The following is a 144,179-nucleotide window of genomic DNA, read 5'->3' as shown; positions in this document are numbered from 1 at the left end:
ACAAAAATGTCAAACAATAGGAAAACTGGTGGCCTTGCAATTGAGTTGCCCATCTCTAACTAGGGGTGGCCAGCCAGCATTAGGATGTATCCAAAAACACTTCATGATGAGATAGAAGTGGTACGTAACGTATAAACTTAGCTGATCCAATAGATACAAGAAAATTGCATGACTCCTATTCCCAGGATGTCTACTCCCTCCACATTTCCATACCTCCTTCAACCTATGCCTAGAGCCTTAAGAGGTGTTCCACATGACCAGCTGACTGAAAAGGGAAAAACTAGAGCCTCAGGTAGTTCAGGTAGTTCTGCACCATACGCAGGCTTTAGACGAAAATGGACTATAACCCCACGTAGAGACGGTCCTAAGGGACAGTAAGGAGAACAAATCCCTCCCAGGGGGCACACCTCTAAGAGGATATCTCACGTTCCACTTTATATGGAAAGAGAGATGCCCTGGGTTGTGGATCTTCTAGGTTTCACAAGCAGTGGCTAATGGTTTGATCAGACTTGAAGAAAACTAGATTGGAGGATTGGTGACAAGGACTATTGGAGAAGAGGCACGTGAATGGACCTCTCAGAATGGACAGAGTGTGGAAATACTCTGTGGTTTCTACTGAGGAGGAAGCTCACAATAAACAGGTTATTAAATAATCTCACAAAATGTAGCCCTACAAGATGTAGTCTATTCTTTAAGGTTTTTTTTTCATTTTCAGAATTTTTTTTATACATCTTTATTGGGTATAATTGCTTCACAATGCTGTGTTAGTTTCTGTTGTACAACAAAGTGAATCAGCCATATGCATACACATGTCCCCATATCCCCTCCTTCTTGAGTCTCCCTCCCACCCTCCCTATCCCACCCCTCTAGGTCATTGCAAAGCACCGAGCTGATCCCCCTGTGCTATGCTGCTTCCCACTTGCCATCTGTTTTACATTTGGTAGTGTATATGTGTCGATGCTTCACTCACTTCGCCCCAGCTTCCCCCTCCCCATCCCCTGTGTCCTTAAGTCCATTCTCTATGTCTACATCTTTATATCCTTTAAGTTAATGACCACGGTTTCACCCCTAGAAATAAGAGATGGGAGTAGCTCCTCGCATCATGATGACTAATGAACCACTTGCTAAATTTTTGCCTTCTGTGACTTTGGGTTCTACTGATGTAAAGGTCTTTGAACCAATGGGAGGGATACTTTTACCAGGGGACACAATAATAGGCCCATTGAATTGGAACCTGAGACTTCCACATGGACACATGAGACTTATCATGCCCTGCTGGACAAAATGACTGATCCGGATTATCAAAGTAGACTGCTGTCACACATGAGGGCAGAATGGACTATTTCTGTAAACCAAGGGACCCCCTGGGGCACATCTAAAATTACCATATCCAGTGATAAAAAGTTAACAGTTCTAAGCCCACATGGACAGAGCCAGTAAGTATTCAGATTCCCCAAGAATGAAGATTGGGTCACCCCACCAGATAAAGAATCACAGGCAGCTGATTTGCTGAGGACAGAGGGAACATAAACGGGCACTGGAGGAAGGACATTATAAACGCCCTCGCAGTGTCACAGCCAGCTGCGTCAATAAGTCCTGTGGCAGCTAAGCCACATTTGCTTCTTTGCCTGCTGTGTCACGTACATACCTAGTATTTCATAAAGTTGCTTTTTTCTTCCTTCCCCTTTTCTCTAATATTTTATATAGTCTATGTGAGTCTACAATTTAGTCCACAGGCTACAGAATATTAGTACGATATTATGACAACCAGAGGAGATACGGTCGTCGCCCAGAAAACCTGAACTTGTATCTAGGTGCAGAAACGAATGAAACTTTGGGTCCTTCCTTTGAGGAAGTGCATTTTGATTGTCCCAGTGATAGCTGTATCATTTTAAGCAAGCGCAGGTTGTTGCTACTGTTATGGTTGGAAATATAAGTATGAAAACATGGCACATATGGACGCTAGGCAGCCAAGGGGTAGATCGTAGTAACATCTGTAACTTTTGAACACTTCCACTTTGTAAAGCCTGCCTTTCTGAGATATAATCCAAAAACTACACTTTCCCAGCTTCCTTTTAAATAAGGTATAGACATGAGACTAGCTTCCTTCAAGTAGATGTGTCGGCATGAGACTGGCAAAGCAGAAGGGAGAACAGCGAGGGTACAAGCAAGTGTGAGGTCTTAGGTAGTTTTGCAGGAGCAGTAATAGAAGTTCTGGTGCAGTGGAGGTCCCATTTGTTGCTTTTGTAGGGGTTAAGCAGAAGGTCACAACATCTGCAGGATTTCCAGATGATAAAATAATGTCATCGACTGGAAAAATATGTGGTCCTTATATACAATGGAATATTATTCAGCCATAAAGAAGAATAAAATAATGCCATTTGCAGCTACATGGATGGACCTAGAAATGATCATACTAAGCAAAGTAAGTCAGACGGAGAAAGACAAGTGCCATACGATATCACTTATATGTGGAATCTAAGATATGACACAAATGAAACAGAAACAGACTCACAGATATAGAGAACAGACTTGCAGTTGCCAGGGGTGCGGGGGCAGGGGAGGGATGGGTTGGGAGTTTGGGATTAGCAGATGCAAACGATTATATAAAGAATAAACAACAAGGTCCTATTGTATAGCACAGGATATATATTCAATATCCTGTAATAAACCATAATGGAAAAGAATATGAAAAAGAATAGCTATATATATATATATATATATATATGTGTGTGTGTGTGTGTGTGTGTGTGTGTGTATGTATAAGTGAATCACTTTGCTGTACACCTGAAACTAACATAACATTGTAAATCAACTATACATCACTATTTTTAAAATGTCATCGAGATTTTGCTGTCTCCATCTCCAAGCTTTGCTTTCCTCTGCACTGGGTATCCTCAGATGAGATTTCTGAAGCAGGTTCTCCCTCTCACAGTGGCTCCTGGCAGCTCCAAATTGAGTAGGAAGAGAGTTTCACCTTCGAAAAAAAATAAGTCCCTAGACTGAGTCTCATTGATCCAGTTTGGGTCACATGTTCATCACTGAATCAACTGCTATCCAGAGGGATAGAATATGCCAGATCTGGGTGATATGCATACCCTGAACAGGGAGAACAAGATGAAGTCTGAAGGGGAGAATGAGTTTCTCCCATATATTTCCTCCCATGTATTTCATCACCCAAAATCACCTGGCCTTAAAGAACCGAGGAACAAACTATTGAAGTGATGGTACCAGCAGAGAAACAACACCTGGTAAGGCTGAGGGTTGCCAGACAAAATGTAGCATATACTTTAAGTTAGCAACTACTAACCTAATGGTGGTTCTCAAACCAAATTCAGTATGTTACTAAAGGAAAAGAGAATGGATGCTGGGCAAGCAGAAACAACAGCTGTCCACCAGCCAGGAAGTCTGGCTCCTCCCTTTAGCTACGAATGGGACAGAGAGCTAAGACCCTGACTGTTTCCACCTTGTGATCCCAGCAGCACTTTCAGTTTGCTGGACTAAAATTCAGAAGGTCTGGTACCCAATTCTGATGTCTGTGAACTTGGGAAACTCCCTTAACTTTTCTGGACCTCCATCCCCTCCTTTGCCAAATGAAGGACTAACAGAGCCTGCCTGGTGAAGATTCAACAAGATAAAACTCACAAAATTGTTTCAAAATCTGTAAAGCACTCCATAAATGTAATGCATCATCTTTATTGCTCCAAGGAAACCAGGGGTAACCTGAGCCTAGCTCATCCTATTTGCAAACGGTAGGGAAATTGAGGTCGATGGAAGATGATAAGACAAAATAGAGGGGTTTAGATTGGAACCACTCTCACATGCCCTTCACCACACAGATAGGACCAATCCACCTCTTTCTGGGATACTGATCAAATTTTTCTAAGCTCTTCCCCTTCCCTGCATAAGAGTGAAAATAGCAGGTGAGCTGGGACCAAAAACTTAAACTGGTAAATATGTTTGATGCAGAATTCCTCATTGAGAACATTTCTTCCAGGAAAGTAACTGGATCGAAAAGCAAAGATTCCTGCAGAAGGAAATTTATTGCAGCAATCATTAGGATAACAAAAGTTTGACAGTAAATGTCCTGCAATAAAGGATTGATTACATAATTACACAAATGATGGTATTATCTTCTCAGTAGCATACCAGGAGGTCATGACAAAGGATGATATGGATATTATATAGAAGGATATCCAGGATCTAATAGCTGAAAAGAGCATACAAAGTATGATCCTGTTTTTATCAACCAATCAATCATATAGATGTATTCATATGCATAGACAAAGATTGAAAAGATATAAAGTGGAGTCACATCACACATGCATTTAACTTCTCTGAATTCAACTCTATGCACTCCATAGAGGGTGGGGGTGGGAGACAGAGAAAAGCTTAAATAGTGCAGATCTGACCTGCCACTCTACTCATTGAGCCCATGAGTGAGATGGGGACACGAGGCTGCTGAAATTCCCTCTCAATTCCCATTTGCCTTCCAGGACGTGAGCATCCTCCCATGCTGAGTGTAATCTAATGTTTCAAGGTGTGCATTTTTCATAGTACCTGTCCCCTAAAAGCAAGCCAACCACTTTTTCTGGGGCTCAACTACCAAACAGTGATCTGGTCCAACCCCAGAGGAAAATGGTTGGGTTGTATAGATTGAGAAGTGGTATGTCCACTCCCAATGTGACACATTCCTGAGGAATTGTCCAGGGTAATACTTCTCCTTATGGACCGACTTTACATCCTGATCCCCATGGCACCAAACAAAATGTCTACAGCGGGGATCTCTGGGTGTACCTGTTTCTTTTTTTTCCATCTCCAAGTTTCCTAAAATGAACATGTATTTATGTAATATATTTTCAAGGGATAGGTAAGACCCCCTGTCCTCATCGGTACTTGAGGTACCCTCCAGGAAGTTCCACGTAGGGATCTCAGCTTTGCCAGCCCACAGAGGCAGCTTCCTATTGGGGCTCCATAGAGCCGGCTGTCCTTCTGCCGTGGCTTGCAAAGCTGCTGTCTCCCTTTCCCTCGGCCCTTATGGACGAGGACCTCTGTGGGTTATAGCATTAGGCCAGGCTGGGCAGCACTGGATGGCTGCAGGCCCCAGGGTGCCAGGCAGCTCGGGGCCATCTCAGCCCATCGCTCCCGGGCTCCATCAACCCTTGTTAGTCCTCATTACCAGCCCGAGCCCAGACAGGCTGCCTCCACACTGGGCCCTTGATTTTTCTATTTTGAGAGGGTTACTCGGGCCAAATCATCAAATCAAGTTATGCCCCTGAGGTCTTAGGATTGCAGCGCTCTGACAGCTCCCTCCCCCTACCAGTCCCCACAGGCTGGGGTGGTCCTACTCTGGTCCCCCAGCAGCATATAAACACACTCTCTCACAAACACACATACACCCCCATGCTCACATACACACACACACACACCGTCACAGGCTCACAAACACATTCTTTCACCCACACACAAATAAGCATCCTCAATCTCAGCAACATAAACACCCACACTCAGGGGTCCTCAGAAGTCAAGAGAGACCCAGACCACTTGCAGTTTTGAGGCTTCCAGAATATTAAAGAATGAGAAATGGTTATCACCAAGTCCCCATATTTGTAGCTGTTCTAAATGTTTACATTTAACAAATTATCATTGTGTGTTTTAAATGTAATATAATTATCCACAAAATAATGATAGGATTTATGAACTATTAATTCCTAGGGCACTGCAGGCTGTGTGCTTCAGTAATGCTATGTGCTCAGGGCCGTGTGATGAATGTCTTCTCCTCTCCATCTTGTCAGCGGATCTTGGACTGCATGTATAACCTCGTTTGAGGATAATATCAAGGGCCCATATCTAAGCCCTCTGTGAGTATGAGGCACAGCCAAATGGCTCCTGCCAACTGCTGAACGCACACACACGGGACAGGCCTGGTGTCCGATCACCATCACACCCACCACACCCATCCACACCTGCCAGGAAGAAATCCAGAGTTCTGTGGCTCGCTGGGCACCCTGGTAACCTCTTGACAGTCGTGGGAATGTCTCAGAGCTCGGAAGGACCCTCTGTGCCATCTTCTGCAGCCCCTTTCAGGACAGAGGATTCTCTGTAACCCCCAGATGGTTGGCAACCCTGCCTTGACTCAAGGTCTCTCAGCTCGTTCCTGACACGGCAGCCTGGACCAGCTCTAATAAGAAGGAATGCGAAGCCAGCCATCCTGGAACTTCCATGTATCAGCACCCTCGTCCTCTTCCACCAAGCAGCCCTGGGACATGCACCATTGCCACTCCATTCAGGGCTTCTGTTCTGTCCACCTGTGTCTGGGAAAGTTTTGCAAATACACACACACACTTACTTTCTCACTCACACTCATACGTGTACTCATGCTCGCACCCATACATGTACACACACACTTTAAAAGACAGTGTGGCATTAGGAGAAGACTCTGGCCTTTAGAAGCAAACAAGCCACCATTTGAAGCTCTCTTCCACCCCTTATGAGTAGTCATTTAAAGAGTCATCTGTCCTCTCTAAGCGTCAGTTTTCCAGATCTTTAAAGTAGATCCAGAAAAGATCTGCCTCATAAGTCATTGGTAGGTTGTCTCTGAGATATCTGTAAAAGCACCCAGCAAGTGCCTGACACATCACCTCTTTGCTATATTTGATCCTCTTCTCTATCCATTCCACTGCTTGCAACTGACAGTAAGAAATGACTATCCCTCTTAGGGGGAAAAACCATCCTAAATGCAAAGAAAAACTTGCTTGTCTATACAGTATGGGGAAAAGAGTATCAAAATGGGAATCTAATAATACCTGAATTCTGGCTCCAGTTCTGCCAAAAATGAGTTGTGTGCCATTGGTTTTCCCATCTATGAAAGGGGTACACTGGAGTAAGTCCCTCGGGTCCTTTTCAGATTCAGTGTTCTGGAATTCTCTTCAGAGACAACTCTCTTATCCAAAGTGCACACCAGGGACTTCCCTGGCGGTCCAGTGGTTAAGACTCCGTGTTCCCAATGCAGGGGGCACGGGTTCGATCCCTGATCAGGGAACTAAGATCCCACATGCTGCATGGTGTGGCCAAAAATAAAATAGAATGAAATGAAATAAAATAGTGAATTAAAAAAAAAAAAAAACACAGTGCACACCAGCTTTCCCAAACTCAACTGGTGAAATTCATAAATTAGACCTGAGACCAGACATGTTCAATCCTGTCCAAATTTCTAGCCCCTCAGGAAGACCATGACTCTGTCATAATACGGGAAGCCTTAACACTTCCTGTGTCCTGCCCATCAAGCCAAAATGAACCTAGTGGAAGTAAAGGCCATGTAGGCCTCACTGAGGTAGAGGGTTCAAGGAGCCGGGTGGGACAGGCAGCCAGGGGCAGGGTAGTGGGAGGAAGACTCCAAAGGGGAGTTGAGGGAAGAAGGAAGGTTGATTTGCCAATTCAGAAATAGAAGATCAGAAGCTGGGGCAATCTGGAACAAGCTGGCATGTGGCATGTGAAGTGCTGAGGGAAAAAGGCTCCAGACCAGTTTTAGGTGGTGCCAGCTGTATGGCACAGGGCAAGCCTCAAACCATGGACGGGTCAGCAAACCCCTGGCCAAGGCCCTGGAAATCACTCGGGCCAGTGCTTCCAGAGTGAGGCTGGATGGGGAAGGCAGAGATGAGGAAATGACAGTGATCAAAAGGGTCAGTTCGCTTCTCAGCCTTTCCTAAGTTAATGAATCAAAGACACACACAAGGAAGTATCAATATGGGACTTGACCCAGGAGAAATTCTGTCCCCATCCAGGGAATGAGGTGGCAAACACAGAAGACAAAGAAAAGCTTGCCATTCCTTATAATCCTTTTCTGGCGACCATTTGCACTACAACCTCTGAATAGATTCTCTTCCATGACAATGATCCACTGTTAGCTGTAGCTGCAAAACCTGAATAACAGAAAGTTTCAAGACCTTGCTCAGCATCCCCCAGCCAGTAAGCAGTGGAACTAGGTCCAGTCTCAGGCTCAGCACACGCTGTCTAGCTCTTAAATCAAAGACGCCATTAATGTCAATTTTCAGAACAAGTGGACCCTCAGTAAAAGAGGTAATTATGGCTTTTGGAGCCAGGTGGGCCTGGGTTCAAATCCCAACTTCACCCTTTACTAGTTGTGTGACTTTGGGAAATTTTTTTAACCTCTTCCTTCTCTATTTTATCATCTATAAAATAGACATAAATAATGCCTACCTCTCGATGTTCGTAAGGTTTTTAAGAGAACCTAGCTTATGTTTGTCACGTAAGTACTCAATAAATAGCTATTTTCTTTCCCTCTCCTTTCCTGCCCTCATTTTCTCCATCACATGTCAAAGAGAAATAAATTGTGGTTTCCCTGAGTCTACCTGTGTTTCAGGTGAGCACACCTGAGTATTCATATTCCTTCTGTCTTAGGTTTAGAGCGTCATGGGAGAAGGTGTCCTCCAAGTGTCAGGACCCCTCCAATTCCCATGTCCTCTTCCCAGATCAACTGAGCCTCCATCTCCTTGCACAGCTGAGGGCAGAAGGTCATTGGGAGTCATTGGCTCCCAAGCTCACCATTGTGTCTAAGCACACAGCCAGAAGCCACCCTTCAAGGCCATTAATTAGCCACAGTCATTTGGAATGGCTTTTTTTTTTGGCATGGTTTGCTGATAAGAGTTTCAGAACTAGTTTCCTTTCCATCCCCAGCTTCAGCTGTTTGTTCCCTCCATGTATATTCAGTGGCACAATCATTCCATCAAGAAACACCTCCTGAGCTTACTGGCCAAGCCCTTTGGTCAGAGCTGAGAGGATCCCCTACCCTTTGTTCCTGGAAAGAGAAGTCTTCTGCACTAAGGGTCCCTCCAGGGTCTTCCTGGGCTTTTGGGAAACCCATGGACCAACCACAACCCGGTTCACTCTCACCAAGGATGAGCACCAGTTCAAACATCCAAGCAGAAGACGTGGTCCACACCCCATGGGTGACTTGTTATCATCCTTGATCTGGCCAGATACTAAAGAACACATCATATGTTGGGCAAAGTGGAGTCCTGGACTCTGCCAACCTCTCTAGCCTTCCATTTACCTCCACTCCTCCTTATGACCTGCGTTCATATCTTGCTGAAACACCTGCAGCTCTCAGCCTTCTGGTATGTATTGCTTTCTGTATTGCTCTCTCTGATTGGAATGTCTTCCCTGTCATCTCCCAGCTCCTCCAGATCAGGAAAGGCTTCCTGGAGGAGGTGAGCCCATGGATCAGTCTGCAGGGGTGAGCTGTATCACCATTTTCCTGCCTAGCTCCTATTCATCCCTCCAAAACAGTGCACATAGCTTCTCCCCAAGAAAGCCTGCCTTGATCACCCTCCCCTCAAGCTAGACTGGATGCTGCAGCAGGTAACACTCTTCCATGAGTGTTTCTGGTTTGGGGTTGAGATGTGTATTAGGAAACAGATGGCACACTCAAACTAGGTAATTGAGAAGAGTTTCATAAAGGGGCAGTTTACAAAGGTGTGAGCAGGGTTTAGAGAAAACAAAAAAGAGATAGTGCTGCACAGAGACTAGCAACAGAGGGCAACCTTATCATCCACAGGCCTAAAGGAGACAACAGGAGGAGCTGCCAGCTGAACCAGGAGATAAGGCATGGGGTGGAAGCAGCAGGGCTAGTCGTGGTTAATATCGTATATCAGGATGATATTAGCTTAGTAATGTTTGTATAATGTTAATACTTTATCACTTTTAGTTGATGTTTTGTAATATGTTTATACGTATTTTATATTTGAAGGTATTAAGGTTTTAGTTTCACTGATTATTTAAAAATGAATTTCAAATACTTAATTTTTAAATACCAGTATTAATGCTAGTATTTTCACATCACATAAAATAAACAGTAAAATACAGTATTATAATTTTGTCCTGATATTGAAAATCAGTACTCTTGTGGTTGTAAGTATAAGAAACCCAACTCAAACTGGCTTAAGCAAAAAGGAAATTTATTACCTCACCATGTCTGAAAATTCCAGGGGGTGGGCTAGCTTCAGGCCTGGCTTGGAGTAAGGCCTTAAACAATGTCACCAGGACTTGCGTGACTCCATGTTCTAGCCTGACTCTCTTCTCCTTCATGGGTTGTCTTGATTCTCAGACAGCCTCTATCCTCAGGATTGCCAAGGACTGCAGCAGCTCTGGACCTCATACCAACTCAACTTCACATCTAATGGGGAGAGCCTCTTTCCCAGAAATCCACTGAAGTCACACTGCCTTTCATTGGCTCTGGTGGGGGGTTGGGTCCTTTGCTACAGCAATCTCTGTGACCTGGGGTGTGAGCTTCAACCACCCTGGAAGTCTGGGGTAGGCCCAGCTTTTCCTGAATCATAAAAGACTGAGAGTAGGAAAGAGGTGATTCCCCCAAAGCATAGGAAAGTACCCCCAAAAAGGGAAAGCTGATGCTGGGTGACAAAAAAGCACCTCAGATACACCCATCGGGGTTCCCACAGAATCCTGGGCTTCCCTCTAAAATGACTCCATTCACGTTATTAAAAAACGAAAACAAAAATACCTCTTAGACAAAATTCCTAAAAGACAGGGACTCTCTTGTACCCCCAGTCCCTAGGAAGTGTCTAGCATTCTCTAGCTGCTCCATAATTGTTTGTACAGTGAACATATGACTACAAGTTCTTTGTGAGGGTGTCTTGCTGGGGACCCTCTCTCCAACAGGCTGATGGGACAAAGCTTCTTAGTTACCTTCTGAGTTTTGAATATAAACTTGAGTGTGCCTAGGAACTTCCTGGAGAGCTTTTTAAAACACAGATTTCTTGGCCTCAACCTCAGAGATCCTGTTTCAAGAGGTCTGGGGTGGGGCCTGAGATTCTGCATTCTCAGCAAGCTCCCAGGTGATGCTGATGCTGCTAGTTTGGGACCTTGTCTTCGAGTAGCACTGCTCAAGAGAACCTACAAGAGAGGCCCTGAGCGGGAAAAGCACTGTTCTGGTCAAGAGTCAGGCTACCCTTCATGATAAAACAACTACGTATATTCAACACGATGCTCCAGGGACTGCTATATTAACTGAGCATTTTCAAATGGCTTTGCTCGATGGGGCTTCTAATGAAAGGACTAGAGTTTTCAGAACTATCTGGTAAAAGATTCATTCAATTAAAGCAATTAGATTTTTAAAGGTATTTGTCCCTTCATGAAGGCAAAGCCATGCTTTTCTAATTAAAAGCTAATTACTGGCTAATATGCCAGTCTCACTGCTTTCTGCACAATGAGGCAGAGGGAGCAGGAGGGCCTGGTGGCTGTGCTGGAAACTCCAAGAGTGAAGAGCGAAGGGCCCTGCAGAATGAAACTTACATATAGTAGCTTCGTTCATCCAACAAGCACCTTGAGCATTTTAAAAGAGAGATTTAAAAATACCTATGTAAACTGGACTGGGTAACTCCCCTATTTAAGACCCTCCAAAGGCTCCCAAATGCGTGCCTCATCTCGTACCACTTGCTCCCTGACTTGGGGGCCAGTCACACCAGGCTTCTCTCTGTCACTTCCTCTAATGCAAACAAGTCTTTTCCTGTCTCAGGGCCCTTGCACATGCTGTTGTCTCCACCTGAAAGGCCCTGCCACCCTTGGCTGAAATATCACCTCCTCACATAGACCTTCCCTCCTTCAGTCTATTTTTTACTTTTAGAGAACCCATCAATGAAACAGATTTCAGATTCTAGAAACATAACCAAATACAAGCGAAAATATAGCACATGGTCAATATCACATTTCAAGTCAGTAGAACAAAGGATGCAGTATTCAATAAATGATGTTGGGATAAGCTGTGTCTCTACCAGGAAAAAAAAAAAGTTTAATCTCAACCTTCTTCCTTATACCAAAATTAATTCCTGATAGAAAAGAAGGTTAAAATGTATAAAATAAAACCACAAAAGTACCAGAAGAACTTTTACATTCTTGGAGTGGGAAAGGCATTTTTAAAAGTATAATACAAACCCAGATACTATGATAGAAAAGATTGAATACACCAACAAAAAATAAAAGTTTTCTGTGAAAAAAAGAAGAGTTACACAAGAAGAGTAACAAACTGAGGGAAGTATTTGCAACATATATCACAGATAAAAGTTTAATTCCCTTAATATATGAAGAGGTTCTACAAATCAATAAGATCAGCAGTCTAATAGGAAAATATGGACAAGATAAAATAGTTAACAGTAACTGGAATAAAATGGATTTTAAACATACAAAACCTATCAGGTTGGACAACTTGACAAACCTAACTAACAGATTGTTGGCATGCATGTGAAGAAACCGACATTCTCCTTCTATGCACTTTCAATGCATGTGACCTTTATAGAGGCAATAAACCATAATATTTAAAATGTGTAGAGTCTTCAATCTAGCAATTGCAATTCCAGAAGATTATCCTACGGATATGCTTGCCCATATATGAAATGACATATGTATAAGAATATTCATTGAGGCATTGTGAAAAATTCAAAAGACTGGAAACAAACTTAATATCCTTCAATATCAGAGACTGGTTAAATAAATTATGATACAATCCATACCACTGAATATTATACAGCCTTTAAAATGACTGAGGCAGCTCCCATGAATTGACGTGGAGCATTCTCTAAGATGCATTATCATGGGGAAAAGCAAGTTATTGAAGAGGGTGTATACCATGAGAGAATGTGTGTTTAAAAATAAAAGAATATGCATGCATATACTTATATGTGCATTGATTAACTTTGGAAGGAAACTCAAGGGGCTGGTAACCAAGGCTGCCTTCCAGGAAGGGAACTGGGACGGGGGAGACTTCTCTTTCATTGCATAACCCTCTGTAACATTTGAATTTTGTATGTATTATGTATCAGATTGAATTCTTGATTAAGAATAAATGAATTAAAAGCCATTTCACAGAGGGAAACTACCAAACGGAAAAAAAGCAGAAACAAAATATTACTAGTGATTGTGTGGTGGTACAAGCAGTGCCTTGTTCTTTGTATTTTTCTATATTTAACCCTGTTTCTTTAATGAGCATGTACTGATTTAAAATGGGAAAAAGAATCATTTTTAAAAAGGATTGGCAAAGTCACTAATCACCATCTTTCCCATTGAGCCGCGTGTGTTCCCAGCTGGATATGGCATGAAATACCCCAGCCATATCTGTTAATCCTGAGCCATCCTTGTAAAGACCCTCTGAGCCTCTGCATGTGGCTTTGGGGAAAGAGGTCATCCCAGCTGCTTCTCTGGTCCCACTCCAAGCATGTTGGGGGTGGGACCTGTGTTTAAATGACAGCAAAGCTCTGTCTCCAGAGCCACAGTGGCCCCCTGAAAACTTGGAAAGACCACAAAAACACAGTTAGCATTTGAACAACACTCTGGAGTGTGCCAAAACTATCTTGTACAACAACTGCCATGAGATGAAGCTCTAATTATTTTCCCCTTTTGAAAGCTAATGGAATTGATGTTGTGAGAAAGTGACTCATCCAAGCTCACACAGTTCCATGCCATAGGTCAGGAGTTCAATCCCCATCTTCTAACTCCAAACTTGAAGCTTTTTCCACTTAATTAAGTTGTGGAGGTAGACACTAAATGTGCTCACCAAAACTGATCTCTTTTTCCTGGGCACACATCTAGATTATATTTCCCTGACTTTGTTATAATTGTGTGGTCACTGAATTAAGTATGCCTTTTTATTCTGATGTCCTTACTGACCCTGGGGAAACTGACTTCCCAGAGTAAGCAGATTTCTAGAGACAGTAAACTCTCCCAAGAGCACACCTCTCATATGCAAACTAACCAGTCCAAACCCAAACCCCCAACCCCTGCTTTCTCAGGATCTTATCCTATGGGACACCATCCCTCTGCCCTAATCACCCCAGGGCCAGGCATCAGACAACTAGGGGCCATCCCTACACCCTGAGACCCCAGAAATTATTCGAACTAGTCAATCCTAAACCTGCTTACCCTGCCATGCCCATTCCTCCCCACTGAAAATAAAATAAAGGCTTTTCTGCAGTTCCCCTCTCTCTCCCTCTGCCTCCTAACCGACCCTGCTGCTTCCCCATGTGGTCATACATGGCCTGGCATGACCCCTCCTCTTGGGAACTGTGAGTAATAAGCTATCTTTTCAGTGGCAGTTGTCTCACTGATGGAATGTGATTGGAAGCGAAAGATAACACTTCCAGGGCTGGCCCATAAAAGCCCCTATACAAGTTTCTTTCTCTCTGTCTCTCTCAGCCTCTGTCTCTGTCTGTCTGTCTCTCTGTCTCTGTCTGTCTCTCTCTTTCTCTCTAACTTGGGTGTAGAGCATCCCATTAGCAAAGTATTTTGAGGTCCTAGGGAATGGTAGAGCTGCAAAATGGAAGGGGTCTGGGTGCTTGAATTACCACATGGGAGGCCACCTGTCAAACACACATATACTGTTATCCGAGCAAAAAATAAACTTCTATTGTGTTAGGACTTTGCAATCTTGAACTTCTTTGCTGCAGCAGTTGGATGATCCTGACTAATTCAGTTGCCAAACGTGTCTTTGGTTACATCCACCACCTACCGTAGCCCTGCCTTTCTCCCAGACTTCCATTCCCCCTCTCCTCCAGTCCCCCACCAGCTTGAAGCTCTACGATCCTAAGTCTCCCTTGACAAGCATCCTATTATATCAGGTATATTCTCCCCAAATTCAATGCCACAAATATCTCCTGGCACCTACCATGTGCCCGGCCCAGAACAGGTTGCAAGACACAGGTGCCAGCCCTACGAGAGGGCTGGGGAGCAGCTACTGGAGGTCAGGAGCTAGGCTGGGCCCAGGGGACACAGGGCTGAAGCACAGAATATCTGCCACCTTGGATTACAGACTCTTTGATGGGTAGGTATGCAGGTTTCAACATCCAAAAAAAAAAAAAAAAGGAGAAAGAGGAGGAGAGAGAATGAGATTGCAATTAATTGAGGCTCAAAGAACTGAGGCAAGATGGATTATGGGTCCCAAGGAAGACCAGGGAGCACCTTGAGAACCTCAGGTCACAGGCAAAGGGGAGTGTAGGTAAGAACACTGGAGAGTGCAAAACCCAAGTCCCCCTTTTCTGGGGGTGTTGCTAGAGCTATTTGCCTTCTGTCCTTGAAACCAAGCCTCCCTTAGGGACATCCCAGAAACATGCAGTGGCTCACCCTCTCCAGTGCCCCCATCCAGTTAAGAAGCTTGTGTCTACAGCTCTGGTCGTGGGCCCTGAGCCCGCTGTACAGCTGAACACTCCTCTGTCACAGCCGCACAGCCCTCAGCTGCAAACATATTTGCATTCAGCAAACACGTGGGGTTTGCTGTGAGGAGCTAGGGATGCAGCACGTGTGAGACACTGTCCTAATCACTGTTTCTAATCAAGGAACAGAAATGCCTCAGATAAGCTCAACTAGTAGAGGGTGTGATGGAAGGGCTACCAGGGAAACCCAAGGAAATATTGAGCAGGAAGTGAAAGTAACTCTCACAGGAGCTGGAAAATCATCCAGGGCATCTCTCCCCCTCTCTGTCCCCTGTCCCTGGGTGGCATAACCGTGTGTGCAGTGCACTCTGTAGACTGGCTTCATCTAGGTACTATGTGGGTTCTGGCTCATCCACAACGTAGCTGAGGTTAAGGGGGAGAAGGATGCCATGGAACAGAGAGTCCCTTCCAGCCACTGGGAGCGCTGTGAGCTGGATAAGTAGATTGTACAAGCAGAGATGCAGATGCGCTCACATACCCACCGCTGACTGGCCCCAGCCCTCAAAAAGCTCACCGTCTACTGGGAGAGCTTGCCCTCAGGTATACTCTCCAACAAGGAAATGAGAGCAAGGCATCAGTCCCATTTCCCAGGGAGGAACAATAAGTTCAAAGAAGATAGTCCCTATCGCAGGCGAGGAACTTAACGGAGTCCCTATGGGAGTGATCCACCCCCACTTCACACAAACCCATCCTGTGTCCCACACTGACCAGCCTGGCATTTGGTTCACCTGAACCTGTAGCCCCACACAACCTCTCCGTCCTCAGCCTGCCATCAGAAATTCCTGTCATACTCTTGCATGAGCAGGATGCCAAACCAGAGGTAGCTTTATGACTCAACCAAACTGCACCATCCTTGCTCCCTAGGAGTGTAAATGTCAAGACCGACCACACTGGTCTAAAAGTATCTAGGATGTCCCATGCAAAAATACAGAATGTAAACAAAAACTAGTCACACGGTGGCAGAAGGAGGGCTGGACTTGAAAAGCAGAGACCTGATTGCTTGTCCTGAACTGGAAACCAGCTCATCAAATGAGGGTGGACAAGTCACCTCCTCTCTCTGCATCTAGATGACTTCTACAGTCTGCCCTTCCAGCTTCTATGGTTGAGGGACATCTTGGGCAGGGTTAGTGGGGTGGGATATAAAAGAGAAGATGATTCAGGCCTTCCCCTACTTAGTCAGAAAAGATTCCCTGCATGACATCAGGTCCCAGAATTGGTTAAAAGAGGGCAGGGAGAGGGCAGTAAATGACATCCAGAAAGAGTTTTCAGGCCTGGTGCCACTGGGGAGAAGGCGAGTCATTGTCACAGGACAGGTACATCTGGCTGAACAGCAGACCAGTATCCTGTTGAAAGGTTTGCTCAGCCATTAAAAAAAGAAGAAGAAGAAAATCTTGCCAATTGCAACACCATGGATGGACTTTGAGGGCCTTATGCTAAGTGAAATAAGTCAAAGACAAATACTGCATAATCTCACTTATCTGTGGAATCTAAAAAAGCTGAACTCGGGACTTCCCTGGGGGTCCATTGGTTAAGACTCCATGCTTCCTCTGCAGGGGGCATGGGTTCAATCCCTGGTCAAGGGACTAAGATCCTGCATGCCATAAATAAAAAAAATTAAAAATTAAAAAAATAATTAAATAAAAAAGCTAAACTCATAGAAACAGAGAGTAGATTGGTGGTTGCAGGGGGCTGGAAGGTGGGATAAATAGGGAGGTACTGGTCAAAGGGGACAAACTCCCAATTATAAGATGAATAAGTTCTGGGATCTATTGTACAGCATGATGACTATAGTTAACAATACTGTATTGTATACTTAAAAGTTGAAAGAATAGATTTTAAATGTTCTCACCACAGCAATAACAAAAAAATGGTAACTATGTGAGGTGATGGATGTGTTAACTAAACTTATTACGGTAATCATTTTGCAATATACACCTGTATCAAATCATCACATTGTACACAATTTTCTACGTCAATTTTACCTCAGTAAAACTGGGGAAAAAATGATCTGGGTCCTGATGCTGCTTCATGGTCTTCAGTAGGTGAGGGTATGTATATGGAAGAGCCATAATAGTAGGGGGCAACCATGAAGTGAAATATTTGGCTTGTGTGGTCTTCTCCAAAGAACCTATTGAAGGATTCTTCAAGGCATCCTGTCGTGAGTCAGGAGGCACAAAAAAACCCATCCAAATTGTTTTAAGTCAGGAATTTCCTGGCAGTCCAGTGGTTAGGACTCTGTACTTTCACTGCCGAGGGTGTGGGTTCAATCCCTGATCAGGGAACTAAGATCACGCAAGCCACACGGCACGGCCAAAAAAAAAAATTTTTTTTTAAGCCAAAAGAGAATTTAGTGATACATGTAGCTGAAGAGTTGAGAGGCAGGGTTTATTTCAGGCATGGCTGGATCCAGTCACTCAAAGAGTATCACTAAAACCTGATTCTTCATCTCTAAGGTCTTCTTTCTTTGGATACGATCCATTCTCAGAAAGGCTCTCCTGACAAAACCACAAGATGACTATAATGGCTCTAATGCCACATACTTCCAGGTTCAAGTCCTGTGAGAAAGCATGAGCCTACTTCCCCAGTACTCAAACAAAAATCCCAGAGTTAGATCTCAATGACTCTGATTGGCCAACTTGAGTTATGTGCTAGTTCTTAAAACAATCATTGTCAGCAGGGGAATGAAATGCCCTGACTGTATAAGACTGAGCCTTATGTTCTACCCCTACCAGGGGTGGAGTCTACTAAAACCACATGGGCTGAGAGATGGGGAGAGGTGGACCCCCAGATAAAAATGGAGGATACTATTACCAGATAATGGGGAAAGAATACTTGAGAGGCAAATAACACATGTCCACTATAACAAGTTATCCTAAACTTCATATATTGCTAAAAAGTGCATTTCCATGGCAGATGTAAATACACATTAAAAAAAAGAATTCCATCATAGCTACTTTCAATGTATCTTATCTTCCTCCCAAGGGCTGATTCTTATTCATCATTCTACCCCTTGAAGTGCCTAATACAGGACCTGCCTGGTAAACAGTAGTGCTTAATACCTGCTTCTTGGATTGAAATGAGTATCTGCAGTGGACCTCATTAGCACTGTATGCGGCACTTTATACAATTTAGCAAGCATTCTTGTACCCATTATCTAATTTCATCTTCCCGAAAACCCTGTAAGAAAGGCATTATTAGTCTTACTTTATAGGTAAGGAAACTGAAGATGAGTGAAGCTAAATAGCTCATCGACTGGTAAGTGACTTGTCCAGCTGGTGAGTATCAGAGCCGAGTCTCAACACAGGACTTCTCAACCTAAAGTATGGGCTTTCCAACAAACACATGAAAGAATGCTCAACATCATTAATCATTGGAGAAATGCAAATCAAAACTACATTGAGATATCATCTCACACTGGTCAGAATGGCGATCATCAAAAAATCTAGAAACAATAAATGCTGGAGAGGGTGTGGAGAAAAGGGAACACTCTTGCACTGTTGGTGGGAATGTAAATTGAAACAGCCACTATGGAGAACAGTATGGAGGTTCCTTAAAAAACTAAAAATAGAACTACCATACGACCCAGCAATCCCACTACTGGGCATATACCCTGAGAAAACCATAATTCAAAGAGTCATGTACCAAAATGTTCATTGCAGCTCTATTTACAATAGCCAGGACGTGGAAGCAACCTAAGTGTCCATCATCAGATGAATGGATAAGGAAGATGTGGCACATATATACAATGGAATATTACTCAGCCATAAAAAGAAACGAAATGGAGTTATTTGTAGTGAGGTGGATGGAGTTAGAGTCTGTCATACAGAGTGAAGTAAGTCAGAAAGAGAAAAACAAATACTGTATGCTAACATATATATATGGAATCTAAGGAAAAAAAAAAAAAGGGCATGAAGAACCTAGGGGCAAGACGGGAATAAAGACACAGATCTACTAGAGAATGGACTTGAGGATATGGGGAGGGGGAGGGGTGAGATGTGACAGGGTGAGAGAGTGTCATGGACATATATACACTACCAAATGTAAAATAGATAGCTAGTGGTAAGCAACCGCATAGCACAGGGAGATTAGCTCGGTGCTTTGTGACCACCTAGAGGGGTGGGATAGGGAGGGTAGGAGGGAGGGAGACGCAAGAGGGAAGAGATATGGGGACATATGTATATGTATAACTGATTCACTTTGTTATAAAGCAGAAACTAACACACCATTGTAAAGCAATTATACTCCAATAAAGATGTTAAAAAAAAAAAGAAGTATAGGCTGCTTCCTCTCCACTGTGTGGTCACCCAGGGGAACAAGGAGAGGACATCAGCACCATGGTTTGGGTCCCTGCTGCCCCAGCCCAGCTAGATTCAGACACAATAAACCACTGCCCACCCAGTAAACTGGACAGCAGGGTCTCTATCCCTACACATCTGGAGATAGTCTTGTTGCTAGGTCATGTGGCCTGGGGACTAAGCCCTGGGGGCAGGAATGAATGCTGAGCTGAGAACTGTGGTGCCAGGCAACCTAATGGATTCTCTGTTAGTGCCCCCACCTCCTGCCACCCTTCAGGTCTCTACTGAGGCTGGAGCGAGGCAGGGCTGAGTTATGAACCTAATTTATTGACGTATAAAATCCAAAGGCTTATTTCCCCAAGATTCCACTGATCATGCATTTTTTTAAATAATAACTACAGCCACTGAAAACATGCCTATCCATTTGGTGACTGCCTTTGAAAGAATTGATATGCTTCTGAGCATTTGTTTACCTAATATTTCCAAATTAAATTTAGAATATTTACATATTGATATTAAATGTGTCACCTATTTTGAACTGTATATAAAAGTGTTTATAAGAACGATATACAGGGCTTCCCTGGTGGCGCAGTGGTTAAGAATCTGCCTGCTAATGCAGGGGACGCGGGTTTGAGCCCTGGTCTGGGAAGATCCCACATGCCGCGGAGCGGCTGGGCCCGTGAGCCACAATTACTGAGCCTGCGCGTCTGGAGCCTGTGCTCTGCAACAGGAGAGGCCGCGATAGTGAGAGGCCCGCGCACTGCGATGAAGAGTGGCCCCCACTTGCCACAACTAGAGAAAGCCCTCGCACAGAAACAAAGACCCAACACAGCCATAAATAAATAAAAATAAATAAAAAATTTTTTAAAAAAACAAACAAAAATAGCTACTTTAAGTCACGTCATTAAAAAAAAAAAAAAAAGAACGATATACATTTCCAAGTATTTACTTAATCTTCTAAATTAACCTTTGAATTTCTACAATGCTGTGTTAAGCATGTCACTTATTTTTCTCTTAATGAAGTACATAAAAATATTCACAAAAATTGCATTGTTTTGAGCATTTATCTGCTTAATCAAAAGCAGATAAATCTGTATGTGTTTGTGCATTTATTTATTTAATTAAAGGTTTTAAATTTTCAAGAAGGGCAAAGATGGCCAACCAAATATAAGAACTCCAAGAAACCACAAAGGAACTACTTATACAACTTTAGAGAAGCAATGAAATAAACTGTCATGCTGAAATGAAACAGTCACAATGAAGATGTGCAGGAAAGACTACAAATTGGAGGAAAGAAAATGTTGCATAACTGACTAGACAAAGAGATGGTGTGATATAAATCATCAGTAAGTACCATGGACTGCATGTTTATGTCTCCCCAAATTCATGTGTTGGAGCCCTAACCCCCAATGTGATGGTGTTAGGAGATGGGGCCTTTGGGAGGTAATTAGGTTTAGATGAGATATTAAGGATGGAGCCCCCATAATGGGCTTAGTGCCCTTATTAGAAAAGGAAGAGACACCAGAGTTTCTTCGGTCCACCTTCTGAGGACAAAGTGAGAAGGCAGCCATCTGCAAGCCAGGAAGAGAGCCCTCACCAAGAACTGAATCTGCCAGCACCTTGATCTTGGATTTCCTAGGTTCCAGAACCATGAGAAATATATATCTGCTGTAGCCACCCAGTCTTTGGTATTTTGTTATAGCAACCTGAGCTATGATCAACATGGTTGGGGCCCAAGATAGGATATATGTAACAAATATGAGCATCACAGTGAACTCAGACACTATTCACCTCTCACTCCTGCTGTTCCCCTCCATATTCAAAAGAACAGGTTCCTGATTTTTCAGTGATCACCTACCTATAAGCCCCCAGGGAAAAACTTTTGGCAGAACTTCAAATACTGGAGAAGGATATGCTCTGTCAAGAGTTTTATCATAGAGCTCATTAAGGGTTATATTTGAGAAGAGTCAGATTAACTTTTCACAATGAGATAGATAAAAAAAAAAAAAAATATATATATATATATATATATATATATATATGATTTTATTAATATCACAATGAGATCTGCTGAAATGAAGTGTGTTAGTTACACTGGATATGGCTCATTTCCCGGCCTCTGCCCCTGGGGCTGTTCTCTATCTTTTGGATCCTTCTGACAGAATTCCTGATCCATGCCTCAGGCTCTCACTGGACTTAAAAGAGCAGCCTTGCATTCTGTCCAGGTCTTTAAGATTATACACTATACTGGACTCGACAATTTGGACTACCAGTTAGCCCTATGCAGCTAATTATTTTCCCTAAGTGCTCCCCACCCCCAACCCTGAACACACACACACACACACACACACAAAAACCCTAGCAATGTCAGTTCTTTCTCTTCCCCCCACAAAGAGATCCCATACTATTTGCATTCAAGGTAGGGCTTGCTGTGACCCAAGGACTTAAGTGGTTGAAAGACTGTTGACCATGGGCACCAATGGCTTTAACAAGCAGATTCTTAACATTTTCCCTATCATAACACTTGTGAAATATGTGAAGAACATAAGCATGATAGACTCTCTAAGTACAGGCAGATTTTAACAAAAACCTCAAACCATTTTTGAGAGAAGTAAGATACTACAATAATTCACAGTTATCTCATCAGTAATGGTGAATTATTTTATTTTATTTATTTATTTTTTAAACATCTTTATTGGAGTATAATTGCTTTACAATGGTGTGTTAGTTTCTGCTTTATAACAAAGTGAATCAGTTATACATATACATATGTCCCCATATCTCTTCCCTCTTGCGTCTCCCTCCCTCCCACCCTCCCTATCCCACCCCTCTAGGTGGTCACAAAGCACCGAGCTAATCTCCCTGTGCTATGCGGTTGCTTCCCACTAGCTATCTATTTTACGTTTGGTAGGGTATATATGTCCATGCCACTCTCTCACTTTGTCCTAGCTTACCCTTCCCCCTCCTCATATCCTCAAGTCTATTCTCTAGTAGGTCTGTGTCTTTATTCCCGTCTTGCCCCTAGGTTCTTCATGACCATATTTTTTTTTTTTTAGATTCAGTATATATGTGTTAGCATACAGTATTTGTTTTTCTCTTTCTGACTTACTTCACTCTGTATGACAGACTCTAACTCCATCCACCTCACTACAAATAACTCAGTTTCTTTCCTTTTTATGGCTGAGTAATATTCCATTGTATATATGTGCCACATCTTCCTTATCCATTCATCCGATGATGGACACTTAGGTTGCTTCCATGTCCTGGCTATTGTAAATAGAGCTGCAATGAACATTGTGGTACAGGACTCTTTTTGAAGTATGGTTTTCTCAGGGTATATGCCCAGTAGTGGGATTGCTGGGTTGTATGGTAGTTCTATTTTTAGTTTTTTAAGGAACCTCCATACTGTTCTCCATAGTGGCTGTATCAATTTACATTCCCACCAACAGTGCAAGAGTGTTCCCTTTTCTCCACACCCTCTCCAGCATTTATTGTTTCTAGATTTTTTGATGATCGCCATTCTGACCAGTGTGAGATGATATCTCAGTGTAGTTTTGATTTGCATTTCTCTAATGATTAATGATGTTGAGCATTCTTTCATGTGTTTGTTGGCAATCTGTATATCTTCTTTGGAGAAATGCCTATTTAGGTCTTCTGCCCATTTTTGGATTGGGTGTTTGTTTTTTTTTGATATTGAGCTACATGAGCTGCTTGTAAATTTTGGAGGGTGAATTATTTTAGATCAGGAGATGCAAACATATGGCCTATGGCCTAAAGCAATCTAGCCCGCAAAAGCATTTCCTTCATCCTACATAACATTTTTTAAATATTGGAATTTTTTGTTACCCTGAAAATGAGATGATTTCACACTAAAAGAACAATCATCTGGGTTTCCAATTAATAGAGCAGGTCATAAAAGACAGTCACTCTTACCATAACAATGAGAAAACATCAGATAAACCATAAAATCATATTTTGTAAACCCAGCAAAGAGTTAAGGATGGAGAGCAATCTAAATGAACTAAATTCTAGACAGAGACAAGCCTTTCATAAATGAATAGAGACCAGTGGCTGTTTTAATTCTTGGGAACATGGGCAGGCAGAGAAGCAAACTCATAATAGATAGGAGTATTTTGCTGAATTAAAAGGAAACCAGATTAACTCATAATGACCATAAGGGCTGGCATAATGAATTGGGTTCTGATTGAGCCCTCAGGTAGAGATGGCAGTCACTACCTGCCAATCTTCCCCCACAGGATGTTTATCAACTATGCAGCAGCATGTGGACTTGGACTGGAAAGAGAGCAAGAAGTCTCCCACAGAATGAAAATGTGAAAGCAGGAAAGGAAATCAGAGAGAGATATTAAAATCATTTAATATTTAGATCCCAGAGAAGAGGCCTAATCCCATCCTCAAGGCATTTGAAACCAATGATGATGAAATCACTATTTTACTGCTGAGAGAAAAAAGCACATCACCTTTCTGGGGATAAATATTACCTACTTCAGTTTCTACTGTTCTTTTCTACAAAATATCTAGCTTTTGATCCAAAATGACAATAAATGCAAAGAAGGATGACAACTCTAATCAAGAAAAAAGTGGTCAATAGAAGCAGATGTACAGATGACCTAGATAATGAATTAACAGACAAGAACTCTGAAATGACAGTTATAAATATTTTAAGAAATTAGTAGAAAGTATAAACATGATGGGTAAAATGATGGAGAATTTCATCAGAGACAGAAACTCTAAAGAAGAATCAAATGGAAATTTCAGACCTAAAAAAAGTCTGAAATAAAGAAGTAACTCAATAATGGACTGAATAAAGCAGAAGAAAGGACCAGTAAATGAAAAAAAAAAAAAAAGATCAATAAGAAAATAACAAAACTGAAGCACGAAGAGAAAAAAAGAACTAAAGTTTGAATAAATTGGTCCTTGGAGAATTAAAAAAAAAAAAAGAACTTAAAAAAAATGTAGCATCAGAGTACTGTGGGAAAAAAATCAAACAGTGTATATAAATACAGCTGGAATCCAAGAAGAAGAGGAAAGAGAAAATTAAGGCAAAAGAAATATTTGAAGGGAAGATGACCAGAATTTTCAAAAGTTTATGAAACATATCAATCCACAGACTCAAGTTTAGCGAATCTCAAGTTGGATAAATACAAAGAATACCACATCTGATGACATAATAGTCAAAACACTGATAACCAAAGATGAAAAGAAAATTAAGCAGCAGCCAAAGAAAGGAGGGACATTAAATTTAGAGTAATAACCATATGATTTACAGAAAACTTCTCAGTAATATATACATTGTTTACAGCAAACAGTAGAATGACATTGTTTAGGTGCTGCAAGAAAAACCAGACAACCTACAATCCTATATGCTGTGAAAACATTATTCAAAAATGAAAGCAAAATAAAGACATTTTCTGGGACTTCCCTGGTGGTCCAGTGGTTAAGACTCTGCACTTCCACTGCAGGGGGCGTGGGTTTGATCCCTGGTCAGGGAACTAAGATCCTGCGTGCCACACAGTGTGGCCAAAAAAAAAAAGACATTTTCAGAGAAATGAAAGAAGAGAATATTCACCACTAGTAGACTGCACCAAAAGAAATACTATAAGAAGCTCTTCTGGCTGAGGAACAGATGGAGATCCAGATCTTCAGGAAGGAATGAAGAGTAAAGGGAAAGGGTAAATATTGGTGTATGTAAAATATCTGAAAAAATAACACAAATGGTGGGAGAGGAAGTAAAAGGAATCATACTTTCTAAGATTCTTACATTATTAAATAGACTAACACTAATACTAATTACACAATTTGTTAAATGTGATAAGAAAATAAGAAACAAATATATAAGAAAGGGATTGAGATTGGACACAGAGTAAAAGGGCAAACTTAAAGCCAGCCATAATTATACTAAATGTAAATACACCAGACACTTCAATTTTAAAAAAATAAAAGATCATCTGTCTGGATAAAGAATTGAGCTCAAATTATGCTATTTTCAAGAGACACTTTAAATATAAAGACATGGTTTGAGAGTAAAGGGTGAAAAAAGATATAGCATATAAATGTTAAGCAGAAGAAAGTTGATGTAAAAAAAAGAAGTAAGTTGGTGTAGCTATATTTATATCAGACAAATAGACTTCTAGACAAGGAATATTACTAGAAATAAAGGGAACATATTATAATGATGAGTCAATTCATCAGGAAGACCCAACAATCATAAATGCATATACACCTAATAATAGAGCTTCAAAATACATGGAGCAAAAACTAACATAACTAAAGGGAGAAATAAACAAATCTACAATCATAGATGAATATTTTTAATTAATAGTCAATTAGTCAAAAAATCAAGAGGTATATAGAAGACCTGAACAACGTTATCAACCACTTAGATTTAATTAATATTCATAGAAAACAATATTCAACAACTGCAGAATATAACTTTTGTTAAATCTACTTGGAACAGTCACCAAAATAATCCATATGCTGAGACATAAAGCAAGTCTTGATAAATCTCAAAGGGTTAAAATCATATAGAGTATGTTCTCTGACCACAATGGATTAAAATAGAAATCATCAACAAAACAAAACTTAAAAGTCTCTAAATATGTAGGAATTAAGTAGAATCCTTAAAAAAAAAACAAACATAACTCCAAGCATCAAGGAAGAAATCCCAAGGAAATGAGAAAATATTTCGAAGTGAACAAAGAGCATACTAAAATCTGTGGGATGCAGCTAAAGCAATGCTTAGAGGGAAATTTATAGCTTTAAAGGTATCTATTAGAAAAGAATAAAGGTATAAAATCAATGGTCAAAGATTCTACCTCAAGAAGCTAAAAAAAGAAGAACAAATTTAACCCAAAGTAGAAGAAAGAAAATTAAAATATAAGAGCAAAATATCAATGAAATAGATAAAAGTAACAGAGAAATCCAAAAAGCGAAAATTGTGTTATTTAAGATTAATAAAATTGGCTAATGTCTAGTAAGAATAATGAAGACAAAAGGAGATTAGACATAATACTAATATTAAGAATAAGAAGGAGAATGTTATTATAGATCATATAGACATTAAAAAGACAATAGGGGATATTATGAAGCACTTTATGTTAATAAACAACTTAGAGGAAATGAAAAATATCCCTTGAAAACACCACTGAAACTGAAACAAGAAGAAAAAGGAAATCCTATTTTTGTTAATTTAATCTGTAGTTAAAAACCTTATATAAATTAAACTTCAGACCCAGATGGCTTCACTGATGGATTCTACCAAACATTTAAGGAAAAAAATAACAGCACCACCAAGAAAGTGAAAAGGCAAGCCACAGACTGCAAGAAAATATTCACAGCACACATATCTGACAAAGGACTTGTGTTCAGAATACATAAAGAATAAAGAATATATATATGTATATATATATTATTATATATATCATATGTATTACATAAATAAGGCACCCCAATTTTTAAAAGAGGACAAGGAATTGAAACGGAACACCACAAAAGAAAATACTGAATGGGCAATAGATATATGTAAAGGTGCTCAGTATCATTATTCATTGGGATATACAAATGGAAACCACAATGAGATACCACTACACACCCACTAGAATGGTTGAAAGTGCTGGTGAGGATATAGAGCCACTAGAACTCTCACACATTGCTGGTGAGAATGTAAACTGACATAACCTCTATGGAAAACTGTCCATATCTAATAAAGTTTCAAAGACTTATACCATGGCCCAGCAATACTACTCCAATGTGTGTATATAGTATATAGTATATATACTATATATATATCCCCAAGATAAATGAGTGCATATGTCCAGGAAAAAAGACTTCCACATGAAGGTTCACAACACCTGTACTCACAATAGCCAAGAAGTAAAAACAATCCAAATATCCCTCAAAGGGAGCATGGGTAAACAAATTGTGGTATTTGGTAGTACTCAGCAATAAAAAGGAATGAACTACTGATAACATGCCAGATGGAAAATCTCAAGAGTACTGTACTGAACAAAAGAAGCCAGACTCAAAAGAATACATACTGTAAGATGTTAATCATAAGAAGTTCAAGATCAGACATAGCTCACTTATGGATATAGAGGTCAGTGGTTACCTTTGGGGAGGGAGGGGTAGCTATTGACTTAGAAAGAAGCACAACAGAATTTTCTGAGAGATGGAAATGTTCCATATCTCTATATGGATGGTGGTTACATATGTAAAATGTATACATATGTAAAAAATCATTAGGATTTATATATTTTATTGTATTTAAATTATGCCTCAAAAATAAAACCCCACATATATCCTCTTTCTTTTGAAAAAATGAGAAAATCTGGCAACACAGGGCCCGCATTTGGCCACATTTGGCTGGGGGAATGCACATGCCACTTCACCACAGACGCCACCACTCTCTATTGTCACCCACAACTCAACACACTCATTTCTGCTACCTGCCTGGCTCCAACCAGATCCAACCACCTTGGCACACAGGTCAAGCTGGGAGTCCTGAGTGAGGGCACCAGAGCAGCCACCCACCAAGACAGCCAGGGAGTGGACTAGTCAGACTCTAGCTGTCTTTCTGCCTGGTATTTGGAAGTAGGTCTTCTCCTTCATACTTAGCCAACGATTCAAGGGGCAGGAAGCCTCAAAAGAGAGACCCTGATCTTCCAAATAATAAAGATTGTTCAAGCAATCAACTGAAGGAATAAGAGAAATGTGATGGTATTTGCATTCCAAGCTGGAGAAGCAGGTCATATTGATTACATTTTTTAAATCACTGAAGCAAATCATGTGCAAACTCTACATTAACAGAGATGTACACTATTGCCCCTGTTCAACCTCCAGATAGATGCAGGGCTCCATCTTTGTCTTATGGCTGTGCTGGGGAACACTCTGGGGATGGGGTCTCCCAAGATAGCCGACAGTGGTGGGCTAGGCATCATGTCCACAAGCCATGGTCACTCAGCTTACTGGCCTGACACTAGTCTATAGACCTGTGATACCCAAATAATTTATCTACTCGTCTGGCACATCCTTGACCCATCAGAACTGATATTGGCCAAATCACAGGAGCAGGGTCCTCATAATTCTTTTAGTTAATGGACCAGTGGGAGCTCTGGGAGGATCATGAGGGGAGGGCCAGGGTCAACGGAACAGTAGGAGAACTCTTGAGGCAGTGGCTATTTACCAATCAGTATGAAAATTTTTAATATTTATTAAGCAGCCTTATCACACCAGTAGTACTAGAGCAGAACTGTGCTGGAACCAGATCACACCAAACCCTGAGAGCCAACTATGAGCACCTCTTCCCAGTCCCTCATTTAGTGGCACCACAGTGGTGGCTCAAAACCAGCCATGGTGGGAGTGTTAACACCATGGAAACTGGCAAATGCTACAAAACAGCACTCTCTCCCCACTGCCCACCACCTCCAAGAACCTGTTCACCAGCACACCGCTGGCACCGACTAAATATCAGCCACAACCCCACACACAGGACAGTCTCTGGACTCGGGACCCTGGTGCCAGGCAATCTTCTAAGTGCTTTAATATACACACTCATTTGATCCTCACAGCTACCCCACAAGGTATGTTCCATGTGTATTCCCATTTTGCAGATGAGGTACAGAGAGGTCAAATGACTTGCCCAAGATCACACAGCTACCAGGGGGCAGAGCTGAGTTCAAACTTGGCCATCTGGAGCCAGAGTCCACATGCTTCTCCCCTACATGACACTGCCCTGCCTCTTGTCTTCCTCCCTCAAAAGCTTCAGTGGGCTATGGGCTTTCTGTCAGCCATGAAAGCAGAGCCCAAATTACTAGCTACAGAAAACCTGACTTCCCATTCCTTGGAGGCAGGAAAGGCCTGGGCTTCAAAAGCACACTCTACCTCTTAGGCTAGACTTCTTATGGAGGATGGGAGATCTTTGCATCTAATCTTCAGAAAAATTCTCCTCCCACCATCCCAACCCCAGAAATGTGCCTAATGAGACCTTCTAAAATGCAAGTTTGAGTTTTCATTACAAGAGCAGGTGGACTGTCCATATGTAGTAGCATTGGTAATGAATGGGTTTCCACATCCCTGCTTGAGCTACAGCTGCCCTGCCCTGCCTTCCTCTCTCTGGTACTGGGGGTAGAAACCCTTCCAGGACCCTTGGAAAATCCTGGCCTGGCCCCAGGCACAACAAGCACATCCAGCCCTGGCCCCAGCCCTGCTCAGGGGTCTGAGAAGACCTCTGGGAGGTCCTGGCTAGCGGTGCCAAGACCAGATGGCCGGGGAGATTACTACAATTTGATTTCCACATAACCCATAAACTTGGACGAGCGAATGTTCCGTCACATGCATTATCCTGTAATCCCCGGGAAAGTTGTGCGAAGAGCCCAGCTCTCCCTACCTCCACAGACCCTGGTATGCTGAGTAATCCCTGCTCTACTGGGTGGGGGTTATGAGGGCCAAGGAGCCCTGCCAGGGGCCCGAGGAGAGGCTCTCCCCAGGGCCATGCTGGATCCTCAGAGCCTGGCGTTTGTGAGCTGGAGGGGAGTTCCCGAGGCTTCCAGAAGGCCCCAGCTCTCACACTGGAGCCCAGCTCCCGCACAGGGCATCTGATCAAAAGCCTGAGGGTGGGAGTCAGGACTCCCTGGGTCTCCTGCCTTTGCCTCTGGCTCTGTATAAGGCCTGAGATAAGAGACTCTCCCTCTCTAGGTCTCGTTACCCCAAATGTAAAGAGAGGAAGTAGAAGCACAGGTGATTTGAGGGGCTCACCCACTTCACCTGCTGCCATGTGTGACCTGGCCAGCACTGCCTCCCTGTCACAGCTGACAGACTCACCCAAACCACCCTGAGGCGGGTGCCCACCCTACTGACTGTTTCCAGTACCCAGGGGTATCCTTCATGGCTCATGAGGATCTCAATCTAAGTCCCAGCTCTGCCGCTTACTAGGTGTGTGGCAAGGGCCATGCCACTCCACTTCCCCAGCTCCTGGTTCCCTGCACCTGTCAATTAGGGATACCTACACAACCCTGCTTTCCTCGAGCACACTGTAAAAATCACATAAATTTAGGACACTGGACTACAGGGAGAATATAGCGTATCAGTCAGCTCGAAGTAAAGCTATATTAAATTGAATCAAATATGTGTGAAAATGCTTGGATGTTGGTGTTAATACTTCTTCTCTTGTGTCTGTGTCTTCCCTTTCAAATTTTACCTGTCCTGAGTGCCCACACCCTCTTCATGCTTCTGTTTAATCCTATGAGCTATAGTAATTCTAATGTGTTAATGATTGTTGACTTCTGCCTCACCCTATCCTTGCATATTTGCAGTGATCTCCAATGCTTTAACTCAGTTTGTAACAGGCAGAGGGCCACTCAGAGGCACTGGCATGCAGGGAGGCTCCGGGGAAGAGGAACGTGGGCTTTCTGACTCCGTGGGCCGCACAGCTTTTGGCCTGGAGTGTCTGGGGATGTGTATGTCTTTGTGTGTGGCGCCTCCCTGTGGAAGACTTATGTACCACCTGGGACCCACCCTGACCACCAATCACCAACCCAAGGCAACACCCACCAGCATTGCGAAGCCAACTTCCTAAGGCTGCAGATGAGAAAACCGAGGCCCACATGGGGGCATATTACTTGTTCAAGACCAAACAGTTCCTTAGACATTTTATAAACATGAATAAGTGATGGGTCATGGACCCTCGTGATTCTATAAGCAAGAATGCTGAGATGAGGAACAGCTTGCCCAAGTCAGTTTCACGACTAGGAATTTAGATTTGGGGACATTGCTCAGACCACAGGTGCACCCAAGTCGTGAGGGACAGACACTCCCATTCTTCCCTATTTATCTCAGGCATTGAGAGTCCCCTTGCTTCTGAAACCACGTCTGGCCCCGTGATGCAAAATCGTGAGGCTCCACGAAAGCTCCCACGACTCAGCTGAAGGCCATTTACCCTCCGTTCTCCAAATGGGCTCCGTCTGAGATGGCCTGGACCCTCATGAGGCTGCGCTCACTGTCATCGCTTGTGGTCCATCTAGAGAGGGCTGAACGTGCCCCTGAGCCATCTAGTCCCGGGGTCCAGCAAGCTCTGTCCCAGAAAAATCCTGGAACGATGAAGGAGGCACTGTACTCATGCATTCAACAAATACTGAACACCTACTCTGTACCAGGATTCCATCCAACAAAGACCTGAGCACAGTTGGAGGAAAGTGTCGGTCAGGGATGAGAATATTTTAAAGGGTGGGTGTTAGAGCAGCAGAAGTCAGGGTCCAGTTAGGGAAAAGTCACCCATGCCAGGTAGTTCAGAAGAGGGAGTTTAATACAGAAAACCAGTTACAGAAGTGTTGGAAAGTCTGGAAAACAAAAACAGAGGATGATGAAGCAATGCAGAGATTAGCAAGAGTAGAAGCCACCACCACCCCTAGAGCTGGAGGGACAGAGCGAAGAGGTGGTGCTGCCTGGACACTTGCCATCCTGCAGGAACTGGAATCATGAATAAGTCTGCTAGCGGGAGACGGGACCACAGAGGGACGCTGGGAAGGCCACCCAAGCAAAGAAGGAGGAGAAATACCTGGCTTCTCCCTTCACCCTCCCACCTCTCACTGGTAACTCTTATTGGCCAAACCCAACTGGAATCCAGTGGCAAGAAAGCTTGGAAAATGTAATTTTCAGGGGTCAGCACCCCCCTCAACACACAGACACACACACACACACACACACACACACACACACACACACACATACATATTGCAGAGCAGAGCAGGGGAAGGGCAGGGGATAAATCTGAGAGCAACAGGCAAATGACCTGCACAGCGAACAGCACGTGAGGTGAATCTTCAAGAGTCTGTGTGTGATGTGAACTTGCAAGAATTTGCATGTGTATTCTGCTATCAGTTTCAAAGGCGTGTGCTTGCAGAATGTGCAGTGTGTGTTTCAGTGTGACTGTTCAAGGGTACATATGTATCAGATGGATTTCAGGAGTTTGTATAAATGTGTGATAGGAGCAAGCATCCAAGGGTTTGTCTGTGATGTGAACATTCAAGGGTATGTGTATATGTGATGAGAATATTTAAAGCTCTTGGCGGGTGTGGGGGGGGGTGTATGCTGTGAATGTTCAAGGAGGTGGATGTGTGCTGTGCATGCTCAAAGCTGTGTGATGTGAATTCACAGGTGTGTGATGTGATGTGTAAGGGTGTGTGTGAGAGACTGGTGAGAAGTGGGGATGGGAGAACGGAAGTGCACAGAGATGTTCTCTATGGACATGGGAGAAGATGGGGCCACGTGTCTTCGTTGGGGACAGAGATGTAATCAAAACTTTTCATTCTCGCCTATGGACACACAATGGCTGCGAGGATGATGTTCAGAGAAGGTTGTATATGAGGTGCGACTAAAAGAAACATACTTCTTGGGCTTCCCTGGTGGCGCAGTGGTTGAGAATCTGCCTGCCAATGCAGGGGACACAGGTTCGAGCCCTGGTCTGGGAAGATCCCACGTGCCGCGGAGCAGCTGGGCCCGTGAGGCACAATTGCTGAGCCTGTGCTCCGCAATAAGAGAGGCTGCGACAGTGAGAGGCCCGCGCACCGCGATGAGGAGTGGCCCCCGCTTGCCACAACTAGAGAAAGCCCTCGCACAGAAACGAAGACCCAACACAGCCATAAAGAAAGAAAGGAAGGAAGGAAGGAAGGAAGGAAGGAAGGAAGGAAGGAAGGAAGGAAGGAAGGAAGGAAGGAAGGAAGGAGGAAGGAAGGAAGGAAGAAGAAGAAGAAGAAGAAAGGAAGGAAAGAAAGGAAGAAAAGAAGAAAAAGAAAGAAAAGAAGAAGGAAGAAAAGAAAAAAAAAAAAAAGAAGAAAGAAAGAAAGAAAGAAAGAAAGAAAGAAAGAAAGAAAGAAAGAAAGAAAGAAAGAAACGTACTTCTTTAGCAAACACACTTTTCCATCCAAATGAGTGTCACCTGCTTCAGAGCAGTCATCTTAAAAAATAAAATTCTTAAAAAAAAAGAAAAGAAAAAAAGTTAAATTCTTATTTTATTGACACAGCCACAGTGCAATGAAGTTTGGGGACCTGCCTTCAGTCGGTTTGTATGCCGTACATGAAATCTACACTCACTACTACAAGCATCACTTATTCTTATTGGCTGAGGCTAGAATTACCCAACTTTAATCACTTAATCACTCTCATCACTGGCTTGACTTACAACTTTCCTAAAATGCAAATCTCTCACCTTAAAAAAAATGTTAATTTGTCACTTTTGAGGCCAAGCCTCCTTTGGGTATATTGGTTATTTGGGTATAAGCTTCATTGCTTGATAATTAGCTTCTGCCGATGGGAGTGTACTGGGAGCTACAGAAACAACTGGGAACCAAATGAATACCATAGAATCACATCATACACACATGTTACCCTTATGAACTCAAACTATTATACTGGGATTTTTAAAGGGGAGACCAATAATCTGCCAATCGTGCAGGCATTTCCATCCACTATTGATGAGCTTGCTGCTCCCAGGGCTCCTGCTCTGGAACGAGCCTGAGATGGGTGAGGCAACTCCACTGTGTCCCGAATGCCTATCTTTGTGTGAGCATCTCATAACGCTGAGTGTGATTCTGAATCTCCTTCATATTCTCCCAAATTGCCGCAATACGGGCCCTTCCTGGGGAGGACACGGACCTGCAATCAATTGCCCCTCAATGACAGGTACGGAAACCCTAGTATTTTATACAATATAGCCCCTAAACACAAGCCAACTGGTTAATCTTGTGCTCAACCAAATAAACCATGATTGGTTCCATCGCTGGGTGAAACACTGGCCATGTTGGATTCCCCCAACAGACCTGTGTCAGTCATATATGTGACACCTTTCTAAGGGACAGTTCAATGGTAGCTTTAACTGTACATGATTTGTGACGTATGCACTGACTTTATTTGTTGTTTGTTTCGTTGGCCGCGCCTTGCAGCTTGCAAGATCTTAGTTCCCCAACCAGGGATTGAACCCGGGGCCACAGCAATGAAAGCACTGAGTCCTAAGCACTGGACTGCCAGGGAATTCCCTAAGCACTGACTTTAGAATTCAACCCCCAGGTAAGATATGGCTCCACTGTAATAAGAGATCATGGGACTCATTTGCCTTTGGACAAAACAACTCCTGAGCTGTACTGGACAGTTAAGAATGTAAAACACTGCAAAATAACTCCCACATGTGCCGCACTCCGGCCCCACAGAACTTCTTTCAGACCTCTGCGGGCAGGCGCTCCCTCCCCGCTCCTCCCCGGCTCACTCCTTCTCATTCTTCTGGTCTCAGCTTAGCCTTGTCTGTCCTGGAGGTGTTCTCTGAGCCCCCAACTGACCGCGCTGGGTGCACAGCACATGTCCTCCCATGGCACAGCTCTATCTGCTGGTCGACGGGTCTGTCTCCTTCCCCCATCCTCAGCACTAAACTGTCAGGAGGACATCCGCTGGGAGAACTTTGATCACCATTTTATCCCCAGCACTTGGCAGTCAAAGCACCTCCTCCACACACATTTGTTGAATGGCGACTGGAATGTCTCAGGAACTCACTTTAATGTTTAATAATCTTAAATGTCAAGGAATTCTTCCCATGTTGTAATTTCCCAAAATTCCATGTGCTGCATTTCAAGCTCAGTGCCCTGAATAAGTAATATACACACTTGAAGACCATGACTCTCATCTTTCTCTTCTCCAAGTTCAACAACTTCAATCTCTTTAGTCTCAATTGTTCTCCACTCCAAATCCTCTTCATGTTCTCCCAAATTGTCCCCGTTCAGGCCTTTCCAGGGGTCCATGGGCCTGTGATAGGTTGCCCCTTGATAACAGGTGTGGGAATTCTGCCACAAAGGTAATCGTCCAGGCAGCACGGGGCAGTGGTAACTTTAGAATCACACAGCTCTGGGTTCAAATCCTGGCTCCACTGCACGCTGGCTATGGGACCTTCACAGAGTCCCCTCACCTCCCCAAGCTTGTCTGCTGATCAAAACACGGTGAAAGTAAAAGCTGCCACACAGGGCTAACACGAGAATCAAGAGAAGCAGAGTATGTGAACACCCCCGGCATCTGTCCTGGCCAGTGCATGTCTCACCCCAGAGGACCAGGTACCGAAGGCTCTGCGGAGCCTGGGAAAAGAAGCCTCTCCAAGGCAGCGGTCTAAGGCCGAGCCTGGTGAGGCTGCAGGGGACAAAGTGTTTGTCAGGCAAATCCTGCCACCTTGTGGTGCCCGTGCATAAGAGACCATCCTACCCGTCCTGAAGCCCCGCCTCACCCCCTCCACCTCCAGCCGTCTTCTTATTCTGGGGGCGTCCCCTTCCCTCTTCTCAGCTCTGCCACCCCAAGGCTTCCTTACGTGTCCTCCCAAAGACCCTAGTCCCAGGGTGTTCTCAAGTTTAACTACCAGTCCTGTCATCCTCAAAGAGCCCTACTCTCAATGGTCCTCATCTAACTGTATTAGGGCCATTTTCTCCCTCCTGGGCCCAAAGAGAAACTGGGGCTCTTTCTCCGCCCCCAACTCCATCCCTTCTTCAGCCACTCAGCAGCTACCTGAGGCCTGGGTATCTGATTTTTTCAATGATCAATGGTGTGTCCGTACTGCCAAATCCTCTGAACAAAACATGTTGCTGGCTCCCGTGGCCCATTTGAGGATGGGAGAGAGAGAGAGAGAGAGAGGGAGAGAGGGAGAGAGGGAGAGAGGGAGAGAGGGAGAGAGGGAGAGAGGGAGAGAGGGAGAGAGGGAGAGAGAGATCCTTGCTGTGGGCTAGTAATGGCCTCCCATCCCAGTACCAGCCCCTCAGCTGCAGCAGTGACTCACTGTTTGGACCCAGCCCTGAGTCTTTACAGAGGCATCTATTCTGGATACTTCTGGAAGCAAGGACAAGAACAGTTTCCTCCTTCATGTCCTGTGGTTTAAGCACTGACATTCCGAGGCAGGTGGGAAGTGACTGATGGCCTGAAGTGACTGGCTATAATCCAGGCTTCTAGGAAATAAAGCAGAGAAGGGCGGGGGGCCGAGGCTGCCCTAAGATTCCAGGCAAACAGGCTTTAACTTGCTGTGTGTGCTTGCAGCTTAGCGACCTGTGAGCTCTTAATAATTGGGTTGCTGGCCCTTCCACTGTGCTCCTTTTCCCCCTGCTGGGGTAACGGAATGGGTCAGCCAGTCCATTCTGGTTTTAGTGCCCCCAAGCCTGTACCTAACAGTAGCTCTGGATTTCCTGGCCCAGGGTGGGAATCATGCCCAGCCAGATGGATGTGGTTATGGGACTGACCTGCCATCCACTCACTCTGAGATGGGCTGATGGAATCCATCAATGTCCAAATTACCCATGTTCCTCTCCAAATAGGTCAGAAATGCTTGGCTGTCACATGTATAACCTGGAAAAGGTGAGAATGGGAGTTGCAAAAGCTAAAGATGATACAGCTGAACTCCGGAGAATTTAGCAGCCTAAATATGTCGGAAGGAGGGAAACATTTACTGAGTGTTTATAATAAGCCATGCATGGTGCTAAGTACTTTTACATAAATTATCACATTACCTGAAAAACAGTATCATCTTCATCTTACAGATGACAAAAATTAAGAAAGGTTAAGAGCTAGTTTTGTACACAGATCTGGGTTCAAATTACTACAGAGTAACCCTAAGCAAGTTAACTAACCTCTTTGAGTTTATTTTCTCATCTATAAAATAGGAATAACAATGCTTGCCCTGCTGGTTTAAATAGAAATGCACATTGTAGGTACAGGTTCCAGCCCAGTACCTGGCACTCAGGGGTCATTCCACTGTTGTAAATAGTGACAGTAGGTATAATTTGCCTAAGGTCATAAAACAAATTCAAACCCAGGTTTTCTGATTTCCAAGTTCAGCGCTCACAGGGAAAGAAGCTGATTCACTTGAATATGTCTTAGTATGGCTGTGAGGCAGGCCCTGCCCTAGGATTTGGAAGTTCAGTTAGGTGTGGGAGACAGACCATTGTCCTATCAAGTGCTATGTGTAGAGGCATGTTCAAGGTGCAGAAATGGCCCAGCAGGAGGTGACTCTTGAGGATATGTTATCAGGAAAACAGGTTTATAAAAGTGATATTTTCTCCATAGTCCCCGCAAAGGGGAAAAACAAGTGACTGGAAATCATTGGGGAAGAAAATGACCAGGTGAGGGCTAAACTTCTGGAGGAGACTTCTAGTGAGGTGGTCTGTTTTTCAGGTTATACACACAGATACACACACACACACACACACACACACAGAGCAGCATTTCTCTTCTTAGAGCACACAAACACACCTCAAATTGCAACTCCTAACACCCACATCACACACAATATTCCTTCCTCCTCTCACTGTTTTAAGGACATCCCTTAAAATACAGAGATCATCACCTTTTACTTTGTTCCATGGCAACCTTTCCCCCAAGGACACACTAGAAACAGATTTTTGGTTATGCTTGGCAGCCAATGGACAATTCAGGTTGGCACTCAGCATATACGGTCATTTCTACTATAATGCCAAAAAAACACTTGCATTCTGCAAAATCACACTCCCAAAATAACAGGGTTTCTGGGGAAAGGGGATTGGGGCAGACCACTCAAAATCTCCAGAATTTTGTAGCCAGGGCGCCAACAAAACAGAATCCAGCCCCACATGATGCTAACACAGTTAAATCTCCACTGGCACGTACACTGGTCCCTTGCAGCGTTAAATCCTAGGGTTTTTTTCTTCCTGAGATGTAAGGTCTTTGAGATGCAGGTCCTAGCAGAGACTAGTTCCATCAAAATCAAAAATGTGATCCAGGACAGGGCTTTCTTCATCAGTTTTGTAAAACAAAGCAGGATTGTGGGGGTGGGGAGTGGTCTTCCTTTCCACTCAGTTTCCCCAGACAGCCTAACACAGTGGAAAAGCTAGTGGTGAGTCTTGAAGCTACTCAACTAGCCACTACTTGCAATAAAGAAAGTCACTTCTACACAATTTTCAGCTTTTTTCTTAAGGTATTCTATCTGCCCCTGATCACTTCAAAATATTAAAGTCTGGGGAAAACCTCACAGGAAGCAACCTCATTCCAGGTTATCCTGACACCATTTCTCTACTTACCAATTTTATATATGCTATTTCCCTTTAAAGAAACAACCCTGTTAACAAAACAGACCATCTTATGAATGGCCATTAAGGTTCTGGTATCAACTCCACACCAAGCAATTCTGTGACACCAGCTAGATGTCATACAATTCAACTCAATTTTGACACTATCTACCTGAAGAAAGCATCGGCTCCCACAGGTTAAGGGCTCCATCCTACCAGACTCCTCCTCTTCCCCCTTAGGTGTCAACCACAAGTCCAAGTGGTCACTTGTGCTTCTGACCAACTGGTTATAAATCAGAGGTTCCAAGGACTCCCTCTTGTGTACAATTAATTTGCTAGGGGCCAGACTGTTTAACCCAGAAGGCCTCCTGAGAGGAAACCAGTTAGTTTGATAGGATCCAGGACTGCAGTCTTGCTACTGGAACCACTATTCTGGGCAGAAAGAAGCATGCCTGAGACCCTCCCTCCCTTCCCCTCATTTTAGCAAATGCTCACTGAGTGCCCTCCATTGTGCCAGGCCCAGCGGTGACCCAAGCAACCTGGTGAGGGGTCAAGAGCCCCAACCCAGAGGCACGAGATCAGCAGTCTCCTCCTGCACCATCAGTGACCTGCACTAAGACTCAACCAATCACACCTGGCCACGACATCCAGCCACCTTTTCTAAAATGGGAGATAACAGGCTGACCCTGCTTATTTCACATGACTGTTTCAAAACATGTAAGAAGTGATTATATTCTGTTTAAATATAAAATGCTTTAAAAAAAAAAGAATGAATGAAAATAGGAAGGGAGAGAAGGAGGGAGGAAGGGAAAGGGAAGGGAAGGGAAGGAAAGCAAAGCAAAGCAAAGAAAACAAGGAAGGAGTCATTTCCTAGGCTAGATTGATATTCTCATATCAAGTAGAAAGGGAGAGAAATACAAAACAGAAAATGACTAAGAAACTACATAGCAGTAGGCTTTTTTTTTCAGGGGCCTAAAAGCTTTCACAGAACTCAAGGCTTTTAGAAGGCTGATTCACTTCCTTCCGTTCTTTCTTCCTGGGTCCATGATGCCAGTTGATTCACTAAAGTAATGCAATACTACTCAATTATGAGCATGGGAAAAAAAGGGAAAGGCAGCCTAAGAGACGGTTCTCTCTTGACAGAAAGAAGCCAGTAGTCCTCAAGAAACAAATCAACAGAGACCCACACAATGAAAAACTTGTTTATTTCTCAGAATTTAGTTTGCTGCTTGATATTCCCTGCAGAGAAGAGGCAACGCAACGTCCTTGAGGCCCGATTGCAGACCTGTCTGAGCATTGTCCATCAGAGGTCCAAGAGAAAACTCCTAACCTGGGCCAGGTATTTTGGTTTCAAATAGTCACCCAGCTCCTCCTTACTGACCCACACATGATGGCCCTTCTTCCCAGCCTCGAAAAAGTCTCCAGTTAGCAGCAGTGCTTTGAAGAAGAATATTTTGGCCCCGAGGCTGCTCTCTGTCCGCATTGCCTGGGGGAACTTGAACTTGTAGTGGCCACAGGGTGCATTTCCCAGGAACTTGGCTTCCATGTTGTTCTCTGAGAAGGGGGGAACAGAATCGGAAGATGAGGATACACCCACCTGTTTACTATGGCGCCTGAAATCATTGGGGGTCTCTGTGAGAGCCACTTCCAGCCTGAGGTAAAAGCAATCCCTGAGAGTGAGAACTAGTGTCATTCCTGAAGACCCTTGTCTCCTCTCCATCCAAAGGCTCCTGGCCCATAGGCTCCAGATTCACTGGGTCCATTCCTCATGCCAAGCTACTGCTCTCAGACTGAAATCAGCAATGCAGCCCAAGTATCACTACCTGGGAGTCAGAGCACCGAGCTTCTAGACTCAGCCCAGTCACCATCTGTTGATGAAGGACCAAGACACTTGGTATCTGTAAAGCAAAGTTCGTCAGGCTTTTAAACGCAATGCCATGTGGAAAGTATAAAAAGGACCCAATTTGACGGTTGCAGGGTGAAAACGAAAGTTAAAAGGCAAAGACAGATGGACAGACAACATCTGCAATCTACAACAATGGGTTAATAACCCCAATCCAGCATTTCAAAGGATGGGAAAATGACGGATTAATTACTAAATGGCATTGGGAGAATGGACTAGCTAAAAGGAAAAAATAAAGCTGGATCCCAACCTCACTCCTCACATCAAAATTGACACCATACAGGTCAAAGATTTAACAGTAAGTTAAAATTTTCATAAATGGTTTGTTCATTCTGGATTGATGGTTTCATGGATGTTTAATATTTTCTGAATTTTTCTGTATTTAAAAATTTTTCACAAAGAAAAAAGAAACCATAAGAGTACTATAAAAAAAAATGTGGGATATTTTCTGTATCATTTTTGAGAGGGGAAGTCCTAACCAAGACACAAAATTCAAAAATCCAAAACAGAAAAAACATTTATCTACATAAAAATTAAAATCTTTCCGCAAGGAAAAACAAAGCATACAAAAGTCACAGACAAAATGACAAACCAGGAAAAATATTTTCAACACATTCAACAAAGGAATATCTTAAGGTATAAGTAGTTCTTAGAAATCAATGAGGAAAAAAACAACTCTAAAAGAAAAATGAACCATGCATATGAACAAGAAGTTCACGTGAAAATAATTATCAATGAACTATAAACTCATAAAAAGATGCTCAGGGGCTTCCCTGGTGGCGCAGTGCTTAGGAATCTGCCTGCCAATGCAGGGGACATGGGTTCGAGCCCTGGTCTGGGAAGATCCCACATGCCGTGGAGCAGCTGGGCCCGTGAGCCACGGCTGCTGAGCCTGTGCGTCTGGAGCCTGTGCTCCGCAACGGGAGAGGCCACGACGGTGAGAGGCCCACGTACCGTGATGAAGAGTGGCCCCCGCTCGCCGCAACTGGAGAAGGCCCTCGCACAGAAACGAAGACCCAACACAGCCAAAAAAATAATTAATTAATTAATTAATTAATTTTAAAAAAAAAAGATGCTCAATCTTATTGATAATTCAAGAAGTACAAATTTATTTCTATTTGTAGAAATAAAATTTATTTCTGTTTGTACAAATTTATTTTCTATTTGATGTGTAAAACACATCATATTACCGAAGTTCAAAAACTTTGAGCTGCAACATCACTAACAATTAGAGAAATGCAAATCAAAACTACAATGAGGTATCACCTCACACAGGTTAGAATGGCCATCATCAAAAAATCTACAAACAATAAATGCTGCAGAGGGTGTGGAGAAAAGGGAACCCCTCTTGCACTGTTGGTGGGAATGTAAATTGATACAGCCACTACGGAGAACAGTATGGAGGTTCCTTAAAAAACTAAAAATAGAATTACCATATGACCCAGCAATTCCACTACTGGGCATATACCCAGAGAAAACCACAATTCAAAAAGACACATGCACCCCAATGTTCATTGCAGCACTCTTTACAATAGCCAGGTCATGGAAGCAACCTAAATGTCCACTGACAGGCAAATGGATAAAGAAGGTGTAGTACATACATACAATGGAATATTACTCAGCCATTAAAAGGAACGAAATTGGGTCATTTGTAGAGACGTGGATGGACCTAGAGACTGTCATACAGAGTGAAATAAGCCAGAAAGAGAAAAACAAATATATGTTAACACATATATGTGGAATCTAGAAAAATGGTACACATGAACCAGTTTGCAAGGCAGAGATAGAGACACAGATGTAGAGAACAAATGTATGGACACCGAGGGGAGAAAGGGGGAGTGGGATGAATTGGGAGATTGGGACTGACATATATATACACTAATATGTATAAAATAGACAGCTAATGAGAATCTGCTGTGTAGCACAGGGAACTCCACTTCGCTGTATAGCAGAAACTAACACAACATTGTAAAACAATTATACCCCAATAAAAAAAATAAGTAAATTAATTTAATTTAATTTAATAAAAAAAAAAAACTTTGAGCTGTACACTGCTTGTCAAGGATAAGGGAAAACTGAGATCTCTCAAACATACTGTGGGAGTGTAATTAGTACAAGTGCTATATTTGGCGAGAGATACCAATTTTAATTATACAAACCCTTTGATTTAGCAAATCTGCTTCTAGAATTCATCCTCCTGGATATAGTTATTTGCCCATGTGAGCACAGTGGAGTGTACACAGATGTTCACTGCACCTTTGTTTGTAAAAGCAATACACTGGTTAAACAAACTGCAGTACATACATGTATGAAATATTACACTGGCGCTGAAAGTGTAAGATACATCTTCACCTGCTGATATAGAGATATGCTTAAAAGCTGTGCATAAGAAGAGAAAGGAAGGTATGTAACCATGTATATCCCACTGTGTGGAAAAAAGGAACAGATAAAATATGTATGTGCTTGCAGTTTCTAAAAGGATACACAAAGTGTTCATGGTGATTGCCTCTAAGATGGGAAAATTACTTATTACTTCTTATAGAACTACATTTACCAGACACTGTTTGATATTTTTTTACCATATACAATGAATTGCTTTTCTCAATATTACAAACAATAACAACAGCATCAGCATTAGATGAGGAATTCATGTATGATGTGAAATCACCTATGATACAAAATGTCAGCAGTGGAGATCTGTGGGTGGTGGAATTATACTGGCATGTTTCTTTATACTTTTCTGTATTTTCCACTTAATTCAATGAATACATATTACTTTTCTATAATCTGGGGAAATGGATTAAATGTAATTAAATCAAAAAGAAAAAAACAGTTCATTACAAACATGAGCAAAGAATCTGAACAGGCGGTTCACAGAAGCAGAAATACAAATAGCCATATGAAACATATGAACATATGAAAAGATGATCAATTAGCAATCAGGAAACTGCTAATCCAAAAGAGATCATTTTTTTTTACTGATTGGACAGGCAAAAATTTTAAAGAGAGACTATTTCACATGTTGGTGAGGTCTAGACAAACAGGCACTCCTATACCCCACTCCTGAAAATGTCACATGCTATGTATGTTCTGCAGGAACTTGGGTGGCACCTATCAAAAACATAAATATGTCCATCCTTGACCATTAATTCCACCTCTAGGAATTCCATCTTGCAGAAGTACTCGGGAAGTGCACCAAAGGGGAGGAAAGGAATAGACTTTGACTGTTTTATATTTATACTTTTATACCGCTTGAGCTTTTCTTTGCCATTTTAATTATTTTATTTACGATTTTAATGCATTTGAAATAAATCAACATATTTCATTTTATATGCACCTATAAAATACTAATATATCCTTTCACACTTATTTATGGCAACGGGAATGTTCAAAGGAGAAAAGCGTGGTGCCAAGGGGAGCCCCTTTCCACGTGGTGCACAGCAGGTGGAGCTGAGCACCAGTCGTGAACATGAACGACTGACCGAGGGAAGCTAAGCATCTGAGTCCAATGATCCTGGCAAGAAACCCAGCTGCCAACTCTTGTGTGATGGCTAAGGAAACCGAGAACGCAGCAAAGTCCCCTCCCATTCCATTCTGTCTTGCTCCCTCTCCTGCAGGCCACACAGGTCGCTCTCGGGAAAGGATCAAGGGGGTGCACACTGGCTGCTGACGTTTCGTTAGCAGGTACTTACGCTGGTGGCAGAGCCAGAAAAGTGGCTGTGCACTTATACAACCAGATCATTTACTCAATAAACATTCAGTAAGTACCTACTATGTGCCAGATACTTTGCTGAGAGCTGGGATGACTGAGAGGAATAGATAGTACCTGTATTTTCAAGGGAGTCAGAACTCTGGCTGGGGAGGGACAACGTGTTAATAAACAATTAAACGGCAATGGAATACGTGAAGAGCGTCTTCTCCACTAGGACATAAGCTCCCAGGAAGCACAGGTAGCGTTCTGTTCATCACTGTGACCCCACTGCCTGGAGAGTGTCCAGCAAATCGTAGGCAGAGAGTAAATGTTTGCTGCATAAACTGAGTAAGGGCACACACAAGTGCTACGGGAGCCTAGAGGGAGGAGCAGCTCTCTCTACCCAGAAGGTTCCACCACAGAAGGTAGGATGTACTGTGCAGTCAGACTAGGGAGGAGTAAAGCATTCCAGTCAGGGACCAGCAGGTTCCAAAACAGGGATGTATGAAAAACCACATTATTCACAGGATGCAAAAGGTTTGCTAGGTTAGAACTTGGAATATACATTAATGAGTGGCAAGATGGAAGACTGATGAGCTCGGGACCAAAGCAAAAAGGATTTGTAGGCCCTGCTTGAAAGTCTGCTTTTATGGGGAATCTTTCAAGAATTTGAGGCAGAGAAGTGACAAGGGATTTGTATTTTAGAAGGCTCATTCTGGCAGCACTGAAGAGGACAACACAAAAGCAAGGGGGAACTCACTTGGCATCTACCTCAATAGTCCAGTGTAGCGGTTCTCAACCACAGTGATTCCACTCCCCACGTAATGTCTGGCAGTGTCGAGAGACATTTTTGGCTGTCACGCTAGTGGGAGTGCGGATGGGTTAGTGCTACTGGCATCTAGCAGGTAGAGGCCAGAGACATTGCTAAACATCCTACAAGGCACAGAAGCCCCCACAAAGAATTATCCCGCCTCAAATTTCAATAGTGCCAAGGCTGAGAAAATCTGGACTAGTGAGAAGTGAAAAGCCTCCCAGAAAAGCTGCAGGAATAAAGAGGGGACTATTTAGAACAGACCAGATAGGACTCAAGAACTTATGGATGTTGGAATGAGGTCAAGGATAACTCTGAGGTTTCTAGTTGGGTGAATGGGTAAGTGGTCATGCCAATAAGCAAGCCTGCAAGGACAAAAAGAGAAGCAGGCTGAGAGATTGGCAGGAGCATCAATTTTAAATGTAATAAATTCTAAAATCTCTGGGGGGGTGAGGGAGAGCACAGGGACGGCATCTGCCAGCCTCTGTCCCCGCAGGATACTTCCACAGGCCCCTAGGTGTGTGCTGAATTGGATGCCTGTTCCCCCAGGCCGATGCTTTATGTTAAACAAACAAGCCTCTTTCATAGAAAGGCTGGGTGTTTTTCAGTTGGCTGCCTCTGCACTGGGCTCTGCGGTAGAACCTAAATCACAGGTCTGTCAGGGATAACACGGATTGTCAAATACTGAACAAAATGGAGCAAAAGATGATAACCAACCATGGTATCTTCCTCAAGATGATACCAGATGGCCAAGAAATGAAAAACCTCATTTTCAAAGAGACCCAAAATTCAAAGTCAATTTTAGAAGGCAGTGGGTTACCTAGAAACAGGTTCTGCAAAACTGAGTACTTCTTCAGGATCTGAAGTATGAGCTGAGGAGAAAATCAAGTGTGGACAGACCATATTCCAGATGCGACAGAACTAAAGAAATTCCATATCATCTAAGTTCTTAGCACAACAATGCTGCTTAAAAAAAAAAAGGAGGAGGGGAGTAACTGTGCAAAGCAAAAGATTCATACTATCCAGAGGCACAAAAAAAAAAAAATCCACTTCCTGAAGAATCCATAAATTATAAGAATCAAAAATGTAGGAAAACAGGGAGGGTGGGAGGGAGGGAGATGCAAGAGGGAAGAGATATGGGAACATAAGTATATGTATAACTGATTCACTTTGTTATAAAGCAGAAACTAACACCATTGTAAAGCAATTATACGCCAATAAAGATGTTTAAAAAAAAAAAATGTAGGAAAAGAGAAAACCAGGGACTTCCCTGGTGGCATAGTGGTTAAGAATCCACCTGCCAATGCAGGGGACACAGGTTCGAGCCCTGGTCTGGGAAGATCCCACATGCCGCAGAGCAACTAAGCCCATGTGCCACAACTACTGACCCCACGTGCCACAACTACTGAGCCCGCGTGCCTAGAGCCCGTGCTCCACAACAAGAGAAGCCACCGCAATGAGAAGCCCGCACACCACAATGAAGAGTAGCCCCTGCTCACCGCAACTAGAGAAAGCCCACGCACAGCAACGAAGACCCAATGCAGCCAAAAAATTAATTAATTAATTAATTTTTTTAAAAAAGAGAGAAAACCAAACAGCTAATCCTGATCATTTTTATGACAAGAAACCATGAACAATAAATAATGAAGCTTTCAGTGTCGTAAAAACTGAAGCACCTTTTAATGTAAGTATTAATTACCAGAATCCCACTGGAACAAATAGTATCACTGGTGTTGAGTGGAGAGACAGAAATGCCTGAAGGGAAGGCGAGTAGGACCTATTAAGCCAACAGGACCCCTCATAGCTACACCCTATAATGACAAAATATTTTACAATACTGGGCCCCAAAGAAGATCTGGGCCAATTAAACCAAAAAAAAGTACTAGAATCACATATTCCTACGGAGAATGCAAAACTGTAGAAACCAGGAGGTGAATGTTTTGCACTCTGTTGGGAAGACAAGTTTTAGTGATCAGAAGCGGAAACTCTCCATCCTTCAGGTATGACAGCAGTTGTTAATTCATTGAGTACAGGAACTATGAAGAAGCCGCTTCTAAACAACATCAGGCCCATTCAAATAGGGAGATGGGAGGAAGACAGCATCTACAGCCAAACTCTTGAGCCTTGTAGAGGAGATGATGGCCAGCCAGGACGATCCACTCAGCCAACCCAGCAGCTTTACCAACCTCCCCAGGCTCAGAACGAGTATGACAAGAATCTTTGTGAAGAAACAAGCCAGTGACTAGACCTCCTACTTTCCCTTTAGAATAAAATGCAGCCACTGTGGATATTATTATTTGGAGAATGAAAAAACAGATTTTAGGGGAAAAAAAAAATCAACCCATACAAAGAATGGGAAAAAATATGGAGTCAGATAAAGCAACTACCTTTTACAAGTGAAAGAATTTTTTCTTCTGCCATCAATAAAACCAATGTGTTATTTTAAAAAAAAGAAAAGAAAATAGTTTAAAAGAAATAAAATAAAAATAAAATTTAAAAATCTCAGTGCTGGGACTTCGCTGGTGGTCCAGTGGGTAAGACTCCCCGCTCCCAACGCTGGGGGCCTGGGTTCGATCCCTGGTCAGGGAGCTAGGTCCCACATGCGTGCTGCAACTAAGAAGTCTGTATGCCGCAACTAAGAAGCCCTCATGCCACAACTAAAGATCCCACGTGCCACAACTGAGACCCAGCGCAGCCAAAATAAATATTAAAAACAAAAAAAAATCTCAGTGGCACAAAGACTCTCACTTGATCTAAGATTTTTTTCTAGCTGAAATTTTATAAATATCAAAGTTTCCATTAACCTTCCAACCTCCTACCCTTAAAGCCAGGCCCACAGTCAGCCTGCAAATCCTCAGGCTGAGTCTGAAGTGTGTCTTGTGGGGTTTAGAGGGAGGCAGAGAACTCACCTGAGAGTGTGGCCAGGGTTCGTTCAGCTGTTCGGCGGAGGGTCTCCCCGGGCTGCCACTCTGCCTGGGGCAGCATCCAAACATCCTGGTCTCCAAGCTTCTCTTTGATCAACAGAATGAGGTTCCTGTCTAGCTTCCGGTGCAGTGAGGTTCGGTCATTCTTTACATCGGCTTCTGTGAAGAAAAGAGGGGGTCACAGGAGACAAGAGAACCGTGTTCTGCCAGAACCAAGAAGATTAGAGTTTTAGAGTCCTCCTTTAAGGTAGAGCCACAACCTCTGCCCTCAAAGAACTTATAATCAAATCAGAACCCTGACCCGTCTCTTTAACCCTGACCTCTCTCAGGACAGAGTCTCACAATCTTGAGGAAACTAAAATTTAACAAGAAGAAACCAAAAGCTGAACTCCTCCTTTGAAAAGCCAAACACAAAGTACTTTGAGCCTTTGGAAAAGAAGCAATACCCAGACACTACTATTTCATTGGTCTTGACACTGTTACCGACTTAACCAGCCCCTACTTTCTCTGTTCTTCAGTCTTTATCGTGAAATAAGAATAAAAGAACTCAATGCCCTGCTTTGGGAGGGATTTCAGATAAAATACAGGAAACTAGTGGGAAACACTTAATTTCCCCCACTCTTAGTCCCAAACTAGGAGTTAAACCCAGATAACATTCCTGAGGCTTAACTGAGACAGATAAGGCTATCCCAATACCCTTACATCCCACTCAAAAATAACATAGACCTTGAAAAAATTATATTAGGGTGGATGTGAGGAACAGGGAAAAGAATTTCTTTTTCTCCCACGTGAAAGAAGTTCTATCATTTGAAATTATTTGTTACTTAAATCACAAGCAGGGGTTAAGCAAGAATCCTTTGTTTGGGAACCAGAATACCCCCCTTTTCTACCTCTAACTGGCCTGAAAAGACCACAAACCTGTTATTCGAGCTCCAGGTTTGAACTGTAGGAATTTCTGCTCCCACATGTCTTCCAAATCCTGTAACAGCAATATATTCCTCTCATCTTCCTCTTCACCATAAAGGTCGCTTTTCTTCTTTGCCAGTTGCTGGGCTTCATCCAAAGCACGAAGCTCATGGTCTGAATACAAGCTTCTCTCTACCTCGATCTGGGAAAATTAAAAGAGCAAAAATCTACCCCAAACTGGGAAAATTAAAAGGACAAAAAAAACAAAATAAAACAGAGTTACAGTGCACTTGACAGACTCAGAAGTTTACCACCCAACAGGCATACAACCAAAACACCACAGAGAAAACAGAGAAAAAAAGATCACCTGCACTTTGGGCTTGAGTTATATTTGCTAAAACATTAGAATGTGTTTGGAGGTCAAGACTGCCACAAAGAACAGAGTACTAGGACAGGCATTGCCTGCCCACTTACCTCCCTCCAGTCAGGCCAGTCTTTGATCAGAATCTCACCATGAACTTTCCTGCTTCAGGGAGTTTACAGATGCTATTCCTTCTTCCTAGAATGTTTTCCCTCATGCTCTCCTGGGAGATTCCTACTCATCCTTCAGATCTCAATTTAAATATCACTTTCTTTTTTTTTTTAAATATCACTTTCTTAAGAAAGATATTCTATGACACCTCCCATTAAAATCAAATTAATGTCCCTGTTAAACACTATTACAGTATCCTGTGTTTTCCTTTACAACACTTACCAGAGACTTCAATTCCATAATCACGTGGTTATTTGGTTACTGACTGATGCCCCCTCCACCAAATTGAAGTGCTCTGAGAACCAGAGCTATGTCTGTCTCATTCACCACTGCATGACTAGCACTTAGCAGTGTCTGTACAAAGTGTGTCCTATATGATTATCTATAAAGCGATTAATAAAATGTTTGCAAAGTAATAAGCCAAGTAAAAAGCACAGAAGTGAAGTTTTTATCTCTCAGTAGCCAAGACAAAAACGTCTCAGGTTCTGGGGAAACATAATATCCTTTAATCACTATCTATGGGGATTTAAGATCCTCATAGCCACTACACCGTTTTTGCCCATGTCTCTTCACTTGCCCCTCACACAAACAGACTTTATCACAGACATCTTACGGATGTACCCATTGCCTTTTCCTTATGCTCATCACATAACAAAGACTTTCTCCTCTCTAAACTGTCAACTACCTATGATAAGGCCTACATCCCTCTTGTTCACCACCGTATCCCCAGTATATTGACTGAAAAAGGAGAGCATCTCCAAAGAGTTGCCGACGGTAACAACAGAAAAGATCAATGAAAACGAAGTACCTTTTATTGAACGCGTACTACGTACCACAACAACCCAGTAAGGTAGGCACTATTTTGCAGGTAAGTATACTGAAGCTCACAGCAGTGAAATAACTTGCCCAAAGTCACACAAACTAATTGGTGGCGGAATCGGGATCAAACGCAAGTCAGCGTGCCTCTACTGCTTCCCCAACTGCACCTAGAAGCGACGACCCGCACCTCAATCCCACCTGCTGTAGCAGAGCCTTCATCTCTTCCTGCAATGGGGTCAGCGACTTCGAGACCAGCGGTGGTCGCTGCAGGCACAACGCGCCCAGCAAGCGCCATGGAGACGCGCTGCTCGAGGGTGCGGCCGCAAGGGCCAAACTGCGAGAACCCAGTCTACGGGTCCAGGGGCCCTCGAACCGCCGCCAGCCCCTCGCCACCCCTAATACAGTCAGCCTTACGGGCGCCGCCATCTGTCAACCTTCCCACAAGGTACCGCGGCTTCCAGCGAGGTCCTGGGCCAATCCTATATTCCCACAAGGCAGCGCGGGCACAGCATGACGGGAAGAGCTAGGTTCCCCGGAACTAGTAGAACGAACCATTCCAATACGGAGGGGTGGGCGAAGATCTCATGTTAGAAAACTAGGAAAAGGGGGGAGGATTCCCAGTGGCCACTCTCAACGATAGTTATTATACATTATTTAAATGGGAAGAAAAATCTTTAATGTATGTTATAAAAAGGAATCAGGTGACTTTTCCTCTTCACCCTCCCCCACAAGCGCTCGTGGTGCTGGCTCCGCTCCAGCCCCGCCAAGCTCCGCGGTCGCCGCGGACGGGAGCTGACTGGGGTCAACTCAAGTCATGCAGGTTGTAAGAAACGCGGGGTCTTGGCTCTTGCGGTTATGGGTTTGGCCACCGACGACCAGGTAAGAATGATTATTCCCTCCGAGCCTACGGCCACCCGCGGGAATTCGCTCCTGCCCGTGTCCCATGAGACATCTGGACTCCAGTTAGGACTCGGTTAGGCCTGGACCTCACCGAGCTTTCCTTCTCCACAGGGTCGCCGTGGCCGGAGTGCCGGCCCCCACCATCCACACTAGCGCCCAGCAGATGCAAGACGCAGCGGCCAAGCCGGAAGTTGAGAAGGCGAAGGCTCCGGCGCCAGCTCCGAGCCGCAGCAGCTTCAGGTGAGGGCCACTTAGGTCCAGCTCTCGGGAGACTGGCACCACCCTCCAGAGTCAGAGAACCAGTGAATTCCCAACTCTTTGTCACTTGCCATCTGCGGGACCTTATGCAGATTAATCTTTGAGCCTCAGCTTTTTCGTCTAAAAGTGGAAATAACGCCGGAAGAGGTTGTAAGGATCAAATGAGATGAGCTTTGGCACAAAATGAATGCTCATGAACATTTGATGAATGAATGAGTGAACGTCGAAGTTGTATAGTAAATATCACCTTTGTTTCCCTCTGGGATCACGTCAGACTAACAACCTTCCCTGGGTCTCGGACACAAAAGGGGGCGGGGATGGGTGGCTACACTAGGGTGTAAGTTATTATGCACTTTTTTGAGTTGGTCTAAGGTCCAGGGTGGTTTTTGTGCTTAGCCCCAGCGACTGGCAACTTGCTTTCCACAGTGCCACTGCCTCTTTGTGCTACTTGTACTTCACTGTATTTAACAAACCTTTTCTAAGAACCTGCTTGGTGCCAGGCACCGTGCTAGGTGCTGGGGATACAAATGCAGAAGATCATTCCTCCCCACAAGTAGTTCACAGTCTACCACGGAAGACAAACATACAAATGTTTTCACCATAATCTGACCAGTGGTATATTGGAGGTAAGAGATGGTTGTTTTGAAGTATGAAAGAGTGTCTGACTCCAGAGGAAATCAGGCAAGAGTGCCAAGAAAATAATGTGAAGCTAAGAACTGAACTGAATGGGAGTTCAGCTGGAAAAGATGAAAGGTCGTTTTAGGCAAACTAACAGTCTGTGTAAGGCATGCATTGTGAAAGAACGCAGTGTATTCAAGTGTATGTGTGATGGCAGATGAGGCCAGCAGGGTGAGAAGGAATCCGAATGCTGAGGGTCTTATCTGTAACACTGGGGCTTTTACGCAGTCCCCACTGTAGGCAGTGGGGAGCTGCCAAAGGAATTTAAGCCAAGATTCTGTTACAGTCACTCAGCAATGTCAGGCACTGTTCAAGGTGTTGGGGATGCATCGGTGACCAAACACACAAAAGTCCCTGCCCCCATAGAACTTAAATTCGAGTGGATAGGGGACAGTATATAGAAAACAAGAAAAACAAGTACGACAGATTGTAGGAGTGTGTCTAGTGTCTGAGAGCAGCAGCAAGAAGGCCAACGTGGAGTGATTAAAAACAGGAGGTGGGGGCTTCCCTGGTGGCGCAGTGGTTGAGAATCTGCCTGCCAATGCAGGGGATATGGGTTCGAGCCCTGGTCTGGGAAGATCCCACATGCCGCGGAGCAACTAGGCCCGTGAGCCACAACTACTGAGCCTGCGCGTCTGGAGCCTGTGCTCCGCGACAAGAGAGGCCGCGATAGTGAGAGGCCCGCGCACCGCGATAAAGAGTGGCCCCCACTTGCTGCAACTAGAGAAAGCCCTCGCACAGAAACGAAGACCCAACACAGCCATAAATAAATAAATACACCCAAAGTTAAAAAAAAAAAAACAAACAGGAGGTGGGGGCAGGAGGGCAAAGAGGTGCAGCAGGCATGCAGGGCTATATCCTGTCGGCCTTGTGGGCCATCGTGAGGACTTCAGCTTATTCTCTGAGTGAAGTGGGAAGTCACTGGAGAATTCTGAACGGAGGATTGACATGATCCTGCTTACATCTTAAAGGGTCCCTTTGGCCACTGTGTTGAGATTGAACTGTAGGGAAGCGAGGATGGAAGGTGGGAGAAGTCTTCTAAGCAGCTAAAAAACTACTCAAGTAATCTAGGTGAGAAATGATGCTGGCCTGGACCAGAGTAGCAGCTGTGGAGGTAGTATAAATGGTCAGACTGATACACATAGAAGATGACCAACAGGATTTGTTCATGTAAGATGTGCAAAAAGGAGAGGACTGAAGGAGCACTCTAAAATCTTTGGCCTAAACAACTGGAAAGACAGAGTTGTCATGAAGACGGGGGAGACTGCAGGAGCTTGGATTTGGGTGGTTAAGTTTGAGATGCTTCATTAACATCCAAGTGGAGATACAATATTGACTATTAGAAATGGAGTTCAGGGGACAGATCTGGGCTAGAGGTATACATTTGGAAGACTCATCATATAGATGATTTTTTGTTTGTTTTGGGTTTTTTTTGCCACAAGGCTTATGGGATTTTAGTTCCCCGACCAGGGATCGAACCCAGGGCCCCCTGGCAGTGAGAGCACCGAGTCCTAACCACTGGACCACCAGGGAAGTCCCTAGATGATATTTAAAACCATAAGATACAAGATCATCAAGAGAGAAAGGGTAAACAAAGAGAAGAAGAGGTCCAAGGACAGAACCCTGGAGCCTCTGGCATTTAGAGATTTGGGAGATGAGGAAAGATCAGCAAAAGAGAAAGAAGAAACCTCCAGAGAAGTACTAAGAAAACCTGGAGGGTTCTGTTTTTTTTTTAATGTGGTTCAAAGGCAGAGAGATTAGCTATATCAAATGCTACTGATATGATAGGTCCATAGACTGATGACAGAATTGCTTATTGGACTTAACATTGTGAGTTGGTTGGTGACCTTGACTAGAGCATTTTTGGTGGAGGTATGAGGGGCTAAGGTCTGAGTGGCATGGGTTCAAGGAGAATAGAAGACAGGAAGAAACAGCAGGTATGGTCATTTCTTTGAGAGGGAATATAGAAATGGGCAGGTGCTAAAGGAGGCTTTAGGATCAAGAGGTTTTTGTTTGTTTTTAGGTTGGGGAAATGACCACATGTTTTGCTGATGGGAATGATGCAGTAGAGAGGGGAAAGAATGAGGATGCCGGACTGCTGTCCTTGAGGGGCTAACACACAAGTGGAGCATCATAACAGGAGAGAAGGCAGAGACTGTGGGCACAGATGTTTGGTAGTGGGAGCTGGAAGAGCCTCTGATTGCTTCTATTTCTCTGTGAAGGTCATCAGCGGGCAGTGAGGAAGCAGGAAGGAGTTGGAGGTCTGAGGGGATAAAAGACGGTACAAAATAGTCATCCAGGACAGTGAAAGGGTAATTGAACTGTGGATGCGCTGTATGATTGCCAGCAATGAGGGCCCACTGGATGTTAGAAGTCATTAAAGTAAAGCAGCGGTTCTCAGCCTGGGGCGGCTGTGCCTCCAAGGGGACTTTTAGCGATGTTTGAAGACATTTTTGGTTGTCACAACTTGAGGGACAATGTCTAGTTGGGTAGAGGCCAGGGATGTTGCTAAACACCCCACAGTGTGCAGGACAGCCCCCCCTCAGAGAATTCTCTTGCCCAAAATGTCAGTAGTACTGAGGTCAAGAAACTGTGACAGAGAGAGAGACAGACAGTAGGTACTACTGCACTACTGTGTATTTTTCTCTACCCAACTGTGCAGGCTATTTTCAGTCCTCGTCAGCCATTTGCAAGAGATGCCGTGTGCGCGGGCCTGGTTTGAGGATGGTATGAAGAGGCAGCAGACCAGCGCCAGAAAGCTTTGTCCTTCCTGTTTCTGGGCTGCCTCGGGGTGAACCACTTGTTCGTTTGTACATTGGACCTGGGAGGCTTAAAAGCTTGATCTTGTCTGCGCCTTCAGTTAAATGGTTCAAGCTCCAAATCCTTCCTAGTTCAAAAATCTTGGCCTATATAAAAGGCATTATGCTGGTATGTTCAGACTTTAGAAGGCTTAAGTTTTTGACCCACAAGTCCATAGGGGAAATTATCAATGGGGAAATGGTAATGTTTTAAATATGAATGTCATCTCAGAGCCTCGTCCACATTCTACCTCAGTGCAGGCTGATAAGCTGGCAACCTGCTGAGATGCTAAATCATCTCTAAGATCAGGCCAAGCAGGAAAGAATACACTTGCAGCTCTTGAATACCACTGTGCTACTGTTTTGTTTTTTTTAAATCTCTCTAGGAAAGCCAGTCAGGAGGATAATGCTCAGATAATAGTGTATTCTCTAAATCAGAACCCATTGTAGTTCAGGTGGCTGAGGGGGTACAAACACTGATCTGATCTGTACATGTAGGCAGGGTGCAGCAGCAGGTTTGCTCGAGTCTAGAATAAAAAAAAAGCGCAGGTGGTGAGCAGAGCTCTGAACCAGGGTAGAGCCCGTCGACCCAAGGCCTGGCTTCCCTTGTTAACCCTGTTCCCCTATTTGTACTCAGTTTCTCCACCTGAAAATGAAGAGTCCTGACCGAGAGACAGCCAGAGGACAGATCGGACTGAGATAGAGAGGGGTCTTGAACTCGACGTGATGTCTAGGCCAGTGTGCTAAACCCTGAGTTCACATTCTGACTCACTTGGGCTACTTCAGAAATGGATTCTCAGGCCCCATCCAGAAGTCTGGGGTGGAGTGTAAGCAAGAATCACATGATCCAGCTGTTCAGCCAGCATGGACAGCCGCTGGTCTAGGATAGGGCTTGGCAAGTTGGCCCCTACCCAGATCTGGCCAGTTTCCTGTTTTTTATTGGACAGTAGTCACACCTATTAACTTACTGTTGTCTGTAGCTGTTTTTGCACCACAGTGACAAAGTTGAGTAGTTGCAACAGAAACTTTACGGCCAGCAAAACCTAAAATATTTACTATCTGGCCCTTTACAGAAAAAGTTTGCTGACCTCTATTCCAGGGAATACTGGATTTTTTTTTTATAATAATGATTTTTATAAGTATTATTAAGATAATTTTGTCTTTTTTTATTAAGATAATTTTGTCATATCAATATGATATGAAAAATCATATTGTTTGTACAAACGAACAATAATATAGTCAAGATATCTGTGGTTGATAAAACAAGAAATAGAGGTTCGACTTTATTTTTTTAAATGCAGAAAGAGTAGCTTATAGAGGACTGGAAAGAGTGATCTGATTATACTAGAAGGGACAGGGAAAGATGGGGAGCATGGATTAAATTCTCTTTCCTCCCAGCAGAAAGTCACTAGCTGTGTCTAGAGTCAACAACTCAGGAAACGGCTGCTGAAGCACCGTGTTCACAGATGTGGCAGCAGCGCCAGAAGGGTTGGGGGCAGTGACCTCAGGAGCAGGTTGAGGCAGAGAGCTGCTGTCTTTTATTATGAGTTTGTACTGTTGGCTTTTTTTAAACCTTGTAATTTTGTTTTTAATTAAAAAAAAAAAAATCAGGACAACCTTACCTAAAATTTTTCTTCTAATTGCAGCATTTACCCTCCAATTCCAGGACAAGAGAGCTCTCTGAGGTGGGCAGGAAAGAAATTTGAGGAGATCCCAATCGCACACATCAAAGCATCGTACAACAAGTAAGCAGGGAAGGGAGCACCTGGTAGGGCTAGAGTGGGCTTCTTTCCCCTTCAGAGGGGGCGGGCAAGTCAGGCTGCCACGTTCTGCACGCAGACGCTGATGCAGAGGTCCCCCGGGCTCCCTCCTGGTTTGGGGAGACCACCTCTCTCTTTATATAGTTTATTCAGATTTCATGAAAATGTGAACTAGGTTAGGCATATCACATTCATAAGATTTCATTGCTGTCCTTGGGAATTGTATTTCCTGGTTCTGCTCAAGAGTTGGAGAAAAGTATATTTTAGGGCCAGAAAGTCCCTCTGTGAAAGTATTTGTTAAGTGTTAGTACTGGGGATGGGTGATTAATAAATGAGAGAGATTATTTCAGAATATATGATTTACTAACAAACTAAGCAAAATGGAAACCTCCAAATAAGAGTTGCTTTAAAGTACTCGCTTTGGGCCACCGTGCACCGACCTCTGCCTTTGTAGGGCTGCACAAGGTTGGAAGACTAGCGTTCTGTGTGGCTTTCAGACAGTGCTGGGTAAGTTCCCAACTGTGTGTTGGCAACGGAAACCTTGCTGACGTCAGTAACATCTTTGCACACCAGCCCCCACTTGGAGATGGGATTGGTGTTTGGTCAACAGTCGCCTATGAAGCAATTTAGAGAACAATACAAGAGACTGTTGGTAGTCAGGGCTAGAGGGTAGGCACAGGCGAGGTGCCATAGGATGCATTTCAGCTTTCATCTGGTAAGCTCGGAATGAGAGCCCCTGGATTTTCCTCTCTTCTCAGGCTGCTAAGGACACAGGTAAGCTCTCTTTGTTCGTTTGCTTTTCTAAAGGTCTGTGGCCCACTCTGTAGATCTCTGTTGAGGTTGTCTCAGGGACAAGCCATTCTCTTGTCTATTTCTACTCTGTTCAGTGTAGAAAACCCAAGAAGCCCTGGTAGGGAAATGGCAGCCGTAGCCAGGCCAACAGCAAGTGGCCTGAGCCCAGGGCCAGCTCCAGCAGGTCTCCCCATAACCACTCTCCACTTCCCTCTGTGGTGAGTTCTCAGGGAGCTCTTCAGACCAGGAGACTGGGCAGTGATCAAGAGGGAAATGGAAAGCATGTCTAAGGATTTCTTGAAGTTATTCTTAATTTTAATTTAACTTGTTAAAGAGTCCTTATCTTTTAGAGATATATACTGAAATATTTACAGATGAAATGATGGGTCTAAGATTTGCTTCAAAATAATCCATTAGTTAGGGGATAGAGGGGAGTAGAAACAGGGTTTATAGGTGAAACCAAATTGGATATGAGTTAATAATTGTTGAAGCTGAATGGTGAGTCCATGGGAGTTCAGACATTATTCTATCCACTCTTGTGTATATTTGAAACTTTACCAATGAAAAATCATTAAAAATTACCTGATGTGAAAATCTGATTTCTTAGGGGAAAAAAAAGAAGCCAGAAAGGACCCTGAATCTAATTTAAAACACTGGCTACAGGGAAGATACTAGGAGGAAAATATGCCACCTTTCCTCTGGATGACACTTAGCACCCTCAGATTATGGAGCTCCTGTTAGTCAGCTCAGACCACTATAACAAAATACCACAAACTGGGTGGCTTAAACAGCATTTATTTCTCACAGTTCTGAGGCTGCAAGTCAGAGATCAGTGTGCCAGCAGGATCGGGTTCTAGTGACAGCTCTTCCAAGTTGCAGATGGCTGGCTTCTCGTTGTGTCCTCACATGCTGGAAGAGGGAGCTCTCTGGGGTCCCTTTTATAAGGCACTAATCCAGTTTATAAGGGCTCCACCCTCATGACCTAATCATCTCCCAATGGCCCCACCTCCCAATACCTTCACATTAGGGGTTAGAATTTCAACATGGATTTAGGGGGCGGAGCCCAAACATTCCATGCATAATGGCTGTCTTTAGATTATACGACTTGTCAGTTTTTAGTGAGGTTTAGGGGTTGATTCTGACCTTTCCTGGCACCTCCTACAGGAGTTCAAAAAACACTCATCTGATAAGCTCAGAGTGAAAGCAGCTAACGGTCTTTTTCTTTCACACTCGGGCTTGTCTGGGCATGGGTTAGCGCTCTCTTACTCCCCTGAAGAGCCATTATATTCTGTACACCTCCCCTCCTTTCCCAGCACACAGATCCAGGTAGTCTCTGCCGCCCACCAGCCCCTTGCCCGCGCTTCCTGTGGCACGGAGGGGTTTCAGAATGCCAAGAAGGGCACGGGCATTGCAGCGCAAACAGCGGGCATAGCTGCCGCGGTGGTAAGTGTGTGTTCCTTCCGGCTCCCTCTGCTGGGCTCCACTTTCTGCATGGCTGATCACTGGCAGGAAAATTGTCCTTGAGGCGGCTACCCTAACATTGGGGGTGGTTTGAAGAGGTGTGTGTGAAAAGGCTTCTCTTTTCTCTTTCTCTCAGCTTCAGTAGAAGTGAAACACTCGGTTCATTCTAGAAGAGGCAGGAGCCAGGTGCTGAAGGCTCACCGAAGCCTCCTGGATTTAAAGACCAGTGCGGTGGGTGGGGTGTGGTTGTGGTAACGGTCCATCTGGAGGAGGGGTGGCATGTGAAGACTCTCCTGCAGTACCAGAGGGAGCGTGAACTGTTGCGGACCTTTCTAGAAGCAAGGTGGCAGTGAGCTGCAGCTGGTGTATTTATTCAGTATCTACTATACGCCAGACACTTTACGTTCATTATCTTGAATCCTCAGAAGACCCTCGGTATTGCCCACATTTTTAAGAGTCATTTGGGATTCAGGGTGTGTGGCTTGCTCAGAGCCATGCAGCCAGTCCAGTTCTCTGAAGTGACCCCACCAGGTCTGGGACCAGGGCCTGGGCACTGTCTGCTACCACACAGGCCTCACAAAGGTTCACTGCCAAACCAGGAGTATCTCTGGAAGGAAAACCTTGACCTTCAGACAAAGCTTGATGCCCCAAAATACTGATTGCTATGTATCAGTGATCATCAAAACATACTAAATGGCCACCAATGGGCAGGTTTATACCCTTAAAAGAAATATGTCAGTGTTAACGGTGGCTTCTGCATGGTGGGTTGAGTGACCTGTGTGTTTTCCAGACTTTCTGCAATAAACTACCTTTATAAACAAGAAAGAAAATTTTAACTATAACTAAAGATTAAAATGATAAGATAACACTTTCTAAGAGGGTACTGAGGCTTAGCCTTGGAGTCCAGGGCACCTTATGGTCTGAAATTCTGCATTTATCCACCTGGGGAAAATCTGAGCGATATTTAGAAGTCTCCACTAGGTGGCAGTGCTGTCCTGGGCAGAAAGAGATCCCAGCTGACTGCTGGTGTCTGTCCTGCACCTCGGCCATCTGCTCTTTGCTTCCTTCCGTGTCTTCTGCCTGTTTACATATGTGGGTACTTGTTCCATGGAGCTCATAACCCTGTTGCTCCAGGTGGCAGTAGCAAAGGGCTTGGATGTCGCACTTCTCTCTCAGAGTACTAACCACTTGCTGCTTCTCTCCAGAAAGCTACCGGGAAGGGTGTGACCCACGTCCGAGTTGTGGTGAAAGGCCTGGGGCCAGGGCGCTTGGTAAGTGACCTCGCTTCTTCACAGCCCAGCATGTGTGCTTGCTTCTTCAGTTAGTGAGAGAAACGGGGGTGAGAGCAGAGGAGGGAGAGTGGACCCTGTAGTGGATTTCCCTAACGGCTTGAAGTTTCTTTCCATTGCCTCTAATCTACTAAGCTTCTCAAAGCAAGCCCTGATCCCTTAGTTTCAATTCATCAGACACTTACGGAGTGCCTGCTGTGTGCCAGGCACTGGGAACAGAAAGGTGGCCCCTGGGGGACTGTCACAAATGGGTCCCTCAGTACAGACTAGTGAGTGCAGTGGTAAAGCTTGTGCCCAGGGTGCTGGGAGCCTGTTGGGTGTGATCAGGAAAGTGTCCCCAAAGAGGTGACATCTCTACTGATTTTTTGAGAATGACGAGGGACTAACCAGGTATGCGTATGGGATTGGGGGTGGGGGGATCATTCCAGGCAGAGGAAACTACAAAAGCATAATGCTTAAGATGCGTTGAGATTTACAGCAGTCTTTGTTCTTAGATTGTAAAGCGCAAGGTGGGACGTGGCAGGTGGGATTGGAGATGTGGGCGGCGTTGAGGGCTTGGTGAAGGGGTTGGTAGGGAGAGCTCTGTGAGGGCATCACGTTGGGACTGTAGATATCAGAGCCAGTGAGCTTTCTCATCCCTACGCCGCCCCCCCCCACCCCCGACCGGTTCCTCTCCGAGCCCTGTCTGGACACACTGGGCCATCGTTTCTGGGACCGTGCCATCCTGCTATTCCTTCTCCTTCCAGTCTGCCATCAAGGGACTGACCATGGGGGGCCTGGAAGTGATCTCAATCACAGACAACACCCCCATCCCGCACAACGGCTGCCGCCCCAGGAAGGCTCGGAGGCTGTGAGGGGCAGGAAGCCTGCACCTGAACCTGACCTCTAGTCCCGCCTCCCGCTGGACCTCATGGAAAGCACACTGTCAGAGCTCTCTCCAGGGAGGGCTTGTTAGAGACCCTTCAGGCAGTAAGGGAGAGCTCTGCCTCCTTATGTGATGGCCTTTGCTTGTTCCTTCGACTGGAGACCAGTTTGCCCAGAAGTGACACCATGCCTCTCTTGGACAGGAAGGGAGCTACAGGGGCAGCTGTGGCCCAGACTCCAACCAGTAAATGCTGCAGCTGCTCTGAAAAAAATAAAAATATCTCCACCATCTGTAGTAATTTGTGGGTTTTTTTGCTTCCAGCGTTGCAAACAGTAACCTCCCACTTCCTCCTGAAAATGAGATTGTGAATTGAGGTGAGACCCTCGATGGAAGGATTAAGATGTAAATGTGGGCCGCCAAGTACCAGGCACCTTCCTCTTTGGTTTCACATATTTCCTTTTCAGCCCCTTAACCAAGGTTTCCAGAGCTCATTAGCAACTTTTCTTACTAACTTGTAATTTGGCCCCAAATTGAGAGCTTTGTGCCTCCTCCCTCTGGAGCATTCTGATAGCAGGTTTCACTGTTAGCAGGCGTGTCTGAAGTTAGTTAGCCCTAACAATACGGGAGAGTGGTCCTACAATCGGGTTCCCTTAAGTGTGAACCATCAGAGACTCCCCACAGTCAAGGCTGCGTTACACACTCCGTGGGTGTCAGCAGCCCCAACACCCGAGACTGCATGACCCTAAAGGAGGGAGGGTGGAGCGGTATAAACAGGGTTCTCTAGAAGTTAGGGGAGATGGAGGGATGGGCGAGAGCAGAGCCCAAATTGAGACGTGCAGGAAAGCGAGTCCGGGTGGTGCTGGCACAGCGGGCTCAGCCGGGCTCCCAGGCAGCACTGACTGACTGCTCAGTCGGGACTCGGGGGTCCCTGGATGCCACACAGAAGCCAAAGGTGGGGCCTCTGGGGACCCAGCAGGAGAGACCCCCTCTTCCTTGGACAGAGAGGACCAAGGATGAGAGCATTACCAGGAGATGAAAAGGTGCACGTCTGTCGGAGGGGAGTCTGCAGGAAGGGCCTGCCGACCACCGAGGGGCTCCACGCCTGCACAGCCAGCCAAGCATTGCGATTTGCCTGAACCCCGTGTAGTAAGTGCACGAACGCCCTCTTACACAGGAAAGCTGCTGAGTTACACAGGTTAGAGAAGGGGAGAGGACCAAGACCTGAATGTGAATTTAGAAGGAAAATGTCTCCCTACTGCCTTCTCTTCCATCCTTAGCAGGACCTATGAAGGTTAACTTGTGACCAATGACTAAAGGAACCCAACTGGAGGCTTCTTGTGTTGAAACCACTGACGGAAGGAGTTACACTTTAAAACTATATATAAACACGATGCGTAAAAAACATGGGGCTCGTGAGAACCGCTCTGTGATGTGATATGGTTTGGCCTTTATTCGGGTGGACAGAGGGCCTGGAGCAATTAGTTTAACAGAGCAAGAAACAGGCGGTTCAAAAGAGAAGCTTAAAGAAAGTCCTTTACAGAGGTGTGGGCAGGGTCAGGGGATAAACATGCTGGAGCGCTCAAGGGCTAGCAGGAGCAGGGGAAGGAACAGTCCCCAGAACCTGGCCGGAGCTATAGTCACAGGAATGCGGCCTCTGCCAAAGCCACGGCCTGGCAGAGGGAGAGGAAAGAAACACCCTGACGGCTCAAGCCTCTGACCACCTGACGTCCCCCGTGGCTGAACCCAACAAGAACCAGAAGGCAGGGGAGCAGGGTGGTGCCGTCCTTGGAGGGCCAGCCTCCCAGGCAGCAGACCAGATCTGGAGGGGCACATGGAGAAGAGGAAGCACAGGCGGTCTCCATCATTCCAGAAGTGAAATCCTCTGTACGCTGTGGTTTTGGAAAGTGTTATTTTATTCCCAAGAGAGCATTGAAAAGGAAGGTACTGCCTGAGAGTGCCCACAAGTAGGACACAGGGGACCCTAAAGGATCAATGGTCTCAGGGCCAGAAATGGAAGCCCGGCACCACTGCCGGGAGCCAGGTGGGGGGAGCACCGTCGACAGGGCGCCTGGGGGGAACGCACACAGCTTTGCTGCTGGGAGCCTCAGTGCCCTGCTGGGTCCAGGCTCTAAGAGCCCAGTGAACTTGTGCTCTCTTAGACTCTATCACCTCTTAATCGTGGGGTCTTGGCCTCAGAGACCGGCCCCTCCTCAGGGGAGGACCTTCACTGACCACTTAAGGCAGTTATCATTCACCCAAAATGCCAGGCTTCCCTTTCCCCTGCTGCCACAAGCCCTTCTCCGAAGCCAGCCTCTCGGTCCTCAGACACAGGTGACCGTGTGCTTGCACTTCCCCCTGGCAGAGAAGATGCAGAGCCTGGCACTGGGTCCTGAGTATTTGCACAAGCAGAGTGTTGGCATCAACTTGTGTGACAGCACACTTCCTTGTTTCCTGGCAGCAGGGCCTTGGGTTATTGCTATGAGTGCATCAAAGCGCAAAGCGGGTGGCCCAGGACTAGCTGCATAAGGAAAGCCTCTCCTCCCGTCTCCCCTCTCTTCTCTTGTCTGCAGGCGAAAAGGCAAACAATTTTTTTCCTTTCAGCATAGATGCAATGTTTTCCCTTCTTTTGGCCAAGGTCATCACCCGACACCAAGCTGTACCTTCACCACCAAAATAAACCTTTTTAACAGTAGAGTACCTGGATGCTGGCAGAATATAACTCGGCAGTTTAGGAGAAACCATTTTGCAATCGCCTCTACCTGCAACCTGACTCTCATATGTCCATTTTTTTTAAGGCATATTAAATTAAAAGGCATTGAATGCATATATGGCTTCCCCCGGACTCCTTTATTCTTTCTCTCTAGTCATTTTTTCCTACCCTGGATAGATACCTTGCTTTTTAAATCTGAGTATTATCAGCCCACGGTGATGGAGTGGTCACTGCCAAAGCAGAAAACGTCTCTTCAACCAAAGTGAACAAACGTGGGCTATTGCACAAACACAGGCTGAGCACAGGGAGAACAGATACAGCACTCTCATTCCTGTCCTGGAGCTCACAGACCAAGAAAGCGGGACAGGCACATGGCTGAATTAGTCAGAAGGAAGTTCCATACGAGGCACGAATGTTATTGGTGTTTGAGTGAGAGGATGATCCCCTCAATTCATCCCAGCAGGATCACCAGGTATCTTTAGGATTGGAAACTGGCAAAGCAGCATGGCCCCAGGTTACCGGATATGGCTTAGTTGGCGTGGTGGGTCATGATAGGAAGACGAATGGGGGTAAAAATCTTACCAAAGGATTGGGAGAAAAGGAAGGAGGCAAAAAACCTGTGGCCACACAAGATGTGATGGAGAAAGGGAGGTGGGCGTGTAGAAGGCTGCAGTCAAGCTCATTTGCAGGCGGTGAAGGTAGGTGTGTAGGCATCTAAAATAGAGTAGAAAGAGTCACTGAGGTTTGTCAAGAAACTATGAGATGGGGACAAAGACAGCTGTCAATCTTGATGCGGAAGCCCCAAAGTGGGCATCAGGGCAGCGGACAGAAAAGTCTGGGAGAATCAAAGTCCCCAAACAACACAGAGCGGCCAGAGTACAGGAAGGAGTATATGGGTTTAGGAAGAGGGGAGTAACAGCACGAACTTCAAAAGAGAAGGACTGTTGGGAGGAGGTGGCAGAACGATGTCCCAGAAGGGAGATGAGGCACTGGCCACATGCTGACCCCCATGCCTGGGCACTGGGGTGAGATGTGCAGAGTTGGGGAGGAATGGGGAGGAGTGTGGTGATGAGAGACTGTCTCTTCTCAGTGGAACCTGGGGACCACAGAAGAAGGAGCGGGGTGATGAGAGTCCTGGAGAAGAATGCAGGCTGTGGGCTGGGTTGTGGGTGTCCGGCGTGGTGACTTTGCAGATGCTGAGAGGGTGTGGAGAGAGATGAGGCCGGGGAGGGCCTGGAGGGGGCGAGGACAGGGACCTGCCATGGCTGTGGTCTGGACTGGAACCTGTGTCCAGTGTCTGCTCTGCTTCTAAGCTGCTTTCATAAGGAATACAGACGGCCGGAAGCCATGAAAAGATGACCCGCTTACCAAGTAATCAAGGAAATGGGAATTAAAATGCATGACCATCACTCCCCAAATGATGCTGATCCAGGCCACAGTGGGGATGAGCTCTCCCAGGAAAAAAGCAGAGAATGAGGAAAATAAGACGACCCAGTGTTAAATGCTGCAAGGAGGGCAAGGCTGCAAAGAGGCAGGGATGCAGCGATCAGAGAGACAGCAGGTGTGGCGTCTCAGAAGCCAAAGGGCCGAGCACTTCAGAAGAAGGGAACATCGGGGTGCACGGTGCGGCTGAGAGGTCAGCTGGCAGCTCAAGCAAGGTGAGGACTAGGCAATGGCCATGGATTTGGCACGTGGAGGTCCCATTCACCGAAGGGAAGGAGGGTGGAAGAGAGTCAGGATGCCGAGTCTTCCGTAGAGGCTGTGTCATGGCAACAGGGGTGGATGAGGAGACGGGCTGTCTCCCTTGAGACATGCAGCTGTGAGTCGGGATGTGGAGGAGCCCTGGACCTGAGGGAGGGGGGAGGGAAGAGGCCTCAAGCTGGGGAGAAGCAGACTCAGCAAGGCAGCAGGAGGCCAGGCCTCGGGGGAGACAGCCAGAGTGGGGTCCAGTGACAGGCGGGAACAGCAGCGCCCAACTCCAGCAACGTGGCACTGACAACGGAAACAGAACGTCCTTGCAATTGGTACACAGGGAACCTTCCTTTTTTTCCCAATATTCCATAAGTTGTTCTGAAATAAAAGTGCTCTCAAATGTAAATAGCTAGAGCCTCTTCAGAGGGAGATCTGGCAATATCGTTCACCACTTACGATGTACAGACCTTCACAGTTCCCGCCTAGGAAGTTCCCACGTGGAGCAGCGCTGTCCCTGCTCACGGACGTGCCCTGGAGCTGCGTGGCCAGCACAGCAGCCGCCAGCCCCGCGGGACTCTCAGCACTGGCGATGTGGCGAGCAGGACCATGACTGAGGAATTGGCAGTTCGGTTTTATCCAGTTCAAATTCACTGAAATGTAAGTACAGCATGTGGCTGGTGGCTACTGTCTCGGACAGTGCAGCGGAGACGGGCTCTCACGTGGGTGGGAGTAGGCAGAGGTATATACCCCCTGAGGCACTGCGAGTCACGGAAGAAGATTGGAACCTAAATGTCCATCAACAGGGCGCTAGCTAAGGAAATTACAGCCCATCCAGATAACGGAATGTTAGCCCTGAAACAAACCAAGATGTATTGCTAAGTGAAAAACAAGGGGGTTGGGGGGTGGGACAGGCAAGACAGTGCAGAGTACAGTTGCGAACTGCTGTAGAAAAGGACAGGATATGTGTACATAAATGTGGATGCACTGACTATCTGGAAAGACATACCCCAAATGGGAGCATTCCCTCCAGGGAGAGAAACTCAGTGACTGGGTAACAGGCAGAAAGAAGATTTTTTACCTTTTCCACCTTCAGAAGAGGGTGCCATGTACAGCTGACCCTTGAACAACGCCGGGGTTAGGGGCGCTCACCCTGCGTGCAGTGCAAATTCACGTATAACTTCACAGTGACCCTCCGTATCCATGGTTCCGCATCCACGGATTCAACCTTGGATGTCGTAGTACTGAACGGATTTAGTGAAAAAAATCCACGTAGAAGTGGACCCTCGCAAATCAAGCCTGTGTTGTTCAAGGGTCAGTTGTCCATGTTGTTGCTTATTCAGGTTAATTAATGAATCAATTAAAATAAAATAAAAATAGAAATAAAAAACTGATTTATAAGAAATGCGTAGAAGCTGCAGAGTCAGGCACTACGTAAATTATCTCAAGTGGGCAGATCACATTTTTTCAATAGACATTTTGACACACACAGATCTGTAACACCCCCCCACCCTGCAGCTGGCCCAGTATTTGGGGGAGGACTTCTGACTTGGCTCTGAAATTTGTTCTGGTAATCAATCTGGCTTCTCCCCTCTGCCCGCCCAGGTTCAAATTAAATTGTACACATGCTCTGCGATTCAGCCTAACAAGTCTGGCCAGAAAAGTTGGCCTCAGTGTCATTGTTGCTTGGCTGGAAGGAAGGGGCAGACAGAGCACAGCGCCCCGTTTCCATAGTGCCCTGTGGCAGCTTAACCACCTTGGATTTGCATAATCCCCTTGAACGGAAAGGAAATGTCAACTGAGGGGCAGTGTGGTGTCACAGGGGGCCCTGGCTGGCAGGACACCTGTTGTCTCAACCCAGCTTGAGCACAGACTCAGCAGGCTGTCAGCCACACCCCCCTTCCCCAAACAGACCTCAGTTTCCCCCTCAGGACCAAGAGGCGGTTGAGTGGGCTGTAGCTCCGGCACCCAGGAACCCACAGCTCCTTTGTGGCTGGGAGGACAGCCCGGGTTCGGATGCACTAGCCCACACTGGGGGAGACCCTCAGGGCTGCGGCACAGCCCTGACTGGATGCCGCAGAAATGCCCTTCGCTCTTCTCCCCGTGTGCTCTCCCCAGGGCTCCATTCCCCCTGCCTGCTTGCAGTGGGGAGGGCCGGGGCTTCGGAGACACCCAGGCCAGGTTGAGACCCCGGCTTGGCATCAGTCTGACGCTCAGCTACTCCACCTCCACGGGACTCTTAGGAGCATTCGCCCAGACAGCTGTGTACCCGCTTGTACACAGCTGGTGCTCACGAAGGATGCCTCTGCGCTCTCCCCACACTACTCCCTCGGGCTCCAGTCTGTGGGGTTCTGGCTGAGAATGGTGGTGGATGCAGATGCAAGCCCATCTTGCTGCCATTATTATTATTACTATTCCCAAAGCTTTCTTTCCTGTGATTTTAATCAGAGAAGGTTCTGATGGAGCCAACCACCCATCCTCCTACTCCCTTAAACCCACTCAATTGTAGATTAAGCCAGATTGTTACAAATTTGCAGCCAAAAATTAAATTAAATTTAAAAGCCAAATGATTCTAGAATCTATCCTTCAAGAGCCTTTCTTCCATCCCTCCTTCCTCAAAAATCTATCCATACTCAGATAAAATATGTCTAGAACCTGGTAGCTGCCCTCAGCAGCTTCGAGGCTGGTGGGGGAGACAAATTCAGAAAAAATCCATTGTAATCCCACAGGTGCTACCACAGAACAGGGGTGTGTGTGATGAGAAGAGGTATCAAGGAACACTTCCTGGAGGAGGTGACACCTGAGCTCAAAATAAGAGTAAGCATTAGGAGGCAAATGCGGGGGATGAGGGGTGAGGGGGGTAGTTTCCAGCAGAGAGGATGCACGCATGGACAAAGGGCAGGGGGCAGAAATGACAGTCTGTGCAGTAAACTACCAGCAGTTTAGAACATAACGTGAGGGAGGAAAGGAGGCTGTAGCAGGCTGAATAACGGCCCCCAGAGATAACAGATCCTAACCCTGGAATCTGTATGTGTCACTTTATTTGGAAACGGGGTCTTTGCAGATGTGATCAAGTTAAGGATATAAAAATGGGGAGATTATCCTGGATTGCCTGGGTGGACCCTAAATGAGATCACGTGTACCCTTAAGAAATGGAGGCAGCAGGAGATGTAACTGCACAGAGGAGGAGAAGGCCATGTGACCACGTCGGCAGAGACGAGTGATGCAGCCACAAGCCAAGGACCTACTGGAGCCACCAGAAGCTGGTAGAGGCAAGGAAAAGGTTCTCCCCTGGAGATGAGATGAGAGATGAGAGTCTGACCGAGAACAGACAGTCAGGGCTGCTGCGCAGGGCCCATTCAAGAGAGGTTTACGAGGCAAAATTGCTCTCTGGGTTGAAGGGGGCCGAGAAGCACCAGAGCTGCCACAGGGCATGTCTAACAAAGGGACTGGTAGGGCTGCGGCAGCTCCCACTTCACACGGACACCCTGGGCCGGTGGCCTTGCCTCTGAGGGACCGACAGGGCTCCCTTCCCGGGCCTTGCACCCGGGCCTCTGAAGGGAGGGATGAGCCTCAGCCATCGCTAGGACCCCTCTCTAGCCCCTCAGCTGTGCGAGCGGAGCGCAAGCTGCCTCTGGGAGAGGACAGTCGGGATCCTGACGACACATCCTGGGAGCCGGCATAGCACAGGTTTTGTCCTGTTGGACCGGGATAATTGGGGCATTAATGGAAATGCATTTCTTACCTATTTTCTGTCTGATTGAAAAGTACTTTGCAGTCATTTAGGGCCTCACACCCCTATAATCAGAGCACGTGTCCCTCAGGACAAGGCAGCAAACTGGGTCACCACACAGGCTCGAGAGCCTCTCGTATGCATAAGCAAAGAGTGCAGGCCCACCCCCCTCCTGTGCCCACCAAGGACATAGCCAGCTCTGTGCAGGCCCCTCAGTGACGGCCAAATTCAGCAAACAGGCTGAATTTGGACTATCAGGGTACAACTTTATTTTTCTCCCATCTCTGCCTCGCATCAACTGTGTCAGAGCTCCTTTTCTGTACCCCTGAACCCCCATCTCAGGAAGAGTTCATGGCCTTCTTTTAGTTGTAAGAATAAGTCCCATTTTGATAGTTCAACTCTCTTCCAGGGATCTAAAAGTCCAGACAAATCTATTAGAAAACTCTGATCTCGGACCTTTCACAGCTTCTGCCCTCGCCCCTCTGTAGTCCCCATCTTCACTCCAACGGAATGAGGGAGGATGGAATGAGGGAGGAAGTGCAAAGTCGTCCTGCTCTCCGTGGGGCTCTCTTGGCCAACACCGGCCATCACACCTTCGTCTTGACAGGCTGGCTCTCGTGTGGGCCCGTGGTGGGTTCTCTGGAACCAGTCCCCAGCCTGCCACCCACACAGAGACCTCTGCCCTGGGCCGTCTGTGGTGGACATGGAGATGGCTGCCCAGACACCCCCCCCAAAGGAAGGGCCTGTTGCCCAGCTGCTGTCAGCCCCAGGGACAGTCACAGAGAGCTGTCACCCTTCCAACGGCAGGTCCACCGATGGCTGATGGAGGCCCGGGCATAGGGCCTGGCCAGCTCTGACAGGCACCTTCGGGTCGGTTTAGGCCTGCAGCACAGCTCGGCTTCCCTCTGCCCACCCTGCCTCCTCCCCTCCCTTCCATAGGGCCGCTCCTGGGCCACTCCCTAATAAACATCCCCACACAAGTGTCTCAAGTCTGCTCCCCGGAGAACCCACACGTGACCCCTTTAGCAAGAAGCACATGCACTCGGGCTGACCCCTCCCCACCCATCTCAGCTCCTGGCCCTGTGGCCCACTCCACCCAGGGTGCTGCTACGGGGAGCCCTGAGCCCCGTTAGGTGAGTGGGGTACCGGCAATGCTGGCTCAAGCCCAGCTCCCCCCACGGTCCCCACTGAGCCACAGGGACCTTAGGGACGCCCCACTTATTCCTGCCCCACCAAACGCCAGCAGCATGGCCTACCCAGCTGCTGCCCCATCTCCCTTTGCCCCGCTCTGCCAGCCTCCCTGCTCCAGGCTTCTCCCGGCTGGAAGCAGGCACCACCCTCCGTCTTCATGTCTATGCCCTCCCCACTACCTGTGAGATACCATCAATGTTTTGCTCCCAAGGACTCTCTTGACCCCTGCCTTAGCGGTGGCATGGAGCAGGTTCTGGTTTTCTGCAGCTCAGTGTGCTCCCAGCCAGGGCATGAGACACCACCCTCCCCTTCTGGTAGGTGCCCCAAACTCTGCAAGCTCTTCCCCCATCACTTGACTTCAAAGCAGGGGAAAGCAGTCCTGGCTGTATAAAGCAGTCCTGCGAATTAGTTGTGCTTGCACTAGATTTGGAAGGAAGAAGAGAGGCAGAGACCATGGCCTCCCCGCTGCTTTGGCTGGGGAGATGTTGGGTTTTTCGTCAGTGTGGAGAGGCAGTTGCGGCAGTGGCCGCGGCGGCATCTCCAGCTCTGGGTCAAAGAGAGGCAGTGGTCTGGGGTCGCCCACGCCCTCAATCACTCCTGAAGCCCTGCCTTCCTGATGGGGCAGAGGCAGCAGCTCTCTAGAGGGTCTGCAGGGGTGTTCTGGGCCCTTCCAACAGTGTTGTAAACACTGAATTTCCAGTAACAAATCCTCTTCTACCTAAAACAGCCAAAGTGGTTTCTGTTTCCTGCAACTGTGAACCTGACTGGCACCGGACACCTTTTCGAATTCCGAATCTCTTCCCTCGCCTGGATGGGGTGGCGATTGTTGGATTCGTCTTGCCATCTTTTAAGTTCCGCATGGATATGACTAGCCCTTCTCTTTATCAGCCCTTCTCATCCTCGACTGAGCACATGAAATCCTTGGGGACCCTTATTAAAATACGGGTTCTGATTCGGTGGGTCTTGGGTGACGCCTGAGAGTCTGCATTTCTGACAAGTTCCAGGTAATGCCTTTGCAGTATTCCCACCCCAGACATGCTCAAGAGCACAGCTTTAGCTTGTGAGGGTACTGAGCATCTGTGCTCCTCAGCTGGGCCGTTAGCGGAAGTTCCAAGGCAGCAGGAAGAAGCCCTTTTACCATCCTGCATAAGCGGGGCCTGGGCCAGGTGCGTGGAGGTGCAATAGAGGAGTCAGACACCCTCGGGGCCTCCAGGATCAGTGAGCCATCTCCTACTGGGCACAGAGCCCGGTGGGCCATGGGGACACAGCCTCCCGCCTTCTCCATGCCTGGTGACTAAAGGATTTGTCCCGCTCCCCAGGCACAAGCCAGCGGTGCTTCCTGGTTGGACAAGGGTTTCCGTTCCTCAACGGACGAGCACTTTAGGAGCACGGTGGGGCAGGGCGCTCACCCCGGCAGTGGACTAAGGAAGGAAGGCGCAGGGGGCTGCAGCTGCCGAGCTGGGCCTCTGCCCCAGTGACAGGGTGAGGGCATCATGGGTGGGCGAGGAGCAGCGGAACCACTGCTGGAAGGCCAGGCTGGGCGGCATGCTCCGTAAACAGGCCTCCTGAGCCATGCGAGGGTCAGGATGGGCAGAGTGGGGGCAGGGTCGGGCTTGGAATGCTGAGGGAAAGGACTGACAAGGGGCTGAGGCCAGACTGGGAAGGCCCTGTAAGGGAATTTGGGGTGCCCCTAAGGATCCTGAGCAGGGCTCTAATCAGAGGCATGACAGCATCGGGAGGAGATGGAGGTGGTGGCCCGAGGAGCAGAGACACAGGATAAAAGGGTTCCAAGTTCACATGTCCTCCCACCAGCCCCGGATTATAGGAGCCCAGCTCCGTGGGCCTTATTAACTATCTTTTATAAACAGACCCATTCACTCAGCTGGCTTTCATGTTTCTTCAAAAGCAGAACACTAAATGGAACACCAGAAAAGAACATGTTGTCCATTTAGATCACACCAAAACATGTGTTTTTGAGGGGCAAATGGAAAACAGCCAGTATAGCACTCAGAGTAAATATGTGTTGAATGTGTCACATGCATGAATGAATGTATAAGCCTAGAGCAAGCTGCCTTGGGCAGGGGCGGGGGGGTTCCAGGGGAGTCCAGGGCTGCCCTGATCACAGGCAGTGCGGCACTGGGCAGCCTGTTCCTTGGGACCATCCCTCTGCTCCGGCACACCCGGTCCGGATTCACTGAAGTGCTGACTGATCACTAGAAGTTTACAGATCTCTTTACTGACATGACATCTTGACTCAGTATGGCCAAAATAAAACTCTTGATTCTCATCCCCTCCCCAGAAACCCTTTCCCTCTCCCAGTCTAACGTAAGGTAGCTAATGAAACCATTTACCCAGTTCCGGCCAAAAAAACTTTGGATGCGTCCTGGATTCCTTGCCTTACCTCTATGGGAACTCATTAGCTGGTCCAGCTGGCCCTACCTCCAAAAATATGTCCCCGTCTGACCACTTCTCACCATGTCTACTGCTACACATGTCTACTCTCTTGTCTGGCCTGTTGCCTTGGCCTCCTAAGTGACCTCCCTGTTTCCTACCACCCCTTCCCCTGAGCACAACCCATTTTCCACGCAGCAGCCAGAGGGATCTTTTCAAAACATAAACCAGGTGATGTCACTTGTTTATCAGTTTCCTAGTTTATGTTCTGTCTTGTCTGCTAGAATGGAACTCCATGAAGGCAGGGACTTGTGGATTTGCAGTGCCCAGGGCCTAAGAAAGTGCTCAGTAAACACCTGTAAATCTCACCGAATGAAGGAGCCTGAGCCAGTGGCTGGAGTGAGGGCCTCACCTCCAACATCAGTCACCCAGGCTGCCCTGACTGGCCCATACTGCAGGGAAGCCGATACCCAGCTGCAAACTCAGCCATATTCCAGATAATGCCATGAGAATGTTGGCGAGCATTAGAAAATGTGATATTTTAAAATGGTTTTCTAGAACATTTCTGGAGAAATGGTCCAAAACGATAAGGAGAAGACTCTGGATTACCAACAAGATGAACAACTAAAATGATACATAGGAGTGGATTCTGGAGTGTTACCTAGAATTCAAAACATTAGCCAGTGTCTGATTCTGAAAGGACACCATACTGATGTCCCCAAAATGTGACAAAAGAATTTAGAAATGAAAACAGTGGGGGTGTTTTTCTTGTTTTTTTAAATAGGTACTTAACAAATATTTATTGAATGAATCAACTGCCTATGTAATATGAAAAAGAAAATATTCCCAAAGTATCATTCTAAGTTTTAAAGTATGAGACATTAGAATGGTTCCAGAAGCCATATTCTGGAAAGGGGTCCCTAAGGAATCGCGGCATTCCATACACTCCTCCAGTGGCTTACCCATATAGTCCTCTGGCCCCAAGCTACTCAAATATATATTTCATTGTCCTGTTACTTTCAATGTATTTTTGAGAGCTGCTTCAAATCCTTTGTGAAATGAGGCAAGAAACAGACAGAAGGGCAGACAAAACCAATGAAACCAGCAGCCCCAAATCAGAGCAGATACAGAGGACGTGGACAAGAGGGGGACTGAGTAGGACAGGAGAGAGACCATTCACCACAGTTACAGACAGACACTGGGCCCATCATCTTAGTTTTACATCTCACTTTCTAGAAGGGAGGAGGTTCTCTGATCCTTTGGAAAAGCTCCCTGGCCATCAAGAGGTGGAAGATTCCACGGCCTTAGCGATGGCCCTGTCACCTCCTGCTGCCATGGGGACAGAGATTAGCAAGCACTAAGCTCCCCGGGCTCGGAGGTGCTGGAAGGGGCAGCCAGAAGGGCCCACTGTGCATCTCCACCCGGTGGTCACTGAGGTTGCTGGGCACACCTAATCCAGCTGTCACCACGCACTTGCCCTCCTCTGCAAACAACAGCTGGTCAGGGCTGGGCTCCATGGCTGCCCATCTGCCACCCGCCCTCCCTGGCCAGAGATGCTCAGGTGTCCTCAAGATGGCCCTTATCCCTCACAGCACCACCCCTCCCATCCCCGTGGCTTGGTTCTGTGGCTTGGATGGGGATTTTCCACCCTTCCCACGAGGCCAGCTGCCAGCAGTGAGTCCCAGATATGCCATCTGCCCTCAACTATCCCACGCCCTTCCCCAGGGCCCCTTACCACATGCGGGGGGTGCAGGGGGCTGAGCTGCAGACTCTGAAGTCCATTTGAATTCTGGCTCCAGCTTTGTGACCTTTGGCAAGTTACTTAGTCTCTCTGTGCTTGAATCCTTATCTATAAGATGGGGACAAAGCATTTCAGATAGCTGAGCTGAGTCAATTAGTCAACATACATACATAATTTTACACAGTGCCTGACTCAGGTGCCCGAGAAATGCTAGCTCTTTTTACTTTTTTTATTTTTTATATTTATTTACTTATTTATTTGGTTGTGCTGGGTCTTAGTTGCGGCAGACGGGCTCCTTAGTTGCAGCATGCATGTGGGATCTAGTTCCCTGACCAGGGATCGAACCCAGGCCCCTTACATTGGGAGCTCGGAGTCTTAACCACTGTGCCACCAGGGAAGTCCCAACTAGCTCTTTTTAGACCCCCGCATTCCCTCGGACCCTCCAGAAGTCACCCCGACAGCAGACCTCCCCTTTAACTCAAACAGAGCCTTCAACTCCATCTGTCTGCACTCGATAAGGAAAGCTAAAGAAGCACCTTTATAACCCTCTTCGGAAAGGGTCCTGAAATCTATGAGGACCTTCAGAGTCTAGTGGAAAGGCCTGCACGCTAATTTTGGCTCTGTCAGTGACTCCCTTATTCTTGTTCTCTAGTTGGTTTCCTAGTCCATAACCTGGGAATCATGCTGCCTAATCCTCATTACTCCAGCAGCAGAATCCCACTAATTGTATGCTGTTTCCAGATGTGAACTGGATTTAGAAAACACAGTTTTATACTAAAATATCAGTATTTGGGGGCCACTGCCCTAGGAAAGGGGCTCCCCATGTACCCCTCCTGTCCAGCGGAGTAGGAAGTCTGCCACGGGTGGGCCGACTGGCAGAGCCTCAGCTGTGAGTGAGGCCCCTGTACGGGGAGCTGGTCTTTGCTCCCTATTAGAACTCAGAAAATATAGAATCCCACAAACCCAGAAAGAGGTTCCAATGCTGGGGGAAGCAAACAAATGACAATGGCACTCAGTGGTCTGAAAAACAGAACTGCGGGGGAGAGCCCACTAAAGGCAATGTAAGGGTGAATGGAGGCCTCGAACCTGAAACTGTTGGGCGTTTCTGAATTGCACGGCCTGTGACTCGGTGATGCCTCACCGCGGTGATGCTGCAGCGCACGACTGCCTCCCGTCCTGGGATCCTTGCAGCACCGGGTGGCCCGAGCCCAGTCTCTCTGTTCTCTTTTCTAGAGAAGGTGTGCAGAGGACATGCACTCCCCCGGCCTTCCTCCACACCCACCCCTGAGCAGGCGTCCTGTTGTGTTGTGCCTCGCACAAAAGAAAACACATAGCTGGTAGGTGTCTGCAGGCGAGACGAGCTGGCCTTTGCCTGCGCAGTGGGGGAACTGGGAGGGGGTGGCTTCCTATTTTCACTTCCTCCATAAGCAGCAGCTGGAAGGGAAGCCAGAACCGAGGGTTGCCATCCCCCACGGCCTCTCTAGAAACGGAAAAGCTAGTCCTTTCTCACCACGGGTAGGATGACTTGAAAATGCCAGATTAACCCTTCAAACACTCACTTGCGCCCACCCAAACCTGGGGAGAGGGTGTGTGCTCCCTGGGAGAGGGGCTGCCTAGCCTGGCACTTGACGAGTGCTTTCTGCCATGGCTACTGGGCACCAGCTACACAGCAAAGGGGGCCCAGATGTGCAGTCTCTAATTTCATCCTCACAACAACCCTCGAAAGTCAGTATTATCATGCCTTTTTATATGTGAGAAAACGGGCTCAGAGAGGCGACGCTCGAGCGTCACAGACTGAGAAGGTGTGGAATGAGAATTCTAGAGACCAAAGTCCCAGCCACTCACTGGATTCCCTCCCGCAGGGAGTGGTCAATGCCTCTGGCTGGGGTCCGCTTCTCTTCCATTTCCCCTCCTCTCCCCTTTTCTCACCGGGCTAACCCCTCTCATCCTTCAGAATTCAGCTCAGGCCACAGCTCTGCCAGAAGCCTTCCTGGACCCCACCAGCCTAGGTCAGGTGCCCAGGTGTCTGCTCCCCTGGCTCCTATGCACCCATCTCTCACCTGTTCTCAGGGAATCCTCACCTGCTCTCGGAGCTTCTTTCTCTGCCTGCCCATCTGGTCTGTCGACTCAGGTCTGCAAAGACCATGGCTTACTGTCCTTTCAGCCCAGTGCCTAGCTCAGGCTGCGATGGTCGGAAGCTCAAGAAATGTTTGTGAAAAGAATTGATGAGTAAACACAAGAGGACCCCTGCAGAAGCAGCCTCCCTCACACTTCCAAGGATACAGAAGGGTGCAGGGGTCACACAGCAAACAGGCCAGTGGATCGGTGAGGTGGGTTATGCAAGCCGGAGGCACACACGCCCAGTCTAAGACGGCCCCAACCGTGGGACTGCGGGCCTCCTGACGGCAACATGAAAATGCAGGATATTTTATACACCTTCAAATCTGTAAAAACACCACATACACCAAAAAGGCATGTCACTGAGCAGCATCTCATCTCAAGGCATCCAGTTTGCAGCCTCTGCAGAAGCATTTGGGAAGAACTGGGGCCCAGAGTCTGGTTCCTGAGCAGCCGTCTCTCACACCCCTTGAGGAGTGGCAAGTTCAGATTCGGGGCTGGGGCTGCTGCTGACATCTCCGTCCCCATGCCCCTTTCCAAAGCCCCTGGAAACCCAGAGCAGTTGGAGCCACCAGGAACGAGGCTTTCCTTTTCCCCTTGCCTGGGACAGGGTGCCCCCAGGGCCTCCAACACCCCCCAAGTCCTTCCTGAAAGGTAGGCTCCGCCTACTGTGGGGCAAATCTCTCTCTTCCCCCAAAGTTTCCCAGCTGCACTTCACAATCCCAGCAGACTTTTTTGGACCATGTTGCTCTGTCTGTATTATAGCTGGTGACATTCTTTCTGCTCTAATCATGAACTTGAAGGAGCGGGGTGGAGTAGGCAGGTCAGGAGTTTTAGCACCATATCTGGCTTTGCAGGAATAACAGGTTCAGATCACTCACTTCCCCTGGAAAGCCAGCCCTAGATGCAGGGACCACCCCCCATCACCCCCACCCCAGGCTGTGACAGCAGGTGGGCCGGCCACCCACCTTGTCTGGAGAGAAGCAATCAGATGTGAGTGCTGCATGTTGCTAGGGAGCAACTGTTAACAGCTGGCTGAGAAATAAGTCGTGTCCCTCGGAAAGCATGTTCTTGGCCTCTAATTAAATGCTGCTGCAGCGTCTCTTCCTTCAGGGAGCTATAGAAATGTGCCGAATCAATGCAGGCAGGAGCAGGCAGGGAGCAGCAGGTTCACAAGCCTGTTAAGGCCCCTCCTGTCTGTGCAGAGGAAAGGCTCAGGGGACAGGAGTGAAATTGCTAAACCTCCAGGAGGTTGGTAAAGTAAAGAAAATCCTGGCCTCAGACTACTCAGCTCAACTAAGCCCACAGAGTAGCTACCTAATACCACTTCTGCTGTTACAGGAGAATTCATTGGTTAAACACTTTTTCAAAAGCTCACTAAATCCTACTTCTGGGTATATATCCAAAAGAATTGAAAGCAAGATCTCAAAGAGATATTTGCACACTTATTCATAGAAGCATGATTCACAATAGCGAAGAGGTGGGAGCAACCCAAGTGTCCAGCAATGATGGATGAATGGATAAACAAAATGTATAATACTATATACATATAATGGAATATTATCCAGCCTTTATAAAGGAAGGAAATTCTGACACATGCTACAGCATGGATGAACCTTGAGGACATTGTGCTAGTGAAATAAGCCAGACACAAAAAGACAAATACTGTATAATTCTACTTATATGAGGTAACTAAAGTAATCAAATTCATAGAGACAGAAGGTAGAATGGTGGTTACCAGGAGCTGGGGTGAGGGGGAAATGGGGAATTATTGTTTAATGGGTATAGAAGTTTCAGTTTTGCAAGCTGAAAAAGTTGTAGAGTTTCAGTTTTGCAAAATGAAAATGTGTAGTGGGCTTCCCTGGTGGCGCGGTGGTTAAGAATCTGCCTGCCAATGCAGGGGACACGGGTTTGAGCCCTGGTCCGTGGAGATCCCACATGCCGCGGAGCAACTAAGCCCGTGTACCACAACTACTGAGCCTGCGCTCTAGAGCCCACGAGCCACAACTACTGAGCCCGCGTGCCACAACTACTGAAGCCTGCACGCCTAGAGCCCATGCTCCACAAGAGAAGCCACCACAGTGAGAAGCCCGCGCACCGCAACAAAGATTAGCCCCCGCTCTCCACAACTAGAGAAATCCCATGCACAGCAACAAAGACCCAGTGCAGCCAAAAATAAATAATAAATAAATTTTTTAAAATGTTGTAGAGATAGGCTGTACAACAATGTGAATGTACTTAACACTACTCGACTGTATACTCAGAAATAGTTAAGATGGTAAATTTCATGTCACATGTTTTTTACCAGCTACAAATTAGGAAAAAACTCATTAAAAAATTTTAAGTAATACATGTTTACAGTAAAAGAATCACAAGGATAAAGGGGATAAAGCTAAAAATTAAATATCCACCTTCCCTCACCCCCAGGCCCACTCTTCACAGGGAACCATCATTAACAGCATCTTCTGTGGGCCTTCAAAAATGTTTTATGACTCTAAGAGCATGTATGTATTTATGTCTTTATTGATTTCAATTTCATTTCAGATTTTAGTCATTTTTCTTTTTTTATAAAAAATAGCATCACAGGGCTTCCCTGGTGGCGCAGTGGTTGGGAGTCTGCCTGCCGATGCAGTGGACACGGGTTCGAGCCCTGGTCTGGGAAGATCCCACATGCCGCGGAGCAACTAGGCCCGTGAGCCACAATTACTGAGCCTGCGCGTCTGGGGCCTGTGCTCCACAACGAGAGAGGCCGCGACAGTGAGAGGCCCGCGCACCGCGATGAAGAGTGGCCCCCACTTGCCACAACTAGAGAAAGCCCTCGCACAGAAACGAAGACCCAACACAGCCAAAAATAAATAAATAAATAAATAAATAAAAATTAAAAAAAAAACAACCATGTGTTTAAAAAAAAAAATAGCATCACACTAAACACACTTGTTCAATTAATATGTCGCAGAGAGCTTTCCAAATCAATATGTATGGATCTGTTTCATTATTTTTGACAGGTGTAGCGGACCCCATTTTAGGGACATTTCATAATTTATTTAGTCTATCTCTACTGATACACATTTAGTAGTTTCCACTTTTTCATAATAAAGTTGCAATGAAAAGCCTTATGCATATACCTTGGTCACATATGCACACGTTTTGGCTTAATAACACAGAATTTAACTGGGCTAAAAGATATGCACATTTATTAAGACACTACTCTTTGTCTTTCAAAAAATCTGAATCAACTTTCTCTCCCACTAACAGTGGGTGAGAGCACCCTACCTTCTTGACAATACTGGGTCATCAAACATTTTTAACCTTTGCTAATCTGATGGGTGAAAAATAAATATTATAAGCATTTTTCATACAGTTGTTGACCACGTGTATTTATTTTTTCTGTGAACACCCTGATAATAATATTCTGTGCCCATCTTTTCTTTGGGATTGTTCATCTTTTTATTATATATTTTTTAAATGTTTTAAGCTAAGGAAATCAATCCTTCGATAAATGGGTTGTCATTTGCCATTTGATTTTGTTTTGATATTTTTTGCCAAGTTTTCATTTGTATGTATTCAATTTTATGGAGGTTTTTTTTCCCCCCCTTCTTAAAAGGGGCTTACTCACTGCAAAATTATAAACAGAAATCTAGAAGACAATGGCACCTCAGCAATTATAGGTCCATTTTGTGTCCCTTATCTTTCTCCAACCTTGGCACTTGCTGCCTGACCCTCCCTGAGTCTTCTCTTCAGGAGACTCATAGAAATGTTCCTTCTCCAACTTTCTCCATTCAGTCTTTTTTATGAAACTCGCCATCTTTCTAACAAAATGTTTTCCAGTCTTCCAAAAGTCATCTCCCTACTTGATAACCAGGAAAATCCCCTCTCCCTCTAGGATTTTGAGGGGATGTGTTCCGGTTATGAATCCCTGTGTCTTCTGCTTAACCTCATCAGATAAGGTTTATTTTTTTTCAATGTCTCTGCAGTTTGTAATGTGAAAATGTATGCATTTTTTTCATTTTCTCAATAAAAATGATATAGACTTGTTTTCTCAAAAGGAATCTCCATCAAGATTCTAGCATGCCCACTACTTCAATCTTAACCCTAACTTACACTGAGTTGAGAACCACTTTTCAGGTAAACTTTATTTTTAAAAAATATATAAATAGAATGACATTGAAAGTTTAAAAACATTGACTTGGAAAAACAATCCAGAAGCAATTTATTTTGAGCAACACATTCCTCCATAAGGACATATTTCAAACCTAATAACGCCCAACAAAAGCTGCTGGGGGAGGCCTGGAAATTACCTTTTACTTCTTTGTTCCTCTGTTCAGAATATATCCATCCTTCCGTCCTTTTTTTTCTTTTCTTTCAGTAGAAATATAGACCCCTCTCTATTCTTTCAACAATTTACTAAGGATAAGAGACAGCCTCTTCTTCTAATCTTGGAAAGTTAAGTACTAAGCTTGGAAGAGAAAGGGTAGTTGAAGACCAGGCAATCTCCAGTCTCAGGAAGCCGAATGGGACCAGCCCGGAAGCCCGCTTCTGCTATTAGAGTTACCGTGTACTACTTACTGCCAGGCAGCAGTTTCAAACAGCTCTCCTGGGGCACTGGAACCCTGCCTGCAGGGGACAGAACTTCATCATCAGGGAGTTAATGAAACAAGGAGAAACAGTGGACTCCCACAAAAAAGCAGTCCACCACTCAGCTCTTCCTTCCTAACTCCACACACTCAAAGACTGGTTACCTGGTCGCTTTACTGATGGTGGGATGGGTGAGCCAGGGAGAAGGCAAGACACCTCTTTCTTTCAAAGAGCAGGAGATCAGTATCCGGAGACATTACCAGACTAGAAACTCAAAGGTTGGGACTATGACTTACACAACCTTATATTCCTAGTTCCCGGCATTTAGTAGGTCCTCCATAAGTGTTTAATAAATGAATGAAATAAGCCAACCAGGGTTTTTCATGACGCTGCAGTCACCTGTAGGCTTGACTGGGGTTGGAGGATCTGCTTCTAAAAAGTCACATGCACATTTTTGAGTCAGGAAGAGGCCTCATTTCCTTGCCAAGTGGGCCTCTCCAGGAGGTTACCTGCGTGTCCTCATGATATGGCAGCTGGTTCCCCCAGAGCGAGTGATTCAAGAGGGGGGAGGTAGATGCAAAAGCCAAGCCTTGAAATGTCTTTTATAACAGAGTCTTGAAAGTGACACACCACCACTTCTGCTGTGTTTACTGCTCACACAGACCAACCCAAATACAATGTTGGGAGGGGACTACACATGAGCATGAATCTAGGCGGTGAGATCACTGTGGGCCATCTTGGAGGCTGGTTACCATAATGTATCACTGACAAAAAGAACCCAGATAATTCAACCACGGCAATGCTTTTTATTACTTGCAATTACTATTTTGTACAGTATTAACCATGCCTTTTATTTTCTGATGTTTTGACATCTTGGGGCCTTGCTGACCCTGTAGGGAATGCCTCTCCCAGGGTTAGCTAATTCCTAGGGTTAGCAAACAACCTGCCTGGGAGTGTGCCTTTCATTACACACCAATCCAGAGTCAGTACCTAACCAGCTCCTTTATGGCACTATTCAGCTGCCCTAATTACCCAGGGCCTGATATGAGACAACTAGTGACAGCCCTTTGTCCCAGAGCCCACCAAAATTATTCAAATTAGCCAGTCTCAAGCCTATTCACTCTGACTTGCCTGTTCCCTCTTATAAAAACCACCCTAGAGGCTCTGGCACACATTTTCCCCTCGCTCTCTCTGACTCCTGATTGACCTGGGTGCTTCCCTATGCTATGCTTCCTATTTCTAGTGACCTCTGAGTATAACAAACTTCCCTCATGACAGTCATCTCCATGTCTATGTGTCTTACCATACTGATTAAAACAAATCTCGATACTCTTAAAATGTACACCTATTCAGAGAGCATTTTAGGCCTTTTTGAGATTGGAGGCATCCGAGCCATGATGAAGAATACCTAGCTTCATCATCGTTTCCTATTTGACTTCAACTCTAGTTTCATTTTCTTCCTATATTGAATCACATATCCCCAGAAGCTAATCAGCTTCTGCTCAAAGTCAGCATGAAGTTTCTGACAAATTGGTTCACACCTTAATGATTAGTCCTGTGATCTGCATGAAATGGTCGCACTAGACCTCTCACTACATTAAGAAATTCTTCCATTTATTCTAAAGGATGGAACAGTTTCCCCTTCATTCATTTACCTTGCTTGGTGTTTGATAGGCAAACCTTTCACACCGATCTCAGCATGTCAGTAAAATTTCAATTACTAGTGTGTATCTTTCTTTCTTTAGTTCTAAGCAGCACTTAGTTGCTGCTTTTCAAAAAATATGACCTCGTGTTCATTCCTCCAATGGCAAACCTTTGCTTCACTAATACCGAAATGAACCCCACTGCTCTGCTTCTGTACCTTTCTAAGTACAAAATAACCTTTCTTTGTAGTATCAAATCACAGTGCAGTCTTTCGGAAGACATCTTACACAGCACATACATTTAACATATGTGGCATCAATAACGCATATCACTTGACAGAAATGATGACAATACGAAGAGCATGCTCAACGTGCTCATGCACAGGTGGTGACAGCAGTGACGTCACAACTGCTGCCTGGCTGACACTCACAAGATGCCTAGATACACTCCGATTTTGAAAAATGCATCCCGGAACTGATGCAGTGAGGTAAATACCCTCCCGTGTAAGGTGCTTAGCAGAGCTTCTGGTCCATGGTAAGCCCTTACTAAACACGAACGATCAAAAACAACAACAACCTCGCGGCAAATGAAGCTCCCTCTGTCCAATGTGTCTGGCTGCAAAGAGGGTTAGGGATGTTCTGATCTTCTCAGACCTGGGTAAGTGGGGACAGAGGTGATGCCACCAGTCTCCTGTGGGTGATCAGGGCTGGACCTGGAGAAGGGCAAGCTCATGTTGCTTGGTCACCAAGGAAAGGAGGAGTGTTTAGTTAATGCTCATTTAGTGCTCGCATCAACCCTGCAAATGAGAAATTATCCCCATTTTAGAGGAGGATAAACTGAGACTTTGGTCAAGTTCTTATTATCAACCCCAGGGCTACAAAGCCAGTAGCACAGACCTCATTTGCAAGCCCGAGCTGTTCTCATAATTCTATCAGAGCATGCTCTGTAAAGAATCTGAGTCCGGGACTTCCCTGGCGGTCTAGTGGTTAAGACTTCGCCTTCCAACACAGGGGGTGCAGGTTCAATCCCTGGTCTGGGAACTAAGATTCCCACATGCCCCGCGTCCAAAAAACCAAAACATAAAACAGAGGCAATATTGTAACAAATTCAATAAAGACTTTAAAAATGGTCCACATCAAAAAAATCTTAAAAAGAAAAAAAGAATCTGAGTCCTACTATGCATCTCTCTGCTTCCTACATTGTTTCTGCCTCTGATAATCAAATGCTGTACGATGGAGAGAGCCTTCAGAATGTTTTCTTTTTAAACAACAGAGGGTTATAGCTATAAAGGGTATACACTGAGCAGATTAATGTTGTAAACAAAATTACCCCCAGAACATCAAAACCACTTAATACGCTCCATTGCTTTGGAAGCACGCACTGCAGAGAACCATTATGCTGATTACCAATAATTATAATCTACTCATTAAGGAAAGTCCCTAAGGGCTTCTACAAAGGAACGCTTCCTGGCTGACATGGAGTTACTCTGTGTACTTGAAAATAATGAAGCTACCGTTCTTTTAAAAATTATCTAATTTAGGCTTTTCACAGATTTATGTGCTTCTCTGTAAGGACTCTAAATGAAAGAGGTTCTGCTAAATTTAAATGGAAGCTTTCTCTCAAAGGTCCAGAGCAGCTTCAAACTGATTGCTGACATGCCAGCTCCCTGCCGAGTAGGGCTGAGAGGACAGAGGTATTTAATCTGAAAGGTATATCCCCTGAAGTCTCTGCTTTTCTTAAACATTTTGGTTTCAAAGAACTTGTTTCTCCAAAGATTCTCGAGATTTATTGGATGGACATTTGTGGAGAGGAGACACTAGGATTTACTTAAAGCAGCTTTAAATCCTTTAGAAACAAAGTTAATGTAAACACATAGAGGTTGAGAACTAATTATGGGTCAAGCACGCAATGGGCTGAGTGCTTTACCTCCCATTTTAACTATAATCCTTTTAGGTACAAGAAACAGCCAGGCCAGCTCAGGGATGCCTGCACAGGAGAGCCAGAAATCTTATAGAAATACAAGACTAGGAATCATAATTGGGCCTCATGGACACTGGAACTGAATCTAAGAAGGTCCCCAGACAGCAGGAATTTCATGACTCTTTCCACAGGCGACCTGCCTTTCTCTTTGCATCTATTAATTTGCTTTCAACTGCAAGAAACAGAAAATCCAATTCAAAGTGGCCTAAATAGTAAGGAAATTTACTGCCTCACCGAACTGGAAATCCAGATGTAGGGTGGGTTTCAGGGTTGGGTCTGAATCAGTCAACTATGTCATCTATGATTCAGGTTCTTTCCTCTTCATTTTCCCATCCAGAAGGCCAGCTTCATCCTAAGGCTGATTCTTACTGAATATGATCATAGGGTGTTGCATGGTGGGAATATGGGCTACATGTTTCCTCACTAACATATTCTAAGGAGAAATGTTTCCCCAGAAGCCCCAGAAACCTTTATCTCATGGTATCATTGACCTGAACTAAGCCACATGACATTCCTAAACTAACCCCTTATGCTGACTGGTCTTAGTCTAGTTCTAGTCACTAGCAAGGAGTATGGGACTACCATGATTGGTTTAGACTGCTCAGGGCACATCCCTAGAGTGAAGTCAGATATGTGGGGGATGGAAAAAAGAGAAACTGAGAATAATTCCTAAGTTTTTGCCTCAAGTAAATGGGTAGACACTGAAGTCATTTGGGAAATCTTGGAGGAAAAACAGGTTGGAGGTGGAGGTGAGAATCAAGAGCATTGCTCTGAATATGCTAGTTCTGACACGCCTGTTACATCTCCAAACGAAGAGGCCATGTAAGCCACGGGATATACGAATTTGGCGCTCAAGGAAGGGGTCAGGGCCAGAATTATCATTTCGAGAATCATCAGCTTATACCTAGAACTTAAAACCATGGAATGGATGAAATCAACTAAAGAAAGAATATATAGAGAAAAAGAGGTGAGGATCCAAAGCCAAGGGCTGGGCACTCCAACATCTAAAGATAGAGCAGAGAAGCAGCCAGCAAGCAGGACCAAGAAGCAGCAATTAGGAAGACAGGAAGAAAACCAAAACTACGTACTATCCTAGAAACCAAGTGTTTCTTCATATACAGAGAAATCAATTATGCCTAATGTCGGGAGGCTGCCTAAGAGAGGGACAAGAGGTGAGCACTGTATTAGCAACATGGAATCACTGGTGACTCAGACAAGTGCAGCTTCAGTGGAGGGATGGGGACAGAAATCTATCAGAGTGGGTTGAGGAAAAAAGTGGGGAAGTGAAAACATGTACAACTCTTTTGAGAAGTTTTTCTGTGAAGGTCCCAGAGAAATGAGCAGTAACTAAAGGGGGAAATGGGGCCAAAGCAGGAGTTTTTAAAGAAGAAAGATCCTCGAACATATCTTTATGTTAATGGGAATGACCTAACAAGAGAAAGATGGAGGAGACAGAAAATAATTGCAAGAGCAAAGACCTTGAGAAGTCAAAAGGAGACAGGATTCAGTGAACAGGTGGAGGGGTTGGCCTTTTATAGTAGCAGGCCTATTTCATTCAGGAGGAAAGGCAGAGAATGGGCATAGAGGCAAGTCACATGGTTGACATGGTAAAGGAAAGATAAGGAATCCCCACCTGATCGTTTCTATTTCTGCCATGAAGTAGGTGGCAAGGTGATCAGTGAGAAATCAAAGGAGGGGCTTTAAAGAGAAATGAAGACGTGAAACGAAGAAATGAGAACAGCAATTTCAGGGAGTGGGAAATTAGACAAGAAAAGTATATGAGGGTTGCTCAGCAGTTACAGGTGATGAAAAGATCTAAGATATGACCAAGGGAATGCATGACTAAGGTGGAGGGAAGTGTAAATTAAGCCTCAGAAAGGCTAGGAAATTGGCCACTGGTCACACAGCTAATGAGCAGAAGAGCCAGGATTCACAGTGAGGCCCGAGTAACTCCACACCCTGTGCTCTTTCTGCTCTGCCAAGTCTTCAGGTACAATCACACAACCTGGTACAAAGAAAAAGCTACAGGTAAAGGGCTTCTACCAAGAAAGGTTCATTCAGCTCCACAAACATGTGACAGCTTTGGGACCCTGATTTCCTCATGACCTACACAGAATCTGGGAGAATGCTTCAGTATTTCATCCATCCAGATGGCCAGTGATAGTGTTCAAGCTCTCCCTTTGGATTACCACTGACTTGTCTGGCCTATCTCTACTCCCTCCAAGCAACCTTCCAGACCGCTGAAAATTATCTTTGTGAAATTCATACTACGCCTTCCACTGCATAACACCCTAGCACCGTGCACAAGGCTTCTCTTCGTGACTCAGTCCTGTTCCCCTGGGCCCCCCACACATCTTGTGCTGTAGCCATTAGATTATTCACCATTTCACAACCGTGACAGCCCTACTGATGCTTCCATGGCATTGCACATGCTGGATCTCTCCTTGAAATGCCCTCTGCCCTGGTTCACATGACAGATTCCCATTTACCCAGTTTCAGTGTCCCTTCCCCAGTATAGCCTTCCTTCTCTGCCTCTCCTTCAGCCCCCTCCACTGTTCCCAGATACACTATTGGGGCTTTCACCATTTTGCATTATAATTCTATTTGCCTATTTCTCTCCTCACCCTCAACATCTTGGCACAGCATCTACCTGACACACAGTACGTGCTCAAATCTTATGTTGAATGCTGAATGAGAATTAATTTAGCTGTTCGAAGTTGAAGATGATGAAATAAGCTGAACTGTTTTTGGTGGGGCTCAGCATCTCATATCACGTTTATTATGTTCCCAAGGGAAGTCGGTACCTAGACGGTAGAGGGATATAGGATCCAGCTATCTGCATCCACGGCTCCTTCCCCAGCCTGCTCTGAAACCCAACATTTCAAAGCTACCTTCAAAGTCAGAGGCTACTAAACAAGCTTACTACATAAGTGGTGGGCACAGTATGAATATGAAACATAAACATCCTGACAAGCCCTGTGGAGGAGGCTAGCTGAGAAAGTGACAGAAGGATGCTGGCTGGTGGCTGGCAGGTGTTTGTAGGAGGGCAGTGATGGCTCAGCCATCCAGGAACAACCCGTCTGATCTCTTTAGGGACACCTGGAGCTTGCCAGCTCCCACTACCCAAATTACAGTAAGTGCTGCACAGTGTTTGTTTCTGCTGTGGCAGTGAGAACCGCTCATTCTTCCACCTGCACACGCAGATGGTGCAGATGGGAGCGTGCTTCCACACGAGGATGTGCAATTATGCCCAGTTCCTCCAGCTGTAACAATTATCAGGAGAACACCCGAGGGAAGGAAACAATCCCGGCAGATAGCTCTCTTCCATGCTGGCACACACCACTTAGTCCTCCCAAGAGCAGCTGCTGGATCTATGGCCTCTAGTGCCTTTCACAGTCCTTCCTGGAACCCATGTATTTGAAAAACATTTGGTGAGATCAGAACATAAGGCAGTGATTAAACAGGATATATTTAAGTAAGAAAATACCAAGGCTTTATTTTTTTTTTCTTATAAAGACAGCCCTGCTGTTGGCTAAGTGGAAAGATGTACACAATTCTCATGAGTAAACAAGATTTACCTGCTTCAGGCTGCATACCATAATGCCAAAGAAGTGACATGAAGGAGGCAGAGGTGTAATGCTCTCATCTTCATAGCAATAAAATGCAAAATAAAACAAAACTTAAATGGACTTAATTAATGCTGGGCATTCCCACAGGGAAAAGGCAAGAGGACTTTAAGTCGATCGGTAGTTGTACTGTGTACGACCAAAAAATTCCGTCAGGCTGAGCCACCTGGCTCTCCCCATCTGAGGTATACAGTCTGGAACCGACAAGGCTGAGAATCAGGAGCTTCTGCTTTACAGTCCACTGAGATATGAAGGGGGCAGAGTCTTGGAAGACCAGATGACCCGCTCTGGTGAGGCACCTACGTGCAGCAGTGTCGCATATGGAAGTTGACAACATACTCAGCGTTAGTCCTCTGCACAGAGATAGCAAAAGGCTCGAAAGGGTGGAAGGTGAAGGCAACAAGGCGTCGCACCGTGTGGTTGATGGGGCGGCCCAGTAAGCCTGCCTGAATCTCAAACTTGAGCAGACCAGAGTCCCGGGCATAGAACCTAAACAGAACAAGAGAGAAGGAGAGGATGGGACAGATACTGACCACCGTCTTGAAACCTGAAGCAGGAAAATGTGCCAACTTGTTATTTAACCTCACTGATGACATCTCTAACAGCAGCCCCAGGTTATTGGAACTGCAAAATCACCTTTGTCTGATCAGCTCATTTTACGGGCAGGGTGATTATGAACTTCCCTATGCTGTCCTGAGTCACTGGGTCATTTCTCTTTCCCAAGATGACCCTTAGTTACAGCCTTAACTACAGCCTCCCCTTTTCCAGTAGCTACCTGCCCAAGATTGCCTAGGCCAGGACTGGAAACGAAATGTGAGCCACGTACGTAATTTTAAATTTTCAGGTAGCCACATTAAACAAAGTAAAAGGTGAAAGGTGAAATTAATTTTAATAATATTTTATTTAACCCAATATTGGTATCTAAAATATTATCATTTTAACCTATAATCAATATAAAAGATACTAAAAAGATTTTTTTTTTTGTACTAAGCCTTTGAAATCTGATGTGTGTTGACACTTGAGCACATCTCAACTTGGACTAGTCACATGTTAGTGATGTCAGTGCTCAACAGCTACATGAGGCTAGTAGCTACTATAGAACAGTACAGATCTAGGCCTATATTTGAGTTTTTCACTTTTAAGAATAAATTCCTTTAGAAGGTTCTTCTTTTTCACACACAAATACAAAATACTAAGTAGTTTTTACTTTTTCATCTAACACAGTAAGACTAAAGATGCTTCCATCCATCCCAATACTTAAATGCCTTTTCCCCACATGCAAAATAAGTACCCTGTGAACTTGGGAACTAGAGATGATCAGCAGGGCTGGGGCTGAATTGGGGGAAGTTCTAGAAAATAAAGAGCTCTGAAATAAAGAGCTCTATAATTTCCCTTTTGGGAAGCAAATATATACTAGACGTAAAGATACTCATACCCCTTGACTCAACAATCCCATTTCTAAGAACTTATATCCTCAGAATTTAATTTAAATGCAGTAAATAGTGACCTGAATAAAGATGCCTACTACGGCATTAGCTCTAATGTAAAAATGCAGAGAGAATAATGCTCACTAATAGGGGAATAGTTAAATCAATTATGCTACACCTACTTGATGGAATAATATGCCACCATTAGGACTGTAACCGTGAGGACTATGTAACAACATGGAAAAATGTTTATTAAATAAAAGCCGGCTACAAAGTATTATGCCAACCATGACTACAACTGTGTAAACGTAAACATGCATACTGGCAAAGACTAGAATGGAATATACAGTAAGTGTTAGAGTAATGGCATTACCTCTTCAAATGACTTTTATATCCTTACATTTCTCATTTTAAATTAAAAATAAAGAACTACAAGAAAAATCTTTTAAGTCAGGGTCAATGGCATTTCCAGATTTGTTTAATCTTTTCAAATCAGAAAGGCAGGGAAGTAAAAAAGGAGAGAAATGTATCTCGTGCTTCGTGACAATATCAAATGAGGCCAATTATCTGCTTTTATGTGTGAAAAACATATTCACCTTACCCACATAGTCCCCAGCACACAAAGGGCTTATAATTTAAAGTGAGCTGTTTGAGCTCCTAAATCTAACTACCAGTTTACAGGAAATATGGGGGAATGAGAAAGACAGTAAATACGCCAGGGATGCAATGAGCAAAATCTAGAATGTGGTGAATACTACCAGATGAACAATCTGGTTTCTTCAACAATTTCACTGCAAAGAAAGTAAGAGGGAAGCAGAGCTCATAGAATAAAAAAGACTTAAGAGGATAGCAACCAAATACAACATACACACCTTGTTTAGATACTGATTGGAACAAGTTGTAAAAAGACTATGCACAAGACAATAGGGAAATGTGAAAACTCACCAGATATCGGTGATCTTAATATATTTTTGTTAATTTTCATAAGATGGAATAATGGTATTAAGGTTGTATGTTTTTAAGTCCTTACCTTTTAGAAATTCATACTGAAATATTTACAAGTGAAATGCTATGACACCTGGGAGGTGATGGTCCAGGGTAGTTGGGAGGGGAGGAGTGGTGGTGGAAAGAGATGAAACGACACTGACCATGAGGTGATAACTGTTGAAGCATGGTGATGGGTACAGGGAGGTTCATTATACTCCTCTACTTTAATATGTTTAAAAATTTCCATAATAAAAAAAAATTTTTAACTGGCTTTTGGAACCTGATTGCAATTTCTCAAAGGAAGTATTACAAATGGTGATTAAGTGTTCAGAGTATGTTACACAAGCCTATTTAATACACAATGAAGCTGGATTATGAAATACTATCTACCACTATTTCTATGTGAAAAAGACCTTCCACAATCCAGCTCAGGGCTCCAGGAACACACCTCCCTTGAAATAACTCCACTAATGGCAGTGGCGCCAGTTCCTCTCCCTAGTATCTATTACAGCACACAGAACCACCCAAGCTCCCGGCACAGACAAGCGGGTCTGTGAATTGGACATCCGTGAGGAAGGCATTGCTTACAGGAGGTTAGTTTCAAGGTTCTAGCAATAATACAGTAATCTGCATTCCAAAATTCTTCCAAGTGAGGAAGCATGCGTTTCTCCAAAACCTGCCTGTTCCCCAAACCGTCTCTGCTATCGTTTCTATTAGGTAACATGAGAGGATAAAATAATTTGAGCTGGATAAAATTTAAGTCTCAATTATAAACACTATTAAGAAATGGTATTAGATTATTAAATTGCGAAGTATGGTTTCCTTCCCTGGATACCCTGAAAAGGGAACAACACTTATCTGAATTGGATGTTTTGATGAGAAGCAAAGAGCAGAACTAATTAATTTATGAGATTAGTGCCTGAATGATCAAAGTACCCACCACATTATAGAAATAGCCTACCCTCTGAATTCAACCCATGAGTACAAGTGGACAGAGTCACAGTGAAATGATGTTTAAGAAGAAGAGAAAGAGAAAGCAGGCCACCTCCTCAGGCAGTGTGCAGCTGAAGCAGGGATGGTGTACCTGATAGGGTGATCTCCACAAGTCTTGGGCCGCTCCATGACTGACACCCACTTGTCATCGTAGCTGAAGAGAGACAAATCAAGGTAAGGGCTGCCACTGTAAGACTGGGCGCTGATGGGGAGCTGACCCAGCAGCCGGCGTACTGCCTCCGTGTGCCCGCCATACTTGGCGTTTACAATAGTGTCTTTAAACCTAAAATAAAGCACCAGTGAGGAAGGCTGTGTTAGCGGCACACAAACTGCACTGGGTTTTAAATTGACAAACATATATCTAAGAACAACTCATTCTGAAAACAAAATCTAGAGATTGAATTCTGACACATCACAAATCTGCCTAGCTACAAATATCCTCAAAAAGCAAAAAACAGAATGAGAAATTGGGAACATTAATTTACTTTAGAAAAGTTAGCAAATGTTCTACAAAAGTTAAAAACAGTTTGACTAATCTATGACAACTATTTCTACTCAAACTTATTTCCCCCAAATAGCAGCCTTAGAGTGCATTAAAGAGGAGTTACACAGAGCAGAGAGTCCTGAACAGACACAGCCTCTGACTCTTCTTGGGATCAGTTATAAGCCAACTTACATCAAACCTTTTGACAAATTACTCATTCTTTGTTTAAATAAAGTTTGAGAGCTAGCTACCTATACTTCTGCTGAAACACCAGTATCTAGAAGAACAGTAACATGGATACAGAATCACCTATCTGACTTACCATTAATAATAACAATAGAGCAGTTATTTCTCACAATTATAATGAATACTAAATTTAATACCCTTTGACCAAGTATTTCTATTCTTCTGGAAATTTGCCCTAAGGAAGAAAAATCCCTGTGCATGTTCAATATAGCACTGTTTATGACAATGAAAAATTGAGAGAAAAATTTAAAACCTAATAGAAAACCATAATTTTCAAAGATTATATTGTAAAAGAGGAAATGTTTATCATAATGGTAAGTTGAAGAAGTAGGCTACAATCTGTATATATAGTATGATCAAAAACACACACACACAAATTTATGCCTTAAAAAAACAACTGGTGAAAAAAAAAAAAAAAAAACAACTGGTGGAAATACATCAAAATGGTAATACTTGTGTTTGCGTAATGACATTTTAGATTATTTTTTAACCTTCTTTTTCACTTTCCTATAGTTCCTTAGAAAATATGTCAACTGTTTATCAGCTTGATTTTTTTTAAATTTTCTATATTGAAGCATATCATATAGTTTAACAAACAAGGGAAAAATAATTTTTTTAGTCCAGGGGAGAAAATACGATATAACATCTCATCCCTGAAAACTAATGGAATAAAAAACTTGAATGTTCAGGACTTCCCTGGTGGCGCAGTGGTTAAGAATCCACCTGCCAATTCAGGGGACACGGGTTTGAGCCCTGGTCCGGGAAGATCCCGCATGCCGCAGAGCAACTAAGCCCACGTGCCACAACTACTGAGCCTGCACTCTAGAGCCCACGAGCCACAACTACTGAACCCACATGCCACAACTACTGAAGCCCGCGTGCCTAGAGCCCGTGCTCCGCAACAAGAGAAGCCACTGCAATGAGAAGCCCATGCACTGCAACGAAGATTAGCCCCTGTTCGCCGCAACTAGAGAAAGCCCACGAGCAGCAACGAAGACCCAACGCAGCAATAGATAAATAAATAAACAAACAAACAAACTTGAATGTTCGTAACTTTGATGAGACCAGAAAGATTGATTAGATGGGTTTTGATTTTTGTTTTCACTGCTAATCTGCAGTGCTGGATGGACATTAACACTTCTCAGTTCCCCCAGAAGAAAGCCTAGTGTCAACACTGTTCTTCCATTATTTCTCTTGACAGTAATTTTCACAGCCTCAGTGTAAATCATAAAATTAAACCCTGGGCCACAAAGAACTTATTTCTTTCCCTTTCATTTGAGCTGATATCAAAGATCCTGGGCTCTTTGGTTTTCAGCCCTTTGTCAGTGAAGATCTAGTACTCCAACCCTGCCTGACTCACTGGCTTCAAAAGGTGGCTTTGAATGATGGGGCTGGCCCACAGCTTCATGATGACCATAAATCAAAGCCTCCGTGACAATCCACGGGCTGAAGCAGCTCCTATTCCCCGGCAGCGCCCATCACCTCTACTCTCCAGGCTCCCCAACGACTAAAAGATGAAGCAGTCATCCCTCTGATGTCTTCACCTGATTAACTCCTAGCTCACTGTCACTCTGTCCAACTACGCCTCTCTTAATTCACGATTTCAAAATTCTCAGAGATGATCCTTCCAACACCACGGCTTCCTAGTTCCTGGACTTCCTTTCTGCCTCAGCCACTCGTTCCAATGGTCATATCCTCAATCTCACTATAACCAATGACTGCACCCCCCTGTAATAGGGTGCAGCACCACAGACTCCAACTATCTTCTCTCCTACTTTTCCAGCTAACTCTCTCTACTCATCCCAGCTTCAACAGCCTTCAGCCCCAATGGGACCTAAATTCCAATGATTCTACCAACTTTTTGCCATCCTATGCCTTCATCATGACCTCTTTTACTTCCTTAGCCAGCTTAAATTTCACAATCATTAAAATCACAAAATTTATATCCATGAACTCACGTGGGCCCTTAATGCTGCAGGACACTCATGCTGCATTCCCACAGTCCAGCGAGTCTCCTACTCTCTTAGACGACTATTTCATCCCCCTCCTCCATGTTCATCCTCACGTAATGGCACTGCCTTCTTTGTAACTGACAAATAGAAGAAACGAGAAGAAAACTTTTTAAAGCTCCCATCAGCACATCTGTACCTATTTAACCGTATGTGCTGCCCTAGAAGGCTAATCTATCCACCTGGGCACTAGGTTCTATCCTCTGACCTCATATACTTAACCAATTCTGCCCCCACCCCAACTTTTCCTAACCCATCAGTTTCCTCCTATGTACAGATCAGTCCCATTTGCAAACAAACATGCCATTTCCCCCTCCCATTTAAAAAATAATATCAATAAAAGAAAGTTAACACCACTTGCCCCTCCAGCTAACGCACCATTTTTCAGCTCTCCTTTACAGTAAAACACCTCAAAACACTTTTTCCTACGGTCTCTTCTCCTCCCATTCTTTCTTAAACCCACCCCAAAGAGGCTTTCATGCCCACCATCTCACTGAAACGACTTTCATCAAGGTCTCCAGTGATCTCCATGTTGATGACTCTAATCACTGATTATCAGTCCTTACTGTACTTGACCTGTCAGGAGGATGTGACACTCCTTCCTTGGAGAAACTACTAGACCTCTCCACTTACAGAACTTCTGATCTTCCCCTCTAAACCTGCTCCACCCAAAAGCTTCACCATCAGAGTTTAACGGTAACACTCTCTTAGCAAGTTGACTGAGCCAAAAATGTTAGAATCATCTTTGACTTTGCTCTTTCACAGCCCATATCCCACCCTCTGCTAATCTTTTGGGCTCTATCTTCAAAATACACTGACAATACAATTACTTACCACCCCCAAGGTTATCACCCTGATCCAAGCCACCATTATTCAACCAACAAATTATTACTGATAGCCTAGAATGGGCAAGGCACTCTTCTAGGTGCTTAGGATACTATAAATGAACACAAAAGAACTTAAATCCTAGCATCAGGAAACAAAAGGTAGCAATTTTATTTATTGGATCATTGCAATGGTCTACTAACTTCTACCCTATCCCCCTATGGTCTATTCTTAAAACAGCACCCAGAGTGATCCTGTTAAAACACATGTGAGACCACATCACTCCTCTGCTCAAACACTACAAAATCTCATCTACAGTTAAAGTCAAAGCCTTAGAATGGCCTTATGTGTCTGGTCCTGTCTCAGACAACATCTCTAACTACTCTGCCTCTTGCTTACTCCAGCCCGGTCACCCTGACCTCCCTGGTGTTCCTCAAATGCATGAGATCCACCTCTGGACCTTTAGATTTAATATTCCCTTTGCTTGATATATTCTTCCCCCTGATATCCACATGGCTTGCTCCCTGACCTCCTTCAAAAGCTTTACTCAAATATCACCTTCTCGGTGAGGCTATGCTAACAACCCCACTAGAACAGAACTGACAGTCTCTTCCTAATACCCTCAAACCCAACAGATATTCTAATAATTTTAACGTTTTATTGGATACATCCCTCTTGGAAAGCTCCCTGCTCCTGCTTCCACCTAGTCCAACTGGTGGCCTGTCATCCTGGAACTTCCCTTTACCATCATCCTCAGAATTCTCTGTGCTTCTCTCCACTGTTAGACTCTATTCCCTGTACCATTCTTTCGTGGTTTACTGGGAAAAATACATATTCCAGAGGCTTCCAGAAAAGGAACATGCAAGGTAATTTTTTGAGACCTTACGTGTCTGAAAATATCTTTGTTACACCCTATTATTTGGATGTAGAATTGTAGTTTGGAAATCATTTTTTTCACAGAATTCTGAGGATATATAATTGTATTGGCTTCAAGCTTTCAGTATTAAGACTGATACCATTAATGACTTAATTTTTTATATATAAAATGTATGTGTTCTTTCTGAAAGTTTTTACAATTTTCTCTTTATCCCCAGTGTTCTAAAATTTCATGATGATATGCCTCAGTATGGATTTTTTATTTATTGACTGTACTGGGTACTTGATGGAGCCGTGATGTGCTAATAAGTTTAATAATTATTTCTCTGAAGGGAAAAAAGCCATGATTTGCAGCGGCTGCCGATTTCTGTGGTGTAAATCCTCCTGCTGTGGTCAATTTCAAGGTACCAAAGTGACATCACTGAATGCAGAGTTGTCAAGAGATGAGCAGTAGCACATCACTATATAATATTTTTACCAGATAAAATAGATACAAATAACCTCAAGAGTACGACAGTAAAATAATTATGAATTAATAATTAGAAAATAATTAATTTTTAATAATGGCTGTGTTTAACAGCTTGCAGAAACTCCTGAAAGTTTAACAGTTGGCTTTCACAAGCCAGAATGAGCCAGCTCCAGCACACCACTGGATGGTCCTTGCCAATCTCGGGGGAGAGAGAGAGAGAGAGAGAGAGAGAGAGAGAGAGAGAGAGAGAGAGAGAGAGAGAGGGAGAGAGAGACAGTGTGTGTGTGTGTGTGTGTATTTGCACGTCTTGCGGGATCTCAGTTCTCCAACTAGGGATTGAACCTGGGCCACGGCAGTGAAAGCCCAGAATCCTAACCACTAGGCCACCAGGGAACGCCCATGGAAATGTATATTTTTCAGTACTAGAAAACTGTTTAGGGTCTTCCCTGGTGGCGCAGTGGTTAAGAATCTGCCTGCCAATGCAGGGGACATGGGTTCAATCCCTGGTCCGGGAAGATCCCACATGCCGCGAACCAACTAAGCCCGTGCGCCACAGCTACTGAGCCTGCGCTCTAGAGCCTGCAAGCCACAATTACTGAGCCCGCCCGACTGGAGCCTGTGCTCTGCAACGAGAAGCCACCGCAATGAGAAGCCCTCGCACCACAATGAAGAGTAGCCCCCGCTCGCCGCAACTAGAGAAAGCCCACGCACAGCAGAGAAGACCCAACACAGCCAAAAATTAAAATATATAGATTTTTTTAAAAAAAGGAAAAAGAAAACTGTTTACATTATTTCTTCCCCTTCATTTTTCTACTGCTCCTTCTGAAATTAGCCAGATATTGGACTTCCTGGGAAAATCCTCTAAATTTTTTTTAATCACTTCTCTCCAATTTTCCTACTCTTATCTTTTTATTCTACTTTCTTGGAGAGTTCCTAAACTATATCTAACAAAGTTCAAATTTCTAAAGCATCTCACTTAGCATTACTGTTCTAGGAATGTTCCTGTTTTTATAGTTTAAATTATTTTAGTGAATACCATGTTGTTTCTTTATTTTTTATACTGTTTGTTTTATTTGGTCTCTATCTTTTAAGATAAAGGCTTTGTTTAAGTGACTCATGATCCCTGATGTCCATTTTTTTCTTAAACATTTATTCTAACCTATAATAGAATCCATTTTGTTCTTGTAGCTTTATACCTCTTCTTCTTTTTTTTTTAAGATTTATTTATTATTTATTTATTTATTTAATTTATTTTTGGCTGCGTCGGGTCTTAGCTGCAGCATGTGGGATCTTTGTTGAGGCATGCGGGATCTTTAGTTACAGTGCGCAGGCTTCTCTCTAGTTGTGGCATGCGGGTTTTCTCTTCTCTAGTTGTGCAGCGCAGGCTCCAGGGCACATAGGCTCTGTACTTGTGACGCATGGGTTCCAGAGCACGTGGGCTCTGTAGTTTTGTGGCACGCGGGCTCTAGTTGAGGCGCGTGAGCTCAGTAGTTGTGGCACATGGGCTTAGCTGCCCTGTGGCATGTGGGATCTTAGTTCTCCGACCAGGGATCGACCCTGCATCCCCTGCACTGCAAGGCGGATTCTTTACCACTGGACCACCGGGGAAGTCCCTCTTCTTCCTTTACTGTCATTTTAGCGGGGTTTTGGGATGGAACAGAGATAAATGCACGTGTTCAACACATGTTTAACCAAAAGTTATAAAAATTATGTCCTTAGTCATTCATTCAAAAAATATTTAAGTGCTTGACAGTGCACCACTGAAGATATAGCAATGAACTAAACAAAGACAGAGTTTCTATCTTTCTGCAGCTAACATACAGTCTAGGAGGAATCATGGACAACACACAAGTAATTCCTCAGGTGCTAAGAAAGAGAAAAGAGAAGTTTAGGATGACACAATGAGTTACGACAGGCAGACTGACCCAAGGTTGGGTGGGCAGAAAGAATATGAGGTTTCCTGAAGTAAATGACTGTTGGCTTCACACCAACAAATTTTCTGAAGAAAAATTAAGCTTGTTAAGCCTAGTGGAACAGCTTACCGGCGCTGGATCTGCCTTGCAAAATTGTTGCTGGAGGCTGAGCAGGGAAACTGGACTTCACTATGCAGGGTAGCGTTACGGAAGAGATCACAGAAGTTCTCAAACAGCTCCAAAAGCTCATCTGATGTATTCTCAAACACAGCGATCACCTCTGTTGTCACCATATTGTACACCACAAAGAAAGATGCCTGCGGAAGAACAGACAGACCTAAGGAATAGCTGAGTATAATACCTTGCCTAGCAAATATCATTTTGGTTGAAAAATCAAGCTGCCCAAGTAAAACAGGCAAACACCTCCACTCCGGCACTATGGCGGAAACATGGTGCCAAGAGGTCCTGGAAAAGGAGGAAGCCTCAGTGGACTTGATCAATCAAGGGCCTCAGTGTTGCCTGATTTCCCACTGTACCTGTGCTGCTGGAATTACTGTTGTTCAGCATATATGTATAAAAAGGCTTTCAATCTTTCATTTCAAGCTGTGTGCAAATTTAATATTTTGCCTTCCAAGTGTTTATTCCCTACTTACTCCCCAACCCACTTTTTTTAAATGCTAGATTTAATTTTCCTTCCTGCTGAGAAAGTGATTTGTAGCCAGGAGCTGCCTGTTGGCAAATTATTTTCTCTTGTATACGTACAGTTGAAAGTTCAATTTAGGGGCATTTCTTTTTCTCTCTTAATATTTCTAACATGCAGAAAGACATCTTAAGTACACTGTGTCCACCTAGGCAAGTTGTAACCAAGCAGGGGACTGCTGCTGAACAAATGAAAAATCAGAGAAGCATTTTCCATTTCTTTCTTCATAAATGTTCTTTCAGCCAAGAGCATTTGTAACATACATTTGAGATTTGTAACAATTAATTTCAGAGGGGGAACCTGAAAACCATTCAAATGCCATAGGTGGCAGAGTTACTGCTTTCTCTGAATGAGCCCCTGGATGACTGGCCCTCTTCTTTAAACCTCCAGTGTTCTGCTCAGCCTAACAAGGAAGCGCCGGGTACCTCTAGTTTTTATCACAGTGAATGTGGCAGTGTGAGTCAATCTGCAAGCTTCCAACAGGACTCCAGAAGTTTTCAGAACACTAGGATTAGTATTCCGCCTCTTATGATTGAATTTAAATCTCCATTACCAATTTCTGGAGACATCTGGCCCACCTGTTTTAATAGTAATTAGTCCTTCCCAAAGCTTATATTACATGACTTTTGCGGTCACCTGGAAATTAAATTTGGCTGTAAATTAAAGAGGCTGGAGAGTAACCTGAGAATAATACCCATAATATTAGCAAGGCTTTGTGTTTAGGTGCACTTTTTACTCATTAACCTTATTGGAACCTATCAAATTAAACTGGGAAAGGAGGGGGGAGGACAACTAGGGCAGAGAGATTGGGTTTAAAGTTACAAATTCTGTAAGCAAAGCATAGAGCCCTTGTAATGTTTCTGGCTACAACCTACTGTAGCTACCGGATATAAGTAGGTCATGTTTTAGCAAAGGAAAAAAGGATAATCTCAAATGCAGCAGTCACACAACATATTCCCTCCAAAATAAAAAGGTAATTATAGCTCAAACCTAAATACAAGATTGATTCATGTCCTTTCTATAAACCTGGATGCTTTGATCATATTAGGGCTTCACCAGGATCCATCATAATTAGTGAATATAGAATTACACAAACATTTACTAGCCTTCCCACCAGGCCAGACTGGGAAATACAGGACAGGAGGGTACAGAAGTCAAGGGCTTCACGGACAACCTCCCACGACTCATAACATGAACTAGATGCGCTCACCCATGATGGCTCAATGGGTGACTTCATCATTAATAGAGAAGAGAAAGAATTCAGAAAAAAAATGATCTCTAACCATTTTACTCACCACCCCCCTTATTTTTTAGAATACACAAGGTATGATTCAGAAGAAAAATATCAGAAAACATTTTACCATGGATGGCTGGTAAGGTCTTAGGAGACAATTCCTTATACAGTCTCTGTTACGGGCAGAATCAGCTGCAGGTCAACGAGAGAAACCAGACTCAGCTGACTTCGTGGTTTACTGGTTTGTTCTGTTCTAAATTTCCAGACTAGTATCTAAGGAGACACTCTGGAAATAGGAGAATGGGGGGACAAACATACAGAAAGGTAGGTCTCTCCCTTGGTCAACACTAAAGTAGGGAGCTTCTCAAAGGGAAATGCCCAAATTACCCTGAATTTCAGCATGGTATTTCAACCCAAAAGTCTTAGAGGTTTCCATGCTCTTAACACCACGTTATTCCTATTTGTGAAATGCCTCTCTCCCCTACCAACATCTTTCACCCAAACTGAAAAACCCTCAGAACCCGCAGTCTTGATGATTCACTTGGTAGATCAAAAATTTTGGCTTCCTTTTGATCTTTTCACGGCTCCACAACCTATGTTCCAGCACACGGGCAAGGTCAGAGTACAGTCATAAAGCTTAATTCCGTCAAATGAACTTACCTATTACATTCTAAAGAAGATTTGGTGAAGAAGTATACTGACATCATTTAAGTAGGAAAGAAGGACTAGATTTTTAGAAGATTTTCTTTTTTTGTATGGTGGGTTCATTCTCATTGCCAGAACTAAGCAGACCAATAAGCAAAATCTTATACAAAATCAAGGCAGTATCCATAGGGAGTCAAACCTTGAGCTTGTAGCATCTGGGCTTCCATCTCAAGGGTACTGAAAATGCTCTGCAGAAGAATTAGGGTAATAATCACAGAGTTGACTACCTACATGTCAATGGCTTACGACATAGCTTCCATTTGTCCAAATGAGAAAAATCATTTTGAGAAATGATTAGAAAAATCGAGCTGTTTTAAGTTTGAGCCCTAAGATAGCAAAAATTCAAGATTACATAAAATGTGTTATTTCTGAGAGGCTGGCTATAGGCAAAGAGAGAAACCTTCCCACTGTGCCAAGGAGACTGGAGGGGTAAAGGGCAGCAGAGCACCTTATACCTGTGATGGATCTGTGACCCGCAGGGTTACGACATCCTCACTAGTATACTTGATAAACAGATGGTTTTCATCCAGAAGCTGCATTTTCCACATGCGCAGCTGCCGTAGTTGGTCAAAATACTGGAAGAAGCGCCTCTTCGCCATTGCACTACCATCCTGCTCTGCCCGGCGCCAAAGGTACACGAGCAGCCGGTGTTTCAGGGAGTTGATGAAGGGATCCCTGAAAGGATTGGCCATGCCTGTCTGACTGTCCCGCTGCACCTCAGGAAAAACAGCTGACACAGTGAGCAGGTCATCCTCATAGCAGAAGCGGCCAATGGTCCTCACATCAATGAAAGTGCCTTCAGGAGTCACCTGGAAGACATGGATGGTCTGCTGCTGCACTGACAAGATGGCCAGGATGTTCTTATACAAGTACAACCCTTGGTTGTGTGACAGGACCACTTTGTCACACTTGAAGGTACGTGTATCACATAAGCGGCCAGTATGAAGGTCAATGATATGGAGGGAGTAGTCCTCCAGGGGGGACCGGGGGTTGGGGGTCACGGACTCACTGTTCCGATATACCTCATAAAAAGGAGGGTGAGGCTCGTCTGGGAGATAGGCAGCTGAGCCCACGATGACACAGCGGCAGTCATCAGTGAAGAGGCTGCACTCCCGGTTCAGGTGCTCGCCATTGGCCGCCACATTGGTAATGTGCAGCAGGACGAAAAAGCGTTCGAAGAGCCGGCCACGGATGTTGACTGACCGCTGGTCATTGCCATTGGACAGGATCTCCCCCTCATAGCCCTGCAGTAGGTCCTCGGCTGCCTGGCAGCCCTGGTACTCATAGATTTCAAGAGATGTCTGGTCTGAAGAGAAAGCAATGAAGTAGCGTCCATCAGGTGAGAATTTACGCAAGAAACAAGGCGGCTTTTCAACATTGACGACCGTGAAGTTGGGGAAGACATTCTGGTGGAACACTCGGACCTGGTGCCAGTGGGTGCCTGCCTTGCCTGAACTGATCCGCCGGCGTTCCAGGCGGTGAATGACATTTTGGTTTTGGATTCTTCGAGGTTTGATGGTGGAAACATGATGATCCATTATCACATCTCTGCATGGAAAAGTAAAGAAGTCAAGAAAATAAAACAAAATTTACCAAAACATAAACACACTTGACCTTTGAACAACGCAAGGGTTAGGCACAACAATCCCCTGCAGCTGAAAATCCAAGTATAACCTATAGTCAGCTCAGTATACATGGTTCCTTCCTATCCATGGTTCCTCCACATCCACGGATTCAACCAACCGGGGATGTCTAGTACTGCAGTATTCACTGATGAAAAAAATCCATGTGTAAGTGGACCTGCACAATTCAAATCTATGTTGTTCAAGGGCCAACTGTGTATATACAAGTCAAATAGATTTCCTTCCATATATCCTGGACCTAGGAGCTCCCAAGATGACAGTGATCAGCATTTCTCCTTCCCAAGTTATAGTTAGAAAGTGGTCAGGACATTTTTGAGTCTAGAAACAGGTTTGAGGGAAGGACCTATTCCCTAGGAATACCTTCAAAGCATGCTTAGCTGTTGGGAATGTTCAACAGAACAAACCTTAGAACTACATCAAATTTGTTCAGTGTAAACACCACATTCAATGTATATTCATTTTAAAAATGTATTTTTTGGGCTGTTAAGATGTCCATACTACCCAAAGCAATCTATAAACTCAATGCAAAATCCCAAAATCCCTATCAAAATCCCAAAATCATTTCTGGCAAAAATAGAAAAATTCATCCTAAAAATTACATGTAATCTCAAGGGACTATGAAGAGCCAAAACAATTTTGTAAAAGAACAAAGTTAGAAGACTCAGACTCCTTGATTTCAAAAACTGTTACAAAGCCACAGTAATCAAAAAAGTGTGGTACCGGCATAAGATACAAAAATATACCCAATGAACAGAATTAAGACCTGAGAAATAAACCCTCACATATATAAACCCGAGATTAGAAGTTCAGAGAACCCCAAACATGATAAACCCAAAGAAATCCATGCCCAGGGACTTCCCTGGTGGCGCAGTGGTTAAGAACCCACCTGCCAATGCGGGGGACATGGGTTCGACCCCTGGTCCAGGAAGCTCCCACATGCCGTGGAGCAACTAAGCCCGTGTGCCACAGCTACTGAGCCTGCGCTCTAGAGCCCGTGAGCTACAACTACTGAAGCTGGTGCACCTAGAGCCCATACTCCGCAACAAGAGAAGCCACCACAATGAGAAGCTCACGCACTGCAATGATGAGTAGCCCCCACTCGCCTCAACTAGTGAAAGCCCATGCACAGCAATGAAGACCCAACACAGCCAAAAATAAATAATAAATAATTTATTTTTTAAAAAAAAGAAAGAAATCCATGCCCAGGCATATTGTCAAATTGTGAAAAACTAAAGCACAAAGTAAAAATCTTGAAAGCAACCACGTAGATGACACATTACCTATAAGGGAACAACAATTCATTTATCTGTGGATGTCTCACGAGAAACTATGGAGACCAAACAGAAGCAAAGCAACATTTTTAAAGTGCTGAAACAGCTGTCTGTTTCATCATTCAAATCTCAGCCCAAATAGCAACTCTTCAGAGTTTTTGCCTGACTACCTTACCTAAAGTCATGACTTTTTCCATCCACATCAATCTACTGTTTTACTTTATTTTCTTCAGCCCTTATCACCTTCTGAAACCATTTGTTTACCTTTTTAGTATCTTTTTCCCCCATACAGGATAGCAGGGGCCTTGATTAATTCCTTGCTGAATCTCCAGCACCTAGGACAGTGCCTGAGGCACAGTAAATGCTAACAAACATGTTAAATGAATGAATAGAACAACATTTGACAAAGGTCTTAAAGGATAAAGAACTCACTAGGCAAAATAAAGGAGGAACATTTCAGAAAGAAGGTAGCTTAAAAAATATACTTAAAAAGAGTGTAGCATGGCATATTTGGGAAACACAATACCAAGTGGTTAGAACACAGAGTGATAAGAGAAGCCTAGAAAAGTAGATTGGAGCCAGATTGGAAAATTCTTTGTATGCCACGTCATGCAAGTTATTACAGGTTTTAAGCAGAGGAGTGACTCTATCCAATCTATATTTTAGAAATAAAAACATACAGACAATGGGGAATTTGTTTATATTCTGTCTCCTAAAAGACATCTGAAATGCCTTATGTAAGTATATATACTACCCAGTCAAGTTAAAAATGTGCATACCTTATGATTGAGCAAATCAAGTTTCTCAAACTGCTAGTCACAACTCACTAATGGAGGCCTGAAATCAATTTAGTGGATATACTAATTGACATTTCAAAAAATGGAATAAAACAGAAAATACCAAACTGTATCACATATTTTCAATACATACGTGAGTTACATGCACTGGGTGAGGATATAAAATATATTTCCTACTGATCTAGAGCAAAAGACTGCAAACAACTAGCCTCAGACCAATCTAGCCTGCCTATTTTTATAAATAAAGTTTTATTGGAACACAGTCATACGCACTCATTTACATCTTGCCTATGGCTGCTTTTGCCCTACAAAGGCCCAGTTCATTTATTAAAACCAAAGACCACACAGCCCACAAGCCTGAAATATTTACTACCTGGTCTTTTGCAGAAAAAGTCTGTCAACCCCTGATCTTGAGCACTGGTTCCCAACTGGGGCAATTTTGTAATATATGAAGATATTTTTGGTTGTCATAACTTGGGAGGGAGGAAGGGGTGCTTTGGGTGTCCATCAAACAGAAGACAGGGATGATGCCAAACATCCTACAGTAAACAGGACAGTCGCTCACAACCAGCCCAAAATGTCAATAATGCTAAGGTGGAGAAATCCTGATGTAGAGAAATGTCTGCACATACGTAACAGGAGACATATACAAGGATGTCTGTAGCAGGACTGTTAGCAACAGCAAAAACTGACAACACTTCAAATGTCCATCAACAGTAGACTAGATAAATTCATCCAAGCATATTCATGCAGCGGAATCTTTTTTTTTTTTAATGTTTTTGTTTGTTTTTTGGCCACGCCACGTGGTTTGCAGGATCTTAGTCCCCGGACCAGCGACAGAACCAAGGGATCAAACCCGGGCCCCAGCAGTGAAAGCGCTGAGTCCTAACCACTGGACTGCCAGGCAATTCCCCAAGCAGTGTAACCTTATGAAGTAATGAATTAATGTACTACAGTTATATGTAACAACACAGATGAATCTCACAGTGTTGAATGAAGAAAGCAAGCTACAGAATACATACAATGTGATTTCCTTTACATAAGCTTCAAACAACTTCTACTATAAGAACACAAATATATATGGTATACAATTACAAAAAGCAAAGGAATCATAAACATAAAATTCAAAATAGTGGTTACCTCTGAGGAAGTAAGAAATGGGATGGGAGTTAGGGACACATTGGCACTTTTTTTTTTTTTTTAAACATCTTTATTGAAGTATATTTGCTTTACAATGGTGTGTTAGTTTCTGCTTTATAACAAAGTGAATCAGTTATACATATACATATGTTCCCATATCTCTTCCCTCTTGCATCTCCCTCCCTCCCACCCTCCCCATCCCACCCCTCTAGGTGGTCACAAAGCACCGAGTTGATCTCCCTGTGCTATGCGGCTGCTTCCCACTAGCTATCTATTTTACATTTGGTAGTGTATATATGTCCATGACACTCTCTCACCCTGTCACATCTCACCCCTCCCCCTCCCCATATCCTCAAGTCCATTCTCTAGTAGGAGGGACACATTGGCACTTTTAAGTACATATTTTTTTCCTTCAATCAGCATTCATTGTACTGTTATTCTTTTAAAATTACATATGTTTTTTAAGTAATATTTGTGCTTACTCAGAATTTTTTTAATTAGAAAATAATCATTGTGAAGGGAAAACAAAGGTAGGTCAATAAAATGAAGCCTGAAGTACACAAAAACGCATACCGTCAGGACCTGCAGAACTGCCAAGCTTCTAATTTGGCTCTGACTTTCTCAGTAGACAAGGCAGAGGAAAATACAGTCAGTTACAGAACTTGCACTGCCAAGAAGATAAAAATTTAATAGCTGCTTGGAAGAAGCACAGCAATACCCATCACTGGATTTTAAAAGAAATCTCTCTCATGAGTTTTCTCAAAGGACCTTGGCATGATACAGTGAGCAATATCCTCCACTTCTGAACAATAAACACAATGCTGAGTTTCACACGGCTACTCCTTTTAACAGTGACATAGTTGATGTGCCCATTTTGATACAGTCCAAAAAACATACCAGTAAGGTTTAAGCATTTTAAAATACCAAGTACTGTACAAAACTGCCTCCCTCAATCCCTGCCCAGGACACCTCTGCCACTAGCACCCTGCAAACCTAAGATGCGGGCTGGAATCAGAGAGGGAGACCAGAAGGGGATGAGAGAGGCAGGTAAGGCCCATGAATGGAAGAAGGAGTAGGCATCACACACCATCTAGCAGACTAACCACATATAACTGAGTCAGATAGAGTAAACTAGCTGTTTGACTTAGAGCCATTGATCATTTTAAGCAAAGCAGATGCTTAATTCTAAAAAAAATTTGTATATATTTTGAACAGTCCCATCTTAAATTCTCCAATTTGTCTTTTTAAGGGAAAAGCCACCAGTACTGTGGTGGAGGGAGCAGAGGGGTGGGGTGGGTGGAGGTGAAGGCCTGCTGGCTTCAGCTCCAAATTGGACAGAAAATCCACACTTAATTTCCTAACCCTTCTCTCAGTGTGCTCTCTCTCTCTCTCTCCATATTTTACATCACACAATTACGGTTTTTAGAGAGATGATGGAATTCTTAGTCTCTTTCAACTTGTTATTCCAATTATAAAATACATGCTCATAAACTCAAACCATATAGAAAAAGTACATCATGAAACTCCCTTCTAGTCAGAGTGGGAGTTATGAAAAACGTTAGAGTAACTTATATTTTTCCCAGAAGCCCTCGACCCGTTTCCCTAGTCCAGTAAATGGCATGGCCATTCACCTGCTAAAAGGAACCAGAAACCTGAGAGTCTCCCTTGATACCTCTTTCCCTCAGCCCCCATACCTGATCAGTCACCAAACTCTGGAGATTTTACCCCCTAAACAGTCCTCTAATGCTCCACCTTCTTTCTATCATGACCTGCCAGCACCCTTACCCAAAATTTTATAACTTCATGTCTATGTTATTGCAACCGCTTCCTAAGTGGTCTCCCTAAATCCACTCCTATCCACTTCCAATCCACTTACCAGAGCAATCTTTTCAAAGTGCTTTTTTGATCACATCCTTTCCCCTACAGATTAAAACAAATATCTTTCCATTGTTCTTAATGATACGGGATCAAAATCCTTACCGTGCCAACCAGATGCCTCAAAGGCTCAGTGCTGCCTCTCCAGCCTCATCTTTTCCCATTTTACTCTAATCATTTCTTCAACAAGTGGCCTACCTCCTGCCTCTGAACCTTGGCACGTGCTCTTCATCTCAATCTAAAAAAAGCTCCTCTCCTCACTCTGCCGAGTTAACTCCTATTTCAGGTTATCAGCCTAATCATCACTTCCTGAGAGAAGCCTTCCTTAACCTTTCCCACCAGATAAAATACCAATACACCAGCCATACGTCTCCTTCTTAGCACTTACCACGCTTGCAACTTCATCTCTGCATTTTACTTATGTCTGTGGCACTAGATGGTGAACTCCTGACCGGTACACAAACATTATATCCTGTATGCCCATCACAGCATTTGACCCATAGAAAGCCTCCTTTCCTGAACGTTCTTTAGCAATTCAAATATCCACAGGGGCTGTTCGCTCTGCCTAGCATGTATTTCCTCTGCCCCTTGGTATACTTCTCAAGCCGCAGCTCGAGTGTCCTCTCCTTCAGGAAGTCTGCTCTGACCACCCTTGCCGAAAGAGATCTTTGTTGCTTTACCATTACTTTTTCTGTTCATCTTTTCCATAATCATTGCCACAATTTGAATCTATACTTTCAGCGGCATGGTTAGGTGTTTCATGTTCGACTCCCCCGTAAACTATCCTCTCCAGGCAGGACGTAACCATGGCTACTTCAGTCACCTTAGTTTTCAGAGAGCCTAGCACTAGGGCTGCCCCATTGCATGCATTCGTATGTTATCTATGGAACGAAAGAAGAAAGCCTGACTGAACTGGGCCACTAACTCGTGCGGTACTAAGCAAGACCTTCCTCCCTGCTAGGTCTGTTTCCCCGGGCAGGCAGGTGCACGTAACCCTCAATTCCTTCTGACGGTTTCCTAAACGGGAAGGGGATACCTAGGGGCGGGCACACACGCCCAAGGGGGCGCCCCCGGAAAGAAAAGCCCGGGGCGGGGCCTCAATGGGAAGAGAATTCTGAGGGAAGGCGGGGGCCGCAGGGCCTCGGCGTCATGCGGGAAAGGGGCAGCCCCATGGCGGTAACTCGAAGAGGCCTCGGCGAGGGCCTGACGGGTTTGGAGGCTGGAACAAGGAAGGGAAGTCCTCACCTGTCCGGTCCGGGATCAAAGGGCCGGGGCGAGGGACTCCCCGGCCTCCTCGGCGCGCGCCTCCCCCAGCCCCGCCCCCGCCATGCTGTGGGACCTGGTGCCGCAGCTGCCGGCTCCCGCTTCCGCTAGCCACCGGAAGTACGGTGCAGCGAGAAGGAAAGTGGAGAGAGCGCGGCACCCGCCGGCCGGCCCGGAGAGACGGTACAGCGCACCCTGCTGCCCGGAGGGGGATCGAAGCCCTAGAGGCCCAGGGGCTGCTAAGGAAAAATGGAACCAGGCGCCGTAACCTCGGCACCTGAGTGATCTCCTATGGCAGTGTCTCTGCACCCGCTGGACACACTTGCAAAAACATGAATAAAAATTAATTTTTCACCTCTTGATTAAATGCACCATTTCATCAGCTGAGAAACTATCCGTTTTCTGTTATCTCCTCCTAGACAGTGAGCTCTTTAAAGACCGAGGCTGTACTGATCTCTGAACGCTATGCCTAATACATTTACTAGCACACAGTGGACTACAGTAAAAGCTTTTTGCATTAAATTAATCCTATAACCTTTACTTGACTTTTACTTACATTATCTCATTGTCTCTTACAACCTGGTTCCTCCCCCAAAAGCCTCTGCTTTGTCCTATTTCTGGACATCCTGCCCCCAAATTTCCCTGCGTCAGCCTCCTTCAGATAATTCAGGTCTCAGAGTAAATGCCACTTCCTCAGAACCCTTGTCTGACCGCTCTCATTTCACCACCATCGTGCTATTTCTTCCTAGCAATCATCACTATCTGATATTACCCCCATTTGTTTTGTTTTGTTTTCTTTCTTTTTTCTGTTTCCCTTGCCCCCACTAGAATGTAAATTCCGTGAGAGCATGGGTTTCTTCCTCTTTTCTTTTCTACCCTCACCTAGACCAGGATTTGGCATCTTGCTGGTGCTCAAGGAAGGTTCAGTCTGTGAATGAATGGCTCTGCCCGTAGGGCTCACAGCATCTCTATGAGGAAGGAATGTTTATTGGCTTTTTTTTTTTAAGTGAAATTTTATTAACTTAACTGTCTTGGTTGACGTTGTTATAACAAAATATCATAGACTGTTTATTGGCTTTTACAGATGAGGATACTGAGGCTCAAGGAGGATCCATGACTTGGAGATGAGGGTGGTTAAAAGGAAACACCGTGGGTTCTTGGTCCAGTCTTGACATTTCCAAGCTGAATGTACTGACTCCAGAGTCTCTATTTCTTCTTCTAGGAAACGAAGATATGGTATGCAGAGTATATCTCAAGTAGAGAAAAAAGAAGTAGAAGAAGAAGAAGAAGGAGAAGGAGAAGAAGAGGGAGAAGAAGAAAGGGAAGGAGAAGGAGGAGGAGGAGAAGAAGGAGAAGGAGAAGAAGGAAGAGGAGGAGGAGAAGGAGATGACGAAGAAGAAGGAGAAAAAGAAGAAGAAGAAACTCTAAATTTCAGGTTGTCCCCAGCTTTGGGGCTGGGGTGGCCCATGGAGCCAGCTCTGAGTGGGCTGCCGGCCTTCCCCTTCCCCATTCAGCTTGTCAGATGATGCCCCTAGTAAGGGGTCAGCCCAGCACCCTCTCACCGCCCCCCCACAGCCCTCCCTGGCCACTCCTGCCCACCATGGGGGAGGCAGGACTTTCTCGAGCTCCTCTGATTTCTTCAAGGAAAACCTTTCCTGTCGAGTGGAATGGTTTAGAACAAAAGCATTCTGGGACATTGAATTCATCATACTTTCCTCAACTTTTGTATGGGTTTGAAATTTTTCATAACATCAACAACAGCAAAGGTGAAGCTACCCTGCAGCCTGCCTGGCACTCAAGTAACACTTACCGATTAGCTTACTCTCATGCTTGACCTACAAGAAGAGAGAGGAATGGAAGGAACTCCCTCTCCTGGAATGTAGACCTGTACTGCCCTGTCCCTGGCATGCCACTGCATGGGGATGACAGGTGAATGGGGGCCATGCCTTCCTTTCTCTGCTGACCATTGGCCTGTAAGTTTTCCCCAAGAGCTTATTACTTTAAAAAAAAAAAAAAAAAAAAAAGGAGGGAGTTTTGCAGTAAAACTGGTTTAGTTTTGCAGTGAGACTGGTTCAGTTCAGCCTCCAATACTTCTTACCTACAAGTTACTTATCTGTACCCCAGTTTCCCCACCTGTAAAATGGGGATAACAATCATAGTACCTGTATCATAGGGTCAGTGGAGAATAAAATTAGTTATTGCATGTAAAGCTCTTAGTACTGCCTGACACATAATTAGCACCCATAAATGTTAACTCATTAATTTGGCTCTTACCATGCTGGACTACCTTGTCTTGGAATGTTATGGGTTTGTCTCATCAGTGAGGCTGTAAGCAAGCCCCTTGAGAATTAAGATTATGTTTCATACCCTCATGCTCCCACCTCAGACTGACAGATATAACTTTCCTGTGAATATCAGCTCCATCCTGGGATCCTGCCACTGGCTTATGTGGCCTCGGCAAGTCACTTTTCTCTGCCTGCTTTCCCATCTGTGAAATGGGTGTACGAGGGAGTTAAGGAGTGGGGAAACCACTGTGTTTGTGAAAGACCTGATTTTTACATGAATTTTTAAATCAAGTAAATAATATATGAGTACATTTACACAAACTTTTAATTACACAAATCATACAGGAACACTCTACTCTTGTAAAGCTACAAATAATATAGAAATAGAGTAAAAAGTGAAACTCCTCCACATCTTCAATCCCACCTCTCCCACTGTAGTAAGTGTATATCTATCCTTCCAGGCCTTTCTATGCATTATTGTTGTAAATGGATGAACATACAGAGATCTATATATAGGATTTTGCTTCACTTTTTTCTTTCCACATGAATGGACATTGCCTTAATATTGTTTTGCAACTTGCTCTTTTAGTAAACACATTTGTCATTATGTTTTGGAGTTTGTTCTATGTCAGCACATAGATGTCTAATTCATGCACACTATCCCACAGTATGAATGTCCCATGATTTAACTATACTCCTATTTATGGGCATTTAGGTTTCTGGCAGTTTTTACCTTTATAAGCTGCCTCAGTGAATAATCTATATATAACTTTGGACACAAGTATGACATATGGCATATATTTAACAGTAAAATTACTAGGTCAGAATTTAGGCATTTAAAAAGTTTTGATAGAGAATGCTAATTACAAAAAGGTTGTACCAATTTGCACTCTTATTTCTCCACATCCTTGCCCACACTGTATATCATCAATCTTTCTTGTTTTTGCCAGTTGCATTAGCAAAATATGATATTTTGTTGTTTTAACTTGAATTTTCCTGATTACTAATGAGGTTGACTAATTTTTTCAGATATTTATTAGCCATTTACAGTTTTACTATGAGTTGCCTTTGCATATCCTTTGCGCATTTTTCTACAGGGATATTTTTTCTTATTGACATGTAGGAGCTATTTATATATTCCGGATATTGATCTTTTGTTAAGACTGCAAACATTTTCTTCCTGTCTGAAACTTGTCTTTAATTTTTAACTTTATTTATAGTGATGTCTTGAAAATGCTCCGACCTTCCATTACTGTTCTTGCTATTTGTCGATTTAATGCAGAGTCTAACTTGGAGAGGGCATCACACTGTGCTTCCTGGAAAATCTGCTAGTGGCAATGGAGGCCTAAGGTTGTCTTTTCTCCCTGCCTTTTCTAGGAAGTGAATGTTGTTTCATTTTTCCAACTGTTATTGCTGTCAGAGTATGATGGGGTTAAAGAGGCATCCAGAGGCAAGACCATGACTGTTTGTGGGTCTTTGCAAGGACTTTGCCTTCAATTTGGAGTGAAATCAAGAGCCTCAGGAAGGCTTTGAGCAGAGGAGTAACATAAGCAGTCTCATGTTTCAGAAGGTTCACTCTGGCTTCCATGGGGAAAGGGGGCTATTAAGAGACAGTCAGGAGGCTACTGCAATAGTCTGGGCAAGAGATGTTGGTAGCCTGGACTGGTGTTATAGAGGTGGAGGTGGTGAGAAGTGGTCAGATTTGGAATATATTCAATATATGAAGATGGAGTAAAGAGGACTTGCCAATGGATTGGATAAGTGGTGTGAGAGAAAGAAAGAGAAGAGGCAAAAATATCCCAAGGTATTTGGCCTAAGTAGCTGAATGCTTTTGTTCAGAAAGTAATAGAATATTTGGATTGGGCTACATTTGAAGTCAGCTCCATGAGGACAGGGATCATTTCTCTTTTGCAGCTACTATTTTGCAGGTCTGTGCCTCAGGGGGGCCATCTTCAAGGATACCGGATGCCACTTTCTATTTCCACAGCTGCTCAGCCTGCCTCTCCCAGATGTTCCAGCTTCTAACTCCCCACTGCTCCCTCCCATTGTCCTCTCACACTGGGAAGAACACTAAGTCCTGAGACCCCACTGCATCCCCAGGCCCCTGCCTTTTTCTTCCCTCCTGGGAGTCTCCATACACACAGGGTCCCCAAGGGAGTGGGATGATGGAGTGATAGGGAGGGGGCCTGAAGGGCTTGAGAGCATCTCTCCCCTCACTCCAGTCCTTCTGTCGCCCTTCTGCCAAGGCTTTTAGCAACTCTGCTCGCTTTCTGCATTAGCCATGAGAGGAGGAGATGGGAACAAAAGCAGGACAAGAGGCTCTTGTTCTTTCTCCCCTTCTTGAAGAGGCTGGTGAGCTCCTTCTACCTCTATATTCAGTGGCAGACATTTCTTACCCTGAGTATCACATCACCACCACCCCCCATCATCATCATCATCATCATCATCACCATCATCATCATCATCAATCTTTAATAAACTAACTGAAATTGGGGACTTCCCTGATGGCTCAGTGGTTAAGAATCCACCTGCCAATGCAGGGGACATGGGTTCGATCCCTGGTCCTGGAAGATCCCACATGCCGCAGAGCAACTAAGCCCATGCGCCACAACTACTGAGCCTGTGCTCTAGAGCCCGCAAGCCACAACTACTGAAGCCCGCACACCTAGAGCCCGTGCTCCGCAACAAGAGAAGCCACTGCAATGAGAAGCCCGCGCACCACAGCGAAGAGTAGCCCCACCCGCCACAACTAGAGAAAGCCTGCGCGCAGCAACAAAGACCCAACGCAGCCAAATAAATAAATAAAAAATAATTGAAATTGTCGATGGGACTTCCCTGGCGGTCCAGTGGTTAAGACTCTGCTTCCACTGCAGGGGCCGCGGTTCGATCCCTGGTCGGGGAACTGTGATCGCACAGGCCGTGTGGCGTGGCCAAAAAAAAAAATTTGAAATTGTCATTTAGTACATATTTACTGTACGCCAGACCCTATACCAGTCATTTCACTTAGGTGATCTCATTTACTCCCCTGGTTAACCCTGTGTGTTAGGTATTATCCCCACTTTACAGGTGCAGAAACCGAGACTAAGTTTCACTCGACCCTCCTGTGGAAACGCCACCCAATTCTTGCTTTACAAGGCTCGCTTCTTCATATGTCCTTTCTTGATATTTGCAAGAAGTGCTCAGTTTCTGCTTACGGTTCCTCAGCCTTCAGATTTCAAATCCAAGTTCTTACCAACTGTTTGAAGATGTACCTTCCCCCCGTGCTCTCGGCTGAATGCTCCCTGACCCACGAATAGGTTTGGGCTTTTTTTTTTTTTTTTAATCTTCAGTGAGGCTGCAGCCTTCGGTCTTTCTCAGGCATCTTCCCACTGCCTCTTGCACTTATGACTTAGTGCTCAGGCAACTGGATGAGTTTTGTTCTGCTCGGTTTGGGGTTGCGGGGGAGAATAACTTCCAGATTTGGGTCAAGAGGAACATGGCAGCTGCTGTTTGGAGCTTTCACTATTTTACCCATTTCTTACCAAAAATCAATCTCTCTCTCTCTCGTTCACATGTCAGAGAAGAAAAGTATGGGCTTCAGAATAGATTGATCTGGGTTTAAACAGGCTGTCCCTTGCTGTGTCTGGGCTGGGACTCTGGGGAGCAAGAATGGGGCTAAAATCTAGTTCTTACTGGCTCAGCCAAGCTCTGAGACCCTCAGACCTCGGCACAGGGCTGCATCAGCAGCTGGGAAAGGAGTGTCTTTTTCCCTCTGGTCCGCCCAGAGGACTTGCCTTTTTTGCAGTCAATCTGCTCAGAGAGGAAGCCTTGTCCTAATTCACACAAAGGTGCCTTATGGTAGCAGCAACCATGGTTCAAATCTCATTTTTACCCTATGCCCGCAGTGTGACTTTAGACAAGTGACTTCACCAATCTGTTCTTGTTCAGCTGATCTTTCTAGAACACCGGCTCTGTGCCAGGTGCTGTTCTGGGTGTGGCAGGACCAAGGTGAATAAGTCATGCTACTTGCCTCAGAGACGCCTGCAGTTTAGTTGGAAAGACACTCACAAACAGCTAATTTCGATATGATATAGTGAGCACTCAGTTGGAGGTCTGTGCAGGGTAGGTGGATGGACACCTAACCCAGGACTCCAAGGGTAGATGCTACAGAAGATGCTGAAGGAGAGGTGGGGATGGCATTCCAGGCGGTAGGGACCACAGGGGCAAAGGTATGAGATGCAAAATACCATAGTGTCTGCAGGCACCAAAGCGCAGTTGGACGTTACTGAAGCAGAAAGGGTAAGGTAGGCAGGGATCGGGATCGGAGAGAGGGCTAAAGGCCCTGAGGCTCGCTTTTCTAATCTCTAAAACCGGGGTAACAGTATTACCTCCAACAGGTAATACTAGATCCAGTTAGGTATTCAACAAACAATCGCTTCCGTGGCCAAGCAGATTTGAAACTTCCCGAAGGCGGTTACTGTGTCTTAAAATCATGGCTAGGGCTACACCTCACCTGGGCACTGTGCTGAGAATAAAGTCTGATTTAAATAAGAAGTTTTTGATTGTCTAGCGCCTAGCACATATTAGAGACCTAATGAATATATGTTGAATGAGTGAATGAATGAATGAGTTAAGCCAAAGCTAAAGTCTAGTTCTCTCCTCCTTCTAGATGTACCTGAGATAGGGGGTTGGAGGAAGGTCTCTGGAGAGGCAAGAGAAATGGGAAACACATCAGCCCCTTCCCTTGCCTGTGGAAGCAGCTGCTTCGACCACAGAGCAGAGCCCTCAAACCCGGGGCCCTTGGGGTGCCTCAGGGCCACCCAGTTCCACCTTCTCAGGGGCAGGACAGGGGAGGATGGCTGAGGTGTGAGTTTGGGGGTGGGGATGTGCAGGCAGAGCTACTGGAAAACAATTGCTCAAGTTACTTGCTGGAAATGAAAGAAAGAGGCTGGGGGTCCGAGGAGGCAAAGCCCAGGGAACATAAAAAATCTTAGCTGCAGGGAAAAGCACTCTTCTTCCCATGAAGGCAATGAAATTAGAGGTAATTGTGAGACACAGAGATTCGATAAAACCTAGGGAGGCTAGCAGGTAAGGGGGGCCAGGACTGGATTCGGAGATGGAACAGCTGGTCCTCCCCTCCAGCGCCTGGTAATCGCCCCTCTGTTGTGACGATTGAACAAACAGTCCTTCCTGGCCCCGCACCGGCGCTGTCCTGTAATGGGGGCAGCTGGGACAGGTGGAGAACATAGGTGGCCTGGCCACCCACAAGGCACGAGCCTCCCCCCCAGCCACCACCCCATGCCTGGGGTCTGGGAGCCCATGAATCGTGAGCTGGGACCTGCCTGGGGGCAGAAGACTAACAGGGGTGGCTACGCCAGGACTGACCTTCCGTCAGCTTGTAGACCACAGGCCACCGGAGGGGCTGGGAGGAGCCAGGGAGCAATCTGTGGGGGAGGATCGGGCATCCAGTCCCTCCCTTTCCCTCTCTTGTCCTCCCTTTCACCCACTGAGCATCTGGGTGAGTAACTCACACAGTAAACCTGAAAATGGGGTGCGGAAAGCGCTGGTTAGGGAAGCACCGGGCCATGAGGATACACACAGCAGGCAACAGTTAGTCGTTAGTCCCGCTGTCCCTTAGTTAGGTAAGAAGTGATCTCTAACTAGGTCTGGTGCACGGCTGTCGGGGAGAAGGCAGCAGAAGGGTACAGTAGGTGAGAAAGCACAAGGCAAGAGATACCTTCTATTATTTTTATGATTTACATTTTTCACTGTATTTTCACAAACTGAAAACATTATAGGTAAGGTTGAGAACAACGTAACCAGCTACCAAGAGGAGGCTGGTTAAACAAAGAATGGTGGAATATCAAGCAGTGATTAAAAGGTCTGGGATGAGTGTTGGCCAGAAAGAATACTCGTGACTGTCGTTAAGCGAGGAAAGCAGTATGTAGATGCTTTCCCCCATTTAAGGGGGAAAAGTTTACATGGATAATGAAAAGTTAGCAAGTTTATACACTTATCTGCTGACAATGGTTATTCCTGGGAGGCATAATGGGGAGAGATTACTTTCTACTTTAAACACATCTTTGATTTTGATTTATACTGAGCATGTTTTGTTTTAATAATCAGCAAAATCAGTACAGATGTTTATACTTAAGGTATTTAAAGTAAAACACAAATAACAGCAAAAAAAAAAAGGTAGGTTGAGAAAAATGCTGGGATTTCAAGCTGCTTATAATCCCCCCTTTTACCCTTAGAACAATGCCATCTGTGGCCAGAGCATCTCAGAGAAGACAAATTATGTTTCCTTCATTCTACAGCCCAGAGACACTGCCTTCTGCTAAGCTCAGTTCAGCTTGGAGGAGGGGATAAATCAGGAGTTTGGGATTAAAACATACACATTACTATATATAAAATAGATAATCAACAAGGACCTACTGTATATACTACAGGGAACTATACTCAATATCTTTTAATAACCTATAATGGAAAAGAATCTGGGGACTTCCCTGGTGGCACAGTGGTTAAGAATCCGCCTGCCATTGCAGGGGAAGATCCCACATGCCGTGGAGCAACTAAGCCCGTGCGCCACAACTACTGAGCCTGCGCTTTAGAGCCCGCAAGCCACACTACTGAAGCCTGTGCGCCTAGAGCCCGTGCTCTGCAACAAGAGAAGCCACTGCAATGAGAAGCCCGCGCACTGCAACGAAGAGTAGCCCTTGCTCGCCACAACTAGAGAAAGCCTGCGCACAGCAACGAAGACCCAACGCAGCCAAAAATAAATAAATAAATAAATAAATAAATAAATAAATAAATTTATTAAAAAAAAGAATCTGAATATATATATATATATATATATATATATATATGAATTACTTTGCTGTACACCTGAAAATAACACAACATTGTAAATCAACTATATTTCAATACAATTTTTTTAAAAAATTCAGCTTGATGAGCTCTTTACATGAGCATCTTTCTGTACGGTGCCTGGCTAGGCACCGAGGGTGGGGGGCATGGGAAGGCAACAAGAAGAACAAGATGAGCCCCTGTCCTCACTGTGACTAGAGTATAGGGCTGGGGGAGGAAATTCGGTTAGAAAGAAAAGCATGGAGGTCTTTGGAGGGTCTCCACTGCCTGGACTTGGTCTGCAGAGAGAAGGGCAAAGGGGTGACGGGATTAACGTTGATCCTTAAGAAGATCATTAGGGGAGCTGTGAGAGGACAGACAGGGAGGGTGGGGACAGGGACCTGAGTGATGGAAGAGGCTGGGCCATCCTTCCAGGTGATGAGAGCCCAGGCCAAGGGGTGTATCCAGGGAGCCCCCCTTATTGGCCGGCGGGCTTCTCTTTAGGATTGCAGGCAGGGAACAAGCTGAATCACCCCCTCCCCAGTGCCCCAAAGAAGAGTGTCCTCTAGACCAGCAGTTCTCAACCATGGCTGCCCGATGAACACAACTGGGGAGCTTTAGAAATGCTGAGCCCTGGGTCCCATCTGCAAGTATTCCGATTTAACTGATCCGGGGATATTTCAGAGCTTTCAGAGGATATTAAAGTGCAGGGGAGCTTGAGAGCCACTGTTCCAGAGCGTCATCGAACACAGCAGGAGCCTCACGGGTCTGTCCCCAGACAAGTTCTCCCACCTCCTTCTGGAATAGATGCCAAGCAGCAGACCACTCTCTTTATCAGACTCTGGATTTGGAGGTTTTCTGGGGAAGTGACAACTGTGTCCTCAGCGGCGTTGAGAATATTCAGCTACTTTTGCTCAGTATTACCCATGACTTTCTGCCTTCCAGAAATTTGTTCATCACTTAATCCACTGTTGATCCCTCTTCCTGTTTTCCTCATCATTATGCATCTATTTCCTTCTGTCCATCACTGCCTTCACCACGGGATTTAGAGGAGGCAGGAGGAAAGCACACGTGTGCAGGGAGCCACTCTGGCCTGGAGGCTCCTTTTGTCTTTTATGGGAGCAGACATGCTGGGAAGGATTGTGGCCCTGGGGACATCCAGCCTCCCTGGTCCACAGTGGTTGAATATAGGAAAAGGACACCACTTTAAGTATATTCATAAAGAAGCTGGGTTCTGTTCCAAGATGCTGGGGTGTGCATTTGGAACTGGAAACGGACATTTGCAATCTATAACCAATAACCGCAGTAGTTGGATGTGAAGTTGGTCACCCCATCCATGGGTGAGGCCACCCAGAGTTGCTCTCTTCTTCCCTCCAACCCATCGACAAAACTAAAGGCTGGAAGCCCAGTCCCAGCTCAGGAGGGCAGAGCAGTTAGAGTATGACATCTGGTGATGCCCAAGCTTACCGGCGTGACCAGAGTAAGATCAGTCACCCTCTACTGCAACAGGAATCTCCTCACATAGCCAGCCAGCAAGGGATTTTTGCAGCCCATCCCCCTGCCAGTCCATAAATAGTGAGTTTGAGAGACAGCCAAAGTCATTCTAAGGACCTGGCCAGCAGCCTTTGCAGGGATCTGGTACAATGCGGTCAGAGTGACAGCCAGCAGCTAAGGATCACTGGATGGCCTTCTGACCAAATGGGGCAGGTTGAAGAGATGGGAGGAGGGGAGGGAGGAGTGGGGACACTTTTCCCTGCCACCTTCACAAAACATTACTGTCTGCTGGGGCTGGGCCCCTCGGAGCATCTGATAAGGTTGTTAAGTCAGCTGGAACACCTGGCCCGCCATCTGGCACTTTCATCCTCCAGACAGGGCCACTCGGGCGTCCTTGCTCACCTTCTTGAGGCCAGTGGGCTTCAGGGGTCCCAAACACCTGCCAGGGAGAATGAGACCCCCAAAGCCCCGAGGGCTGTAAGGCAGCGTTCTGGGTTCTCAGGTAACACTTCAGGAATACTTCTTTAACTTCGTTAAGAGATGGGTTTTTTTAGCAATGATGCGCCCTCTCTGAGGCTCCTGGTAGTTTAAACACAGGTTAATTCTGACCTTGCTGAGATAACAGAGCAGCGTGGTTACAGCGTCTGGAACAGGGAGAATTTAAACAAGGCTGCCTTCTCTCCATATCAGACTAAATGGGAGCTGCAGCTCAGGGACCATTAATCATCTCAAATGCTGGGCTTCAGGATCTTATCTGCTGTACAATCGCCTCATTCCCACCTCTCCTGGGCTCTGGAAACCATAGCATTTGGGGAGAAAACACAGTACCTATGTTAGCAAATCTTGTTAGGCTCTAGCTAGTGGCACATGACCCATTAATGTATATACTTAGCTGTTCCAATAGAGTTCTGATGTGTGTTAAGAAAAACACAATTGGAGCTGCTGGAAATATTCTGTATGCTGCTTGGGTGATGATTATACAGATGTATACATATGTAAAGTGTCATCCAGCTGTATGCCTAAATGCCCTTTATTCATGTACTCTCTCTATATTATCCCTCTACTTAAAAATTTAAAAGAAAAAAATCTATTTAAAAAAAAGGAACGCACAACTGAATGATGCTAAACTCTTAGGTTTAACACCCCCACCCCACAGCCAAGGAGCCCAGGCTGTGCGTGCACAACTGGAGCCTCAGTGCTTGGATCTCTGCCTGCTGGTGAGGGGTGGGCGGTGGGGGGCAGGGTGGTCAGCAGCAGGGTGGAAAGAGGTGAAATTTGGGGGGGCATATCCGTATTTGCACCTTGACTCCGCTGTTTCATAAGTCACTCTGGACAAGTCACTTGGCCCCTCTGTGCCTCAGTTTCCTCACCTGTAAAGTGGGGATAACATTGCCTGCATTACCAGTTGTTGTGATGTTCAAAGACCATTAAATGGAAAGCACCCGGCACACGGCAGATGCGCGCTCAATGGTAGCGCTAGTCACAGTGTAACAGTTGGTCCCTCAGGGGCCTGCTTCTCCCGCTTACCTGTTCTTAGGTTGACACACCCAACATCTGAAAGGAACTTTTTTTTTTTTTTTGGGCTGTGTTGGGTCTTCATTGCTGTGCGCGGGCTTTCTCTAGTTGCGGCGAGTGGGGCTACTCTTGTTGCGGTGCGTGGGCTTCTCATTGTGGCGGCTTCTCTTGTTGCAGAGCACAGGCTCTAGGCACATGGGCTCAGTAGTTGTGGCACGTGGGCTCAGTAGTTGTGACTTGAGGGCTTAGTTGCTCCACGGCATGTGGGATCTTCCCGGACCAGGGCTCAAACCCGTATCCCCTGCACTGACAGGCGGATTCTTAACCACTACGCCACCAGGGAAGTCCTGAAAGGAACTTTGATGTCAGTTGGCACCAACTTCTCTGTCTCCACCTCCTCTCATGCACTCCATGACTTTCCGGTCCCTATTCCAACTGTAGAAGTCCTGCTTATAACCCTTGACCCATCCCCTGCTCATACTGCCACCTGCTCCATCAAGAGTGGGTTAATCTTTTCTACTGTCCATCCGAGAGACCACCCAAACTCCACTGCTGTGCTCAGTGTCCCCAGCAGCAGCCCTGGCCACATGAGCTGTGGCTCCAACCCTACCTGTGGCTTCAAGAGACCTTGGGCTGGGATTCCCGTGGTGGATGAGGAGGAGGTCAACAGCATACCCAGCACTTGCCAATGGAGACCAGAGGGTGCCCGGTTCTTAGGACCCAGGGTGTGGGTGGGACAGAATCAGTGCCCACACACGGAGCTACTTGTAGCCACTCAGGAGTGCAGACCTCTCCAAAGTGAGGTGTCGTGGATGTGCATGGACACATCGAGGGCATCACGGTCCATCTGTGCACATCCGTCCTCAGCAAGCACGCCTATGCTGCAGGGGAGTCATTGCCTCCCCAAGACTAACCTCTTCCTCTACAAACCACGTGATTTTCAAAACCACTCCCCCATAATGGACTCACATTTGTTTCCCTTTCATGCCCCCTAGAACCAGACTAATCCCTTTTTTGCACTCTCAGATTCCAGATATTTAAAGACAACCATGTCTCCAATTCTCGAAAGGAATCTCCAGATTAAACATGCCCTATTCCTTCAACAGTAGCTCAGACATGAGCCTTGCTATGAACCCCCTTGCTATGCCCTGCCCAGGTTCCATCATGGAGGCAGTAAGGGGTAAAATTAAGAAATGATGCCTATTTTCACTCCAGCTCCCAAGTGCCCATCACAGACCCTCCTGTGTGCTCTTTACACCCTTTTTACCATCCTGCACCGCTCCCCCCCCCCCAGCCTCCTCTATGATTGATTCCCGGTTCACACTAATTAGGCCTTGCTCGGACTGTGACAGGAATGAATGCTTTACCATTTTCTTTAAGGGAACCATGTGATAGGCCGACCGGCTGTGGTTGCCAGGCAACCTTGATGCTCCTACCGAAAGACAAACTCGAGAGCGACAGGGCCAGAGAGCCTAGTTAGCAGCTATTGAACATGAGCCTCTGCTCCACTGAGAGGTGCAAGAAGGGCCTGGCTGGCATTGGCTCCCATTGCTCCAGCTGTCTTTTTATATGGAGTGTGTGTGTGTGTGTGTGTGTGTGTGTGTGTGTGTGTGTGTTGGGGGTGCATATGCAAAGGGAGCTGGGAAAGAATAAAGGAGTGTTAGTCTTTAAGATGGAATCACAATAAAGGATACCATGGCAGGATAATTTATGAAATATCACACCTTATCTGTGTACGCTTCAATTTTCCTTCCTGCCTCCTCAATTCTAGTAACTGAGCAGGACTTGCAATTACTTAATCAGAACAGGACAGAAAGCAGAAACAGCCGATAGGCAAAGGCCTTTCCCCTCTGGTAAAATATTAACCCAGAGAACAAGGGATAATGTGATGAGTCTCAGAAGGGGCGGGGGGGTGGGGGGGGGCGGGTGGTAGTGTCTGTCCCTGGAAAGGCCCAGCAGGGTCCTGTTTGGTTTCAGTTTCAGGTGAGTCTGGGCACCTGAGATCCCAACCGCACCGAAGGGTTCCTTAACCCACGTGTAGCTCAGCACCTCCTGATGAGAAGTAACCACATGGGCGGCCGGCAATGCATGGCTTCAGGGAAACCCGCATGAGCTGGAGAGCTGCAGAGCTGCCACTTCAATGCCTTAGCATCCGCAATGACCCAGAACCTTTGCACAACCCTGACGGTGGGAGAGGAAACAATGACTTACATTGCATTTCCCTCACATTGAGGCCAGATGGGGACTCAGAAGAGTGGGTTTGATGTAGAGCGATTAAAGCTTTTTAGGTGGGCAACTTGGTTGTATCACACCCAGTAATTTCACTTGTAATAAGAGGTCACATTCATTGTACCTTTAACACATGCCAGGCAATGCTCTAAGGACTCTCCTAGTTACACTCTCACCAGCAATACATGAGACTATGTATGTGTCCCACACACTTGTCATCAGAGAACGTTACTAATCTTTAAATGTTTTGCCAATCTATTTGCCAACTTATTACTGGGAAAATGGCATCTCATTGTTGTTGGGTTTTTTTTTGTTTGTTTTTATTTTTTTATTATTTTTTTGAATTTTTGAATTTTATTTTATTTATTTTTTTATATAGCAGGTTCTTATTAGTTATCCATTTTATACATATTAGTGTATATATGTCAATCCCAATCTTTAATATATGTTAACATGGAGTAGTGATCTTTCACTTCTATTTCTGTATTGTTTTCATTTTAACAGCGAGGATGCATTCGTGTACTAACTTGTGTGTAAAATTAAAGTAAATAAAAATCATGATTCCTTATGCACTTACAAGCATGACTTTGAAATACATAGTGCAAAAATGGATAGAAAAATAAAGTGAAATCAATAAATCCACATGGTGGAAGGTTTTGACTGTATTTATCAGATACTAGGTAAAAATAAGAGATTTGATAACATAATTAAATTTGATCATATATAAATGTATTATACATGTATGTATGTACATAGGTACACACAAAATTCAATAAAAAGACACACAATACACAGCATATAGGGAACAGTCTCAAAAAATTGACTCTGCCTTAGGCTACAAAGGAAAACTGGAAAAATTCTAAAAATCAAAAATCATAAAGAGTACACAATCTCTGAACACAATGAAATAATATTCAAGATTAAGAATTCTAAAGGGATAACCAAAATATTAATCTGCCTAGAAAAATTATTTAAATATTCTCCTAAATAATTCTTAGGTTAAGAAAAAAGAAAAAAATCAAATTATAATTTATTTAGAAATGAAATACAACCAATTGGTTTGAAGATTTAAATGTAAACAAAAACTAGACAAACTATGGGCAATTAAAAAAATAATCTTGGCATAGGAAAGGTCTTTCTAAATATGACACAAACTTCAGATACCCCAAAAGACTAATATATTCAGCCACTGTAGAATTAAAAAAAAAATTCTATGTGGCAAAAGCCACCATAGGCAAAAGCAAATGATAAACTGGGAAAAAATATTTGCAACCTATATCGCAGACAAAGGAATAGTTTCCTTATATGTAAAGGTCTCCTATAAACTGTTAAGAATAAAAACTAACATAAATCAAGTATACCTCAATTAAAAACAAAAAAAGAATAAAGACTAATAGCCTAAGAGAAATATAGCCAAAAGATATGTACCAAGAGTTCACAGAAAAGGGAATTTAAGAAATGACTCTTAGGGACGTCCCTGGTGGCACAGTGGTTAAGAATCTGCCTGGCAATGCAGGGGACACGTGTTTGAGCCCTGGCCCGGGAAGATCCCACGTGCCACGGAGCCACTAAGCCCGTGTGCCACAACTACTGGAGCCCGCGCACCTAGAGCCCGTGCTCTGCAACAAGAGAAGCCACTGCCATGAGAAGCCCGTGCACCGCATTGAAGAGTAGCCCCCCCTCGCCACAAGTAGAGAAAGCCCACACGCAGCAACGAAGATCCAACGCAGCCAAAAATAAATAAATAAATATTTTTTAAAAAAGAAATGACTCTTAAACCATGTGATGTGGTATTTCATTCCACTTACAATAAAATTAATTGCAGAATCAGACTACATCAAGGTATTGAGTTAAAGAAGAAGACATACTGGATAATTACATTTATATAAAATTCAAAAACAGGCAAAACTAATCAAAGATGTTAAAAATTAGGGTAGTGGTTACCTTGAGGGGTATGGAGTCAGGGATTTGAAAGGGCTCGTGAAATTCTACTTGTTGATCTGGGTGCTATTTTGCAGATGAATTCACTTTGTGAAAATTGGTGGAGCTGATTTGTACACATTTCTGCATGTAAGTTAAATGTCAATAAAATTCATTTTAAAATACCACATTGATATAATTTTTCACCTGTGAGGTTGGCAAAGATCAAATCATTTGATCTCTGTGTTAATAAGAGTGTGGAAAAGGGAACTCCCTCATATATTGCTAACGGGAGTGCAAACTGATAGCATCTTGATAGGGAGATGACATTATTAGTATCTATGGAAATTATTAATGCACATGCCCTCTACCTAGCATTTCCACCTCCAGAAATTTACCTTACAAATAATACTTGCACCTACATGAAGATATAATGCATTGCCATGTCATTGAGAGATCAAAAGATCGAAAGCTACCTAAACATCCATCATTAGGGGATTAATTAAATAGTCCTTATAATGGAAAACTTACAATGAAGTGCTCTGCCACCATTAGCTCTAATGAGGAGACACCTTATGTACTAAGATGGAGTGATCTCTGAGGTGTATATTAAGTAAAAATATAAATTAAGGTGCAGAACTGTATGGAAGGTATACTACCATTTGGGTAAAAAATGGGGGAAGGATATAAACAGCGCTCATATATACATAAATATCCCTGGACGGATAGTCAAGGAACTGATAACATTTGTTGCCTTCAGAGAGCATTTGATGGCTGAGGAACAGGAACAGGATGGAGATTTTTCTTGATACACATAGAAAAAGGCCTGGACAAACACCATTGAACAGACATTCCCTCTGGGTTGGAAGTGGTACTGAGTGGCAACGATAAAGGGGAACTTTTAAAGTTATACTCTGTAAACTGAATATATTCATGCATTAAAAGTATAATTTTTAAAAGGTTGTTTTAAGAAATAATGTGCCTGCAGTAATATTTGTTGCAGACAAGATAGAGGCTAAAATCAGGGGACAAAAGTTTGAGGAGAAACAGATATTAGCATCATCTCAAAGGATCGCTCTAAAGATATTTATCAATTACAAAGGGAAAAATAACTTGATAGTGGAGAAACCTGGCAGACACCACTTTAATGAAGTGATCAAGGTTAACATCGCCAGTAATAAGATAACACCACCTTGTACCCCCTGATATGACACACTGAGAGGAACACAGTATCTCTCCTGTCTTGATAGTCACAGGAGTCCTCACTTCTTTTTGTAGGCCAACTAGGAGGGTGTGTGTGTGTGTTTGACATAAATTGCAAACCTTCAGTTCACCCCTGCGTCTCCTGGAGTCAGAAACTCACAAAGGTCATTGAGCCACCAAGCCTGGAGTAACAAGACATTTTTTACCAAGAGGAAATGTTATTTTAGAATGAAATCCTAGCCAAGGCTGCCAGGGGCAGTGCTTGGAGCACTTAACAAGATTTCTACCTGATGATAGGAAAACAATGATCTTATTGAGATTTCCCCCGGAAACTGGTTTCTCTGCATCCAGCTGAAAGGTTGAGATCATTTTAGTAATAATCGTGAGGATCAGCTGCAGTCAGTCAGCCAGCTCTGGCATCCCCTGTGCATGTTAGTTAACTCATCAATTTCCTTCCCAAGGGCAGGAGAAGATGAGCGGCTCGGAGGCAAGTCTTACAGACCTTCCTATCGCAAGAATGCTAAGAACTCACTGGCATCCTCTCTCAAATGATTTGCCTCCTAGAGGAGCTAACTGATCACTTCTACACGCTGCTTTCGGTTGCCGCCTCTGGCATTTTCCACTAACAGGCTCCCCTGATGGATAGCCCAGGAGACTGCCAAAGGAGTGATTTATGCTCACCCTTAAACCCAGGACCTTCTCACCCACCTCCCTGGGCAAAATGCCTTTATCAGCACTACTTAGAACACCCTGGGGAAACATGAAGGGGAAATTGAGTACCATCTCTTCATCTATAACCTAATTCAAAATTAGTGTGTGCTCTAGTTGTAAATCTCAGATTAAGCTGCTCTTAGCTCATTATGTTTTTGCCATTTCATTTCATGTGATAACACTAGTATCAGCATTAAGCAGAATTTATAGTTTTCAAAGTGCTCTCTTGTGTGTAAGTGTATTTGATGCTCATTAAAATGCTATTAGAGAGAGAAAGAAGGGTCACCAGTCCTATCTGAGTAAAGAGAACCTGTGACACAGAGGTTAAAGGGCTCCCCAAGGTCAAATATCAATTTCTACCATCAAACAACCTTGTGCAAGGATTGTGTCTACTTGTAAAAATAAATTATTAAATATTTCAAAGATATGTAAAATATAGAAAATATAAAAGGCACGTTATCTATCTCCCAGTTTTAACAGCTGTTAACGTATTTCCTTCAGATCCTTTTAAAGAAGAAATAAAATGATACAGATACAGTTATCACCACCCCACTTCCCCACTTCCTCTCTTTCTTGCTAGAGGTCATTGCTGTCCTAAAGTGTTGATGAAGATATGGGGAAACAGAAATTCTTAGACTATTATAACCAGACTATTATTAACCAGACTATTATTAGTATGGTTAATTTTCCAAATTGATGGGTGTGATTGATTGTTATAATTGTTTTAACTTAATTGCCTTCATGACTAATCAATTTGGGCATCTATCCTAAGTTCATTGGCCATCTGAGTGTCCTTTTCTGTGAATTGCCTGGTTATACCCTTTACTCAATTTTCCATATTTTTGTCTTTTTGAATTGATGTATACAAGTTCTTCAGAGATTCTAGATATTAATTCTTTGTTGATGATATGCTTTCCAAATATCTTTTCCCAGTTTCTAGCTTGATTTTAGCTTAGTTTATGTCATTTGCCTCCACTGAAGTTTTAAAGTTTAATGTTATTGAATTTATCTTTTTATTTGTGCTTTTTGTATCTTGTTTAAGAAATCATTCACTGTTCTAAGGGCATTCTCCTGTACGTTTTCCTTTTTTTTCTATAAGTTTTTCACATTTTTGTTTTTAATCCTAAATGTAAATTATTTTTGGACATGATATGAGGTTAGAAACTAATTTTATTTTATTTTCCTTATAAATGTTTTCATATAAATGTTTCAATTGTCAAACACCCATAGAACAGTTTCTTGTATTATCCATGGGTCTGTTTCTGGGCTCTCTAGTCAAGTCTGTCAGCATATTTTAACTTCTCTATGTCTATTCCATCCAGTACTAATTACTGGTTGGAATAGCTTTATGATAAACTTTGATATTTCATAGGGAAGTCTCCCTCCTTAATCCTCATAATTCTCTTCAGTATTCTTGGCTTTTTGTCTTCATATAAATTTTAAAATCAGTTTGTTAAGTTCACACAAGAAATCCCCTTTTTATTAGAACTGTCATAAATTTATATACTAACTTAGGAAAATTAACGTTGTAATGTTATTGTCATAATCCACAAATATGCCATGTCTCTCCATTTATTTAGGTCTTCTTTTATGACTTTCAATAAAATTTTAGAATAGGGACTTCCCTGGCGGTCCAGTGGTTGGGACTCCACGCTTCCACTCCAGGGGGCAAGGGTTTGATCCCTGGTCAGGGAACTAAGATCCCGCATGCCGTGCAGCACGGCCAAACAATTAAAAAATAAAATAAAATAAAACTTTAGAATATCCTCAATAAGTAACACATCATTATTAGATTTATTCCTAGGTACCTAAGAATTTTTCTTGTTATTCTGAATAACTTCATTTATTAAATTATCTTTTTGAGTAAGGTGTTGCTCAGGAATGCTATTGATTTTTTTTAAATTGAGAAATAGTTCACACACCATAAAATTCACCCCTTTAGGATGTACAATTCAGCGGTTTTTAGTATATTCACAAGGTTTTGCAATTCCAGAATATTTTCGTCACCACAAAAAGAAACACTGTACCATTAGCTGTCACTCCCCATTTCCCACTCCCCCTTAGTCCCTGGCAGCCACTAATCTGTTTTTTGTCTCTATGGACTTACCTCCTCTGGAAATAAGTTCATATTAATGTAATCATACAGTATGTGGCCTTTTGCATCTGGCTTCTTTCACTTAGCATAGTGTTTTCCGGATCTGTCCATGCTGTAGCATGTATCAGGACTTTAAATAATATTCCACTATTTGGATAGACCACATGTGTTTATTCATTTAGCAGTTGATGGACATTTGGGTTGCTTCCACTTTTTCGCTGTTTGAATAATGCTGCTATGAATATTTTGTTTACAAGTTTTTATGTGAACATGTTTTCAATTATCTTGTGTAAGTACCTAAACGTGGAAATGTTGGGTCATATGGTAACTCTAGTTAACATTTTGAAGAACTGCCAAAATGTTTTCTAAAGCAGCTACACCATTTTACACTCCCACTAACAATGTATGAGGGTTCCAAAATCTCCACATCCTTGCTCGCTCTTGTTCTCAAACGCTTTTAAAATTATAGCCATCCTAGTGGGTATATCTCATTGTGGCTTTGATTTGCATTTCCCTAATGGCTAATGATGTTGAATATCTTTTTGTGTGCTTGTTGGACATTTATATATCTTCTTTGGAGAGCTGTATATTCAAATCTTCCACCCATTTTTTAATTGAGTTGTGTTTTTATTATTGAGTTATAAAAGTTCTTTAAGGATCCTAGACCCTTACCACATATATGATCTGCAAATATTTTCCTCCATTCTGTGGGTTATCTTTCCATTTCTTGGTAGTGTCCTTTGCAACACAAACGTTTTTAATTTTGATTAAGTTCAATTTATCTATTTTTCCTTTGGTTGTTTGAGCTTTAAGTGTCATATTTTAGAAACCTTTGCCTAAGCCACATGGGTATAAGTTCACAGACTTATACCAACGTTTTGTAGTTTTAGCTCTTACATCTTTGTCTTTGATCCATTTTGAGCAAATTTTTGTATACTGTGTGAGGTTACAAGTTCAAAATCACACTTTTGCATATGGATATCCAGTTGTCCCACTACCATTTATTAAAGAGACTCTTCTTTTCACCATTGAATTATCTTGGCACTGTTGTTGAAAATCAATCGACCATAGACGTATGGATTTATTTCTGGACCTCAACTTTATTCCATTGATCTATGTTTATCCTTATGCCAGTACCATGTAGTCTTAATTAGGGTAGTTTTGCAGTAAGTTTTGAAATTGTGAAGTGTGAGTCCTCCAACTTTGTTCTTCTTTTTCAAGAGTGTTTTGGTTATTCTGGGTCCCTTGAATTCCAATGTGAATTTTAGGAACAGCATGTCAATTTCTGCAAATACAGCAACAAAAAAGAGCAGCTGGAATTTTGATACGGATTGTGTTGCATCTGTAGATCAATTTATGTATATTGTCATTTTAACAATATTAAGTCTTCCAATACATGAATATGGGATATTTTCCCACTGATTTAGATGTTTATATTTCTTGCAGCAAAGATTTCTAGTTTTTGAGGTACAAGTCTCACACATCTTTCATTAAATTTATTCCTCGCATTCTATTACTTTTGATGCTATTGCAAGTGGAATTGCTTCCTTAATTTTACTTTTGGATTGTTCATTGCTAGAAATAGAACTGATTTTGTATATTACTAGCCTGCAAACTTGCTGAGTTTGTTTATTAGTTTTAACTGATTTTTGAGGATTCCTTAATAATTTTTCATATAAAAGACCATGTTATCTGCAAATAGAGAAGTTTACTTCTCCCTTTCTAATCCTTTTATTTCTTTGTCTTGCTGAATAGCCCTGGATGGAACTTCCAGTACAATATAGAATATAAGTGGTGAGACCTTACATCTTCATCTTGTTCCTGATCTAAGGAGGAAAACTCTGTCTTTCACCATTAAGTGTGATGTTAGCTATGAGGTTTTTTGTTTTTTTGTTTTGTTTTAAGACACCTTTTATCAGTTTGAGGAAGTTCCTTTCCGGTCCTAGCATGTTGGGAGTTTCTATGATGAAAGGGTGTAGAATTTTGTCAAAAGCTTTTTCTTGTCTATTGAATTGATCTTGTGGGGTTTTTCCCCATTATTCTATTGACATGGGGTGTTACAGTGATTGATTTCTAGATTTTAAATCAATCTTGCATTCCTGGAATAAATCCCTCTTGGTCATGGTGTATAATTCTTTTAATATGCTTCTGGATTTGGTTTTCTAGTATTTTCTTGAGGATTTTTACATCTGTATTCATAAGGACTGTTTATCTGTAGTTTTCTTTTCTTATGATGTCTCTATCTGGTTTGATATGGGGATAATACTGGCCTCAGAGAATGAGTCTGGAAATGTTCCCTCCTCTTCTATTTTTTGGAAGAGTTTGCGAAGGATTGGTGTTAATTCTTCTTGAAACATTTGGTAGAATTCAACAGTGAAGCCACCTGGTCCTGGGCTTTTCTTTGCAAGAAGTTTTTTGATTTCTGATTTGACCTCTTCACTTGTTAGGGTCTGTTCAGATCTTCTATTTCTTCTTGAGACAATTTTAATAATTTGTGTATCCCAAGGAATTTGCCCATATCATTTATGTTACCTAATTTGTTGGCATACATTGTTCATAGTATTCTCTTACAATGTTTTTTCTTTCTGTAAGATTAGCAGTAATGTTTCCTCTTTCACTCCTGATTTTAGTAATTTGAATCTTCTCTCTCATCTTCTTGGTCAAGCTACCTAGAGAATTGTTAATTTCTATGATCTTTTAAAATAACCACTTTCAGTTTCATTGATTTTTCTGAATTATGCTACTGATTTTTGATACTGGTATTTTATCAAATGATCTTAGTTCATAGCATTTGTCTGTAGACTCTCTTACATTTTCTACATAGATGATCCTATATTCTGAAATGAGGACAATTTGGTACCTTCATGGTCCAATCCAGTACCATGTTGATTACAAGCAGTCACATTTCTGACTTCAAAGAGAATGGTTCTTATATTTCAATATTAAATGTGATGTTAGCTGTGAGTAGATACCCTTTATTAAGGAGTAGCAATTTCCTTTCATTCCAGGTTGGCTAAAAGGTTTCATCTTAAATCAATATTGAATTTTATCAAATGCTTCTAGATTTATTCAGTTGCTTATAATATTTTTTCTTTTAATCTATTAAAAATTAATTAATTTACATAGATTTTTCCAAATGTTAAAAATTCTCAGATTTCCCTGGTGGTGCAGTGGTTAAGAATCTGCCTGCCATGGGGCTTCCCTGGTGGCACAGTGGTTGAGAATCTGCCTGCCAATGCAGGGGACACGGGTTCAAGCCCTGGTCTGGGAAGATCCCACATGCCGCGGAGCAACTAGGCCCGTGAGCCACAATTACTGAGCCTGCGCGTCTGGAGCCTGTGCTCCGCAACAAGAGAGGCTGCGATAGTGAGAGGCCTGCGCACCGGGATGAAGAGTGGCCCCCCACTTGCCGCAACTAGAGAAAGCCCTCGCACAGAAACGAAGACCCAACACAGCCATAAATAAATAAATAAATAAATAAATAAATAAAGCCCTCGCACAGAAACGAAGACCCAACACAGCCATAAATAAATAAGTAAATAAATAAATAAATAAATAAATAAATAAACAAACCCAAAGTTTAAAAAAAAAAAAGAATCCGCCTGCCAATGCAGGGGACACAGGTTCCATCCCTGGTCCAGGAGGATCCCACATGCTGTGGAGAACTGAGCCCATGTGCCACAACTACTGAGACTGTGCTCTAGAGCCTGCGAGCCACAACTACTGGAGCCTGCATGCCACAACTACTGAAGCCCGTGCACCTGGAGCCCGTGCTCCACGACAAGAGAAGCCACCGCAATGAGAAGCCCGCGCACCGCAACAAAGAGTAGCCCCCACTCGACGCAACTAGAGACAGCCTGCGCACAGCAACGAAGACCCAACATAGCCAAAAAAAATAAATTAATTAATTTTTAAAAAATTCTTACACTCCTTGAATAAACTTTACTTGCTTATTATATGAATTTGGCTTACTAAGAATTTATTTTGGGTTTTCTACACCTATGTATATAAATAAGATGGGCCTATACATTTATTTCCCATATTTCTTGTGGTTTGTTGCTGTTGTTGTTTTTCTTCCCTTCCTTCCTCCCTCCCTCCCTCCCTTCCTTCCTTCTTTTTCTAGTAAGCGTGGTTATGTAATACAGAGTTATTCTGTTCCTCAACGCTATGGTAGAATTTGCATATAAAACCATCTGAACCTGATAGTTCGTGTGTTTTAGGGCAGAGCCTGGTGGATTTTTGTTAAACATTCATCAGTTCAATGATATCTTCCTGGCCAATTACTTAATCATTAAAATCATTGTCATGCCCCATTTAATGCTTTCTTCTTTAAATTCTACGTTAAGTATGGACACAAAGGGGGTAAGTGGCGGGGTGGGGTGGGGGGGTGGGGGGGTGGGGGGGGGTGGGGGGGTGGGATGAATTGGGAGATTGGGATTGACATGTATACACTAATATGTATAAAATAGATAACTAATAAGAACCTGCTGTATAAAAAATAAATAAAATAAAATCCCAAAAGTAAATAAATAAATTCTACGTCAATTGTTACAGCAGGTTTGTTTTGGTTAGTATTGTCCAAATATACTTTTTCTTAACTCTTGACATTCAAAGTTTCTATATCTATGTGATTATGTATGTCTCTTAAAATTTGGTTATAGCTGGATTTTTTTAAAGCTATCTGAAAATTTCTGTCTCTTAACTGGAAGATATAGTACACGGACATATTGTGATTAGAAATATTAAAATTATTTCTACCATCTTATTTATTGTTTTCTATTCACCTTGGTTTTTTTCTTCTTCTTTTCTTTTTCTTTCTAACTTTCCACTTGATCAATCTAGTTTTCTTCATTCCTTCTTTTCCCTCTACTAGTTTGGAAGTTACTTATAATTTCTATAATTTAAAGTATTTTCTTAATACATTAACATCTATACCTGATGTAGTACGATATGAAGTTAATAAATATAAAATGTACTGAAATAAAACAAGAAATTTGAATTCTTAAACTCTATAACCACCCTCTCATTTTTCATGTGGTCTGTATGATACTCATTCTTCAGAATTTCTTGAGAGTTATTCTCATATTTTTGTTCCACCCCTTCCAAATTACAAATTATTATTGCTGTATTTTTATAGGCAGCTATAATGTTGGATTTACCAACATACTTTCTAATTTATATTGTAATTATTACTACTTTCATCTCGTTCCTTCTTTTGACACTCATTATTTTCATTATCAAAGCCCATCCTTTTGTGGCTCTTGCAGTGAAAAAGACTTAAACTCTATAGTTTTCGGTTCTTTAAAATAGTCTTTATTTCAACTTTACTCTTGAATAATTGTTTAGTTGGGTACTGAATTCTGGATGACATTTATTTTTCTGCAGCACTTTGAAAATGTCATTTTTGACCTTAATTATAGCTAGTTAAAAATAATAATAATTCATATATTGTTGAGACTTCCCTGGTGGCACAGTGGTTAAGAATCTGCCTGCCAATGCAGGGGACACAGCTTCAAGCCCTGGTCCAGGAATATCCCACATGCCACGGAGCAACCAAGCCCGTGAGCCACAACTACTGAGCCTGCACTCTAGAGCCCGCGAGCCACTACTGAGGCCCCGTGCCACAGCTACTGAAGCCTGAACGCCTAGAGCCCATGCTCCACAATGAGAGAAACCACCACAGTGAGAAGCCCGCGCACCGCAGCCCACTTGCCGCAACTAGAGAAAGCTCACGCACAGTAATGAAGACCCAATGCAACCAAAAATAAATATATAAATAAATTTATTTTAAAAATTCATATATTGTTGTTTATTAATAACGTCTTTCATCTTTAATTACCCTTATGATTTTATTTTTGTGTTTGATGTTCTGTAGTTTCACAATTAGGTGTCTGGGTATGAATTTATTTTTATTTATTCTTCTCAGAACTTGTGGATTTCTTTAACTTGAAGAGTCATTTTTTTTGGTTTTTTAATCAGTTCTGGAGCATTCTTAGCTATTGTCCCTTCTAATATTGCCTCTCCCTCCCTCTCTATTTTCTCCTCCTGGAATAGCTAATAGAAATACCTTAGGCCTTCTCATTTATTCATTCTTTTTTTTTTTTTTTTAATTTATTTATTTTTATTTATTTATGGCTGTGCTGGGTCTTCGTTTCTGTGTGAGGGCTTTCTCTAGTTGCGGCGAGCGGGGGCCACTCTTCATCTTCATTGCGGTGCGCGGGCCTCTCACTATCATGGCCTCTCCTGTTGCGGAGCACAGGCTCCAGACGCGCAGGCTCAGTAATTGTGGCTCACGGGCCTAGCTGCTCCGCGGCATGTGGGATCTTCCCAGACCAGGGCTCGAACCCGTGTGCCCTGCATTGGCAGGCGGATTCTCAACCACTGCGCCACTAGGGAAGCCCCTCATTTATTCATTCTTGCCCCTTAATATTTCTTTCCTATTTTTTATCAATTTATTTCTCTGCCAAATTCAAGATAATTTCTTAGCACTATCATTCAGTTCACTAATTTTCTCTCCAGCTCAAAGTAATCTGCTGTTTTACCTACCCACTAAGTTCCATTTCTTCAAATTCTCTGTTTCTCTCTAATCTACTTGTTCATTTTAAAAATGATCCCCCCTCCCCCCCAAAAAAAGATTGCCAACTCTTTCATCATGGTTTCTATTCCTCCTTTTTAAGAACTTTTTTATTTTTTAATAGATATTTATTAAGGCTGTGCCAGGTCTCAGTTGCATCATGCGGGATCTTTAGTTGTGGTATGTGGGCTTCTTAGTTGTGGCATATGCATGCGGGATCTAGTTCCCCGACCAGAGAGTGAATCTGGGCCGCCTGCATTGGGAGCATGGAGTCTTACCCACTGGACTACCAGGGAAGTCCCAAGACCTTAAAATTTTTTTTTAAATTAATTAATTAATTTATTTATTTTTGGCTGTGTTGGGTCTTCGTTTCTGTGCGAGGGCTTTCTCTAGTTGTGGCGAGCGGGGGCCGCTCTTCATCGTGGTGCGCGGGCCTCTCACTATCGCGGCCTCTCTTGTTGCAGAGCACAGGCTCCAGACATGCAGGCTCAGTAGTTGTGGCTCACGGGCCTAGTTGCTCCGCAGCATGTGGGATCTTCCCAGACCAGGGCTCGAACCCGTGTCCCCTGCATTAGCAGGCAGATTCTCAACCACTGTGTCACCAGGGAAGCCCTAAAAATTTTAAGTATATTAATTTTTAGGTTTTACTGATTGTCCCACTATCTTTGAATTTGATGACTGGCTTATTACACTTAGGATAATGTTCTCAAGGTTTATCCATGTTGTAGCGTATGTCAGAATTTTCTTCCTTTTTAAGGCTGAATAATATTCCATTGATGTATATGCCACATTTTGTTTATCCATTCATCTATTGATGGATACTTGGGTTGCTTCCACCTCTTGGCTTTTATGAATAATGCTGCTATAAACATGGGTGTATAAATATATAATCACCTCCTTTTCAACTTAAAAAAAAATCTCCTGGTCTTGCACAGTTTTCCACACATGGGGAAAATGATGAATTTTCCATTCCTTACAATGTATTTGTATTGTATTATCCAATAATAACCCTGTGTCACTTTTAGAATTGCCCAGATTAGCTGAACCATCAAATTTATAACATATATTTATTTATATAATTTATACCTTTTATATATTTATAATTCTCCATTACTGGATTTTAATTTCCCTGAGGTAAGTATAGTCTAAATTTTAGAACTGCCTTTCAAAGAACTAGTGTTCATTGTCCATATTATACTTTATCTTTAAAGAACAGTCATCTCTCATCTTTAGATATGATGTCATCCCACCAGGTATTGGGCTAATCCTTGAAATTAAAATTTAAAACTCTTTTGGTAATCTAGAAAGGGTTGAGAAATGCAACTCATTTGGGATGAAAGCTGAGAGATCCTTAGTTCGCTGTGATACCCACCGTGTGTATAGCGGGTGAGATAACTATGTTTGCTGTACTTGTTCTCTGATTCCACATTTGAGATGTGCGCTTGCTGTCATGGGACAGGTGCCTTCTTAGCCACCCATAGCAAGTGAGTCTCTCAGCAGCTGTAATTTAATTTCATTAGATTACGAGATTGAAAAGCTTCATTCTGAAATGTTAACTCACCTGGAAACTCAGTAACACCTTCAGAATGCCTGACCTTCCCATAATCTTTTTTTTTTTTTTTTTTTTGCCTCACTGTGCAGCATGCAGAACTTCTCAGACCGGGGATGGAACCCGCACCCCCTGCAGTGTAAGTGCAGAGTCTTAACCCCTGGGCCGCCACGGAAGTCCTCCCATAATCTTTTGACATCTGGTCTAAGTTTTCCAAATTCCAAGAAATAAATGGATGAGGATATTGAGGAATCTAGCAGTACCCAGGGTTATCTTTATTTGGTTAGTGGTGATGGAAGTTGAAGTCAGCTAAGCTGCCAATCTGCCCTCCAGTTAAATTTTAATCTAAAGAAGAATTTTTATCCATAGAGAAGACGTCTATTTCCTGTGAAGAGGGAGTGTCTAAAAGTCAAATTCCGGATAGAGCCATCACTTATCAGCTGTGTGGTTTCTAGCAAGTTACTTAAACAGATGTTAAACAAAGCTAGAGAAAAGAATACCCAATCTAACGGGGTTGTTGTGATAATTAAATATGGTAATATTTAAGTGTTTATTTTTTTATTAGTAGCTGTTATAAATTTATGTAAAATATTGGATGTGAGAGCACTAAAAAATGTGAAGTACTATTAAAAATGTACGGAAAATGTAATTATCATCATCATCATCATTGTTACTTCAGGTTTGGAAGGACGCATGGTCAGGAAGTATATATTAGGAACAGAACCAAGCTTATTGGGAAGGAGGATGAGGCCAACCAGCTCGGCTGATGATGCATCTGAGTCTACTAGCAACCAAATGTCTAGTATCAGCTCTTTACTGATAAGGTCAAACCATCTCGTGGTCACTGAATACCCCAGGCAAGGTCTGAAGTAACCTACATAGAGTCTAAGACACAGTCTCCACATTTGTCCCAGTTAAGCCCGTCTGGAAGAGTGCTAGAGAAGTAATAGATCCCTAATAAATTTCACCTACTCTTATATTTGTATCATATTACATTTTAATTATAGAAACTGCATAGTCACATTTCAGATAATTTGGAAAACATGATAAAAAGAAAAAAATTAAAAAATAATAATTTAATAAATAAATAAAATTAGATAAAAAAGAAAAAAAGCCACCTACAATCTCTTCACTTTAGCAGAAACTTTATCACACTTTGATGTACTCTGTCATGTATTTTCTGAATGCATGAAGCCATGAGTTTAATCATAACGGTAAAGGCAATTCTGCATTCTACTCATTTCCTTCCTTAAAATTATATCATGAGTGTTTTCTTTGCTTATGTTTCAACATTAACATAGGTTTTTAGAGTTGGTAGAACATTCCACCCATTCAATAGACAACGCGCCAGTCTCCCATTGTTGGATATCTATGTCACTGCCATTTTAAAAAAAGTATGTAATGCTATAATGGACAATGTTATGCATTTAGATTTTCCTGTAATTAAGATTATTTTATTAGAATAGATCCACAGAAAAATTCCTGGCCCAAAGGGAGTGAATATGTTTATGGATCTTGATACAAGTTGCAAAATTACATTCCCATGAATTTAACCAACTTAAAATCTCCACAAGTTATTAGTGCTTATTTCACCATACCCTCTCCAGCATTGGGAAGTAGACATTTTAATTTTTTGTTAACATCATATGTGAAAAATGGTATCCCACATTGTCAAAATTTACATTTCTAGAAGCCCCAGCCCTGATCCGGCAGCAGGTCTAAATGAGGACTGTCAGTTGCCAGTTTGCAGCTGCAGCCTCAGAATGATTTTCGGGGTGTTGGCGGCCTCCACCATGGAGACTCTGCTGGTGTTTGGAGCCTGAACCTAGCTCCACAGGCCTGGACGGCTCCGCTGCCCAAGGACCACTAACCAGCCGTGTGGCTGACAAGGTCTTGGTGCTCTGGTCGGGTGTCAGGCCTGTGCCTCTGAGGTGGGAGAGCCGAGTTCAGGACACTCGTCCACCAGAGACCCTACGGCTCCACGTAATATCAAACGGCAAAAGCTCTCCCAGAGATCTCCATCTCAATGCTAAGACCCAGCTCTACTCAACGACCAGCAAGCTACAGGGCTGGACACCCTATGCCAAACAACTAGCAAGATAGGAACACAACCCTACCCATTAGCAGAGAGGCTGCCTAAGATCATAATAAGGTCACAGACACCCCAAAACACACCACTGGACGCGGTCCTGCCCAGCAGAAAGACAAGATCCAGCCTCATCCACCAGAACACAGGCACCAATCCCCTCCACCAGGAAACCTACACCACACACTGAACCAACCTTAGCCACAGGGGGCAGACACCAAAAACAACGGTAACTACGAACCTGCAGCCTGCGAAAATGAGACCCTAAACACAGTAAGCTAAGAAAAATGAGAAGACAGAGAAACACACAGCAGATGAGGGAGCAAGGTAAAAACCCACCAGACCAAACAAATGAAGAGGAAATAGGCAGTTTACCCGAAAAAGAAATCAGAGTAATGATAGTAGAGATGATCCAAAATCTTGGAAATAGAATGGAGAAAACGCAAGAAACGTTTAACAAGGACCTAGAAGAACTAAAGAGCAAACAAACAATGATGAACAACACAATAAGTGAAATTAAAAATTCTCTAGAAGGGATCAATAGCAGAGTAACTGGGGCAGAAGAAGTGACCTGGAAGATAAAATAGTGGAAATAACTACCACAGAGCAAAATAAAGAAAAAAGAATGAAAAGAATTGACGACAGTCTCAGAGACCTCTGGGACAACATTAAATGCACCAACATTCAAATTATAGGGGTCCCAGAAGAAGAAGAGATAAAGAAAGGGACTGAGAAAATATTTGAAGAGATTATAATTGAAAACTTCCCTAATATGGGAAAGGAAATAGTCAATCAAGTCCAGGAAGCACAGAGAGTCCCATACAGAATAAACAAGGAGAAACACGCCAAGACACATATTAATCAAACTATCAAAAATTAAATACAAAGAAAAAAATATTAAAAGCAGCAAGGGAAAAACAACAAATAACAACAAGGGAATCCCCATAAGGCTAACAGCTGATCTTTCAGCAGAAACTCTGCAAGCCAGAAGGGAGTAGCAGGACATAGGTACACATGTGTACTTGCCACTTGAGAGCATGTGTGTGTGCACACATACACACACAACACTGAAAGGTAACCATTTTAGGTGCAAATAAATTGAATAAATTTGGGGTCAAAGAAAAAAAATTTACATTTCTGTATTAAATAAAGCAGAAATTTTTTCCAAATGTTGGTATATTCATTGTTTTTCTACTTTTGTAAATTGTCTGTTTAATCCTCTTAACCACTGAATAAATAATTTTGATGATTCATATAAGGGAGACAATTGGGTCTTTCCAGCAGAAAGAGCACTGATAACTCAAGGTGAATTAAGCAGTTTGACCTCTGCTTCTTCATCTATAAAACGGGCAGTTTCTAGAATCAAGAGAGATACACCATGTGAAATGCTTGGTGAACTCTCAAGCATTTTAGAAAGGTAATGAATAGAGAATTAATATTATTACTCTCAATTCATTGACAGCCTAGAGTTCTAAGATTCACAAAGAGAATGGCACTAAGAAAAATATGCTGGGTGAAGGGGCAAAATCAGGCCAAATGACGAGATGTTGGAGGGCACCATGTACTACCTAGAAACCTAACAGGTTCCCACCAAGAGACAGATGCAGAATCTCTTCCCAGACCTAATTTTCCTGAATAAGCTAAAAGTAATCTCTATTGGGCAAGATTTGGAGTTGATCTAGTACAAAGTTACCTTGGCCTTCAACTAAGATTTCCAGACACTTGGATAGCAGAGCAAGTACATATAAATAGAAACCTCTTTCTCCTTAGGGGGAATTCTACTGCTAAGGGGGAGAAAAGATAATCGCCCTTCCCAACTGTTGCATATATTCAAAATGCACATTTAATGACTGTCCCAGTAAGTGTGGCTGTATAAGTGTGAATACCTGAGACACAACTATTGATATATGGCTCCGTTGTCGATGGTGGTGGGCTTTGCTGGTTTGTTTGTATGTTGATTGTGTTCACGAGAATTTTTTTTTTTTTTTACAGCTACATTTAAACTGCCAGTCAGAAAATGTAAAACATTGTTATGTTTAGGTGGTGAGTGATTAATGTTTTTTCTTCTCCCTATTTTTCTGTATTTTTATTAATGAGATATTCTAGTCCTTAGATTTAGAAATGTAAAGAATGTTCTGTATGAGCAAATATCTGGGTGATCAATGAAAAACATGATTTTTAAAATGTTTCCAAATACCTGCATATTTTGAAATGTGAAAATGGAAGGGGGGGAAAACAGCCTTATTAGCAGGAAATATGCTGCTCTGTGTGGTCTGGTTGTGGGTAGCACAGATGTCTGTGTGTCAGTCAAAGGTCTGGACCTGCAGGGCACCAGCCAGCCAGTAGTGAAGCAAAAATTTCAGCTTGAGTGAAGCCATTATCAGTTCCTGTCAAACACAGGGGGGCAGAAAACCCACATGACTGCAGGGCCTGACAGATGACAGTAATGAGGTGAGCAGGTGAGGTGGGGACAAAAATATTTCACTTTCCTCTCTACTACTAAAAGAAAAAAGATAAGGTTGGTTATAGATGGCCTTGGTGACACTGACAAAAAGGAGAGGTGGGCCTAGGTTGGACGGGACCCCAGCCTTTCCTATAGGGTCAGTATTTTTTGGTATGCACAATGCCAGCTCCCGTGTTCAAGAGACACAGAAATCCCAGATTTCTGTGCAAACATTTTCGATCTTGAAGACAAGTACTTCAAGTTTTTTAAATTCTATAAGAGCCCAGTAAAGACTTTTGTGCCCCATCTGGCACCCTCGACCACCGGTTCGCGAACCCTAGATCCATGTTTTTTTCTCCGTTGGTTTGGCTGTTTTCCGAAGCAAAAGGGTAAGGTTGGAGTCTCGGTTTACCCGCGTATACAGGCGAGGATTGGGGCAGGTGGTTCTGTGCCGGCGCTGCCTGGGTGCGCTCGAGCAGGGATGCGCGTGCCTGAAGAGTTGGTGAGAAGGATGAGCGTTTGCATACTTGAATTCAGGGAGAACTAGTCTGCGTGTGGTCAGGCGACCTGGGTCTGATCTGCCAAGGCGCGGCGATTTGGGGGAAGTGAGGCTATAGGAATTGTCCCTGTGGAAATGAAGCTTTCTGCGAGATCGCCCTTTGGGAGTATCCTTGGAGTTCGACGGCCCCTCTCCTGCCCTGCTCAGCTGGGGCAGTGGGACAAGGACCAGGACAGACAGGTGGACCCGGGTCTAGCTCTAGTGCCTGTCCCGTGAGGGTAAAGCTGGCTTGGGCACTTATGCGGGACCCTACTCCAGCATTCAACCCCGGAGGGGCTCGGGATCCCGGTGCCCAACCGCTCCGGAGGAGACAAGAAAGGCGGTGAGCTCCTGGCCCGCCGCCCTCCACGAGCTGTTGCTATGGCCACAGGGGACTTTTGATGTGAAGTGCGGTGACCCCCCTCCACTTCCCTTCTCTGCCTGCCTTCTGGATGACGTCATGGACGTCCGCGGCCCTGACAGGCCACCTGTGGGTTGGTCTCGCTTTAAAGCAGCTGTTCTCCACCGGCCCCCGCAGCCGCAGCGACTTGTGTCATCACCGAGAGGACCATGCCGGGACTCTGGACCTGCCTCTCGCCCTGGCGGAGCGGCCACTGCTCCGGACAGCACTGATTACCCGAGAGAGGCAAGTATTCAAGGGATGCTTCACAAATTATCTTCCTCAAAGCCCAACCGCCTCTCCGCCCCTCCCCCTTGTCCCTGATCTGCAGCTCTTGGGGGGAGAAGGGACGAGCCAGCGGCGGGGTGGTGGCTGAGGGGCTTTCTTACAGAAAGAAGTGGAGAGCAGCGGTCTTTCTCCCTGGCCGTGGAGACCCATGCCAGGTAAAGTCCCGACCAGGGTCCCCCGTCCGATTCTCTGTCCCAGGTCGAGGGCTCGGGATTGGAAGAACAGCCGACTGGAACTGAGTCAGGTCCGCGAGGCTGAGTCTGGGGCTGCTTCGGAAGGCCGGAGGAGGGGGCAGTCGGGCTTGGCATCTGCTAAAGGTGTCGAGCCCGCCGCCAAATTCACGAAGAGGAGGGAAGACGGTGAGGGCTCCTGGAAAGCGGGAAGCGGCTCCTAAGCCCGGCACCCGAGCGCTCCTGACGGGGTGCTCGACCAGCTTGAGTTGTGGGGACGTCTAGTTCTCGGACCCACTCTCAGGGCGACGCCGAAACCCGGTTTGCCGTTTGCCTGGCTTGGTCCGGCACCCCGTCGGACATGGGCAGCACCACAGCCTCTGGAGTGGGCGCCCTCCGGACCCAGCCTCCCCAAGCCCAGCGCCGCCGCCTGGTCTCCAGCGCTGCTCGCCCTTCAGATTCCGGATGCAGCGGACCTGTTGCGTGCAGAAAAGCGGCGGGGTGAGGTGTTCCAGGCCTCTCCTCCCTGCCTTGCCCGCCACGGCCCGCCACAAGATCTGAGCGCCGGGAGTCCCGGGACTTTGCCTGCAGACTCCCAGAGAGCCCAGTGCTGA

The 144,179-nt window shown here is 44.2% G+C and overlaps 3 protein-coding genes across 7 annotated transcripts; 1 reads left to right on the top strand and 2 right to left on the bottom strand.

Annotated features, from left to right (window-relative positions):
• Positions 1-39,784: 39,784 nt before the first annotated feature.
• MRPL46 (mitochondrial ribosomal protein L46) lies at positions 39,785-50,659 on the bottom strand. 2 transcript variants are annotated; one of them, XM_036842647.1, is made up of 4 exons: positions 50,383-50,659; positions 48,846-49,035; positions 47,913-48,086; positions 39,785-40,152 (listed from the first exon to the last, which is right to left on the bottom strand). In XM_036842647.1, the coding sequence occupies exons 1-4, from the start codon at positions 50,608-50,610 to the stop codon at positions 39,902-39,904; spliced, it is 843 nt and encodes a 280-aa protein (XP_036698542.1). In that variant the 5' UTR covers positions 50,611-50,659; the 3' UTR covers positions 39,785-39,901. The 2 variants fall into 2 exon arrangements, with proteins under 2 accessions (XP_036698542.1, XP_036698543.1); XM_036842648.1 differs by having other exon boundaries at positions 39,787-40,152; positions 50,372-50,609.
• Positions 48,979-109,349, bottom strand: DET1 (DET1 partner of COP1 E3 ubiquitin ligase). 4 transcript variants are annotated; one of them, XR_005018703.1, is made up of 6 exons: positions 109,223-109,349; positions 101,707-102,799; positions 98,742-98,929; positions 91,882-92,073; positions 74,435-74,548; positions 48,979-49,070 (listed from the first exon to the last, which is right to left on the bottom strand). XR_005018703.1 is itself a non-coding variant. In XM_036842646.1 (6 exons), the coding sequence occupies exons 2-6, from the start codon at positions 102,787-102,789 to the stop codon at positions 88,683-88,685; spliced, it is 1,440 nt and encodes a 479-aa protein (XP_036698541.1). In that variant the 5' UTR covers positions 102,790-102,799; positions 109,223-109,347; the 3' UTR covers positions 88,252-88,682. The 4 variants fall into 4 exon arrangements, 2 of the variants coding, with proteins under 2 accessions (XP_036698540.1, XP_036698541.1); XR_005018702.1 differs by lacking the exon at positions 48,979-49,070 and adding an exon at positions 53,544-54,283; XM_036842646.1 differs by lacking the exons at positions 48,979-49,070; positions 74,435-74,548 and adding an exon at positions 88,252-88,872 and having other exon boundaries at positions 101,707-102,060; positions 102,274-102,799; positions 109,223-109,347.
• On the top strand, positions 50,733-61,283 carry MRPS11 (mitochondrial ribosomal protein S11). Its single transcript, XM_036842649.1, has 6 exons — positions 50,733-51,063; positions 51,196-51,324; positions 56,465-56,563; positions 58,684-58,813; positions 60,037-60,102; positions 60,867-61,283. The coding sequence occupies exons 1-6, from the start codon at positions 50,999-51,001 to the stop codon at positions 60,972-60,974; spliced, it is 597 nt and encodes a 198-aa protein (XP_036698544.1). The 5' UTR covers positions 50,733-50,998; the 3' UTR covers positions 60,975-61,283.
• Positions 109,350-144,179: the final 34,830 nt, after the last annotated feature.

This window comes from Balaenoptera musculus, chromosome 2, assembly GCF_009873245.2.
Source record: "Balaenoptera musculus isolate JJ_BM4_2016_0621 chromosome 2, mBalMus1.pri.v3, whole genome shotgun sequence".
NCBI classification, from domain to species: Eukaryota; Metazoa; Chordata; class Mammalia; order Artiodactyla; family Balaenopteridae; genus Balaenoptera; species Balaenoptera musculus.
This window is presented reverse-complemented; position numbering and strand designations above follow the sequence as displayed.

Coding starts and splice junctions, on each gene's coding strand:
- MRPL46 (XM_036842647.1), bottom strand. CDS start 50,610: ATGGCGGCGCCCGTAAGGCTGACTGTATTAGGGGTGGCGAGGGGCTGG. Junction 49,036..50,382: donor TGAAGGCTCTGCTACAGCAG/GTGGGATTGAGG, acceptor TAATTTTCCCAG/ATCGAGGTAGAGAGAAGCTT. Junction 40,153..47,912: donor AACCCTGGCCACACTCTCAG/GTGAGTTCTCTG, acceptor CCCCCTTCTCAG/AGAACAACATGGAAGCCAAG.
- MRPS11 (XM_036842649.1), top strand. CDS start 50,999: ATGCAGGTTGTAAGAAACGCGGGGTCTTGGCTCTTGCGGTTATGGGTT. Junction 51,064..51,195: donor GTTTGGCCACCGACGACCAG/GTAAGAATGATT, acceptor CCTTCTCCACAG/GGTCGCCGTGGCCGGAGTGC. Junction 56,564..58,683: donor ATCAAAGCATCGTACAACAA/GTAAGCAGGGAA, acceptor CTCCTTTCCCAG/CACACAGATCCAGGTAGTCT.
- DET1 (XM_036842645.1), bottom strand. CDS start 102,789: ATGGATCATCATGTTTCCACCATCAAACCTCGAAGAATCCAAAACCAA. Junction 98,930..101,706: donor GGGTCACAGATCCATCACAG/GTATAAGGTGCT, acceptor GTTCTTCCGCAG/GCATCTTTCTTTGTGGTGTA. Junction 92,074..98,741: donor GCAAGGCAGATCCAGCGCCG/GTAAGCTGTTCC, acceptor GCTTTATTTTAG/GTTTAAAGACACTATTGTAA.